This window comes from Neovison vison, chromosome 4 (assembly GCF_020171115.1).
Source record: "Neovison vison isolate M4711 chromosome 4, ASM_NN_V1, whole genome shotgun sequence".
NCBI classification, from domain to species: Eukaryota; Metazoa; Chordata; class Mammalia; order Carnivora; family Mustelidae; genus Neogale; species Neogale vison.
Window position 1 is genome coordinate 215,972,630 of NC_058094.1, and position 144,179 is coordinate 216,116,808.

Sequence of the window (144,179 nt, forward strand, 5' to 3'; positions counted from 1 at the left end):
ACAAAAAAGAGAGAAGAAACAAATAACCAACATCAGAAATGAAAGAGGAGGGGCGCCTGGGTGGCTCAGTGGGTTAAGCCTCTGCCTTCGGCTCAGGTCATGATCTCAGGGTCCTGGGATCGAGTCCTGCATCAGGCTCTCTGCTCAGCAGGGAGCCTGCTTCCTCCTCTCTCTCTCTCTCTGCCTGCCTCTCTGCCTATTTGTGATCTCTCTCTGTCAAATAAATAATAAAATCTTAAAAAAAAAAAAAGAAAGAAATGAAAGAGGGGCCATCACTACTGATGCCATGGGAATAGATGCACTAGACCCAGGTGATTTCAGTGGTGGTCTCAAATACTTGATGAAGAAATTGTATTGATTATCTACAATCTCTTACAGAAAACAGAAGCAAAGCAAATACTTCCTAATTTATTTATGAGGTCAGAATTACCTTAATACCAAAACCAAAGACATTACAAGAAAGGAAAACTACAGATGAATATATCTCACAAGTTTTAATGAAAAAATCCTCAACAAAATATTAGCAGTTTGAACTCAACCATATATAAGAAATTATATGCTATGACCAAGTGGGGTTTATTTTTTTTTTATTCACAGGTATGCAAGACCTGTTCAACATTCAAAAATCAATTAATGTAATTTATCAGATAAATAAGCTAAAGAGGAAAAAGTATAATAGATATAGAAAAAGCATTTATGACCCCCATTCATGGTAAAAAAAATAAAAAACCCTCAGCAAACTAGGAGTAGAGAAAACTCCTCAAGTTAATAAAGAAGGTCTTCAAAAGCCTACAGCTAAAAAATTTTTATTTGTGAGACACTAGATGCTTTCCTAATTAAATCTGGAACAAGTAAAAGATGTCTTCTCTTATTACTCCTATTCAACATCTTATTGGAAGCCCTAGGTAATACAACAATACAAGAAAAGGAAATAAAAGATATACACATTGTGAAGGAAGAAATAAAAATTCCTTTGTTTTCAAATGACATAACTGTCTGTGTAGAAAATCCCAAAGAATCAAATAAAAATCTCCTGCAACTAATAAGCAATTATGGCAAGTTTGTAGTATAGAAGATTAATACATAGAAATAAAATGCTTTCTTATATACCAGCAATTAACACTTGGAATTTGATTTTTAAAACATGGTAATGTTTACATTAGCACATAAAAAGTGAAATACTTAAATATATATATGTATAAGTATAAACAATAAACAAATAAAATCCACAAGATCTATATGAAGAAGATTACAAAACTAATGAATGAAATAAAAATTCTAAATCTTCCTGATGGCTAGTGATGATGAACATTTTTTCATGTGTCTGATAGCCATTTATATGTCTTCATTGGAGAAGTGTCTGTTCATATCTTCTGCCCATTTTTTGATATGATTATCTGTTTTGTGTGTGTTGAGTTTGAGGAGTTCTTTATAGATCCTGGATATCAACCTTTTGTCTGTACTGTCATTTGCAAATATCTTCTCCCGTTCCGTGGGTTGCCTCTTTGTTTTCCTGACTATTTCCTTTGCTGTGCAGAAGCTTTTGATTTTGATGAAGTCCCAAAAGGTTATTTTCGCTTTTGTTTCATTTGCCTTTGGAGATATATCTTGAAAGAAGTTGCTGTGGCTGATATGTGGCTGCCTATGTTCTCCTCTAGGATTCTGATGGATTCCTGTCTCATGTTGAGGTCTTTTATCCATTTTGAGTTTATCATTGTGTATGGTGTAAGAGAATGGTCGAGTTTCATTCTTCTACATAGAGCTGTCCAGTTTTCCCAGCACCATTTATTGAAGAGACTGTCTTTTTTCCACTGTATATTTTTTCCTGTTTTGTCAAAGATTAATTGACCATAGAGTTGAGGGTCCATATCTGGGCTCTCTACTCTGTTCCACTGGTCTATGTGTCTGTTTTTATGCCAGTACTATGCTATCTTGGTGTTCACAGCTTTGTAGTAAAGCTTGAAATCAGGTAACATGATGCCCCCAGTTTTATTTTTGTTTTTCAACATTTCCTTAGCGATTCGGGGTCTCTTCTGATTCCATACAAATTTTTGGATTATTTGCTCCCGCTCTTTGAAAAATACCAGTGGAGTTTTGATCAGAATGGCATTAAAAGTATAGATTGCTCTAGGCAGTATAGACATTTTAACAATATTTATTCTTCTGATCCAAGAGCATAGAATGGTCTTCCATCTTTTTGTGTCTTCTTCAATTTCTTTCACGAGTGTTCTGTAGTTCCTCGAGTACAGATCCTTTACCTCTTTGGTTAGGTTTATTCCCAGGTACCTTATGGTTCTTGGTGCTATAGTAAATGGAATCAACTCTCTAATTTCCCTTTCTGTATTTTCATTGTTAGTGTATAAGAAAGCCACTGATTTCTGTACATTGACTTTGTATCCTGCCACGTTACTGAATTGCTGTATGAGTTCTAGTAGTTTGGGAGTGGAGTCTTTGGGTTTTCCATATAAAGAATCATGTCATCTGCGAAGAGAGAGAGTTTGACTTCTTCATTGCCAATTTGGATACCTTTTATTTCTCTTTGTTGTCTGATTGCTGTTGCTAGGCCTTCTAATACTATGTTGAACAAGAGTGGTGAGAGTGGACATCCTTGTCGTGTTCCTGATCTCAATAGGAAGGCTGAAAGCTTTTTCCCATTGAGGATGATATTTGCTGTGGGTCTTTCATAGATAGATTTTATAAAGTTCAGGAATGTTCCCTCTAGCCCTACTTTGAAGCGTTTTAATTGCAATGGATGCTGGATTTTGTCAAATGCTTTTTCTGCATCGATTGAGAGGACCATGTGGTTCTTCTCTCTTCTCATATTAATTTGTTCTATCACATTGATTGAATTGTGAATGTTGAACCATCCTTGTAGCCCAGGAATGAATCCCACCTGGTCATGGTGGATATTGCAAGTTGGTGCAGCCTCTTTGGAGAACAGTGTGGAGATTCCTTTTTAATGTGCTGTTGGATCCTGTTTGCTAGGATTTTGTTGAGAATCTTAGTATCCATATTCATCAGTGATATTGGTCTGAAATTCTCCTTTTTGGTGGGGTCTTTGCCTGGTTTGGGGATCAGGGTAATGCTGGCTTCATAGAAAGAGTATGGAAGTTTTCCTTCTGCTTCAATATTTTGAAACAGCTTCAGGAAAATAGATGTTATTTCTTCTTTGAAAGTTTGGTAGAATTCCCCAGGGAATCCGTCAGGTCCTGGGCTCTTGTTTTTTGGGAGGTTTTTGATCACCGCTTCACTCGTTACTAGATACCGATCTATTCAGGTTGTCAATTTCTTCCTGGTTCAATTTTTGGAGTTTATAGTTTTCCAGGAATGCATCCATTTCATCTAGGTTGCTTAGCTTATCGGCATATAACTGTCGATAATAACTTCTGTTGATTGTTTCTACTTCCTTGGTGTCAGATTCAAATTAAAACCACATTGAGATATCACCTTACACCAGTTAGAATGGCCAAAATTAGCAAGACAGGAAGCAACATGTGTTAGAGGGGATATGGAGAAAGAGGAACCCTCTTACATTGTTGGTGGGAATGCAAGTTGGTGCAGCCACTTTGGAGAACAGTGTGGAGATTCCTCAAGAAATTAAAAATAGAGCTTCCCTATGACCCTGCAATTGCACTACTGGGTATTTACCCCAAAGATACAGATGTCGTGAAAAGAAGGGCCATCTGTACCCCAATGTTTATAGCAGCAATGGCCACGGTCGCCAAACTGTGGAAAGAACCAGGATGCCCTTCAACGGATGAATGGATAAGGAAGATGTGGCCCATGTACACTATGGAGTATTATGCCTCCATCAGAAAGGATGAATACCCAACTTTTGAAGCAACATGGACGGGACTGGAAGAGATGCTGAGTGAAATAAGTCAAGCAGAGAGAGTCAATTATCATATGGTTTCACTTATTTGTGGAGCATATCAAATAGCATGGAGGACAAAGGGAGTTAGAGAGGAGAAGGGAGTTGGGGGAAATTGGAAGGGAACCATGAGAGACTATGGACTCTGAAAAACAATCTGAGGGTTTTGAAGCAGCGGGGGGTGGGAGGTTGGGGAAACCAGGTGGTGGGTATTAGAGAGGGCATGGATTGCATGGAGCACTGGGTGTGGTACAAAAATAATGAATACTGTTATGCTGAAAATAAATTTTAAAAAATAAAATAAATAAAATAAAACAGTTATAGCATTTACCCATTCAAAAAAAATTCTAAATCAATGATGAGTATTCCATGTATGTAGACAGGAAAATTCAATATAATCAAGATGTCAATTCTTCATAATTTGATCTAGATTCAATACAATCCCAATCAAAATCCCAGGAAGTTATTTTGTGGGTATGAACAAAGTAATTCTAAAGTTTATATGGAAAAGGAAAAGACCCAGAATAGACAACACAATATTGAAGAACAAAGTCAGAGGAAAGACCCCAAATAACAAACATAGTATTGAAGGAGAACAAAGTCAGAGGACTGATACTGTCTGACTTCAGAGGTTATTCTAAAGCTACTATAATCATGACAGTGAGGTGTTCCCAACAGAATAAACAAACAGATCAACAGAACTAGTCTCTGACCTTTGACAAAGGAACAAAGGCAATCACTGAAGGATACTTTTGTAACAAATTGTGCTGGGAACAACTAGATAGCTATGCATAAATAAATAAATATAAAGACAGGTCTTACACTCAAAATGAACTCAAAATGGGTCATAGACCTAAATGTAACTGCAAAACTATAAAATTTCTTGGTTATAGCATAAGAGAAAACCTAGGTGGCAATGAGGGTTTTTTTTACACAACACCAAAAGTATGACCCACAAATGAAAAAATGGACTAAGGGTGACTTCATGATAATTTTAAAAACTTCTGTTGCAAGAAAGAGATACAATTAAGAGAAAGAAAAAAACAAGTCACAGATGGGGAAAAACTTTTGCACAATGCATATGTGATAAAGAACTGGTATCCAACCCAAAATAATAAGAAGAATGCAAACTCATTAATAAGAAAATAAACAACCCAATTTCAAACAGAGCAAAATATCTGAACAGAGACCTCGCCAAAGAAGGTACGCAGATGACACATAAACATACAAAAAGATGCCCAACATCATATGCCATTAGGGAATTTCAAATTAAAACAACAATGAGATACCATTACACATGTTAAAAGGCTAAAATGCAAAACACCAACACTAAAATGCTGACAAGGCTTATAGCCACACAAAACCCTGCACATGAATGTTTATAATAGTTTTATTTTTAATTACTAAAACTTAGAAGCAACCAAGATGTCCTTCAGTAAGGGAATGGATCAACAAACTGGTATCCATACATTGGAATATTATCCAACGACAAAAAAGAAATGAGCTAACAAGGCACAAAAGGATATGCACATTGCTAAAGAGTTCAATTGGGAAAGCCTACATCCTGGATGATTCCAACAATATGAAATTTTGGAAATGGAAAAGCCACAATGATAGATAAATAAATAAATAAATAAATAATCAGTGAAAGATCAGTGGTTACACAGAGGGTTGAAGAAGAAATGAATACAGTTGGAACACAGAGGACTTTGAGGGCAGTGAAGCTGATCTGTGGGATATGAGTGGTGGGTACATGCCATCATGCATTTGTCAAAATCCATAGACTATGCAACTCATGGTGAAGCTTAACATAAACTATGGACCTTAGTTAATATGATGTATTAAAACAATACATCAATATTGTATCAATATTGAATGGATAAGGAAGATGTGGCCCATATACACTATGGAAAATTATGCCTCCATCAGAAAGGATGAATACCCAACTTTTGTAGCAACATGGACAGGACTGGAAGAGATTATGCTGAGTGAAATAAGTCAAGCAGAGAGTACATTATTGATACAATGTGTCAATATTGGATCAATTATAACAAATGCATTGGTAAAACTGGGGGTAGAGGCCTACCCTGGGAAATCTATATGCTCACTTTTGTGTAAACATAAAACTGCTCTACAAATAAAATCTGTTCATTAAAAAAAGTTGTAGCCACTTAACCTGCATATTTCCAGATGTTTACAAAATTTATTAATTCACAATACAATTTTTGTCTGATCTTATAAACTACTTATATCATATAAAAGTCAAAGGCAGAGTTAATCTAGGTTTATTCTGATGATTAATTCTTTCCTGAATTATTGTTAATAAAACCCATGCTTGCAAACAAGAATAAAAATCCTTTGGTTCCACCACTACATGAGCCACAAATAAAAAGATTATTACATAGAAAAAATCTGTAGGTAATTCATTAATCTACGGGTAATTAAACAGTGTGATGTTGATGAAACAACAGATCAGTAGAACAGAATCAAGAGCCCAGAAATACACATACACAGACATGGTCAGCTGATCCTTGACAAAAGAGCAAAGGTAAATAATGGTCAAAGGAAAGTCTTTTCAACATATGATACTAAAAAACTAAACACTACATGCAGGTGGAATTGCAAGGGACAATGAATAGCAAACACAATCTTGGTGGGACACCTGGGTGGCTCAGTGGGTTAAGCCTCTGCCATTGGCTCAAGTCGTGATCTCAGGGTTCTGGGATCAAGCCCCACATCGGGCTCTCTGCTCAGCAGGGAGTATGCTTCCCCCACCCCCCCACCCTGCCTGCCTCTCTGCCTACTTGTGATCTCTCTCTCTCTCTGTGTCAAATAAATAAGGAAAAAAAAAAAAAAAGGATCTTGGAAAAGAAGAACAAACTAGGAAGACTCATACTTCCAGGCATTAAAACTGGCCATGAAATGGCTATGAAATGGACATAGGACACAGGTTTGCTTTTCTTGCTCACAACACTTCCCCCGGAAAGTGGAAATTTACAGAATACTTTATCTATTGCAATTATTTACCAAACAACAATACCTCTGTCCAGAGATCACATTTATTGGCAAAGAAAGAATGGCAGTGGGCTCATGTCCACACACAGCATGGTCTAACCTTCAAGCAGAAGCAGCTGGCTTAATTAAATTGTGAAATGCAGTACTGAAGACTCAGCTCTAGGGCCAGCAAATATAGTCTTTGTCAAATGGTTCTTTTGGATTTTTTCTAGTATTTTGCAAATATGAATAATTTATACAGTGAATGCTTGTGCACACATAATTTTATGCTTTTGCCAATGTAACTATGGATAGTTTCCTGGAAGAGGGATTTCTGGATCAGTGAGTAAATGCATATTTGATTTTACTAGGTAATGCCAAATTTCTCTCCCTAGGAGTGTACCATCTTGCATTCCCATCATCAAAGTGTAAAAATTCCTGCTTCCTCATATCTCCAATAGGACAAATTTTTTTACAGTCTAATATGTCAAAAAATAATGTCTCAATTTAGTTTTAATTTTCATTTCCCTTATTATGAGAGAGGTTGAACAACTTTTAACATGTTTAAGGGTCATTTAATTTTTTTTAACATTTTATTTATTTGAGAGAGAAAGAGAGAGAGTGTGCAAGCAGGGAGAGGGAGAGGGATAAGCAGACTCCACACTGAGTGGAGCCTGATGCAGGGCTCAATTTCAGTACCCTGAGATCATGACTTGAGCCTAAATTAACAGTCAGATGCTCAACCTACTGAGCCACCCAGGTGCCCTGATTTGATACATTTATATGTTGTGTTATGATGGTCATTGTAGCAGACTTAGCACCTCTGTCACATTATAAAACTGTCATTTCTTATTTGTGGTTGGAATAATTTAAGATCTAGTCTCTTAGCAAGTTTGGTGATGATAATACAGTATTACTGCCTATGTTCATTACATCTTTACATCATTACATTGCCTATATTGCATTACATCTCCAAGACTTATTTACCACTAGTTGCAAGTTTTTACTCTGTTTTTATGAGTTAAGCTTTTTTAGATTCCATACATGTTATATAGTATTTGTCTTCTCTGACTTCTCTCACTTAGTATAACATCCTCAAGGGCTATCCATTTCTTCTAAAGTGGCAGGACTTCCTTCTTTCTCATGGCTAAATAATATTCATGTGTGAGTGTGACAGAGTGAGAGAGAGAGAGAGAGAGAAATACATCACATTTTATCTATTCATACATTGATGGGCACTCAGGTTATTTATATATCTTGGCTATTGTAAATAACACTACAATAAGCTTGGGAATGCAGATATCTCTTTGATACCCTGTTTTCATTTCTTCTGGGTGTATACTCAGTAGTGGAATTACTGGAACTGTACGGTATTCCTATTTTTAACTTTCTGAGAAAACTCCATGCTGTTTTCCATAGAGGCTGCACCAATATACATTCCCACCATCAGTGCAAGAGTGTTATCCTCACCTATGCTGGTTATCTCTTGTCTTCTTGATGGTGGCCATTCTAACAGGTGGGAGGTGATATCTCATCATGGTTTTAATTTGCATTCCCCTAATGATTAGTGAGGTTGAGCATTTTTTCATGTAGCTGTTAGCCATTTGGCTATTTTCAGCATGTGTCCTTTAAACTGAGTTTAACAGTTTAAACTACCATCACATGGTAAACTTTCATTTCAGGAGATGTTAGGAGGGTTCAGAGTAGAAAGGGGAGGAATCTCAATTCAGTAGATATTTCTGTGATTTTGTGTACCTATTTGGGTTCCAAGGAGTTAGGGTAAGACTGCACCCCTCTCACACCCTGCCATCTTGGCTTCCATCATTTATATTAACAGGTCCCTCTGTGTTCCATGTGAATAATGCCTGGCACATCGTATGCTCTTAATATTTTTCAGAAGAATTAACCTTACTATTTTAGTACAAATCTTAGTATTTTGGTTCTTTCTTTTAATCAGAACATTCAATTTTGAAAGTCACTTACTGTGTTATTACTCTTCTTCAGTTTTTAAACACTGTTCATTAACTAGGAATACTGATCCAACTTAAATGTCCTAAATGTCTGAACACATATTTTTATTATTATTGTCTTTGAATTTTGAATATAGGAGCGTTTTCTCTCTATATTTGTAAGGTCACCCACTTTTTTAAACCTTTTAAAACTAGTCCCCCTCACTCCCGCTCTTGAAGTGTTTTCCTTGCTACTCAGATATTTTCTACATGGTTTTTATAATCAGTTTGTCTGGCTACAAGAAAAAACATACATTTTTGTTATGAGTATACTAAACATAGAAAACAGGATAAAAAGATATAGTTGTAATTTCTAACACATTTTGTAATATTAGTTTACAGTTTAAAATGTTGAATGATCACTTTTTTTCTGGTGTGATTTTTGTATATGTTGATATTAAGCACTTCATTTTCATCATGTTCTTTTGATATCTCTCTATGTGGTTTGATTGCAATCCTTTTCTGTTGTTCATATTTAAGTAAAATGTTTTCTTCTATTTTTTGTCTGAGAAGGATTCTGTATTTAGTATTTTTATAGAGGGTGGGAGTAAGCCAGAATAGTTTTCCTATCTTCACTACTAGGGGAGGCCTCTGTTGTTACCATCAAGAATCCAAAAATAGGATCTTCCCATGAAGGCACTTCTGCAGTTCTGAGATCTGCTTTCTCTTGGTCCATTCCACCAGTAGCTGGAACATTTTTCTCCCTTGTTCTCAGTGTTTTACTCTACTCCCAGCAGTATTTTCCTCAAAATATATTGCTTTTACTGAAGTGAGTTTTTCCTGGACATTGCTGAGGTCCTTAAAGAATTACAGTCCCTCAAGTCTTGCTGATCATCCTGCAAACCTTAGGGAGTATTCATGGGCTTTTTGTGTTTACCCATATACTGGGTGCTCCATTTCTCAATTTCAGTGGTTCACTTCAGATTTGCTTCCTGAGGCTTCCAGTCAGATGTAGGTGTTCTCTTTAATGACTCAAGAGTTTTGGGGGGGAATTTCTGCATTCTGGGGATACCCTCTGGATATCAGAACTTCTCTACCTTGTCCATCCACAACTTCTACATAGACTAAATCTGAGTTACACAGGATCCTACATTTTTAGGGCATAAAGCCCCACCCACTGGTGTTCTAAGTTTCATGGAGTTTACTTTGTCACCAATTTTATTGAAGTTGTCTGTTCTTTTTTTTTTTTTCTTTCTTTTTCCCTCCTGGTTTCTCTCTCTCTAGTCTGAGGGCATTTGAAAAGATTTAAACACTATACTGCCTTCATCATTTTCTCTTTCTAGAAGTCTCTCATAAAATCTCAAGCAAAATGGTATCAACCAAGAAAGAATTCACTGAAAATTAAAGGAAACAGGCATTTGGACAATTAGAATTACAATTCAGGAAACATGGATTCAGATAGAAACCCAAATTTTATTACAAAGAAGACAAAGAGAGAGCAGGGTTATAAAAGCAAAAGGTTATAAGAGTAGTTCTCAGTCAGGTCCCCTATACAAAATAGGAATTAAAACTAAGTTAACCAGGATGGTTGAGTTAATATGTAAATAGATTGAAATTTGTTAAATTGTGTTGGCTTCTTTAAATGTGAAGCATGGAAACAATTCAGGTCATGGTGAAGAGGGAGTTTAAATCCAGGCTGAAGGCTTGCAGTTGGCAAACAGGTCAAGCATGGTCCCTCTGATAAGACCATGAATAAGTTCCTTCTCCCATATGGTCTTCTGACTCATTTTAAAAGAGACTCTTTTAACTAAACTTGCTTTTTCCATTGTGAAATCTCCTTTTAGACTTCCTCCCTTTGATCCAGATCTTCCTTGACAAGAAAACATCAAAGATCAATCTTTTGGTTTTGGTCCCATTGTGTTGCCAGAGTTGTTAGTACCTGCTCTAGGTCCATCATGTCTCCCAGAGTGGGGAGTCTCATATCCTCATATATCTTTAAGCCTGGGACTGCATTTGAGTGACAAGGAAACCTTTTCGGGAAAGGAGATTTGGGCTACATCAATTGAAGTGTTGTTTTATATTGTCAAAGTATAGAGCAGATGAGTACTCTTCCTTGCTCAGCTAAAAGATAATCAGGGACTATCTTATTAAGAAGAACTTTGACCAGAGAGTTTAAGGATCTTCTTTGGGCTGCTATTGCTTTAGCAGAAGATCCTGCAATAATTTCAAGAAATAAGAAGAAGTTGTTCATTATAGCCTCAATTACATTTACAACTAACCAAGAAAGTAAAGACTTACCAAAAAAGTGAATCCTGAATCATGAACACCTCCTTCTAAGTCCTTTCTAACCTAACAATATAAATTCAGGGGTGGGAGTTGACCAATGAGATCTCTTATTTTACTTTTGAAAATGAGGGGCAAAATTAGATTTTTCTCTTAGTCTGAAATAAAATTTTGTTTAAAACTCCAGAGGTCACCACTGCTTAGGAATGATCTGGGAGATAAAGATGAGAGTATTATCTTCACAGGTCAATGCCAGAGTAAAGGCAAGGAAAAGAAGGAGAAACGCTTTGATGTCTAGTTAAAGTATGAAGTCTTGATGCATTGTCTGGGGCAGAAGCAGTCTGCCCAATGTCAGATGTCAGCTGACAGATGTCAGAGATGGCTGATAGCTACCTTGATGTCAGCTACTTCTCTTCCTGGTCAATTTGATTTAGGGATCTCCAGTGCCTGTACAGGACCAGCATTTTTCAGCTGTGAGATGTGTACCCAGGGCTCAATACCTTCTAGTTTTGCAGCACTGTCAGTGGTCAAGAACACTTGGTAAGGTCCCTTTCAGTAGGGCTTGAAGGCTGTCTTTCTCTGATGACATTTCTAAAACACCTGGTCACCATGCTCTATAGAACAAAGGCTTGAGCATAAGACATTAGAGACTTAACAGTAGTTGGCCATAGTAGAACAAAACAAGGGATCAGCAGCAGGTTGTATACTGACAGAAGTCCAAGGGGATTGAAAGATTTCATTATGGTTCATATGATTTGTCCAGTGAAGTGGGAGACTCCATTACTGGAGATTGTGGAAGGTGTATCCCAGGTGGGAAACATTCTCTAGCAGTTTTTGTGGTGTTTTTATTGTTTGTTTGTTTGTTTGGTTGGTTGGTTTGGTTTTTGCCATGAAAGAACATCAGGCAGGGGAAATCTTCAGCCCAACCAGAAAACATAAAAACAATAATGAGAACATCTCAATAACACACACTAAGTGACAATTGAAGTCCAGCTACAAGATGTTCAAAGGATCTAGAGGAAAGAGGTCTAAGGCTTCTGGGAACAAAGATAGCTTTCCCAGAATTATAGAATTCATGATTCCAACAACACTGAGATCAAGACCTGAGCTGAGATCAAGAGTCCAGATGCCCAACCAACTGGGCCATCCAGGCACCCCAATCCTTAGTTCTTTTTGAACAAAGATTTAGTTTTTCTGAGTAGCCAAAATGTGATAAAGTGTCACTGAATAGGAAAAAATGTGAAATGTATATGAAAAGGTTATTTCAGGAGTTTGAAAAATAAATAGTTGCAGATAGAAGTGGGGGGAAAAAAGCAGAACTCATGTACCATTGGAGTCTCTCAGTATCCCTCAGCCATCAGAAAGTGGGCACCAGGGTGCAGACAGACAGAACTGTGGTACATCCAGACAATGGAATATAATTCGCCACTAAAAACAAATGAGCTATCAAGACAGGAAAAGACACGGAGCAACTCCTGTGTGTATTACTCAGTGAAAGAAACCAATCTGAAAAATTGTACAATATTCTGAAAAAAAGACAAAATAGAAGACAGGAAAAATATCAATGGCTGCCAGGGGTTAGGAGGGAGAGAAGGATGAATAAGCAGAACACAGAGGATTTTTAGGGCAGTCAAATTATTCTGTTTGATACCAGATACATGACATTATCCATCTTTCCAAACCCATAGAAAATACAATGTTAACACTGAATATTAATGGAAACTCTGGACTTTGGTGGATAGTAATTCAAACAGGTACCTCAACTGTAGCAAATGTACTACTCTTGTGGGGGATGTTGATATTGGGAAAAGTAGGGCAACGGATGGGACACCTCTGTACTAACTGCTCAAATTTGCTGTAAACCTGAAACTTCCCTAAAAAACGAAGTCTATCTAAGAAAAAAGAACTCACTGGATGGACTCAGTGGAAGAATGGAGGAAAGAAGAGAGAGGAAAACATTAGGGAACCTGAATATGTCGATGGAAATAATCCAACCTCAAAACAGAAATAAAAAATATTTTTTAAAAATGAAAAGAGGAAGCGTGACTCAGTGGCACAGCTGGTTAAGTGTCCAGCTCTTGATTTTGGCTCAGGTGGTGATCTCAGGGTCATGCAATGGAGCCCCAAGTCAAGTTCCATGTTGCGGGCAGAGACTGCTTAAGAGTTTCTCTCTTTCCTCCTCTGTCCCCCTCAAAATAAATGAATCTTTTTTAAAAAATGAAAAGAGGAAAGTAGCAGAATAGGGAACTCCAGGGCTCTGTCCTTTTAAACAACTAAAAAAACAACTAATGAGGGGAGGAGGGGCAAGATGGCAGAGAAGTAAGTCCCTAAAGTGAGTTAAGTATCTACCAGAACACTCTGAACACCCATGAAATCAGCCTGAGATGTAAGATTATACACTTCTGGATCCCCACAGGGGCGGAAGACAGCAGTGGAGAGCTAGGGTAACTGAGACAGAAGATCGAATTAGTGATCTAGAAGACAAAATGATAGAGAAGAAGGATCAGGAGAGGCCTGGAAGAAACAGCTTAGAAGCCATGAAAGCAGAATTAAGGAAGTAAATGATGCCATGAAATGTTCCAATTATTATTATTATTGGAATCCCTGAGAGGGTGGAGAAAGAGAGAAGACTGGAAGATATAGTTGAGCAAATTCTGGATGAAAATTTCCCTAATCTGGGGTAACAAGTTTTCGTGTCCTAGAGGCAGAAAGGACACTAACCCCACCAAGACAGTGAGTCTAGAAAGACCTCCAGACACTTATTTGTGAAATTCATGAATCATAGTTTTAGACAAGAGATCTATCTTAAGTGCAGCTAGGGAAAGGGATTTCTTACATACAGAGGAAGGACCGTCAGAGTAACATCAGACCTGTCCACAGAAACCAGGCAAGCCAGAAAGGGTTGCAAGACATATTCAAGGCACTAAATGAGAAAAACATGCAGTCCAGAATACTTTATCCAGCAAGGCTTACATTCAAAATGGATGGAGAGATAAAGAGCTTCCAAGACTGACAGGATTTAAAAGAGTATGTGACCACCAAGCTGGCACTACAAGAAATATCAAGGGGAGGGGGATTCTATAAAAGAGGAACCCAAGAGTGACATAGAACAGAAATTTATAGAGACAATCTATATAAACAAGGACTTCTTAGGCAGCATGATGTCAATAAAAGCTTATCTTTCGATAATCACTCTCAATGTGAACAGCCTAAATGATCCCATAAAACAGCACAGGGTTGCAGACTAGATAAAATGACAGGACCCATCCATATGCTGTCTACAAGAGACACATTTGGAACCTAAATATACATCCAGACTGAAAGTGAAAGGATGGAGAATCATCTTTCGTGCCAATGGGCCTCAAAAGAAAGCTGGGGTAGCGATTCTCTTATCAGATAAATTAGATTTTAAGCTAAAGACTATAGTCAGAGATACAGAAGGACACTACATCATCCTTAAAGGCTCTCTCCACCAAGAAGATATAACAACTGTAAATATTTATGCCCCTAATATGGGAGTAGCCAACTACATAAGCCAATTGTTAATCAAAATAAAGAGTCATATTGATATGAATACATTAATTGTAAGGGATCTTACCACTCTCAGTAATGGATCATCAAAGCAGAAAAATCAATAAAGAAACAAGAGCTTTGAATGACACTTTGGACCAGATGGACCTCATATATATATATACACAGAACATTCCACCCTAAAACAACAGAATTCTCATTCTTCTCAAGCACATGGAACTTTCTCCAGAATAGACCAGATACTGGGCCACAATCAGGGCTCAACCAATACCAAAAGATTGAGATTATTCCCTGCATGTTCTCAGACCACAATGCTAAAGGCCATCCTGCTCAAGAATATTTGGATCAACCAGGAAATCAAAGGAGAACTTAAACAACTCATGGAAACCAATGAGAATGAGACATATCAGTCCAAAACCTATGGGATATGGCAAAGGCAGTTCTAAGGGGGAAATACATAGCCATCCAAGCCTTACTAAAAAAAAAAAAAAAAAAAAAAAAATCTCTAATATACCAACTTTCTTTATTCCTTAAAGAACTGGAAAATCAACAACAAATTAAGCCAACCCCATGCACAAGAAGGAAAATAATTAAGATTAGAACAGAGATTAATGAGTTAGAAACTAGAGATACAGTAGAACACATCAACGAAACTAGAAGATGGTTCTTTGAAAGAATTAATAAGATTGACAAACCACTGGCCAAACTAATCCAAAAGAAAAGAGAGGACCCAAGTTAATAAAATTATGAATGAAAGGGGAGAGATCACGATCAACACCAAGGAAATAGAAACAATCATCGGGAATTATCAAAGGATGCCTAGGTGTCTCAGTCTGTTAAGCCACTGCCTTTGGCTCAGGTCATGATCCCAGGGTCCTGGGATCAAGTCCCACATCGGACTCCTCCCTTGGCAGGGAGTCCACTTCTCTCTCTGCCTCTGCCTGCCGCTCTGCCTGCTTCTGTGCTCATACCCTCTCTCTCCCTCTCTGACAAATAAATCAACAAACAAACAAATAAATAAAATATTTTTTAAAAAAGAAAGAAATTATTATCAACAGCTATATGCCAATAAGTTAAGCAACCTAGAAGAAATGGATGCATTCCTGGAAACTTATAAACTTCCAAAAGTGAAACTGGAAGAAATTGACAACTTGAATAGACCAATATCTAGCAACGAGATTGAAGCAGTAATCAAAAACCTCCAAAAAACATGAGCCCAGCACCCGATGGATTCCCTGGGGAATTCTACCAAACATTCAAAGAAGAAATAATACCTAGTCTCCTGAAGCTGTTTCAAAAAATAGAAACAAGAAAAATTTCCAGACTCTTTTTATGAAGCCAGCATTACACTTATCCCCAAACCAGACAAAGACCCCACCGAAAAGGAGAATTTCAGACCAATATCTGGATGACTATGGATGCCAAGATTCTCAACAAGATCCTAGCTAATAGGATCCAACAGTACATTAAAAAGATTATCCACCATGACCAGGTGGGATTTATCCCTGGGATGCAAGGGTAGTTCTACATTCACAAATCCATCAGTGTAATAGAACAAATCAATAAGAGAAGAGAGAAGAACTACACGGTCCTCTCCATTGATGCAGAAAAAGCATTTGACAAAATATAGCATCCGTTCCTGATTAAAACTCTTTGAAGTATAGGGATAGACGGAACATTCCTCAACTTCATAAAATCTATCTATGAAAAACCCACAGTGAATATCATTCTCAATGGGAAAAAGCTGACAGCCTTCCCTTTGAGATCAGGAACACGACAAGGATGCCCACTCTTGCCACTGTTGTTCAACATAGTACTGGAAGTCCTAGCAATAGCAATCAGACAACAAAAAGAAATAAAAGTTATTCGAATTGGCAATGAAGTAGTCAAACACTCTCTCTTCACAGATGACATGATACTTTATATGGAAAACCCAAAAGACTCCACTCCCAAACTACTAGAACTCATACAGCAATTCAGTAATGTGACAGAATACAATGTACAGAATCAGTGGCTTTCTTATACACTAACAATGAAAATACAGAAAGGGAAATTAAAGAATCAATTTCATTTACTATAGCACCAAGAACCATAAAATACCTGGGAATAAACCTAACCAATGAAGTAAAGGATCTGTACTTGAGGAACTACAGAACAATCCTGAAAGAAATTGAAGAAGACACAAAAAGATGGAAAACCATTCCATGGTCATGGATTGGAAGAATAAACATTGTTAAAATGTCTATATTGCCCAGAGTAATCCATACTTTCAATGCCATCCTGATCAAAATTCCACCAGCATTTTCAAAGTGCTAGAACAAATAATCCTAAAATTTATATGGAACCAGAAAAGACCCCAAGTTGCTAAGGAAATGTTGAAAAAGAAAAACAAAGCTGGGGGCATCACCTTGCCTGATTTCAAACTTTACTACAAAGCTGTGATCACCAAGACAGAATGGTACTGGCATAAAAACAAACACATAGACCAGTGGAACAGAATAGTGAGTTCAGATATAGACCAGCAACTCTATGGTCAAATAATCTTTGACAAAGCAGGGAAAAATACCCAGTGGAAAAAAGACAGTCTCTTCAATAAATGGTGCTGGGAAAATTGGGCAGCTATGTATAGAAGAATGAAACTCAACCATTCTCTTGCACCATACACAAAGATAAACTCAAAATGGATAAAAGAACTCAAACGTGCGGTGGGAATCTATCAAAATCCTAGAGGAGAACATAGGCAGTAACCTCTTCGACATCAGCCACAGCAACTTCTTTCAGGACATGTCTCCAAAGGCAAAGGAAACAAAAACAAAAATGAACTTTTGGGATTTCATCAAGATCAAAATCTTCTGCAAGCAAACAGTCAACAAAACAAAGAGTCAACCCATGGAATGGGAAAAGATACTCGCAAATGACACTACAGACAAAAGGCTGATATCCAAAATCTATAAAGAACTCCTCAAACTCTACACCCAAAAAACAGATAATCACGTCAAAAAACGGATAAAAGACATGAACAGGCACTTCTCTAAAAAAGTCACACAAATGGCTAACAGACACATGAAAAAATTAACAAGACAGTAAACGAGTGTTGGAGAGGATGTGAAGAAAGGGGAACACTCTTACACTGTTAGTGGGAATGCAAATTGGTGCAGCCACTTTGGAAAAGAGTGTGGCGATTCCTTAAGAAATTAAAAATAGAGCTACCCTATAACTCTGCAATTGCACTACTGGGTATTTACCCCAAGGACACTGATGTAGTGAAAAGAAGGGCCACCTGTACCCCAATGTTCATTGCAGCAATGACCACAATCGCCAGACTGTGGAAAGAGTCAAGATACCCTTCAACAAATGAATGGATAAAGAGGATATGGTTCGTATATACAATGGAATATTACGCCTCCATCAGAAAGGATGAATAACCAACTTTTGTATCAACATGGATGGGACTAGAGGAGATTATGCTGAGTAAAATAAGCCAAGCAGAGAAAGTCAACTATCCTATGGTTTCGCTTACTTGTGGAGCATAAGGAATAACATGGAAGACATCAGGAGAAGGAAAGGAAAAGTGAATTGGGGGAAATCGGAGGGGGAGATGAACCATGAGAGACTGCGGACTCTGAAAAACAAACTGAGGGTTTTGGAAGGGAGGGAGGTGGGGAGTTGGGTGAGCCTGGTGGTGAGTATTAAGGAGAGCATGTATTGTGTGGAGCACTAGGTGTGGTGCATAAACAATGAATCTTGGAACACTGAAAAAATAAAATTTAATTTTTAAAAAATATAAAATAAAAAATTGCAAATTAAAAAAACAAAAAACAACTAATGAGCAGGCAAAAGTGTCAGCCTCATTTTTTGCAGAACTTTGGAGTCTAGTCAAGAACTTAAAACAGGGGCGCATTGGGCTCTCTGCTCAGCAGGGAGCCTGCTTCCTCCTCTCTCTCTGCCTGCTTCTCTGCCTACTTGTGATCTCTGTCTGTCAAATAAATAAACAAAATCTTAAAAAAAAAAAAAACCAACTTAAAACAATCAGGGGTATGCTTAGTGAAGAAAGAAGCTGCTGCTTTTCAGTAAGAGAGAGTGCTGGCCTCTCTTGACCTCACATGGCCTGCCGACCATCCCCCACAACCCTGATCCATGGCAGCCATGAGGACTAAGCCCACACTCCTAGTACAGGTTGCTACTGCCACAGGAAACAATGGAGATGTTATTCGCAAAGAATTGTCATTGTGGGTCCCAGCTTGTCTGGTGGCTCCGTGAAGGAACGTGCAAGGGTTTGCTTTTATTTTGCCTAACTTGAAACATTCCTAGGACAAAGGTAGCCGCCCAGGAGGCTTTTGTGGTATGCATTTAAAGACAGAAATTTTAGGGGCACCTGGCTGGCTCAGTCAGTGGAGCATATAGATCTTGATCTTGGGGTCATGAGTTAGAGCCCCACATTGGGTGTAGAGATTACTTAAATAAACAAACTTAAAGAAAAAGAAAGACATTTTGGCTCTGGCAGCCTGGGGTTAGTTGGGACAATCAATAGACTGAAAAGCTTGGGAAAAGAGATACGTGATGGTGGGGGGTGGAGTCACTTTAATCAAGAAGGCCACACAAAATGTCAGAGCTAGGCACGTGGTCAAAAAGGCCTGAGAAGACCCTCAGCTTTTTTTATCTAATAAATATATTTATCTCTGACTGGCCTTCAGGCTCCATGCACGCTGGGAGCAAAGACTAAGGCAGCATTGTAAGCAGTGGGGGTAAGCATTGAACTCATGCCCCGAAGAGGCCAATGTGCAAAGACTAAGAGAATTTTTTTTTTCTTTTTTGCTCCAAGTGTTGAAGGAAACCGTCAAAACACCAAGTGACCATGACTGCTAAGTTCACTGAACACCGCTTTCACATAACAAATAGTTTAAAGAAATGGTAAAAATAGCAACCAATAACAACCCACAAACAAGCAGTAGCAATAAACCCTGAGGAGGAGGAAATATTTGGTTTCCAGAACTGTCACACTATAATATTCAAAATCTCCAGTTTTCAACCAAAAAACTATAGAGCAAGCAAAGAAACAAGAAAATATGGCTATTTCACAGGGGAAAAAAAGGAAATTATAAGTGTCCAGGATGTTGGGGCATTGGACTTACTAGACAAAGATGTGAAATCAACTCTCTCAAATATGCTCAAAGAGCTAAAGGAAGTCACAGGGAAAGAACCAAAGGAACCAGGAAAACCCCATCCCACCAGATACAGAACATCAGTAAAGAGATAGAAATTATAAAAATGAACCAAACTAACTGGAGAATTTCAACTGTAGATTTGAGACCGTAGAAGAATTAGAGAACTTGAAGATAGATCCACTGAGATCTCTCAATGGATTATGTTATTTACATGCCTCTGATAAAGTTCAAAGGACAAGCTCTGGCTTCCAGTTTAAGAAGGAAAAAGAGAAAAGAATGAAAAAATAACTAAACCAAACTTAAGACACCTATGAGACACCATCAAGTATACCAACAAATATATAATGGGAGTCCCGGATGGAGAGGACAGGAAGAAACTAAAAGAACGTTTGAAGAAATAATGCCTCCAAACTTCCCAAATTAAATGAAAATCATGAATCTAAATATCCAAGAAATTCATTGAGATAAACGCCAAAAGAGTGAATACTAATAAAAATAGAGAAACATATACTAGCCAGCATCTAAGCACACAAAGATGTACAATAAGTATTTGTTGGATCAATTTATAAACAATGTTGAAGACCACTACTGCCCCTGTTTCACGCTGCCCCAACCTTATTTAAATCATCATATCCACTGGCTGCTGATGTGTATATAAACAAGAATGGCAGTTCCCAGGGAGAGGACAAGTAAATTCTAGGGAAATTTCAGCATACTTTCACCACCCTGAACACAGTTGTCTTTGAGGTCACTGGGTCCAAAGCTCACATTTTATGCACAAAACAATCCTTTGGAGGAAGACTCTAATAAGCTGTTGTTTCTCTACCTACTACTTCTTTCCTTTTCCTTAACAATCTCCAGATTCTACCCAGAGGACATTAACCCCAACTCTAAATTTAGAAATGGCTTCTAGTTGTCTACAGGTGATCAATCTTTTATGTCCGCTTTGACCATCATGATCGGCTTAGAGAGGCATACATGAAGGAAGAAAAGCAGTAGAGACCAAAAGATCATGGCTAGGGTGCTGTGTGAGCAATGGGGAAAGTTACAATCTCTTTTTTGTGTAGGTTGTATCTGGAACCATGTCACTCCAAGGACCGGTCACCACTCTTTAACAGTAAGGGGTGAGTCTGCTGAGAGAGCAAGGAGGCAGAGACATGGACTGAAAGGTTACGAAACTGGTTCCAGGCCACCTCACTTATTTCTCCAGCCCAGCTTTTCCCAAACTAAAGTAGGTAATAAAATCCCAGACCCCTTTTTAGTTCTGCTGCTTCAGAATCTCCAGGCTACGTCCTGGGAAACTGCTGTAGTCTCACCTGAAGCCAGCCCTAATGTTGAAGCTTTCAGAAACATGAACCAATAAATGTCCTTTATAATTTAAGAGAATTTGAGATCAGCCAGTTACTTGCCAATGAAAGCATCCTGACTGGTAGAAGCCAGCTAGATTTGTTTCTTTTGGGGGTTTCCCTCTTTATAGAGAAGTAAGCATCCGCTAGCAATGGATTATGTTATTTACATGCTTCTGATAAAGTTCAAAGGACAAGCTCTGGCTTTTCACAACAACCTGGAAAAAAAAACAGGTTGAGAAATACATCTGCTAATCTCTCTTCCCTCCCACTGCTCCTCCCTCTGGCTCTTCTTTCTTAGATTAATAGGGCCCTAGAAGATCTTTTCAAAGAGACTCCTCTAAAGGCATCCAGAATCAGTGCTAAAATTTGAAACCCAGAATCTCTCCAGGATGTACCTCAGCGCTGTAAATCACCGCATTCCTCTAAGTGATGGAAACAGCATTCCGGTCATTGGTCTTGGGACATACTCAGAACCTAAACTGGTAAATTTCTCTCTCTCTCTTATTTTAATGTTTTGAAACTCTCCTAGAACATAATCTTTAACTCATTTTGAGTGGATCTCATTGATTGACTTTTTATAGTGAAAGTTATCTCCAGAGTACTATTTGGCATTAGGAGTACTGAGCCAGAGGTTAAAACTCTATCAGTTTATAATTTAAAATTATCTTTAAGCTTAGAAGATGGGACCTTCCTTCTTCCTTTGATGAAATTTAGCTGAATACGGATTATTAGAATGAACTGAGGCACATGAAGTTTCTGAGTTTACCACTTGTGGGGTTTTTAAAACTTTTATTTGAGAATTTCCAGTTCAATCTAACAAATACTTAATAAAAACCTCCAGGTATGAAGCACTAGGCTATAGAAGCTTCAGATATGAAGGGAGCAGTGTCTGTGCTACCCAGGTATTAGAAATCAAATAGGGGAAGCAGATTCTTGAATAGCTAATTATAGAATGATGAAGATAAGAATAAATGCTATCCTAGAACTACAGACTATTTCTCTGAGAACACTGAATTGTTAAATTTGACCTTCAGGAATGAGTGGGTTGCCGTTTAAACACAGTTTCTACTTGTAAGAAAAATATCTTTCTGCTTTCCTCATTGCAACTCAAATTTAATGCTGATTACCAGAATGAACCATCGTATGTGTAGAAGTGCTACCAGATTTGTGGCATTAGATCAGATTTGTGTGATCACATAGGAATGGCCTCCAGAAAGCTAACCACGAGTTAGAAGGCAGAAAAAGAGAGCTGAGGCAGGGCGTTTGGGGCAAAGGAGAATTACAGAGGCACAACGATAAATGATATGTCCAGCAAAGGCCAAGCCCGCAGTGGCTGGCACAAGGAATTAGTGGTGGAGGCAACGGCAGCTGGCTCTGGAAATGCAGGTTGAGACTAGATCATAAAGGACCTTGAAGGCCATGCCAATGAGCTGGAACTTCACTCTGTATAAAAGGAGGAATTATGTGAGGTTTGGAAAGAAAGGAAAAGCATCATGAGATCAGTACTTTTGAAAGATAATTCTGGGGCAGCATAGAGAATGGAAGACAGAAAAAGAAAAATAAGCCTAGAGTAACCAGTTAGTTAACGAACTCTCATATCACAATCCCACATTCCACTGCAATTGCCCAGTCCCCTTGTTTTTGATAATGCAAAGGAAAACCACTATTGGAACAATTACAAGGATCTAAATCATTGGCCCCTTCCTCTTCTTACTTTGCCCATTATCTGTCTATGATCTCATTCACAACCTTGGCTCCGACCACATCCATGCAGAGACACCTATTTTTTGTTTTTTTTGGTTATATGTCCCCATACAACCGTGGACCGGCTACATCAGAATCCCTTGGGGATTAAAAAAAAAAATACAGATCCTCAGGCTTCACCTCTGTTTTACTGAATCTGGATCTTAAGGGATAGAGACTGTATTTAACAAGCTCTTTGGATAATTCTGTTGGACAGTCAAGTATGTACTCTGTCTTCCTCAGACATCTCTAACTCAAAATGACAGAATTACACTATCCATCTCTCCTTCCCCCAGCCCCTGAAATAATTCTTCTCCTAGAAAATAACATTATCACTCTGAGCCCCCCAAGCCAGAAGCCTGACCATATTCCTACATTCTGCCCTCTTCCGCATGTTTCTCCTTGTCCACATTCTATCCAAATGATTGCTATTCAATTTATCTCAGAAATATGTTTTCAATTCATACCATTCTCTCTAACTCCTTTGTCACTGCCTTTGTTTAGGTTCTTAATTTATCAGTAAGTTATTCTCCCGATTTTCTCCCCTCCAGTTAATGATCCAAACTGGGGCTCTCAGGATCTTTCTCAGACCCAAATCTGATCATGCCACTTCTGTGCTGAATTATTTCAGTGGCTCTCTTTCAATTACAGGGTAGAGACCACATTCCTTACCTTGCACACTGAGCTTTCAAGGTTCAGACAAGATCCATCCGTCCAGCATAATCCACCACCACTTTTCCACCTTTCCCTCTGGGTGTAAAACACACCTGGCTGAGTTCCTGGAACAACTCTCCTGTCTCCATGCTTATGAACATACTGCCTTCTACCTGGAACACCCTTTCTCTTGGCTTTTCACTTAGCCAACTTCTACTAAACCTTCAAGACTCAGCTCAAGGACACCACTCCTTAGAATCCCAACCCTCCAGCCACCACAACTTGTCCCTCTTGTATGTTCACATGGACTCTTTTACTTGACTCTTCTGTAGATCTTATCACACTGGATTGTAATCTTTGTTTCTCTACAATCTGCCCCACAAGACTGTGAAATCCGTTATAAAAGAGATTTCAGTTCTGTATTTCTAAGGTAGTATTTAATAAGTAATGGGTATTCAGCTGATGCTTTCCAATTAATTAGTATATAAAAGGGGATCTCTATGTTTGTGAGCATGTGACGCTAGGAAGATATAAACAGACATGACAGTAATAGCTAACATTTTGAGGACACTTAACATGCACCAGGAACTCCTTTGAGGGCTTCACTTTACATGTATTTTCTAATGTAATCCTCAAGACATTACGAAATATACACCATGTGACCCCATTTACAGATGATAAAGCTGAAGTATATAGAGAGAAAATTGCTCCAAACTTACAGTGCTAGGGAACAGAGTTTGGATTTGAACAGATGTACTTTGGGTCCAGACCCGATATTCTTTTTTTTTTTTTTAAAGATTGATTGATTGATTGATTGACTTGACAGAGAGCGAATGCACAAGCAAGGGATGTGGCAGGCAGAGGGAGAGGGAAAAGCAGACTTGCAGAGGAGCAGGAAGTCCCAAGCAGGGCTCTATCCCTGGACGCTGGCATCATGACCTGAGCTGAACGCAGACGCTCAACTGAATGAGCCATCCAGATCCAGTGTTCTAATCCCTCTCCTCTATTGTCTGTTAAGAATATATCTAATGTCAATGAAACTGCAAATTTCTATAACTTTCTGTGTATTTCTGTTTATGAAAGTACATAGGAATATACATCCTGAAAGTATGTAGAGTGTGTGTGTGTGTGTGTGTGTGTGTATTCTGAAACTCACTTGGTCTCAAAGTGTTGTGCCTAACAATAAGTACTATGAAGTACTTTCTGGGTGTCTAGTAATATTCAATGCTATAGGTTAGAGACATTCAGAATCACATGTTATTTCCCCAAGAGTTATAATTCACTTCAGAAGATAAGACATACACCAGTTAGACAATATGATGTAAGAAGAATACTATGAGAAATGGAGGTCACGCACACACCAACTACATTTGTGATCAGAAATATTACCAACTGTAAAATAATGAATGGAGTTAATGGTCTCACAAAATCAGAAACTCTGATGTAACGAAAAATATACCACATTTATCTGGAAGGTTTGTTGGGCTGCAGAGGGAGATGAGGGGTGGGAAGAATGGATTATCTCACATAAAGCAGATTCATGGCTTTCTATTCCAACCTATGCAAGTGCTAACTTCTTTATCATCTTCCCAGGACCAATGAGGAAGAGGCTAGAACTATCCGTGCCCAAGTCAGCCACCCTGAAATAAAAGTACTCAATTTGATTTAACTTCAGAATCAGTCTTAGTCCTAAAGGCAAAATCTGACGCCAAAATTTAGTTTTCTCTACTTGGCATGCCTGAGAGTCTTTTTAAACCCTCATTCCACAACAAAGCGTAGAAGGCAAATGCCAAGCTGAGGTAACTCTTTACCTGAAATTCATTTGTGTTTTGTGTTTGGGCTCGTGTCAGTCAGTATCTGTCCTGGGATCCTGTTCGCTTCTTCCAGAGAAGTTAGACAGCAGGAGAGTGCTGGGGAAAGATCCAGTCACATCTTCAGGGGATTACTTCAGAATTCAGTTCAGATTTACTTCAGAATTCAATTACTTCAGAATTCAGAATTCAAGGGATTACTTCAGAAAGGGTGAGAGCCCACATGAAAGGCCAAAGTCAGAAAGGCTAACAATGTCTCGTCTGACCTCTGCCCTGGTCAGATTCCACCAGAGCGTGTAGGGACAGGAACTGGAAAAGCAACTTGGAGGAACAGTACCATGAAGCTGTGTGAGGGGCCCCAGCCCAGCTTCTCCTGGCTTTCAAAAAGATTTTTCTTTCTCTGAATATGCCCAAATTTCTTATAAAGGTGTTTCACGCCCGTCGGCTCAGAGAATTTAAGATGGAACCAGCACTTAGTGTCACCAATCACTCTGTGCATTACGCCACCTGGTGATGGCTAATGAAAACTAAAACCGTGCAAATTATCCAGGTGACTCTTTTCCTTTTGAAAGCTTCCCAGAACATTTTCATCCAGGAATGCAATAGTTTATAACAGCTTCCCAACAGATTTCCCTACAGCTCCCTCTGAAAAGGTCTGCCAGGTGACAGTGTCTTATTCCTTTGGATCTTACTCCTTTTTTCAGTTTTGATAGAAATTAACTGTGTTTTTATGAACATCAGCCCATGGAGTTAATAGCCCATATTTATCAAAAACTTCAAGTAATACTCAAGAATGTTACCAGATGTGCAAAGGACACAAGTCCAGGACCACTGGTAAATATTTTTACAGAGAAAGAGACACATAGGACTAAAATATAAGGAAAAGCTGTACTGCTTTAAGAGAGATAAAACTGGTTCAAAGTTAAAGTTAGCAATGAGAGAATCAGTTACAAGGTAGATCAAGTTCTAGGAAGTGGATTGGGGGTCGTAAATGATCCGGTATTCCTTCCTGAGTGGTCCACATTGAGATTTCTGTAGCTGCAAGCAGTTTTCACAGTCTGGAGAGTGAGCCGAAGGCTTTGTATCTGGGGCAAAGGAGAGGTGAAGTCCAAACCTTTCATGAGTACCAAGGGGGAGCTTTAAACATCAATACATTCTGACCCTGAGCTGGAAGGGGATGGGAGGCACAGGCTTAGGACTGTTCTCAGGATTTTGCCATCCTTTAAATATCCCATGCTTTCTCCTCAATGCCCATCGAATCCTCCTCCTCTTCTCAACCCAAAGAACCTCGTTTCGCTTTGTTCTCATACCAGGCATATTTATTATACACTGGGAACCCCATGTTAAAGGAAAAGAATAATGCAATGACACTTGTTATAGCTTGAAAAGGAGAACTTTATTCACAGGCACGTGCTGTCATGATAGGTCTAGGAACCTCTGTGATGGGATTTTGCACGAGGGGGTATAGAAAGGCTGAGCTTCTACTCTGAATACAGTATGGGCAAGTCGGAATTTATAGCCAAGGTCAGTGGATGGAAAATTACTGAGAGAAAACATCAGGGATAAGGGGGGATTCTTGTGAGCCAACTAGACATCACCTGGGCTGGTGGTGGTAGATGAAGAACCTGACTAGACAGGAAGGGGGATCAGATATGGAAGGTGGGGGTTGTTCCAAAACAGACTTATCAGGATTCTTGCTGAAGTTGGATGATGCCAAGGCAAAAAATCTTTGTCTTCTGATGGTGGTTCTATAGCCTCTACCTAAAAAGACCAGGAACCAGGCAGGAAGTTCGATCAAGTGTCCTGGGGAGCTAAGTCTATTTCTCTGTTTTGTCCTGCTTTTCCATTCTAATAGCAGGCATGAGAGCAAGATTAAGCAGAACCAGAGGTCCACCGACCCGTCCAAGGATAGCGACTTTCTCCACTACAGCTGATTGTATGCATAAGCAAGGGTCCAGTGTGGCCTGATTTTCTAACAGTTTTCGGGAAATCTTATAGTTATTAATTTTAAGTAATGGCAGCTCATTTAGAGTTTTGTAAAATGCTCTGTGGGCTAATATTCTGAGGGTCAAGAATTCAGTTGGTGTTTATTTTTACTTTTAATATAGTGTATGTTCTGAGGGTTTTTTTTTTTTTTAATTTTTTCGTCATGTTCTGAGTTCTTTCCAGTATATGTGATCTCCTCACCCTCACACACCTGACACAGAAGCCTTGGCTTTAAAAAATCAAACACCAAGAAATGACCTCTGCATTTTGTTTATATATGTATATATTGCCTTCCTTCTATCTATCTTATCTATCTATAGATATATATGGAATATGGTGTGTATGTATACATACACACACACACACACACACCATTATATATACATATATACCATTCCTCTCCAGAGTTAATTAGTGCTGTACACCAAGCTGCAAAAAAAAAAAATGGTATGGGGAGGGGAGCCATTGGGGGTAACAAAAACATAACAGGGTGTAAAACATAGGTTTATTTTTCAAAAATATTAACCTGCCCAAGTTACAGTGAATTAAAATGAGAAGAGACAGAACACATAGAGATCAGGTGAGAAGGCCTCCATAATAAATCAGGCAAAAAATAACAAAGACTTGAACATGGTTGGTAGCTGTGAGGAAACTAATTTGGCTGGAGCCTTGGAAGGAAGTAACTTGGCTGAAGGCCACACACCCCTGGGAGAAGCTCTCCAAAGCTGGCGACCACTCGGATCTAGGCTGAGAACAGATGGGAGACCCAAGGCCAAAAATGAGGTTTTAGACCAAAGTTCTTCAAATCTAAAGCTTTGAAACTTACTGAGTCACTTATCCTCTTATTTTTGATCTACCTCCTTTTCTTTTTTTAACAGTTAACATTTTGAAAGACAATGGACTTAAGGAGGGACAAATACTTAGATAGCTAATATTTCTTTGCTATAAGATCCAAAATGAGAGTGGAACCAAACCCCAGAAACTCTGGGTGTGTCTTTTTCAACCTGAAAGCCTTCCTCCCTCACGACAGGATTGCTCTTCTAATTTTTATGGTGATAATTTTCTTGCTTTTTTCTAACAGTTACACAACTGTAACATTTCTATACAATTTTTGAACTTTATATGAATAGAAACACTGGGCGTACTTTTTTTCTGCTTCTTTTTCTAAATATAATGTAAAATTCACCCATGTTATTAACTGTGGTTTTGGGGCACCTGGGTGGCTCAGTTGGTTAAGCCACTGCCTTTGGTTCAGGTCATGATCCCAGAGTTCTGGGATCGAGTCCCACATCAGGCTCCCAGCTCCGTGGGGAGTCTGCTTCTCTCTGACCTTCTCCCCTCTTTCACCCTCTCTCTTTCCCAAATAAATAAATAAAATCTTAAAAAAAATCATGGTCTTTGACCATTTTTATTACTCTGTAATTGCTTAATTATAAAAATATGTCAGCATCCATTTTACTGTTTTTTTTAAAAAGATTTTATTTATTTATTTGACAGAGATCATAAGTCGGCAGAGAGGCAGGCAGAGAGAGAGGAGGAAGCAGGCTCCCTGCTGAGCAGAGAGCCTGATATGGGGCTCGATCCTAGGACCCTGAGACCATGACCTGAGCTGAAGGCAGAGGCTTTAACCCACTGAGCCACCCAGGCACCCCCATTTTACTGTTGATGGGCATTTGAATTGCTGCCAGTTTAGGGCTTTGCAGACTCTAGTGCTGCAGATTCCTACACAGGTCTTATTGTACACATGCATGAGTTTCACTAAGATGTACACCTAGGAGTGGGACTGCCATCCCATCAAGTACAGTATTTTCAATTTTAGGAGATGATGTCAATATAAATAATTTCCAAGCTATTCATATAATTTACACTTTTTCCAGCAATGTATGAGAGTACCCCTGCTCCACATGCTCACCAACATTTGGTGTCATTTTAATTTATGCAGTTCTAGCAAGCGTGGAATGGTCTCTTATTGTGGTTTAATTTTCATCTCCTTTACTCTAGATGAAACTGACCAATTTTTCATATTTTTATTAAACATTTTGGTATCTTTTGCAAAGTGTGCCTTCTGTGCATTTTTCTTTATTGGACTTCTCTTATTGATTGTGGATTTGTAAGCGATCTGGTATCAGTCCTTTGTCAGTTATACCTATGTGAAAATACCTCTTTCTATTTGTCTTTTTACACTTTTAATGATGAGTTTCTTGGCTTTAATGGGGTCACATTTATCACTCTTAATGTATCATTAATACTCTCTGTAGCTTAAGAAATCCTTCTTTACCCTGATGTCTTGGGTTGGCTACTCTGGAGAACAGCCTCTAAGAAGGAGACTTGCATGCAGGAGGCTTAGTGGGGAGTAGTCTCAGGAATCAGACCTGCAGGGGAGTAAGAAAAGTCAGTCTGTTTGGTGTAAAGAATTGCACTGTGATCCATTTGCTCATTAGTCCCACAGGGAGCTCTGGAATGGTGCTATAGGGTTGTGCTAAGTTGAGGTGAGAGAGCCTGGCTGTTGTGTCCAATATCATTCATAGAGGGGATCAGATGTGAGTAACCAGCAGCCAACCCTGCTGGCCGCTGAGCAAATGAGCGCCTCTATCCTGTGGTACACCGCGACAGCCACTACGTTTTACCCCTGGTGCCAACTGAACCTACTGGCTTTGTAAGCTGAGTTCACCCCTGGGAAAAGCTCTTCCAGAATTTTGTTGGGTCTGTCTCCTGGAAAAGTTTTTAAAGAGGTAGGTTAGCAGGATGAAGTAGCTCCTGTGACTAAAGCTGCCTTCAATTTGCAACTTCTCTCCCACCGGGCCTACCCATTCTAGATTTCTCTCCTCCTTAACCAACATCTCTTCTGATCTAGGTGGCTTATGAAATATCACAACCTAAATCCTTATCTCTCAAGTTGTCTGAGTCCCTGGTCCAGTTCTCCTTCTCAGATCATGGCTGCTGCTTTTATCAATTAACTTTCAAAAGTGGGAAGAGGTATATCATTGGATGGCCTAAGTGCCCAGTGTTTTCCTCCCTGGCTTATCATGGAACAGTGAAGGAGGCTTATCTCTTCCTGGGATATAGTTATTTACCCCTGCCGGCCAGAATGGCAACACCTTTCCGCACATACTGAACTCCTAAAATAAGGGGCCTGGGTTCCCCCTGGGAACTAAGACTAGAAACTACGATCCACAGAGCCTTAAATCCACAGGTGAGAAGTATTCATTTTCTAAGTGAGTAAAAGGGAGTAATGCTAAGCTGAACCACTTCTACTGTGTTTTCAGACTTGTGTATACTTACTGGGGACACAACACCGTCTAATGGATGTTGACTAGGGTATGCGTTACAGCCTGGAAGATGGCAGTGCATCCTCTCCCCTTTTTTAAGTGGAGGAAGGGTGCTGTTGACCATTTTAGGAAACAGAATTCTTTATTTCACTGATATCATCCTTAATGGTGGGTCAAAATTTTGCATTTAAGATTCTACTATCATATCTTTATTTAAGTCTCCGAATATGGTATTCTATTTGATCTTTCTGAATTTTCCTTACAGTGAATTTTCTTAAAGAATCTATCAGAATGCACATACAGTTCTCTTACGCTACATTTAAGAATTATAAAGAAGCATTTTTCTCACATCCATATTTCCAACTCCTTCCTCCATATTGATTAGAATTAAGTCCAAAATAGTAATTCACCTCATTGCTGCTTCTGCCATCTGAAGGAAAATATTTTTAGCAAGCAAAGACTGTACCAGATATTCAGCTTTTAGAAAAGGCTCTTTCATGGTAGCCGAATAATAGAAGACTCTTACTACTATAACTTGCTTCTGTGCCATGTCTTTATGAAATAAAGCATCATTCGTACGTTACTTCAGACTAATGGTTAATACCATGCTCCTAACTTAATCTTTGTCTTTCTCATCTTCTTTATCCTAAATGCTCTCCCCTATGCCTCTTGTCTTGGGTTGATCTTTGAAAATATAAGCATATATTTTAATATGCATTGTTTTGGGGGGTTTCCCCCTTGTATTAAATCTATTCATGTTCTATACTTACATTTACCAATTTCAGCCACAAAAATTTCAGTGCTATTTCTGAGATTGTATTTACCATTCCACATGAAGTCTTGTTCTTTTAATTAATACTATGTATATACTGATAATGGAAGTATATTTTTATCTTTTCCCTTAAATTTCTGGATTCTACCCCAAGCCTCCTCTTCCAGTATACTTTTGTTGTCACACTTGCTATCGTCCTTAACATCTCATTTTACAGGGTGTTTTGCAGAGCTTTTTGGCCTCAATTTCTATTCAAGCTCTATTAATCATGCTGTCAATTAAAAAAACTGAAGAGGTATTTCTGACATTCCTGAAATGTGTCTCTTTTCCTAGCTATTTGATATTTGTGACTATGAATCTTATTTTCTAATACCATCTGTGTAGCCAATTTGTTCATTTTTCATATCCTCTTATTTTCCTAATAGTGATGACTTTCAACTGAAGTAGGGAAAGAAAATATAATTTATGCTTCCAGTGCTTTTTATTTCCAGCCCAGGACTATAAAGTCACTAGAAATGTAAGAGATTTCTTATCTCACTCAATATCAATAAATCAACTTCTGTGGGCCAGAATTCACAGGTCTGTTGAGATTTGTCAAGCATTTGGTTAGAACACTGAAGATAGAGAAGCAAGCACAAGTAGTTCTCAACATTTGTGAACAAGATCAGAATGATCACCATCTGAATAAGAGATCAATTAAAATCTACAAATAAGATTAACCCTCTCTTCCTTCACACAACCTAAAAGATGATTTAAACATTTTATTTGGCAAGCCTAGATGCTTGTCTTGTTGGAAATATTCACCAAGGCTTCCATTTTTCCTTAAGAAAAAAATGTAAGTAAAATGAGACACATTCATGTTTATTTAAAACATGTTGTCATATTTAGTTATGTCATCATAACTAAAGAACAGTGATTTATATGCAATCTGAAACATGGATAACTTACACTTCCAGTGTCAAGAGTTTTTCAGGTTTTTTTGGTTCTATCAATGACCGGGAGAGAGTATATTCATATGTTTCATGCAGGTTAATAAAATGAACAAACATTTGGCTACCAAATTTAATAAAAATATATCTTGAAAATCTAACATGCCCCCCAACACTCTTCTTTCTCAGTTAATTGAGGAATAATTGATATACAGTAAACTGTACTTATTTAAAGTATTCATTTTGATGAGTTTGACTCATATGTACACCCATAAAGCCATCACTATAATCAAGATGGTGAACATATCCATCACTGTAAAAGTTTCCTTGTGTTCTTTTATAATCCTTCCCTGCCACCCATGCCTGTACCCCCGTCCCCCACCCCAGGTAATCATTGATCCACATCTGCACTATACAGTAGTTTCCATTTTCTGGCATTTTATATAAATGGAATCATAATGTTTTTATTTTTCATCTGGCTTCTTTTACTTAGTATAATTTTCCTTATATTCACCCATGTGGCTATAGCAGTACTTCATTTCTTTTTACTACTGAATGATATTCCATCCTGTGGATGTATCTCTGTTTATCCAAAACTTTGATTTTGGATAATGAACTTCAATGAACTTCAATGAACTTGTGCCTTCCTATAACATAGATGTCATGAAATCTCTTGTCAGTGGTAAAACTGATCAAGTTTCATTTCTGAGGCCACAAAGCTAGGGCAGACTTGGTATGGGAGGAGTCCTCCACTGAAGGTGGGAAGGAAATTCCCTGTGAGGTCAGTGTCCTCAACCTCCAGACACCATCTTCCAATCACAACATGTAATTGGGAATTTGTCCTTTGTTGTAAAACATTGTCTATGTGCAGAGCATCCTGATGAAGAATGATTAAAGGAAAGGTCCTTTTCTCTTCTTCCCCACCTTGCTTTTTCAGACCCCTAAGGGGACCTGTGCAAAGTCAGTGAAGACTGCCATTGATGTAGGGTACCGGCACATTGATGGGGCCTACATCTACCAGAATGAGCACGAAGTGGGCGAGGCCATCAGGGAGAAGATAAAAGAAGGAAAGGTGCGGAGAGAGGATATTTTCTACTGTGGAAAGGTAAGATCTTCCCTTCATCCTCCAATTCTTTATATTAATAATGGGTCTTGTATCACTTTTCTCTGTAAAAGAATGTTGGGCTCACCAAGAATAGTGAGTTCTCAACTCCCAAATTCCTCATTTGTGCCTAGAATTCAGGGACTGATTAATTAACTTGTTGAAGGTTAGGGCAAAACTCCTTCTTCATACATGGGCATTGAATTAAGACAATATGGTAAGAGCCAGATCTACAAAGCAGAAGAACTGGGGAGTCGAGGCGGGGGTGGGGGGGGTTGGTGGTGGTTCATATTACATAAGCATTTGCCAAAGCTTTCTTTAAAAGGGCAGCCTTCTTTTATTTTTTTTTTTTCCTATGCCTATTCGGGTTTTTTTTGTTTTTGTTTTTGTTTTTATTGAGCTACAATTCACATACCACAAAGTTCACCAGTTTAATCAATGGCTTTTCATGTACTCACAAAGTTGTATAACCATCACTACTACCTAATTCCAGAATGTTTTCATCACTCCAAAAAAGAGCCCCATACCCACCAGTAGTCACTCCCCATTTTTCCTTCTCCCCCTGCAGTCACTGGCAACCACTGATCTGCTTTCTGTCTTTATAGTTTTCCTATTTTGGACAACTCATACAAATCAAACATATGATACGTGGCCTTTTGCATCTAGCTTCTTTCACTTAGTGTAGCATTTTCTAGGTTCATTCATGTTATAGCATGTATGAGAATTTCATTTCTTTTTTTATGGCCAAATAATACTCTATTGTATGGATATATGACATTTCATTTATATCATTACTTTTGAGCATTTGAAATTTCCAATGTTAGAAATCACTATCCACTGAAGAGCAATCAGAAAGATAAAGCATCAAGATAAAGCCTGTGGAAATACAGGTTGCATATTTCCAAGCAGCTTTGCAGAAATTAAGCTGTACAACTTTGGAGAACATGTAATACAACTCTCCTGAGTGTTCTAAAAGAGAACAAGATACCGCTTCTGACTTCATCCACTCCCCAGACACCCCCTCCTCCTAGCTCCCTACTCAGGCTCTTTGCCAAGATCCCTAGGAGTTTGTGGTGCCCCAAGTCTCCAGCCACTTACAGATCATCATTCCAAGGGGCCACATATAGCCACTGTCCCAAAATATCAGCCTGAAGCTTTTTACTTTATCATAGCTTTATAATTTTGATTCCTTAAGATTTTATTATTACGGTCTCTCCTTAGAGTAAATACCAAAGATTAACCTGGTGCTCCCAAATGTTTCTGATGAAAAATTTCTTGAACTCAGATCCTGAGAACTTAGACCAAAGAAGCCTGCCCAAAGTGAGGAATATTTTTGAAGATTTATGTCTTATTCAAAATTTTTTTCAGACTTTTACATCCCTCCCCATGATATATTCTTATTTGTTTCATTTTGTTTCAGTGTAAAAATTAGGTTTTTAAGTTACCACTGAGAAAAATAAACCAAAAAACTTTTCTTATCTCCCCTGGTAAACAGTTAATGTTATTGCAGTAACTATCATATTGGAAAAATCGAACCAAATTATGTCATCTATTTCATAAAGTTGCTAAGAGTTAATATTTTCAAAGCACTTAAACATAGTACCTGGCACAGAGCTAGGACTATTTGTGTTTGTTGAATAAAAATAACATATATAAGAAAGAGTTTTCAGCTCAATGGGATGGCAGCAATAACATACCAAATGGGCCCACAGTAATAACAAAAACACATTTTTCCACTACTCCTTCTACATTGTTTTTGCTTCTTTATACATTTAAGGCAAGAAAAAAATTATTGTCCAACATAAAGGAAAATCAAATTTTACCAATTTTGCTTGCCCTTACTTGTGACAAAAAGGGTACAGAAATTTCATTTTTTTCCCCAAAAAACACTTTGAACATATTTGATGCTCCAAGAAAATGTATAAACTTATCCCAAGGTTCTGAGGCTCCCTCAGTGCCCTATGCTTTTTAGACCCTGAGGGGATACACCCTCCAGTTTGACAATCTAAGCCTTAATCTTTCATTATCTAATATTTTAGAGACTGAGTAATTTCTTTTTCTTTATTTCTTTCTTTTGTTAAGCTAAGTTTCTTTTATTTTTTCCAGCTTCATTGAGGTGTAATTGACATATAACATTTTGTAAACTTAAGGGGTATACCATGTTGATCTGATACACTTCTGTATTTCGCAAAATGATTTACACCATTGTGTTAGCTAACACCTCCATCATATCACATAATTACCATTTCCTTTTTGAGGTGAGGACACTTAAGAACTCTTAGCACCTTTCAAATATATGATATAGTAGTGTTAACTATAATCACTATGCTTTATATTAGATTTTATTTTATATTTATATATCTCATATATAAATTAGAAAGTGTTTAATATAATTAATTGAATTATATAAAATACATATTATATAAAATATATTTATTATATAAAACTAAATTAATAATATTTATTTAGTTATTTATATTGGATCCCTAAAATTTGTTTGCCTTGTCATTGAAAGTTTGTATGGATTGATCAACATCTCCCCATTTTCATCTGACAGGATAGCTGTCAAATTATTGACCTTTATTGGAGAGGCCCAGGCTGGGTCCTTCACACCACTATTTTAGTGATATTATTAGTTTAGCCAGAGAGTCAGTAATTTCATAGTATGAACTGGCAGAATTTCCCTGGGGTCTGAGTAGGACCAAATGAGAACAAAGGAGCAGAAAAAGGATATCTAAACGTTTGCAATAACTTAAAGTTTCACCAGCTTCTGCACCACCTGTCCCAAGGTGAAGGATCCGGTGAAGTCACTCACACAACCATATTTCTTGTTCCACTAAAGCACATCTTTTATCACAGTGTCATGAAAATAAAGCACTAAAACCAACCCTCTAGTGAGATCCATGTTCCCTAGCTACACAATGAGGAAAAGCAAAAGTAATGAAGGTCAATTCAGAAGTTAGCAGAGAGCAGGGCAAGACTTTGTCCCTGAACTAGGTACTCTGTGCTTCAGGTGGATTTTCAAGTCTCTGGTACTGTGTTTGGATAAAGTATATTCCAGGTGTCAAAAGTTGTATGAACTCATCCTATACCCAGATGACACTGCAGCATAAAGATATTTTTGTAAAATGAAAAGAGTGAATAATGTATAGGAGTGCTTTAATAAGAATAAAGGGCTGCATGGTTGTTTTAAAAAAAAAAGTGTAGATGTTAGTTAACTATCATCTTTTTATTCTTTCAGCTGTGGGCTACAAAGCATGACCCAGAGATGGTCCGCCCAACTCTGGAGAAGACACTTAATGTCCTCCAGCTAGATTATGTGGATCTTTACATCATTGAAATACCCATGGCTTTCAAGGTAAGTGCAGATGCCTAAAGGCTAGGTCTCTGCTCGCTGGCAACCATTAGCCAGCAGCTGTGTCTGTGATGCTATGAAACCAGTTTATTACTTATCACCATAGAGTGTTAGGGTGTTCTGTTACTATAAATCAGATAGTACTGACCAACCCCAACAAATGCCTACAAACATTATGTGTAACAGACTCAGTCGGAACCCTAGTTTCTTGATTCATAATCCAATGAACTTGCTAATATATCTGCCCTTTACAACTATAGTTTAAACCCTCTCCATCAAACCAACATGTAGTCTCCTGACTGCCCTCTATATTTTAGCTAGCTAGCATTCAGACACACCCTTCTTCTTGTTCACACAGTCATGAAAATGTCCCTGCAGAACATAATGCAAGATAATATATACACCTGAAAACCTGCTCGCCTCCCACTCCCTCCAAAAGGACATAGCTCAAAGAATAGTCAGGTTTTTGGAGCCAGATCCAAGGACAGATTATATATGTGATATCTATTCTTCTAGTTCAAATTCACTCCTCCTTTGAACTTTCTCAGTCTATGGGCTTGTTAATTTAACCACCCACAACACACCTGTATGTGCCCTGCTAAAGAGCTGTCACTGCATTAAAATTTCATTGAGGGCAGGAGAGATTGAAAAACAAAATTGGCCACTTGTCCACAGGATAAATCAGATCCTGCTGCTAGTCAGGAAGAACAAAGACTCTGCCAGTACAGTGGCCAGAATTCCTTTATGTAGCCAACCTGGTTGCCCCTGTTTTATTCTCTGGAAACATTTCCTTCTCGGCTATCTTCTGTGGTCACATCCAACATGGACTTCGGGAAACATTGCCCTTTTGCATCCTACTTCATGTACATATAGGTTTGGGGACTTCATGATGGCCTTGGTAATCATAGGCTTTCATAGTTAAGTTCAGATTTCATGGACAAAGAAATATCCCTTAAAATGTAATATGCTTTCAGTAAATTCACATTCAGTCAAGTCCATGAATGAGTAGTTAAAACTAGAAATCTAATAGGGTCACATTTCCTGTATCTAAATTGTGGCCTATGGTTTCTGTCTCTTAGTCAAGAACTCCTTATTCTACTCACCTGCCCCATCTTCAGCTTACCGACCTCCATCTAACATGAAATAATATAAAACAGTCACAGCTAATGTATTCCTTGCACCCAGTCTGTATCTCATTGCATGGTGCACCTTTGTCCAGTAGGACATCTGTGGCCGGAGATCTTGTCTTCAGACATAATCAGAATTCTCCCAAAGTCCATTATTTCCCTCTAGGATTCCTACCTTCCTGCTTTGGCTGTCACTAACTATCTCCTGAAGGCTCAGATCTGAACCTCTGTCATCTTGGATGACATCCAGAAGTACAGAGTATGCATTTTAGAAAAATAACATCTTACCTCTCATTTTACAAGCCTAGTAGCAACAAACACATCTTTCTTCAAGACCTACCTGAAGACTGCAAAAATGATCAACAAATTCTAACACCCCGTGGTTTTCTACTAAGTCCCCTAAAGCTCCAGTCTTAGTAGACCCATTTGTTTGCATCTCAGGACAGAACAAAGCAACAATTTAACAGATTCTATGCTATTACAGAGCAGGGATTACCAGCAACTTGAGATGGGATTCTTCTCATGGTCCACAAGCCCATGTTGACCTAACCAATTTCCCATTTGGGGCCCCTACTTGCCATAGCCCAGCATCTTTGTATTAGTTAGAACTTGTTATAAATGGCAGAAATCCAGCTCAAATTGGTGTTAGCTAAAAAAGGAGCTAAGAATTCCAAGGGGTATCTAATTCAGGCGCAGCTGGATCCTGAAGTTCAAACTATGTATTCACCCCTTCATCTCTGTTTTGGTTGGCTTCATTCTCAAAAATCCTTCTCTATATGATGGCAAAGTGGCCATTGACATGCCAAACCTACATTGTCAGCACAATGTGAGAATTCAGAGAAAGAGAGACCACACAGTAAACCTCATGGAGAAATACCGGCTAGCCTTCATTTGATCGTGTACCTATTACTGACTAATCTTTGCTAAAGGCCAAATGAGTGACTGACTGACATCTATGACCAAGAATGAGAGCTGGGTCAGCCCACCCAAACAACATGGAAAGAGCTCCTCCAGAGGGGACAGAGTAGGTATGATAGAAAACAAAATAACAGATATCTACTGTAGTTAATTAGAGGCCACTTAACATAGCGGTAAGGAGCATGAGCTCCAGAGGCAGGCTGCCTAGTTTGAATCCCAGCTGTGTCATCTACAGGCCAGATGACTTGGTCAGGATATTACCTCATCATTTTTCACAATACCTAAACACCAGGCAGTAGAAAAAGTATGGGCTTTGGAATCATGCAGAAGGGGGAATGAATTTCAGCTTTATTATTTACTAGCAACAGTCACTTTGATCTTTCTTTCTTTCTTCCTTTCTTTTTGTTCTTTCTGAAGTTCAATTTCTTTATCAGTAAAATGGAGACAATAGCAACTACCTTGACAAGTGTGAGGAGTCATTAAATTATATATGTGACATTGCTGGCACAATGTCCAACATTTTATAGATAATAAATGAAAGATGATATTCTGAAATGTTCACATGGAAGGGAACGTTATTAATAAGATATCCCAATAACCTAATTTCACAGAAGAGAAAGTTGAGGCCCCAAACAAGGAAGTAACTCACTCAAGTTTAAAGTTCATTAGAATGGGGCCAGATGGTGGGTTCCCTGATGCCAACCCCATTCTTGTTCTCCTACATGACACTGCCTTCTGCCTTGTCTTTCCAAACCTAGCAATCCCAATACTCTGTGGACTATAGTGATTTTTTTAAATTTCAGGTTCTTGGAACTTGTAACTTTAGCCCTTATCCTCACATAGCTAACTTCACTCATGTTCAAATGGTAGATTTCTAAGCTAAGTCTTTAAGATTTGGAAAGAGCCTATATCTAAAAGTGAGAAAATGAAATTTACTTCTCTGTGGTTGACCAGTGATTTGCAAAATCTTTTTGGGAAAGGTAAACAGAGAATTTCCACTGCTATTCTTAGATGGGATCAAGGCTCAAGGATACAGAGAGACAATAAAACTTTTAACAGTAAGAAATTACACAGTATAATGACATTACTTCTCACATGAACCTATAATTCTTATAATGGAGAAATCAATCTTTGTAGCCAAAATATCACATGCTTTTTGAATCTCATCATATTTTTAACAAGAAACCTTTCTTGCTAAAATATTTTTGCACTTTAATATTTTTTAAATGTCAAGTTAACAAGCAGATACAATTTTAGAACAACAAAATTTTAAAAATCACAATAGCACATTTTTAAGGATTTTTTTTAAAGATTTATTTGAGAGAGAGAGCATGAGTTGTGGAGGGGGAGCAGAGGGAAGAGGGGAGAGAATCTTAAGCAGACTCCATGTGGAGCTGGACAAGGGGCTCAAACCCAGGACCCTGTGATCATGACCCGAGCTGAAATCAAGAGTCTGACATTTGATCAACTCAGCCACACAGGTACCCCATGATAAGACGTTTTTAAAAGAAAGAAGTTACTGCTGAGTAGAATGAGAGTCAGTAGCATGGATTTTTATAGAGCTGGATTATTCTTCTAGCAATCAAGGAGCAGGCATAGAGGACAAGGACAATGGGTTTATCAGGATGAATGGATTGGTAAAGTAGACACAGATGAAGGGAGGCATCATAGAAATATTTAACATGGGTGCAGTCTTCATAAGGACTTAATTAAATCTGGAGAAGTAAAAATTATTTAACAGAGTTCATAATAGAGGCATAAAAAAAGCCATTTTAGAACAGAAGTAAAACTAGGAAATGCAAAAGGCAAGAAATATGAAGAAAGACTGGAATGAAAAATGTGGGTCATAAGTGTTGAGAAGTTCAAAGAGCTTAATAATCAGAGATAGAAAGGGTAATTAACATGAGTGGTTATGGGGCATTGAGGAGAAATGAGCCTTTTTCCTGTTCTCAGTGAGACAGAGGAATTGAGAAATTATTTTCACTAAAGAGAATAATGGAGAAAATGTTATCACCAGGGGGGAAATTTCATTCAGGTGAGATGACAGAAGGAAAATTTTTAAAAAATTTTAAGAGTATAACCTGGAAGCTTTTAATCTCTCCTTCTATTTTCAATGATAGCCTAGCTGGATATAGTATTCTTGGCTGCATGTTTTTCTCGTTTAGTGCTCTGAAAATATCATGCCAGCTCTTTCTGGCCTGCCAGGTCTCTGTGGATAAGTCAGCTGCCAATCTAATATTTTTACCATTGTATGTTACAGACTTCTTTTCCCGGGCTGCTTTCAGGATTTTCTCTTTGTCACTAAGACTTGTAAATTTTACTATTAGGTAATGGGGTGTGGGCCTATTCTTATTGATTTTGAGGGGCGTTCTCTGAACCTCCTGAATTTTGATGCTCGTTCCCTTTGCCATATTGGGGAAATTCTCCCCAATAATTCTCTCCAGTATACCTTCTGCTCCCCTCTCTCTTTCTTCTTCTTCTGGAATCCCAATTATTCTAATGTTGTTTCATCTTATGGTGTCACTTAGCTCTCGAATTCTCCCCTCGTGGTCCAGTAGCTGTTTGTCCCTCTTTTGCTCAGCTTCTTTATTCTCTGTCATTTGGTCTTCTATATCGCTAATTCTTTCTTCTGCCTCATTTATCCTAGCAGTGAGAGCCTCCATTTTTGATTGCACCTCATTAATAGCTTTTTTGATTTCAACTTGGTTAGATTTTAGTTCTTTTATTTCTCCAGATAGGGCTTTTATATCTCCCGAGAGGGTTTCTCTAATATCTTCCATGCCTTTTTCGAGCCCGGCTAGAACCTTGAGAATTGTCATTCTGAATTCTAGATCTGACATATTACCAATGTCTGTATTGATTAGGTCCCTAGCCTTTGGTACTGCCTCTTGTTCTTTTTTTTGTGGTGAATTTTTCCGCCTTGTCATTTTGTCCAGATAGGAGTATATGAAGGAGCAAGTAAAATACTAAAAGGGTGGCAACAACCCCAGGAAAATATGCTTTAACCAAATCAGAAGAGATCCCAAATCGTGAGCGGGGAGAAAGGGGATAAAAAGAGGTTCAAAAAAAAAAGAAAGAAAAAAAAAAAAAAAGGAATTAAAAAAAAGAAAACGAATAAAGAAAAGTATGAAAAAGAAAAAATATATATATTAGATAAACTAGTTTAAAATGTTAAAAATGAAAAGGGTAACAGTTAAAAAAAATTTTAAAAATTTAAAAAATTTTTTTAAAAATTTTTAAAAAATTTTAAGAATATAATTGATTTTGTCCAGTTGCTTGATTTTCAACAAAAAATTTCTATTATCAAGGTCTACAGACTTCCATCCTGCCATCCAATTCTAAGACACTTTGTCCCCATATTATCTGATCTCTTTCAATACAGGTGACTATTCCCTTTTTCTTTAAATATTTTCAGCTCATGGTTCTATGATAGCACCATCTCAGAATGCTTTGACAGATTCTTCCCTGTCAACCTCCAAATGTCATTATGCCAGTACTCTATTCTTAATATTGCCTTACTGGGCCACACCTTCTCTAAAGGTGATCAGTCAAATGGATTGAACACCACTTTATATGCTGAGGACTTACAAATTTGTCTACAGTCAAGACTTCTCTCTCAGCCTCTCTCAGATTTCTCTGTTTAATTGCCTCCTCAAATACCCAGTGAATGTCTAATTGCCATTTCAGTCTCAAAATATCCAAAACAAAACTCTTTTTTTTTTTTTTTAAGATTTTATTTATTTGTCAGAGAGAGAAAGGGAGAGCAAGCGAGCACAGACAGAATGGCAGGCAGAGGCAGTGGGAGAAGCAGGCTCCCGCCGAGCAAGGAGCCCGATATGGGACTCGATCCCAGGATGCTGGGATCATGACCTGAGCCGAAGGCAGCTGCTTAACCAACTGAGCCACCCAGGCGTACCCAAAACAAAACTCTTGATGGCTAGCTTAAACTCAGGGAATGATCACCACCAGCCAAGCAAGGAACCTAGAAATCATCTTTTATTTCTCTCTATCCTGTTTCCAAGCCCATAAGAGAAGGGTCCCATTTTTAGATAAGTGAAAAAGGAAAAAATCTGAAAATCAATGGTCAGTCTTAGTTGAAAAAGGATTACCCAAAAACTAGGTTTGATACCGAGATACTTTGTGAAGTAGAAAACAGATGCTAAACTCCTAGAGGGCCCAGAAAGGAAAAGAAGAGAATCATTGGGCAGATTCATCAGAACTAAGAAGTAATGGGCTGAGTTTTCGCTTATATGTAGGAAGCATTCCACTCATTAGCTACACTTTTCTTAGCTGAAGAACTTCCTCTCACCCTTCACGATGATCTTTGGTTTCTTATCAGAGTAAGAAATTTGCTGTTCTCAAATTTGGCAAGGGTTAGTGTTAGGTCAAAATACTGAGCATAAAAGTCTTAATTCTCAACTTTTACTCCTTGTTTTATGAGTAATTTTGTTGTTAACTGTTAGAGTGGCTGGTGGTGAGTGTGGCAAAGAATTCCACGAAGAGTAGAGCAAAGCAATAAACAGGACAGAGTTTATTCACTCTCCAAGGGAGGAAAGGGACCAGACATCCAGAGAAATGTTGGCCCCCAAGTTTCTGTCAGGCTGGGCCTTTTAAGGGACTTCAAAGGATCTGAGAGGGTTATAGCTGTACCCATTGCCAGGAGTGGGGGCTGGGGGGGTTGGTGGTAAGGGGAAGGGGTTGACTCGGCCAGGTAGAGCAGGAGGCAACAGGTTTTTCAAGGGGCTCTGTCCAAGGCTCATCTGGGATGTGGGCTGTGATCAGGCTAGAGAATATATTTTGTAGTTGGAGTCCACTTTCCAAAAATGTAGGGCACCATGATCTAGATAAACAGGGCAAAGTACTGACACCTGTGAGTTTTGTCTGTAAGTGTGGCTGGGGTCATTGTGGGGGCGTGGGAATTGAACGGATTTCTTTCATTATGAGAGAACGTCATGGTTTAAGAACAATAATAATCTGTCAATAAATAAAGGAAAATGAATGCCTGGGTGAGAGAATGAGACTAATGTGTCATATTTATTATATATAAATATAAAAATAAGTAAAATTGAATTGCTTTCTCAGGGCCAGGCTATATGGTATAATGACAACTCAAATTCCCTAATTTTAATTCCCAGATATAAATAAAATAAATTATACTCGTTTTTTTTGTAGCCAGGAGATGAACCCTATCCTAAAGATGAGAATGGCAAATGGTTATATCACAAGTCAAATCTATGTGCCACTTGGGAGGTAAGTTTAAATGGGTCTCTTTTCTTGAAGACTACATTTTTAAACTGTGATCTGACTATTCCTATTCAATAAAGGGAGAAATGCAGCCTTTACTCCTAATGGATAGTAGTAGTCAGAACAGGTATTTTTAACTATAAGCAAAGATGTGTAAAATTCCCACTTCTTTGCACTGAAAAATTCTTGGTTTTGTTTTGATGGAAAAGAAAAGTGCCAAAGAAGAGAGAAGTGTAGAAAGAAAAAGAAAGTAGAGGAAGTAAGTTCTAATGTAACTATAAATAAAAAATGTATAAATGGGATAAATTCACAAATTTTTGAAGTTTCTCAAATTGAATTTACAAAAATCAATAATATGTTTAAAAGAAACAAACTTAAAATGATTCATGAAAAACTGAAAAAAAACTCTGGTTCCAATACTGAGCAAACTCCTTCCCCAGGATCATCAGAGTAGGAAAACTAGGGGAGAGTAATGAGAAAACCTGCATTGATTCATGATTGGGGTGGGAGATACAGATATTTTGAACTGGTTTGTTTATGAGGTAATATGACAGCTTTTACCTAGAGTAGAAGGCAACCCAATAAGCTGTAAGAGGATAACATAGGAGAGGACCTTAGAGTTCTTTTTGCTGCTTCTTCTCTTCTGCTATAGCTTGGAGCAAATATTGTCTGCTCCACCCATGCAGAAACTTAAGACTCATGTTCAGATGTCTTCAGGAATCAAATCAGAGTAGTACTAAAAACCTGCAATTGTGAGAGGCTGAGAAAAACCTAAGTTACTATCTGACCTCTGGTAATTTTTTCCCTCCTTCTCCCATTCCAAACTCCAGAGGCTGGGAAATTACACTCTAACAAGTACCTCTTTCTAATGGACTTCCACCCTATAGATAATAGCTGAATTGTGGAATTGTTTTGAAGGGTGAGGAGGCATTGACTGCATTTTCTGGTGCCTGGGACTCTCCATCCAACAGACCATAAACTCATTCTTAACCTCACTGTAGATGACTAGGTTTGGAGTGTGGTGTTCCCTTCCAGGTGACAGACTGATAGCGTAGCTGGTATCCCCAGGAAAAAACATGTGTTCACAGCCTCAAATTACAAGGCATTTATTTTACAAAGAAACTTCATATTTTAATTAGACATCTGAACATAAACAGAACAGAGAACCAACAACTTTTAACTTTTTAAGCCAATTAATATATTCAAGGAGATAAGATATTAGCAATATGAAACAAGAACAAGAATACATCTTTTTAAAAAAACAAGCAAAAATAATAATTAGAAAAATGTAAAACAATGTAATCAATGGGATAAAAATAGAATAGATACAGACAAAGAAAAAAATATCAGATTGAAGATCAGTATGAGGAACACCCAATATGAAGAAGGAAAGGAGAGGAAAATTTTTTAAATATGAAGGAAAGCTAAGAGATGTGAAGGATAAAATTGGAATTTCTAGTATTCATATAATAGGAGTCTCAGGAAAAAAAGGAAAGAAAAAAGAAAAAAAGGTAATATTTGGGGGGACAAAAGAGATAAAGGGCATGGATTGCCAAAGGAAAGGAAAAAAGAAAACCCTTACCTAGACACATTACAGTGAAATTTCAGAATATCAAACATACAGAGAAAATGTTAAAACTTCCTGAGTATAACAAACAAGCCAGTAAGGAAAAAAATTTGAAGAAACAAAAACAAATCAAGGAGAAAACAGGAAAAGAAGAGAAAAGAGAAAATGAATAGATGGGAAAAATAAAAAACAAAGAGCGAGATGGGAGATTTAAACTCATTTATATTAATAATCACAATATATATAAATAGTCTAAACAACTCAGTTAAAAGGCAGAGATTATCAGAATAGATAAAAAGCAAAACCCTGCTACATAGATTAAAAAAAATCCATTTTAAATAAAAAGATACACACAAATAGGTTAGAAGTAAAAGCTTAAGGGAAAAAGTAAAAGTATAAAAAAGATACACTATGCTGACAGTAATCAAAAGATAGCTGGAGTAACTATTTTAATATCAGCAAAGACTTCAGAGCAAAATGTATTACCAAGCTTGGATAAAGAAGTTTGTTTTATAATAATGAAGAGATTAATCCTAAACATCTTTGTACTTAATAACTGAACTCCAAAATATATGATGCTTAAATGAAGAGAATTAAAAAGAGAAAGAGAATAGTCTGTAATAATAGTCAAAGATTTTAAAACCTCTATCTCAATAATTGAGATAATAAGTAAACAGAAAATCTATAGAAGATATTTGAACTTTATCAACCACTTGATCTAATTGACATTTATAGAATACATTACCAAAATATAACAAACTGCTATTTTTCAAGTGCACATAGAACATTTAACAAAATTATCTATGGTCTGAGACATGAAACAAATCTCAATACATTCAATAACATTCTTTATGCAAAGTAGGCTGTCTGATAAAATTAGAATTACATGCTCTACCAACTAAGCTGGCCAGGTACCACTACTGAGAATAATTTTTAAAACTCTAAGTAAAAAGATATATCATGTTCTTTGATAGAAAGACTGAATACATTAAGATTTTAATTTCCCCCAAACTGATTGAAAGATTCAATGGAATCATAGTCAAAATACCAAAAGAAATTGAAAAGTTGATTCTAAAATTTATAGGGAAGTATAAATAGCATGAAGATAAAAGATTCAATTTACCAAGAAAATATACCAGTTTTTAAACACATATGTACCATATAAAATATCTTCAAAATATATAAAGCAAAAGTTGATAAACTGACATTGATAAATGCTTCTAATATAGTGGGAAATTTCTTACATGTCCCTTTAAATTATTGAGAAGCCAGGAAAAGCTAGACCTAATTTTGTATATTGCGTGTGTGTGTGTGTATGTGTGTGTGTATGAGAGAGACAGAGCAAGAGGAGAGAGATTTGTATCTAATAAAAGGAGACTATACATTTTCACACACACCAGACATTTTAAAAAATGGATCAGATACCATGCCATAAAGCAAATCTCAACAGATTTCAAGAAGTAAAATCATTCTTAATGGGCTAGTATACATTGTGAAAATTCAAGGGAAAGATATGCTGTACGATATTTCCAAAACTAATTCAAGTATAGAATTCCTGCCTGTTTTGAGGCTTTTTTTTTTTTTTTGAGGCTTTTTTTTTCTTAACCCATTGACCTTTACATTTGTTTTGAAGCTTTTTTTTTCTTAACCCATTGACCTTTACTCAACAGGCTTTGGAAGCTTGCAAAGATGCTGGTTTGGTGAAATCTCTTGGAGTATCCAATTTTAACCGCAGGCAGCTGGAACTCATCTTGAACAAACCAGGACTCAAATATAAGCCAGTCAGCAACCAGGTATAGTTTGCTAGGAGGTAGGAGGTGAGAGGGGGAGTGAGGGGTGGGGGAAGATTCCAATATTTACTTATCAGGAGAACCCTGGACTAGAAGTCAGAAATCTTGTGGTCACTCTACATATATCTCATCATAAGACCCTGAGAACAAGTCTTTTTATTTCTCTCAATTTATGTCTCTTAAAAAAAGAATTTGCAAGTTCAGATCCAGGCAAAAATCACCCAAAAATATTTTTGAGGAAAAGTAATGAGGAGAAACTAGATCTGCCAGATGCTAAGATATGCAGAGTACTTAAAATTATGTAAGATTAGTGTAAGAACCAACAGATAACCAAATTAATAGAAAATAAGCAATACCTTAAAAACAGGCCCAAGTATAATAAAAACTTGATGTAGAAACAGTAACACAAACTAATGTCAATGGCAAAGAGATGAAATTTTCAGTAAATAGTTTGGAGGAAATGGCTAATTGTATAGAAACAAATACAGATCTTTGCCTCATGTCATACTCCTAGTAGCTCTTCAATCAGGAGTTAAAGATGAAACAGGAAGTCACTTGTGAACACTACAAAATGATTTTGGTTTTCTAGAGCTATAGGTAGAAATGAAGCCATTGGAAAATTATAAAAGAAACTGACATATTTAATAGTATAAAAACAAACTCTAAAAATATTGGACACAAAGAATAAAAAATGGATAATTATATTTTTAAATATAATAGAAAGGGAGATCATATCCTTATGAATTAAAGCTTAATAAAAATTAATGAAAAAAATTAAAAAATACTAAAACTCCACAGAAAAGTGAGCAAAAGAACTGTGAATAGAAATTCGAGAAGACAAATTTCAAGACTAGTAAACATATAAAAAATGTTCAACTGCGCTAGTAATTACAAGTATTATTTTGTATCGTATATCAAATTAGCAAAGCTTTTATTTTTTAATGTAATGTTCCATATAAGCAAGTGATAAAGCACTGCTGGCAAGTACAAATTTGTTTGTCCTTACAGGAAAGCTATTTGGCAATAAGTGTCAAGAGCCTTAAAAAATGTTCATAGTCTTATATTCCTAAGAATTTGACCTTGTGAAAAAGAAAATCTGAAGGCCTTTAGGTGTGTTTGTCACAGCACTGTTTATAAAGACCAAAAAAGAAATGGAAAGGAAACAACACAAATATGAAAAATTAGGATAATATTTAAATTATAAAACTCATATATGTAAAATCTTAATTAAAGATGTTCTCGAATCATTTTTGAGCAAAAGAGCAATGGCCATGATATTAAGGGGAAAAACCAGGATACAAAATGTAATTCAATATTGATGTGAATATATTATTTAAAGACATGCATAGAAAAAATATTGGAAAGAATCAAAATACTAACTGTAGTTATCTCTGGCTGAGAATTACAAGTGAATTTTGTTTTCTTCTTTATGCTTTTCTGTATTTTCCAAGTCTTCTGTAGGGTGCTTATGTTACTTTTATAATCACAACAAAATACTGTTATCCACTAGTTAAATGGGGATAAAGATACTCTTCACCCTACTTCATAGAACACTAAGAAGCTACATTTAAAAAACATTTTTGGCGGGACGCCTGGGTGGCTCAGTTGGTTAAGCAGCTGCCTTCGGCTCAGGTCATGATCCCAGTGTTCTGGGATCGAGTCCCACATCGGGCTCCTTGCTCGGCAGGGAGCCTGCTTCTCCCTCTGCCTCTGTCTGCCTGTGCTCGCGCTCTCTCTCCCTCTCTCTCTGACAAATAAATAAATAAACCCTTTAAAAAAAAAATTGGGGGGTAAATATTCACGTATTGGAGTCATGGTTGACTTGTTTTCTTGATTCATTGGTTTTAGCAAGTCAAAACAGTCTTGAGTTCATAACGGAAAGAATGAATTATTACCTATCATAACAATTACCAGCTAAAAGACAGGTGTTGCTGTGTTTAGAAGTATCACTTCCTATGACACTTAAGCCAACACTATACCATGTGCTCTTAAGGAGCCGAGAGCAACAACCCTTGATTTCGTAACTGATCTCCATCTATCCCTTTGTTCCTACTCTAACCCTCACTAGCACGTCTCCCTCCTGTACCCTACAAGAATAATATTTTGTTATAAAAGGTTAAAATGATAAATGTTTCTTCTTACAAATATACTAAGAAAGATGGTGATTTTTGACCTCAGAATGAAAAATGGAATAAGAATTGCCAGTGTGTCTCTTCATGCCAAGGAAGAGGAAACTAAATTTCCCATTAGAATAAATCTGAAGTATAATTTGCAAATTTTTGTATTTTTTCATAGACTTTATGAACAAGGCCCATAGAATATGACCTTACTCTATACTCGTTCTCAGAACCTGAGTATTCCAAGCTTCCTTAGTACAATCCATGGTGTCTATCTAAACAAATGTGTCTCCAGGCTCCATCCCTGGCTTAGTCTCTCTGAAAGCCTTCCTGGTGGACAATTTGTCATGCAGCATTCTCCCAGCCTAATTCAAAGTGGACTGTGGATCTACCTCAGGCCATTGAATCTCACACACCTGACTCTACTAACAAACGAAGGGAGGGAGGTGGGGAGAACGGTAAGATCTCCAAGTTCTTCAGTTTTTCCTAACCCTATTTCATTATGCTGAAATCACAGATGTTCTGATAGGAATCAATAAATACTTTTTGAGTGACTTAATGAAATGGAAAACCCAACACCAATTTTTACAGAAAGACACAGGATGGGGTTAATGTCTTCCTTCACAGGTTTTGTCCAGCTTAACTTCACCATATGATTTTGATATCCGAAGTTCTGTACTACCAAATAGTGTGGTAAAAGCCCCAGACCTGTCAAGACACTGACACGTGTTATCAATTTTACATAGTATGCAAGAAAAAGTAAAGACTGCATCTCCATTGGCCCATCCACAAAGGGCTATACCCTGTCTGTAGCAAAGAAGGAAGCAAGTGTGCTTAGATATGCTTCTCCTTGGAAATGAACAAGTTCCAGGGCAATGACGACATCAAGGCACTGTGACAACAGAAACCATTACTACCCTCTACCTTAAACTGAACATCCCATGCCAGCATTCTGAACAAGGATTATTCACTGGCCTGAAATGACCACATCAAGCCGCAGTCCTGACAAAGCCCCTCCTATAACAGTCCCCAGCATCAGTAATACTTCCTAAGGTGCTAACTCGGTCCTCTCTGTATCATATCATTTTCATTCAACAGTCATTGAGCACCTGCCCTAGGCCAAGCACTTTCCTAGGTTCTAGGCATGCATAAGTGACAAAAGACAGATAAAGCCCTTCTTCTTGGAACACTAGCTGTCTAGTGGGGAGTACACATTAATCAAACAATCACAAAAGTTATCAATAATTAGAAACTGAGATAAACACTCTGAGAAGAAGGAATATGGTTCTCTGTGAATTCATAAGCACTTGGATCTTAGTTTATCCACTCCAACCCTCAGCATTTCCCTTACTGGTTGTTCCTTTAGTGATATGCTGTCAAATTTTTACCTGACAACTATCAATCCAAAGATTTATATATTATTTTAAGTTATGTTGTTTCTATGTTAACTCAAAAGCTTTTGTTGAGCAGAAGTTTCTAGTATGTTGCCCAACACAACTCTCTGTGTAGTCCCAAGCTTCAGTTCAGTCACAGATCCTAAATGTGCATACCTATCTGTTTTACTTCTAACTGTAATAGCCTTATTACCCATACCTTCTGCCACAAGCCGTATGCGGTCTTTTTAAAAGGGTAGGTTGTAAAACTGTTTGATGTGTATGTGAGCACACACATATGTACATACATACATATGCATACATACTTCTACATATTTAATAGGCCAAAGACAAGCAACAGCACACTGATTTGATTAGAAAGGAGTCCTTGTGAGAAAATGAAATGTTGTGTTTGGAATGAGCAGGTGGCCATTGAGTTAAGGAACTCATACTCAATTTCTAAGCAGTGGAATGATGTGATATACGTGTTTTCGAGAGACCAGTCTACCAATAATAGACAAGATTGGAATTGAAAAAGTAGGGAGCGATGTTGGAAGTCGGAGAGGGTAAAGGAAGGAAACACTAAGAAGTGTGATTCCTGCCTTATTTTAGTCTGTGTGTTACTTTGCAGAATTATTTAAGAAATGTTCCAGGGGGGAGAAATTCCACAAGTGTTTCTTAGTGTAAGGGAACAAGATTATGTCGGGGGAAAAAAAAGTTAATCAAATTAGAGAACAGAAAGGAGACCCACCACGAAGAGACCCAGTTTACTTTTTGCCATTTCATAAGCAGCATCTCCTTGCGCCTTCTAGAAATAAAACTTGTCAAATACTCACTATTCCAGACAATGAAGATAATAAATATATGCTTCAATTATTTCAATTCAGCCTTGGTTGATTTTAATTTAAAAAGAAAAAAAAAAAAGAATAGGTCAAAAATTATCATGGTGGTTAAGAAGAAACTTTGAGAAGAACTTTCTGACACAGTATTTTTAGTGCAGGAATCTTGCCAGTAAGATACTAAAGATGAACATAGGCCTGCACAGGGTGGTGTAAAGAACTCTTGGCCAAAACGACAAAATTCATCTTTAGATTTCATTTTATACATACTTTACCCCTTGTGAAAATATTCTTAGATGCTTGAGAGCTACAGGGAGAGGGCTTCTGCAACATGTCACTTCTACTTACCAAGACTGTAATCTGAACCTTGAGACTGGGTTTTTTTTTTTTTTTTTTTTTTTGGTTACAAAAAATTGTATTTGCTGGAATGGTGACTATAAATAATTAAGTCTGTTCCCTCAAAGTTTTAAACTATGATAACTTTACAAAATTGAATTTGTTCCCCACTCACTTACTTTAGAATTATTCCACAGATGGTGACCTCACTAACCTCATTTTAATTAATCTCACCAACAAACAACGTAAACTTCCTTGTTAGGAAAAGTATTTAGCATTTGCCTCATTATCCATAATACTCATAAGTGGGTTTTATTGAAAAACTTTTTAAAAACTGTGTAAAACTGCATTCACTACAAGATTTTAATTTTGTGTTCTGCTTTCCAATGCAACCGTGCAGGTTGAGTGCCATCCATATTTCACCCAGCCAAAACTCTTGAAATTTTGCCAACAACATGATATTGTCATTATTGCATACAGCCCTCTGGGTACCTCTAGGAATCCAAGCTGGTAAGCAATACTGAATGTCTCTTCAGCAGTGTTTCCTTCGGTGTAGAGTATGAGACTAATGTGAATTATTTGATTGGCATAACTATATGGCTCTGTGATTTTAAGAAAGTAAGTTAATCTCTTCAAGCCATTCTCTTTATATACAAGTTGGAGCTAATAAACCTTCCTCACAAATGTGGTATAAGAATTGATTATACTGTATGTATAAAATTACGTAACAGTGCCCAAAATATAGGAAATGTTTAGTAAATGTTAGTTTAGGTATTATTATTTGACAAAGAGTCTCCATGACCATACCCTCAAAATTTAGGATTTTTTGATCTCCGGATTCAAAGGTAGCACTTCTGATGTGATGTGTTCCACAGACGTAAGTAGACATTTTTTACATGAAGATGACTCTAAGAGTTGTATGTAACTCTGTTTCTTCCACTTTGGTTTTCCTGCCTTCCCCCGTGCCTTCTTCCAAGTCAGTTCTCTCTCTGAGACCCATCAAAGAAATACTATTTACCCTCTGAAAGAGACAGCTCATCAATTTGCCTCTCTTGATATTCTCATGCTAAAAGCAACTCTTCACTGAGTGCTTTGCTCCGGGAGAAATTGGTGACTGAGACCTGACCTGTCCTGGTAGGGGATCAGGTGGATGGGGAGACAAAGGAGGAGGGTGATTGAGGATGATGTTCTCATTACTTGAGCTAAATATGATGCAGGTTTTGATTTTTTTTTTTTCAAGGGTGAATGTATCCTCCCCACCTTTGCTAAAGGATGAACTTCTAAACGCACTGGGAAAAAAGTACAATAAGACAGCAGCTCAAGTTGTTTTACGTTTCAACATCCAGAGAGGCGTGGTTGTTATTCCTAAAAGCTTTAACCCTGAAAGGATCAAAGAAAACTTTCAAGTAAGAGAACTGCTTCTGGAAATGTAGAAAGTGGAATTGTTTGTTTGTTTGTTTGTTTGTTTTTGAGAACTTTCTGTTCAGATTAATAAGAAACTTGTAATGCCTTCATATTATGTTTTATACCTGCTCCCCAACCCACACTCTGTAGATGTGAATTAACTTTAGCTGAATCTGAGACAGTTCCCAGCACTTTGGGGATTGCTTTACTGCTTGTATATTACCTAGCACCCTTATGTCGTCTGTTTCCTTACCTATTGACTCTTGGCACTACCTACTCACTTCTCCACCAGCACAGCAGGAATGGAAGGTATAAAATTTGAAATTCATAATAGTAAACCTTCCACCTTCTTAATGTCCCTGGTAAAAGTTAGGGACAAATTTGGAAATTATTGAAAAGGATCGTTTGACTTCAAGAATGTTCATTGCTTTTATTTCCTCTATAAATAATCTGTATCAGCATCATAACTTACAGGTGAGAAGAAGCCACTAGACAAGGGAGTGATTAGTTTACTCTGCTAGTACTCAAGGTTAAACTGCTAGGTAAATACAGCCATAGAAAAGTACCATGCAAAATTAATTAATTACTCATAAGTTAATAATCTCAAAAAATAAGTTGTTATTGTCTCAATTTATAAGTTTAATAATCTCGGTATTTAATAAGTTTTATTAAATAAAATAAATAAATAAGTAGTTTAATAAGTTTAATAATAATAATCTCAATAAGTAAATTGATAAAGATAAGACAAGATTTATCCCCTCAGGAAAATAATCAGAATATTGAATGTATATAAAAACAGACACTTTCATATACTCCTGTTAAAGATATTAATTGGTATATGATTTGAAGTAGCAGGATGTCACTTCTCCAGATCTATCAAAATTCAAGCTCACATATCCATTTGACCCAACAATCTTGATACTATATTTACACATTCATGCACACATATATGGATATTTACTACAGAATGATTTATTACTTTTTTAAAAAACTGGAAACAATCATTAGTAGAATGTAAAACAAATTATATTTGTACAATGAAATATTATACTATAGCCTTTTTAAAATAATAGAGTGAAAATTGAAGTACTGCCATGGGAAGATATTCATGATACTAGACAATTTATCTTCAGAGTTTTTGCTACTGCATGATAGAATGCAACTCAAACTTAAAAAAGGAAGATATGATTTATTGGGCCACATAACTGGAAAGTCCATGGATAAATCAGGCATGACTGGACAGGAGTATTCAAATGATTTATTGAAGGACTGAGTTCCCTTCCTCCCTCTACACTACCTCCACCCAACCTTCTCTGTCTCCACATGGTGACACAACATGTCAACATGACAGCTCTAGGCTAATCTATAACTAATAATCAGTGAAGATGATCACAGGTAAATGTTCTATAACGATCTCTATCAATCCTTGATTGTCCCTTTGTGGGGCATGCACCACTCCCAGATTAATCACCGTATCCAGTGAGTAAGATACTTTGATTGGCCCCCTGGGCTACATCCCTAATCCTGTACTAGAAATGGATTCATGTGACAAACAGCTCTACTAGGTGATGGAAGAGAAGTTCATAAAAGGAAAAAGGGGATTCTGTTATTAGCAAAAAGAGGAAAGAATGATACATAGTTATATCACTACTGATAGCATTTTAACATGTAAGAAAATAGCTCTTACCAAAAGGGGTTGACACTGTTTTCAACCCTCTTAAAAGAATAAGATATCTAGATGGCTAATGTGTTAGTTCAACAAAAGTTAAAACAAGTTTTGATGCACCTGAAACAAATATTTTCATGGATTCCAAAGTTTATTATTCAGAAAATGAGAGTGGTTACTAGTGGTCCGTGTAATGGAAGATTAAAGCCTTTGGACTTTATGTTATTTAGTGAATCACAATTTTGTAGTAGAAGTACTATCATTCTCTTTGAAAATTTTATTGGAACCATTTCTGTTATAGCCAATATATTTCCATAACCCTAATGATAAGGAAATGGAGTTCAGAGTTTCACATACCACAAGAAAATATGAAAGTGATACAGATCTACAAGAAAATGGCAGTGGAAATCACAGCCAATTTTCACTCTATGGGGTTTATATTTGCCCTGTAACCAGAAATTTTGCTGGGTAATACAACCAAGAATTGACAAAATAGAAAATTATTATCTTTTAGTTCTAAAAGAACTGAGGTAAAGTAATATTTTAAAAGAATGGGAAATAACCACAGAACATAAAGGGAAAAGGGAAAATTAAATATGTTTACAATAAAAGAAGAAAAAGTTACAGAAATAAAAATTATGTAATAAAAAGTTAAATCATAAATTAAAAACAAAAACTATATCAAATTAAAGGTAAGAATGAAGAAAATTAAAAAGCAGGATATTTTTAACATTAAAACAACAAGAAATCAAATTTTACCACCCACCTTCTGCCTTGTTTCCGTCACCCACTGACCCCCATTCCTTGAAATTTTTATCTCTTGATTCACTATCCCTCTCTCTGAAACTACTCCCATCACATTCTTAGGGAATTCAACATACATATGGATAGTCCTTCCAATAACATGGCCTGATAGTTCTTTAACCTCCTTGCCCACAATGATCTCGTCCTGTATGTTCCAGCTACTAGTTCCCATTGTTATTCCTTGGGAACTGCAGTTACTAATACCTAATAACTCCTTCGTACCCCTCAAAAATACCCCTCTCTCTCCTGCATTCTCTCTCCACTGCATAACTCCAGCATACAAATATGCTGCAATCTCCAGTCTTGGAAGCTATATTCCAGTCTAGATTCATGTTCCTCTACAGCTATTATCCAGTTCTTTCTTTCTGTTTACAGCAAACCCTTAAAGGAGAATTCTGTTCTTACTACCTACAAGTCTCTTTCCCCCATTCTCCCTTAAACCCATTGAAACCAAGCTTTCTTGTCAAGTTCACCAGTGACTTCCACCTTGCTAGATCCTATAATCACGTCTCTGTCCTTGTCTTAGTAGATCTTTCAACAGCATTTAATACAGTTAACACTTTCTCTTTCTTGAGTCTCTACTATAAGAGAAGTAGTTTGGGGGGGGCGGGGAGCAGAATATCAGGAACTAAGTTTGTGAGGTCCTGAATAAGTGAGTAACTTTGGATAATTTTGGTCATAAAAAAACGATAATAAATCCACATAAAATAAAGAAAAACATTGCACAGAAAGAATGAAGGGAGAATTTGGAAGTTTACCTTAAAATGAAAACTGAAGGGGTGCCTGGGTGGCTCTGTCAGTTGAGCATCCAACTCTTGATCTCAGCTCATGAGTTCTTGATCTCAGGGTCATGAGTTCAAGCCCTGTGTTGGGCTCTATGTTGGGTGTGGAGCCTACTTAAAAGAAATTAAAGCAGAAAATTATGAAATAATTTTAATTATTTCATATTCAACAAAATTTAAGTTACAATTGTATATGTGTACTAAATCTTAGAAGAAATTTTAAAATATGCTTGACAAAATTATGTGATAACAGAATGTGGCATTCTCTACTTCACAAAGGTTTTTGTAAGTGATCATAAAAAGAATAATTATGGTAAAGTTTCACAGGGCTTCATCTGAAGATTATACATAGTTTGATTTTTTTTTCCAAATAACACTCTTTTGATGTATCAACTAGACTTTAACTACATCAGATTTCTACTTGAAAAACATTTTGCCTGTAATTAAGGCAAACTAAGATCACTTTCATTGATTTCATGAAATCCTGCATCTTTGCCAAGATTTGCAACTTCACTTTATATTATATATTCACCGAAGACAGAAAATGACTCACCAACACTCAAAAAGTGGACCTAATGTTAAGCAAAAATAAAGTTTGAGTAAGGATTTATTTTATAAGTCATTGGTCATCCATGACTTTTTATGTAATGCAGACTTTTGATTCATGACACAATCTCATAAACTCAACACTTGGATAATAATCAAAGGAAAGCATTCCCTGAAAATAACACTTGGAAGCAATCCATGGGGGTATGATTAGGTAAATCAGGTTACATCTATACTATGAATGCAGTGATTAAATTAAAGTCAGCCTGTCTATTCTGATAGAAAAGATCACTGAGACATATTATGTGAATGAAAGTAAGTTGCAGAATAATAAAGATATGATACAATTATTATATTTTGCTCTTAGTGTATTGGAGGTTTGGAAGGAATGTTTGGGAAGAAGAAAAATACTGGAGTGGTGGGTAACAAGAGGACCTTTCATTTCTTACTCCATGCATGTCCATATACTTCTGTAGTGTTTTCTTTCTCACAAAAAAGCATATATTTATGTATCACTCATATTACTAAAATTGATAAATATAAATTATTGAAATAAAATTTAAGAGATAGCAAATTAAAACAATGAAATAAGAGAAGATCATTATAAATAAACCAAATGTTAAAAATGTAAATAAGCTAAAATAAAATATTAAAATGTTAATAAAGGACAATTATAAAACCAGAGTATAAAATGTACAAGCTAAGAAAAAATAAAACAATGAAAATGCAATAGAATTAAAAGGTAGAAGATCTATTAAAAATAATGAAAGAAAAGATTAAGAGGATAAAACAAAGAAAATTAAAAGTTAAAAATATGCATAAGCAAACTTAGAGACTAGGGAATGTTTTTAAAAACAAGTGCACAAAGGCCATAGTCCAAAGTCAAAAGTTTAGCATCTCATCCAGCAACAATAAACAATTCCCCACTCTGGGATTTGTAGATGTCCTGAACATAGGTTGTTATAGGTTATTTGGAATGTCCTGCAAGATGGCCCCAGCAGGAGTATCTCAAAGACAAAGAGCAGAACAGAACCCTGACTCTGCATAGGGATATGGCTCCCCAGCACCAGCCTAACTTCTCTCACATTTGCAGATATTCATAATTTTTTTTATTTTTTTACTTATTATTTATTTTTAAATGTATTTATTTAAATTCAATTAACCAACATATAGTACATAATTTACATTCATAAATTTTTAACATGAAAATCTTTTATGTGTATGTCACTAACTACAGAGCTTCAACATAAATGAAGAATTGAAACAAAATACCTGACAACTGAAAGAAAAAAACTAACAATTATTTTTTGTATCAATTTTTTATTTACATCCTAATTGGTTAACATACAGTATAATATTGGTTTCAGGGATGCCTGGGTGACTCAGTGGGTTAAGCAGCTGCCTTCGGCTCAGGTCATGATCCCAGCGTCCTGGGATCAAGTCCCACATCGGGCTCCTTGCTCAACAGGGAGCCTGCTTCTCCCTCTGCCTCTGCCTGCCTGTGCTCGCTTTCTTGCTCTCCCTCTCTCTGACAAATAAATAAATAAAATCTTTAAAAAATATATATTGGTTTCAGGAGTAGAATTTAGGGACTCATCGCTCATATAACACCCAGTGTTTACTACAAAATGTGCCCTCCTTAATGCCCATCACCCATTTAGCCCATCCCCACCCCCCTCCCATCCAGCAACTTTGTTCTCTATGGTTAAGAGTCTCTTGTGGTTTAGTTCCCTCTCTCTTTTTCTTTTTCTTTTCCATCCCCTATACTCATCTATTTTGTTTCTTAAATTCCACATATGAGTAAAATCATTTGGTATATGTCTTTCTCTAACTTATTTTGCTTTGCACAATATTCTCTAGCTCCATACATGTTATTGCAAATGGAGATTTCACCGTTAATTATGGCTGAGTAATATTCCATTGTATATATGTATCACATCTTCTTTTTCCATTCGTCAGTTGGTGGACATATGTGCTCCTTCCATAATTTGGCTATTGTTGATAATCCTGCTGTAAACATCTGTGTGCATAAATCCCTTCAAATCACTATTTTTGTTTCCTTTAAGTAAATATCTAAGAGTGCAATTGCTGGATCATAGAGTAATTCTATTTTTAACTTTTTGAGGAAACTCCATTCTGTTTTCCATGGCTGTGTGGAGTGGCTGTACTATCAGCTTGCACTCCCACAAACAGTGTAAGAAGGTTTCCCTTTTTGCATATTCTTGCCAACACCCGTTGTTTCCTGTGTTGTTAATCTGACAGATATGAAGTGATATCTCATCATGGTTTTTATTTGTATTTCCCTGATGATAGAATGATGTTGAGCATCTTTTCATGTGTCTGTTGGCCATCTGTATGTCTTCTTTGGAAAAATGTCATTCATTTCTTCTCCCCATTTTTTAACTGGATTATTTGTTTTTTAGTTGTCAAGGCCTTTGTATATTTTGGATACTAACCCTCTATCATATATGTCACTTGCAAATATCTTCCTCCATTTCATAGTCTGCCTTTTAGTTTTGATTGTTTCCTTCAATGTGCAGAAGGCTTTTATCCTGATAAAGTCTAATTGTTCATTTTTGCTTTTGTTTCCCTTGCCTCTGGCAACATGTTTCATTAAGAAGTTGCTATGGCCAATGTCAGAAAGGTTACTGCCTGTGTTCTAAGATTTTGATGGTTTCCTGTCTCACACTTAGGTCTTTCATCCATTTTGAATTTATTTTGTGTTTGGTGTAAGAAACTAGTCCAACAAAACACCATTTGTTAAAGAGATGCTCTTTTTCCATTGGATATTCCTTCCTGTTTTGTTGAAGATTAGTTGAGCATATAGTTGTGGGTTCATTTCTGTGTTTTCTATTCTGTTTCATTGATTTATGCATCTATTTTTATGCCAGTACCATACTATCTTGATTACTACAGCCTTGTAATATAATTTGAAGTCCCGAATTATGATGTTCCTAGCTTTGTTTTTCTTTTTCAAGACTGCTTTGGCTATTTGGGGTCTTTTTTTTTTTTTAAATATGGGGTCTTTTGTGGTTCCATACAAATTTAAGTATTTTTTATTCTAGCTCTGTGAAAAATTGTATATTAATAGGGATTGCATTGAATGTATCGATTGCTTTGGGTGGATTTAACATTTAATAATATTACTTTTTCCAATTCACGAATGTGGAATGTTCTTCCATTTCTTTGTGTCATCTTCAACTTCTTTCCTAAGCGTTCTCTAGTTTTCAGAATACAGTTCTTTTCCTTGTTTGGTTAGGCTTATTCCTAGGTATGGTTTTTGATGCAATTGTAAATGGGATTGATTCCTTGATTTCTCTTTCTGCTGCTCCATTATTGGTGTATAATACTGCAATAGATTTCTGGGGTGCCTGGATGGCTCAATCGGTTAAATGGCCAACTCTTGGTTTTGGCTCAGGTCGTGATCTCAGGGCTCTGAGGTTGAGCCCTGCATTGAGCTCCTCACCTAACACAGTCTGCTTATCCCTCTCCCTCTGCTCTTCCCCCACTAACACACTTTCTCTTTTAAATAAAATCTTAAAATAAAATAAAGTAAAAAGAAAAAAGAAACCTAACAGATTTCTGAACATTGATTTTGTAGCCTGCAACTGTTGAATTAGTGTACCAGTTCTAGCAATATTTTGGTGGAGTCTTTTGGGTTTTCTACACAGAGTATCATGTTGTCTGTGAATAGTGAAAGTTTGATATCTTCCTTGACAGTTTGGGTGTCTTTTTATTCCTTTTTGTTATCTGATTGCTGAGGCTAGGACTTCCACTATTATGTTAAATAACAGTGATGAGAGTGGACATCCCTGTCTTTGTTCCTAACTATAGAGGAAAAGCTCTCAGTTTTTCCCCATTGAGGATGATATTAACTGTAGGGTTTTTGTATATAGCCTTTATGATATTGAGGTGTATGTTCCCTCTATCCCTACTTTTTTGAGGGGTGTTTTTAGGAATGGATGCTGTACTTTGTCAAATGCTTTTTCTGCTTCTATCAAAAGGATCACATGGTTCTTATCCTTTCTTTTATTAATATGGTATATCATGCTGATTGATTTGTGAATATGTGAACTACCCTTGCGGTCCAGGAATAAATCCCACTTGGTCATGGTGAATAATTCTTTTAAACATGTTCATAAAAAAAAAAAAAGGGATGCTTATATTTTGGAAGGGCTCCTGCTGCTGGCCCCATTCCCTGATCCTAGACCCACTCTCTACCTTCAATAATGTCTTTTACTTCTGTTATTTCAGATCTTTGACTTTTCTCTCACTGAAGAAGAAATGAAGGACATTGAGGCCCTGAATAAAAATGTCCGCTTCGTGGAGATGCTCATGTGAGTATGGAGGGACCATTCATCAAGTACTGCCCAGTGGTATTAGATTATCCTAGGTCCATAGAAATCACAAGGATAAAGGCCAGTGGGCAGCATGTTCTGAATATTAAACAGGTCCAGGTAAATTACATTTATTCTAGGAAGTTTCTACAAGGTACAAGTTTTATTTAAAAGATTTCTGACATTTATGACATCCCATGACTTAGGTTAGGGAATGACAGGCTAAATCACTTGATGAGAATTAAGTCATAGTGTATATATACTAATACAAATATAGAACCTATCTAATTTTTCCTAAAAATCAAAGTGATGCACAATTTAGGGCAAAATTATCAACAAAAAAGAAAGACACATGGGAGCATAGTAGAAAGAGTACCACATTAGAAGCTAAGAACCTAAGATTTTAGGCAAATCCTTGCCTGTAAGATGTGCAGCTTCTAACCCCACCTATTGGCTGACTTCCCACAAGCAAAACTCCTTACACTCCCTCAAAATGTTGCTAAATTCAGCTAATCAACTGAAGTAGCCCTTTATTCTCTAAATAGTACAGGGCCTTTAAAATAACAAAAGACCACAGTTCATACAGATGTGATTATCGTATACATATGTATGTATACATTTTTTTTTCTTTTTTCATTACTATTTCCAGTTCTTGAAATCACCTGGATAGTAATCTGCTTGTAATCACTCTACGTGAGCATTTGGGAAATGCTCATCAGGGTGGTTCATACAGTTTGAACACTTATCTTACTGGTCCCCTATTTCTCATGAGTCAGAAAGGACAGTGACTATGCTAATATCAAATTTCTGAACCAATTTCTGAATTAATACAACAGCCTCCTAATGTGAATTTGCCAAGGAAAAACATTATTTGGCATCAAAATGTACCACCTAGCCTTGGGAACAAAAAGGTAAACACAAACACAGACCTCACCAAATACTTATTAGTTAATTAATAGCTCTTGAAGATCAACTATTTCTATTGAATAAATATCATTAAATTAAGAGATAATAAGAGACAGCCAATCCACTAACATACTACTGTTGTTGTGTTTTTTTAAGATTTTATTTATTTATTTGACAGAGAGAGAGAGATCACAAGTAAGAGAGGCAGGCGGAGAGGTCGGGTGGCGGGGGAAGCAAGCTCCCTCAGCAGAGAACCCCATGTGGTGCTCGATCCTGGGAACCTGGGATCATGACCTGAGCTGAAGGCAGAGGCTTAACCCACTGAGCCACCCAGGCACCCCGTTGTTGTTGTTGTTGTTTTACAGTTAATTGGTGACATTATTTAGTTTGACATTTGACATATTTAATACCTAATTCCCACAACACTGGGAAAATAACTCATGAAATAACTAGAAAGATCAGCAAGGAGAAACAAACAGTAGGCCACACTGATCAAAAAACTGAACCATTTAAGGATGCTAGGCCATGATTCTTCTCTGTGTTTCATCCAGTTGATTGTTGACATTGAAGAGCTTTTATTTATTTTATATTTTAACTTAAAGCTCATAGTACTTGCAGAGAACTGAATCTTAGACATGGTCCATGGCAGGCACAACACACGCCAGTCCTTTTTTATTGACTGTCCCATCACTGTTGTTTAAGGGATAGGTTCATTATCATCATCACTACTGTGGAACCTTACTTCACTGATCACCTTTCTAGGTCTCAAATTTTCAGTTATCAGGAGTCCAGTGAGAAGGGCAGGTAATAACTCTGGGAAGAGAGTGGTACTAATGGGTCATAGAAATTTAAAGAGAAATGTTTATGTGGATATTTAATATGGAAGGCAGACTGTGTCCAAACAGCAGAGGAGAAGAAGGAGTTGAAAAGATGCATGAAAAACTACAGGCAGGCATTACTCATCTCCTGTGCTCTTTTTCTGAGCAAAGTGTTGAGAGGGAGGCAGCCAACCTTCCAACACACACACACACACACACACACACGCACATGCACTTAACCAGGGCTTCAGTAAAAGATGCTGGCTTGAGGGAAAACAGAGGAACAGAGAGGAAATGAATAAGGGAGAGAGGGAGGGGTCAGTGAAATTGTCAAAGGAGGGCTAGTAACACATACAACTGTGCAATGCTTGCAGTGAACTTTTTCCCTTTGGGGCATTGTTTTGACAGGTGGTGTGATCATCCTGAATACCCATTTCATGATGAATACTGACTTCAGAATGCTCCTGAACTGATTTTTCCCTCCCATGAATGTCAGAGCCTTGGGCCGGGTAGTTCCCCCAGATGAAGAAATTTTAAAAGTTTTACTATCTTTAGATAAAGTGGTGATGTTAACATGCTTGAGTTTTGTGCAGAGTAAATGACTTGGCTTAGGTATATGAAGAAAAAAATATGTTTAAGTCTGTTGAAATAATTATTTGGAAATTATAAGCTAATATTTTATTAGATCAAGGTCTTCTGGTTTCCAGACCAAAAAAAAACCAAAAAAACCCAAAAAACAAAAAACAAAAAACAAAAAAACTAGGCTTTAGAAAAGATAGCAGAGGCAATATAAAAGACAAATAACTCATGAATGTGAGTCCAGCTATTGGGAGTCTGAGGTCCTTACTTTAGCAGTTAACAGTGCAACAAAGAGGGTGGTAAGCTAGTGCGTGCAAGTGCTGTCCGTGACTTTGATGATTTGGACCATTGACTGTAACACACACACAGCCGAGATAAGATCCTCACAAGCATTATTAACAAGGAAGTGATTTGCTACACCTTGTGTAAAGAGAAAGAGCTAAGCATAGAAAAGTCTTAAAATAGAGCTAATTAAACACCACAGTGGTCAGCAAAGACATAATGATTTGGTTGTTGTTTGGTTCCATCCAGGATGTGTTCATTTAGCTTTTGAGAGATGGCTAATTGCTGGTTCTCTGTTGCATGCTTTCAAGGGTCTGAGAATGAACATAACTGGTGAGCTCTTTTTCCACTGTAAATCACTCTTGCCCTACTCATCATATATCCACCATTATGTGAAGTAGCTTGAGACAATCAACCGACACAAATAAAACCCTGAATCATTTAAAAAAAAAATTCGAAGATGACTATTTTTTAAAATAGCCTCCATGCTGGGAAACCAGAACTCACGATCCTGAGATCAAGACCTGAACTGAAATCAAGAGTCAGATGTTTAACTGACTGAGCCACCCAGGTGCCCCCAAAGATGACTATTTTAAAAGAAGGCATTTAAAAAGGAAGCCAGTCCCTGGCTGGCTCACTCGGTGGAACATATGACTCTTAATCTTGGGATTGTGAGTTCAGCCCTGTGTTGGGTACAGAGATTACTTAAAAATAAAATCTTTTTTAAAAAATAAAGTTAAAATTAAAAAGAGACTTCATGAAATTATTATACTTAGGACTTTGAAAGTGTCATTGGGATAACTGTGAATTTCAAGAAAGTAGCAAGTTTGAAAGAATTTTACTGTATGTAAATTTTTAATTTTTGAAAAAGAAGGTTATTAGAATTCTGCAATAGAGATATACCAATTGTCAATTCAACTAGAACAATGTGTTTTTTTTCATTCATATTAAGTCGCTCTCATAGGGCAAGAGAGCGTCAAAAATTTTGTCTTTCCAAGACCAATTGCTTACAGATAACCTTCAGTGACCTGAAAGCATACACTTCTGAGAAATCAGCACTTTAATTCGATCTCTACTCACTGTATCCACTGATTCTAATGTAATGCTGTTCTCTGGAAAATATTTTGTTTACCAGAAATAATAAAGCGTGATGATTTATTGAACCACATGAATGTCCATTTTGTTGCTAAAGGCAGGGAAAGAGAAGAGTCATCTGAATTCAATTCAACTAAAGGACTTTTGATTAAGTTCTTACTGTACATTTAGCATTGGGAAAAGGGAAGAAAAAGGGGTATCATAGTATAAGAACAGAAACTTAAGCCGTATTCCCTGTTATCAAACTTCTTCAAAACAGTTCAGGAGGCTGGTGTGGAGGAGTGACCATACCTTTCAAACCATTTTTAAAAGACAGGCACTTGGAAAGAGTCCTACTACTTCTCAAAGGAAAAAATAGTTGTAAAGATTAGAGGAGGGGAACCCTATCTTAGTTATACAGAGATGAGGCGGGAAGAGTTGAAGACAGAAAACAGGAAGTCCAGGAAAGACTAACGGTCTGATATGAGCTTCTGCACGTCACCTCTCCCTCTGCTCTCACCCTTCACAAGCTTCCCATCTATTTGGGGATGAATTATGTCCTCCCCATCAAATTCAAACCTTAAAGTCCTAGCCCTTAGCACCTCAGAATGTAACCTTATTTGGAAATAGGGTCACTGCAGGTCATAGCATATGTAATTCATTAAGACGAGCTCATAATGGAGTAGGGTGGCTTCCAATCCAGTAAGACGGGTGCCTTATAAAAAGAAAAAATTTGGACACAAACAACATAGAGGGAGAACACCATGTACAGATCAAGACAAAGATACAATGATGCTTTAAATTATTTGTTCCTTACATAAAACAACAAATATAAAGTAAATCACCGGTAATAATGCAATAATAGTAGAAGAATGTAATACCCTACTTACATCAATGGATAGATCATCTAAGCAGACAATCAACAAGGAAATAATGGCTTTGAATGACACACTGGACCAAAGAGGCTTAGCAGATATATTTGGAACACTCTCTCCTAAAGCAGCAAAACACACATTCTTTTCAAGTGCACATGGGATATTCTCCAGAATAGGTCATGTACTAGGTCACAACAACACAACAGGTCTTAACAAGTACAAAAAGATTAAGATCATACCATGCATCTTTTCTGACCACAGCACTATGAAACTTGAAATCAACCACAAGAAAAAATTTGGAAAGACCACAAATACATGGAGGTTAAAGAACATCCTGCTAAAGAATGAATGAGTCAATTAGGAAATTAAAGAAGAAGTTTTTTAAAAAAAAATACATGGTAACAAACGAAAACAGGAACATGATAGTCCAAAACTTTTGGGAAGCAGCAAAAGCAGTCCTAAGAGGGAAGTATATGGCAGTACAGGCCTACTTCAAGAAGGAAGAAAAACCTCATATAAACAACCAAACTTCACACCTAAAGGAGCTAGAAAAAGAACAGCAAACTAAGCCTAAAGCCTGCAGAAGGGAAATAATAAAGATTCATGCAGGAAAAAAAATATAAAAACAAACAAAAACCATAGAAGAGATCAATGAAACCAAGAGCTGATTCTTTGAAAAAAAAAAATTAGTAAAATTTATAAACTCCTAGCTAGACTAATCAATAAGAAAAGAAATAGTACCCAAATAAACAAAATCACAAATGAGAGAGGAGAAATAACAACCAACACCACAGAGGTACAAATAATTTTAAGAAAGTATCAAGAAAATTGGGGTATCTGGGTGACTCGGTCGGTTAAGTGTCTGCCTTGATCAGGTCAGGTCATGATCCCAGGGCCCTGGGATCAAGGTCCATCCACATCAAGCTCTTGGCTCACTGGGGAACATGCTTCTCCCTTTCCCTCACTCTCTGTCTGCCTCTCTGTCTGCTTGCATGCTCTCTCTCTCTCTCTCTAATAAATAAAATTTAAAAAAAAAAAAAAAGAAAGAAAATGTTATGGAAATTTCCTGCCAACAAATTAGATAACCTGGAAGAAATGGATAAATTCCTAGAAACATATAAACTTCCAAAACTGAAACAGGAAGAAATAGAAAACTTGAACAGACTGATAGCCAGCAAAGAAATTGAATCAGTAATCAAAAATCTCCCCAAAAACCAAAGTTCAGAACCAGATGGCTTCACAGGGGAATTAGACCAAACATTTAAAGAAGAGTTGATACCTATCCTTCTCAAACCATTTCAAAAAATAGAAATGGAAGGGAAACTTCCAAATTCATTCTATGAGGCCAGCCTTATTCCCATTCCAAAACCAGACAAGGACTCCACTAAAAAAGAGAACTATAGGGGCATCTGTGTAGCTCAGTTGGTTAAGCAACCGCCTTCGGCTCAGGTCAAGCAGGGTCCTGGGATCAAGTCCCTGCTCAGTGGGGAGGCTGCTTCTCCCTCTCCCTCTGCCTACTGCTCTGCCTACTTGTGTGCTCTCTCTCTCTCTCTTTGTCAAATAAATAAGTAAAATCTTTAAAAAAAAAAAAAAAGGAGAGAGAGAGAGAACTACAGGCAATATCACTGATGAACATGGCTGCAAAAATTCTCAAGAAAATACTAGCAAATCAAATCCAGCAGTACATTAAAATAATCATCCACCACAATTGAGTGGAATTTATTCTTGTGCTGCAAATACAGTTGAATATTCACAAATCAATCAACACGATATACCACATTAATAAAAGGAAGCATATGAACCATATGATCCTCTTAATTGCAGAAAAAGCATTTGATGAAACATACAACATCCATACTGGATAAACATCATCAACAAGTAGGGAGTGAGGGAACGTACCTCAATATCATAAAGGCCTTATTTATTGCAGCATTATCAACAATAGCCAGCCTCCTCCCCCAAAAAAACCAATAGCCAAATTATGGAGAGCCCAAATGTCCATGCACTGATGAATGGCAAAATAAGATGTAGCATATATATACAATATAATATATATATATATATATATATACACATATACACACACAATATACACATATATACAATATACATATATATACAATATACATATACAGATAGTATATATGTATATATATACAGTATACAATATACATATATACACAATATACATTTGTATACAATGGAATATTTCTCAGCCATAAAAAAGGAATGAAATCTTGCCATTTGCAACATAGATTGAGCTAGAAAGTATTCAAAGTGAAATAAGTCAGTCGGAGAAAGCAAATACTATATGATTACACTCACATGTGGAATTTAATAAACAAAACAAATGAACATGGCAGGGTGGTAGGAAGAGAGGCAAACCAGGAACACTCTTAACTATAGAGAACAGAGTTAATGGAGGGAAGGTGCTGGGGGGATGGGTTAAATGGGTGATCAGTATTAAGGAAGGCACTTGTGATGAGCACTGGGTGTTTATGTAAGTGAGAATCACTGAATCCTATACCCGAAACCAATGTTACACTGTATGTTAACTAGCTGGAATTTAAATAAAAACTTGAAATTTATAAAAAAAAAAAAGAAGAAGAAGAAGAAGACATACAGATAGTCTAGGGACAGATGAAAAGATACTCAGCATCACTTACCGTCAGGAAAATACAAATCAAAAATACAATGAGATATCACCTCACAACTATCAGAACGGCTAAACTCAAAAACTTAACAATGGGTGTTGGGAAGGATGTAGGAAAAAAGGAACACCTATGCACTGTTAGTAGGAATGCAAATTGGTACAGCCCCTGTGGAAAACAGCATGCAGTTCCCTCAGAAAGTTAAAAATAGAACTACCTTACAATCCAGCAATCGCACTACTGGGTAATTCCCCAAAGAACACAAAAACACTAATTCAAAGGGATACATGCACGCCTATGTTGATAGCAGCATTATTTACAGTAGCCAAGATATAGAAGCAGTTGTAGGGCCATTAATTAATGAACAGATAGAGATGTGGTATACATATACAATGGACTATTATTCAGCCATGACAAAGAATGAAAACTTGCCATTTGCAAAAACATAGATGGAGCTAGAGAGTATTATGCTAAGTGAAATTAGTCAGTCAGAGACAGACAAATACCATGTGATTTCACTTACGTGGAATTTAAGAAACAAAACAAATGAGCAAAGGGAAAGAGAGAGAGAGAGACAAAGCTAGAAACAGACTCTCAATTATAGAGAACCATCAGGTGATGGTTACCAGAAGGAGATGGATGGGAAGATAGGCGAATTAGGTAATGGGAATGAAGGAGGGCTCTTGTGATGAGCACCCAGTGTTGCATGGAAATGTTGAATCACTATACTGTATGCCTGAAACTAAGATAACACTATGTTAACTAACTGGGATTTCAATAAAACCTCAAAAAAATAAATAAAAAAACAATTATTTGTTCCTCAAGTGTTGGTGGAATTTTCCTGAGAATTTCAGGTCTGTCCATAGGGAGACTGTACGTTCTCTATTTCTTCTAGGATCAATTTGCAAATTCATCTTCTCAAAATTTATCAATGTCATATAATTCAGCAAGGGTAAATATATTTGTTCATTTGGTTAACAAAGGTTTTTGTGTGCCACTCTGCTGGGCTCTATCCTAGGCAGGTGGGATATACATCAGTAAACAAAAGTCCCTCAGCTCTGCCCTACACTCTTAGACTCTTCTGCTCCCTTTAATTTTCAAAAATCCGTGCTTACTTCCCCCTTTCCATTCTTATTTTGTATGTCTGTCTTTTTATTTTTCCTATTACCTAATTAGTGGTCTATCAAGTTATTTCTGCTTTCTTCAGAATTTCACTTAGAGCAAATTTCCCAAAGGAAACGAAAATTCATTAATTTTGCTGTTTTTCGGTTTCTTAATTTATTAATCTCTTATTTTCTTTTACTGATCTCTTATCTATTTTTCCTCCCTTGTCCATAGATTTCTAACTTGTTAAGTTGAATACTTATTTCATTGATTTTTGGTTTGGTTTTTTTTTTGTTGTTGTTGTTGTTATTTATTTTGGTTAATAATATAAATACTAACCATTATAAACATTAAATATAATGAACTTTACTCTGAGCAACTAACTGCTTTAGTTAAAATTTGATAAATCCATTTTTATATTTTTCTAGACATTCTGAATTTTGGTCTTTTCTTTCTTCCTTGATTTAGTCTTATTTACAAGAGTTCCTGTCTTATTGCAAGTTCTAGTGTTAGAACTTTTTCCCCTGGCTTTTACATTCCACTTTTAATCATGCTGAGCTCAGATATCATCAATCAATGTTTTAAGTAATTCATGGGATTGTGACAAGATACATTCTATTTTAAAGTACTGAATTGGATATAATGGACATACAATTCTGTGTTGCACATTTTTATCATCTAGTATTAGAAAAGCTATTTTGAGTAGTGGATCTTTCTTTCTTTCTATGAACACAAAGGTTCATAACTGGAGGCAGTTTTATCCCATCCTCCCGTAGGGAACATCTGGAGACATTTATGATTGTCACAACTCGTAGGAAGTGAATGGAGGAGATAACTATTTAGTAGGTAGAGGCTAAGGATGCTGCTAAACATCCTACAATGCATAGGACAGCCCCCACAACAAAGAACTACCTGAGCCAAAATGTCAGTAGTGCCAAGGTTGAGGAAACTTGCTAACACCAGAGTCTTTCTTGCTAGATGTTATGAAGTGCTGATTCCTAATGCCATAATTTCAGCTCATTGTACATAAACTAAAGCTAATCCACTTAGGCTCATTTTTTACAGCACTTATAGTAAACCATCCACCCTTTATAGTTTATCCATATCCTTTCTTTTGCATTTTATCTTCTCTCAGATTGTTAAACTAGTAACAGCTTTCATGCTTTCAGTATTTTAGTTTAAAGCACATGGGGGAAATAGTCCCAGTGAAAATGAGTTAATACAGGAAACAGAAATTTTAAATTATTTCTATGGCATGAGTCAAGAGAATTTTGCTCTGATAAATAACAGACTGCTATTAAGAAATAGAAGCAATCTGAAAGATTAGATTAATAGTAATCTAATTTCCTTCCTGCCCTAAGTTTCTTGAAATAACTAAGCAGAGATCCAGTTCGATAGATCAAATCCACAGCATCTCTAGAATAAAAACAGGGTACCATCAGTGAAGAAAAATCTGTAAGGATAGAAAGCAAAAATAATTGGACTGACAAATAAGAACAGAAAACTGTAGTCCAAAGGACTTGCACAACAGTAATTTCAGATATACCTTAAACTTAGTCAATTAAAAAAAAAAAAAAGAAAAGAAAAGAAAGAAAGAAAGAGAAAAAGAAAAATTGGAGGTTCTAATGACCTCACATTCCATTAGAGCCATTCCCTCTGTGTACATGGTTCCCCAGGGCAGACAATAGCTATATTGTTCTTCAAGCTGAAACCCACTTCTTTCTAATTTCAGTGAATACTAGTTCAGAAAAAGGTAGGTAGTAACACAATATTGAGACTGGAGAGAAAAACAGATCACAGTCTGGGGTAACTTCAAAGAACCACACAACAGATAGACAGAGGGACAGGAGGGAAGAAAAGAGAGAAAGAGGGAAAGAGAGAAGGAGGGAAGGAAGGGAGGGAGAAAAGAAAGGAAAGGGAGGGAAGGGAAGAAAAAAGGAAGGAAGAAAGGAAAGGAGGGAAGGAAGGAATAAGGAGGGCAGGCAGGCAAGCGCAAAGCCAATTCTGGCATTTACTTCCGGGATAAAACTATGGAGTGGGGCAGGGGAAGAGAAGTTGATCACAGGAGGAGGAAATAAGAAGACACATCAAGTCCCGTGGCTCTATAAGGACCAGTGTATTATGACTGAAGGACACCAGAATTTGTTACTCCATAAGATCCCACTTTGACTAAGAATTATTTTAAGCCAAAGGCTACTGAGAAGAAACGGATAGAATGAAAACTTTTTGCCCTCCTGCTCCCTTAAAGGAGACATCAATTTACAAAGGTGTCCTTCCTCTCTACCAAGAAAAACCAAAGTTAATCACTGGGGACAACTTTAGATCCTTATCAGCCTGGAGACGGCACCAGAGGAATTCACACAACACCTTACTAACTAGTCTTTACCTTCCATTAGTCTCCCATATATTTGCCATTCCACAATTTGCTGCCCTCTGGAGACTCAGGATTCTTTCCCTTTGACATGTCACATCTCCAAAAATTTATTGTTCCTTTGCAAAGAAGAAATATAAGCCCAAATTCTAACCAAACCTTTGCATTACTTATTTCTGGGTACTCCTATGTGTTATGTGCACAATACACATGAATTAACTTCTGTTCATTTTTTTTCTTGTTGTTCTATCCTTTGTCAGTCCAATTTGCGTACCCTGGCCAGAGAATCTAAGATGGGTAGAGGAAGAGATTTTTCTTCGCATAGGTGACTATGTCACGTATAAACTAATATTATCCTCTAACATCTTCCTGGGAGAGACAAAGAAGCCAAATATGTGAATGTCATCATCAAAACCATAAACCACATTTCTTGCCAACTCTGGGCCATCTGGGCAAGGAGTCTCTGAAAGGAAATTTAAACACCAGGACCAACTATAGAAGGCTGAGAAACAAGAACGGCACATAGGTTCTACCAGCCAGCGGCAAGGAAGACAGCAACAGGGTTTTACCTACAATGGCCTTGGGTGATTCAGAGTCTAGGAGGCAGGACCAAATGAATAGAGGCTCCAAATGCACAGGTGACATCCAGAATTCTAGGAGCATTCTTCAGAGGTGTGTGGCATGAAGAGGTCTGCCCTCAGGCACAGCTGTCACACCTGCATCTAACTATATTAACACCATCACTTCCCACCTCTCTTCCCAGGCTCTTTTAACAGGGAACCGCATTCTGCCCTGGTGGTAGATCCCTTTAGAATACTTCATATGTCCCACGGAATAAGTCTCTGAAGACAGATTTTTTACCATGTAATGTAAAAGAACAGCAACATGCTGATACCTATTGACCCTGCATGTATCCACACAGGCCGCAGAGACAAAGCTTGAACCACAGCTGATCCAAGTCTTGGCTGAACATCCTGGGTCCTCCCAAAACATGAGTGCATAGGAGGCTTGCGAAAAACAGCTAGAAGGCCATGTCACTCACTTCCCTAGGAGGCTGAGATGAAGCAACCTCCTTCCAGGCTCTGATGTGGCATGAGGCTCTCTGTCTCATCTCATCATGGTACAGCTACAGGCTTAAGAGTAGCTTTGCAGGGCGCCTGAGTGGCTCAGGTCATGATCTCAGGGTTCTGGGATCGAGCCCCGCATTGGGCTCTCTGCTCAGCAGGGAGCCTGCTTCCCTCTCTCTCTCTGCCTGCCTCTCTGCCTACTTGTGATCTCTCTCTGCCAAATAAATAAATAAAATCTTTAAAAAAAAAAAAAAAAAAGAGTAGCTTAGCAGCATCATAGCAGCGGCTCTGCAGAAGCAGAAAGGACCATTATCCCTGTTGCAATGACCTGGGCCCTTTTGTTTTGGTGTTGCCCTACACAAGACACTGAAGAAAGGAGATTGTTATTGTAAGGGACTTAGAGACTGAAAAAAGGAGAGATTATGCTTCTATGTTCAGAAGAAACTCATAAAATTCCTTACATTTCAATAATAATTTTTCCCTGAGGGTCCTGCTGATATATAATTATATGTCTTTGTTTCTTTAATGGATCAATATTTTTATAAATACCAACAACTCTGTCTCTGTTCTGCCCAAGAGTTGATAAAATTTCCCACTTTACAAATGTAATTTTTTTTTCAGGCAAACACCGTATCTTATCTACCTCTAGGAAAAATAAATCAAATGATAAGATTTATTAAAATTTAATGGAGCAAGTTCTTATTCTAATTATCTAATAGAAACACTATTAATATATCAAATATTAATATAAACATCAAGAGAAACTCAAAGATTTCCAGGAATTTTTTTTCTTTTTTATGCTTTAAATGAACTGAGTCTAAGAAACAAATGTTTTGATAAAGCGATAACTGGAAAAGATTATTTTAAAAGTTTAACTATGAGTTCAACAGTTAACTAGTTGGTTAGTTGGAAACATGTCGAAAGCAAAAAAAATTTTTTTAAGATTTATTTATTTATTTATTTGACACAGAGAGAGAGAGAGATCACAAGTAGGCAGAGGCGCAGTCAGAGAGAGAGAGGGAAGCAAGCTCCCTGCTAAGCAGAGAGCCGATGCAGGGCTCTATCCCAGGACCCTGAGATCATGACCTGAGCTGAAGGCAGAGGCTTAACCCACTGAGCCACCCAGGCACACCAGCAAAAATTATTTTTAAGCATTTTAAAATTTTACTATCTGACACATAGTTACCTAGGGAAAAGTTTTTTATAATAAGCAAGATGATTCCTTGGATGAGTTAGACTGGTTTAATACTTTTGGCTTAGAAATACCTATCACTTCTTTGATTTTACTAGTATAAAATTATTTAGCATATTTTCTTGGATTTATTTTCCAATAAAAAGGATAATGAATTTGTTTTCTAAATTTCCTCTACTTATTTTAATGGTCAAATAAGCTAATTCATATAAGATTATAAAATATTAAAATTACATGTCAAACTAAATTATAATAGATAATTTTTATAAGAAGGATCCTTACCATACTATAAATCATACAGACTTACTATGCCAGCATAAATTATAACACCCAAATCCTTACTTATAAAACTTTAAACTAATATTAAATTGAGTTAATTATTGAGTTATCTTTGAATACCCAGAAATTTTCCAAGTAAGTGTTAAAACCAAGACAGCAGGCCCCAAATGGAGTCTCTGATGCCAAGCCTCACCTCACCAAACCAAGATTTAATTATAGTTTCAGCTCTCTCCGAAATGAAATCTTAAACCGGTCAGTCAGGAATCATCTGATCAGCACGAGTTAGGTAATCTGCCTCACACACCCCTGCCAAAGACAACCAATCCACTTTCTTGTCTACTACCACTTCCCTGTTCCTGTTCCCTTCTGCCTATAAAAGTTTTTCACCTCGTGCAGCTACTCAGCTGGTTCCCTTTCCATCTGCTACACTGGATGCTGCCTGACTCATGAATAGTTGAATAAAGCCAATAAAATCTTTAAAAGATACTTCTTGAATTTTGTTTTTTTTTTAATTTTTTTTTCAGCATAACTATTCATTATTTTTTTCACCATACCCAGTGTTCCATGCAATCCATGTCCTCTATAATACCCACCACCTGGTACCCTAACCTCCCCCACCCCGCCACTTCAGACCCCTCAGATTGTTTTTTAGAGTCCATAGTCTCTCATGGTTCACTTCCCCTTCCAGTTTCCCCCAACTCCCTTCTCCTCTCTAACTCCCCATGTTCTCCATGCTATTTGTTATGCTCCACAAATAAGTGAAACCATATGATAATTGACTCTCTCCGCTTGACTTATTTCACTCAGCATAATCTCTTCCAGTCCCGAATTTTGTTTTTTAACCTAAAATAAAGCACAACACATTGGTCACTAAACATCACTTTAATTTGCCCTTCTTTTTCTTACAAAAACTGTCGTAGGATCATCAATTAGCAGATTAAAAGATGAAAATGCCTTTAAATGGTAATGAGGTCTATTTTTGCCAAGATAAACTTGATGACAGATAATTAGTACTCATGAACAAGCATAACTAGATAGGTCTTACTTCTCTGCCTTTTAATCTTCTTCCTCTCAGAAGGATACAAAAGTTGGTTGCTATAGATGAAGATTGCAGAAGCCATCTCTTAGAAGCCAGGTTCTAAATAGATCTTTTCCTTCCTTAACAGATATAACCACAACCCCAACTTCTGGCAATTTGTAATGATGCTGAACCTCTTTCATTGTTCATAAACACTTCTGTTCAGATATAGTTACCTGACACCCAAGCATGCCATGTGATCAAAGGCTTAAGAATTAACATCTATACTTAATAGCAGATATTGTGTCTTCATAGTTGTATGTGAAGTTGCCATGCTATGAAAATCAAGGACTTTCCCAATTTCTCTGTGAAATCAAATAAAATTGAAGATAATCCACCATCACCAAAAAAAAAAAAAAAATCTCATTTTTAAGCTTAAAACCAGTGAGGAAAATGCATTATTTTATTCCCACTAGTTTGTACCAAACAGAAAGTAAAGCTTTATGGTTAATAGAAAGGCAATTACCTAATCTGCATTCTGTAAGGAAAAAAAAAAAACAAAACAAAAACCTTAATTATTGTCAGAATCTTGCCTTATTCATAACTTTTATAAACCCCTAAAAAACTGAAGCTGTAAGCAAGAACTGAAACCTACCTAAAGAATCATTTGAACACACACAAATGAATTTCATTTTATTATTCCAAGCTTTGATATATCTCTTAATCATTATTTATAAATAAATGTTGTTGTTGGGACACCTGGGTGGCTCAGACGTTCAGCATCTGCCTTCAGCTCAAGTCATGATCCCAGGGTCGTGGGATCAAGCCCTGCATCGGGCTCCCTGCTCGGCGGGAAGCTTGCTTCTCCCTCTCCCACTCCTCCTGCTTGTGTTCCCTCTCTCACTCTGCCTCTCTGTCAAATAAATAAATAAAATCTTTTTTAAAAAATGTTTTGGTTGAATTACAGTAGTCTCTTGCCAAAAGACTTACATGCTAATACAAAAAGTTATGGATTTTGTTTTCCTGCCCAGAAATATCTTCAATAATCAATAATGATGAAAACTTACTTTGTAGATAAAATTTTTTAATGTATGCAAAGTACTCATGTTAAACTGAAAAGCTCACATCATTCCCAAAGCTCTAAGAAGAAATTGAATATTCGATGAGAAGAGATGAGATGAGAAATTCATCTCACTGAGTATTAACTTATTTATGTAGCTCATTATATACAGCAGATGTCAGCCACATATGCAAAAGGGACACAAGCAATACACCTCCACAGAGTAGCTAGTCTAGATGTACTACAGTTTGGATGAACCTTGAGGACATTCTGTTACGTTCAATAAGCTAGTCACAAAAGACAAATACTGAAAAAAAAAAAAGACAAATACTGTATGATTCCACTTACAGGACGTTCCTAGAGTAGTCAGATTCACACAAGAGAAAGTAGTATTGTGGTTGCAAAACACTAGGAGGAGTGAGAGGATGGAGAGTTAGTGTTTAATGGGTATGGAGTTTCAGTATGGAAAGATGGAGTTTCAGTACGGAAAGTTTTGGAGATGGTGAAGACAGTTGCCCAACAATGTGACTGTACTTAATGCCATTGAACTGTAAACATAAAAATGGTTAAAATGATAGATTTCACATTATATATGCCACAGAAAGGAGAAGGGGAGAGAAGAACTTAAGTCTACAACCTGGCTATACAAACTGGCTAGAGACATTGACCCTGAGGCCATCTAAAAGGCCCCCAAAACAGATCACCAACAAAGGAGACAGCTTCCTGTGAATTCTTTAATTCAAGAATATGTGACTCAAGATGACATCATCCTGCCAAGACCTTCAAATCATGATTCATAATCAGAATATAAGATTCATGTTTGAGGGACGCCTGGGTGGCTCGGTTGGTTGGACGACTGCCTTCGGCTCAGGTCATGATTCTGGAGTGCCGGGATCGAGTCCCGCATCAGGCTCCCAGCTCCTTGGGGAGTCTGCTTCACTCTCTGACCTTCTCCTCGCTCATGCTCTCTCTCACTGTCTCTCTCTCAAATAAATAAATAAAATCTTTAAAAAAAAAAAAAAAAGATTCACGTTTGAGCTTGTGTTCTATTTGTTATCTCAACTCACTTTTTTTCTTCCTTCCTTCCCTTTTTAGCATGGGCACCACTATCAATTTCCAATTGTTGAATATATTTTCAGCCTTCCCAAGTATTTAAAACAAAGCCTAACATCAAAACTTATCAAAAAGGATCTAAGACTCTAGATTGCACTGTTTTCTACAAAGATTCTACTCTGATGAGAAGTTTCAAATCTGTGATCCATAAGTTAGTTCTAATGATGAACCATATAAAAAACTAGTCCATTAAGGCACACAGAAAATAGTCTATTTAAACTCAGGAAAGCTACTTTCCTTGCCAAACCATAGGTTCCCCATTTCCTCTTAATATTTACGGTTGTCCTCATACTTTTGTGTCCTTCCCCACTGCCTGATAGCCAGGCGCCAAGATGTTACTCCACAGGCATTCCATTATCCCAAGCTGACATCCATAAGAATGTATGAAGAAGAGACTAACTAACCCCTTCTAGCCAAACCTGCTCCATTTGGAACCTATTTGACTCAAAGTGGGAGTTGAGAAATTCCTTTGAGCCAAGTGGTACCTCTCTGGCCTAACGGTAGGGCTAACAGAATGACCCAAGCAGACATTACACAGATTGTATGTGTATTATTGTATGTAAACTCCCAAATTCTTCTGGAGAATCCATGAACCAATGAAATTATCAGATATCAATAGTTGGCCTTCTCAAGGACAAAATACCCCGACTGACCCATAGACTAGCTGCCAACTAGAAACCTGATGGGAAAACGGAAGGATATTGTAATAATATTTGGGATATAATGTTATTTGACAATAGTGACAATAGTCTGTTTTGAGTTAAACATACATCAGGGACACTCTAGAGCAACCAATTTAAAAAAAAAAGGGCTAGTAAGTTAATAGTAGAGATAAATGCGATCACAAAAATATCAGTTAATCCTAAAGAAGGTAGGAAAAGAAGAAAAAGATATCAAAGAATAGATAGAACAAATAGAAAGCTTATAGGAAGATGGTAGACACAAACCTGGTCAATATTCAGAATTACATCCAATGTAATTTGAGAATTCAAATTAAAAGGCAGAAGTTGTCACACTGAATAAAAACTTAAGATCCAGCTATAAGCTATCTTCAGGAGACTCACTTTAAATATAAATTAGAAAACAATACAAACAATAATGAGTTCACATTACACCTGTTAAATTAGAAATTTGGGGGAATATTGGTTTTCATGAACTGCCAATTCAAGTGTATTCTATCAGCACACTCATTCCAGAGAGCAATCTGGCACTTGCAAATTCAGTCTGTGCGTACCCTATGATCCTTCTATTCCACATCTGAGTATTTATCCAAAAGAAATTTCCACCCATGTCCATAAGGTTGCATGCACAAGGATATTTGTGGAAGCATTGTTTGTTATTAGTTGGGTATAAGAAGTAACCTGGATGCCCATGCCTGAAGAGAGTGAGTAAAATATGGTAAATGAACACCATGGAGTACTATGCAACCAGAAAAAGCAACAGGCTAATTGTAAACATAACAATATGGATCTTTATAACATAGCACTAAGTGAGAGAAAAAAATAAACAAACAGAATGAGATCCAAAACATGATACAGTTTATGTAGGGAACATATATCCTAAACAGTATTACCCATTTAGAGCAATGCAAACAAAAGAACATGCATTTAAAATATCAGAATGGTTGCTTATATATGTGAAGGAGTCAGAAGATAAAGAGGGATAAATGACAATACGTAAATGTAAATGTATGTATATTTAAAAAAAAAAAAAGGAAGAAGAGTCCCACCCACTAATAATAATGTGCCATAGGGGCACCTGGGTGGCTTAGTCATCAAGTATCCACCTTCTGCTCGGGTCATGATCCCAAGGTCCTGGGATCGAGCCCCACATTGGGCTCCCTGCTTGGCGGGAAACCTGCTTCTCCCTCTCCCACTCCCCCTGCTTGTGTTCCCTCTCTCACTGTTTCTCTCTGTGTCAAATAAATAAATAAATAAAATCTTTTTTTTTTAAATGTGTCATAAACTGAAGCATATGATTAACTCAACCCCCTGAACATAAAGTCCAACTTACATATAATATATATAAAATAATATGTTATATATTCAAAATCATTGGTATTTTCCAGTAGATTTTTTTTACCTTATCTTCGAATTATGTAAATCACCTCAATTTTTTAATCAACCTGGTTGATTTATTCTTTGTTTTTGCATTTAGATCTTTATCTCATCTGGAAATACTTTTGTATTTGCTATGCAGTATAGTTATAATTTCTTTTCTTTTTTCTTTTTTCATGGAAATCCAGTTGTCCCAGTGCCATTTATTCATGGAACCATCCCTTCCTCCCTGGTATTAAATGCCTCGTTTATCATATGCTTAACTTCCATATGTACATGAGTCTATTTCTGGGTTCTTTTTTATTCCTCTGATCTATTTGTTTATTTCTCTAGCAAAGCTACCAATTACCGTTGCTTTATAATGTATTTTAGTATGTTAGGTCCTCCCTCACTATTCTTCTTCAGCAATTTCTTGATAATTATTCTGTTTGGGATTGCACGAAATATATATATTACTTATATATGAGAAACATTGGCAGTTTTATTATGTGAAATTCTCCCACTCAGAATCATGGTATGTCTCTGTGTTCAGCTCTTATTTTATGTCCTTTCAGTAAAACTGTGTAGTTTTCCTCAGACAAGTGTTTTGCCTTACTTGTTTAATTTATTCCTGAGTAATTTATAGCTCTGTTGCTACTGTAAATTGTTTTCTTAATCTCCATTTCTAACTGGGATACTATTACAAAGAAAGAAAATTCGTTGATTTTTTTTACTGCTTTTTATATCTAAAGATCATTCTAAATTATGTTTTCCTACACAATAGTATTTTTCAAATTTTGAATATCTTGCATTTTCAATTATCAGGTGATAGGTAATTGTTTTTCTTTTTTTTTTTCAGAGCAAGCAAGAAAAAAATTCAGAGTCAAACTATACCTATTTTACACACATACAAGTGAGCAGAATATTTACACTATTGCTTAAAAACTGGAAAATTTTAAAGCATTTAGTTTACCACTACATAAAGTAAATTATGAGTAAATGTGTATCCAGAAGTAAATATAAACAAATATAAACATAATAAAATGAGATATTCAGGAAAAAGAAATGATCTATATGTAAAATTAGGCAGCTTCTATGAGCCAGGACCAAGAGAAAAGATTGAAAGTCATTTTAAAAAAATATTTTATTTATTTGACAGAGAGAGACACAATGAGAGAGGGAACACAAGTAGGGGAAGTGGGAGAGGGAGAAGCAGGATTCTTGCTGAACAGGAAGCCTGATATGGGACTAGATCCCATGACCTGGGATCATGACCTGAGCTGAAGGCAGATGCTCAGCAACTGAGCCCCTCAAGTGCCTCAAGGTTGAAGTTTAATGTAGAGAAGCTTTGATAATATTAGTTTCAATAAGATAAATGCACATAAATTTATACCAATAAACAACATCACATCAACTATAGGCAATCATCCCTGTGCATGTGGGACTTTAGAAAAAAGACCATGCAAGCTGAAACAGCATAGCAATCTTACTAATCAACAGAAAAAATTAAAAATGACTATGATGTTCACAATTTTTGTCAAAACACTACTCTTGATTATAAATGTATTGCAAAATAGAGGAAGCAAGATGGCAGAGGGTAGGAAACTGAAATAGCCTTAGATCCCAGGAGTTCAGCTAGATAGTTATCAAACCATTCTGAACACCAACAAACTCAACAGGAGATAGAAGAGAAGAAGAACAGTAGTTCTAGGAACAGAAAATCGACCACTTTCAGGAAGCTAGGACAGACAATGAAGTGAATCTGAAGCCACGGGAAGATACACCACAGGGGGAGGGATGGCTCCTGGCAAGTGGTAGAGCAGTGGAGCACAAAAACATATCTTTTAGAAGTCTGCTCCACTGAGGAACAGAGGCTAAGTGGGGGTGGAGCCCTTGTGGGGACAGTATAGTCTCAAGACCTGTGGGGTCACAGACCAAGGGTGTCTGAGTGTGGCAGAGCTTCCAGATACTGGAGTGGGGAAGCTGGGTACAGAGACAGAGCTGAGCAGTGAGCTCTCAGCTCAGGGTTACCTTAAACCATGATCCAAGGCACAGTTAGACCACTGCTCTTTGAGCAGGAACCCCACAAGTGGCAGATCTGGGAGACTCACCTTCCTCCCCTGAGAGGAGAGGTGCAGGAGCATGCTGCAGGAATCAGTTGGGTTTGGAGAATCCAAACAGGGTGTGCACCAGAGATAGAAATGCTCAGTCACAGGCCAGGTGAGCATGGAGTGCAGCCAGAGACCAGGGAGACAGGAGGGATTGACTGCTTTTCTCTGAGGTCACACTGAGGAGTGGGGCCCAAGCTCTCAGCTCTTGGGGCTGGAGATGGGGAGGCTGCCATTTTCATTCCTGTCTCCCAAAGCTGTATGGAAAGCATTCAGGGAACAAAAGCTCCAGACACCACCCGCGCAGATTACCTATCCTGGCCCCTGGCAAGTGTGGTGCAATTCTGCCTCGGGCAAAGACATTTGAGAATCAATGCAACAGCTCCCCCCCCCAGAATATCAGCAAGAACATCCAGCCAAAACCAAATTAATCAAGCAATGACAATGGCAGAACTCCAGAGCTAGGGGAAAGCAACACATAGAATTCATAGCTTTTTTCCCGTGATCCTTTAATTTGCAAAGTTAATTTTTAAAAAATTTTTTTTCTTATGCTATTTTTTTAACTTTTCCTCTTTCCTCTTTTAATGTTTTTTAACTATTTTATCTTATCCATACCTTTTTTAAAAAATCTTTAAAATTTTCATTGTTATAGTCATATTTTATCCCTTCATTGTTTTAACTTTATTTTTTGTATTCATATAGGTTTTTTTTTCTTTAAAATTTTGGGATATAATTTCTTCTAATAGATCAAAATATACCCTAAATCTAGCTCAAGCCTGATCACATTCTCTCCTCTTTTCTTTTTTCTTTTCCCAACCAACTTATCTTATCAATTCTTTCTAAGAATCTTTTTTAAAATTTGCATCTTTATAGTCATATTCCATCCCTTCATCATGTTTACCTTTATGTGTGTGTGTGTATTCATTTCTTTAAAATGTTGGGAGGTAGTTTCTTTTAAGAGACCAGAGTACACCCAAAACCAAGTATGTGGCTCTGTTCTATTCACCAATCTAATATATGTATTTTATTTTATTTTTTCAATTTTTCCCCCCTTTCTTCTCCCCCTGGTTTCGAATCTCTTCTGATTTGGTTAGCGTATATCTTTTCTGGGGTCTTTGCCACTGTTTTAGTATTTTACTCTCTCATTCATATAGTCTTATCTGGATAAAAACACAAGACGAAAAAACTCACCACAAAAAAAAAGAACAACAGGCAATACCAATAGCTGGGGACCTAATTGATACAGACATTGGTAATATGCCAGAACTAGAGTTCAGAGTTACGATTATCAAGGTGCTAGCTAGGCTCAAAAAAGGCATGGAAGATATTAGAGAATCCCTTTCTGGAGAAACAAAAGAACTAAAATCTAACCAAGTTGAAATTTAAAAAGCTATTAATGAGGTGCAATAAAAAATGGAGTTTCTTACTACTAGGATAAATGAGGAAGAAGAGAGAATTAATGAAATAAAAGCCCAAATGACACAGAATAAAGAAGCTGAACAAAAGAGAGACAACTACTGGACCCTGAGGGGAGAATTCAAGACATAACTGATATCATAAGACAAAACAATATTAGAATAATTGGGATCCCAGAAGAAGAAGAAAGGGGGGGGAAGAAGGTATACTGGAGCAAATCATAATAGAGAATTTCCCTAATACAGCAAAGGGAACAAGCATCAAAATCCAGGAAGCACAGAGAACACCCTCAAAATCATAAAAATAGGTCCATACCCGATCATCTAATAGGAAAACTTACAAGTCTTTTTTTTTTTTTTTTTTAAAGATTTTATTTATTTGACAGACAGAGATCACAAGTAGGCAGAGAGGCAGGCAGAGGGAGAGAGGGGGGAAGCAGGCACGAGAGAGCCTGACACAGGGCCCAATCCCAAGACCCTGAGATCATGACCTCAGCCGAAGGCAGAGGCTTTAACCCACTGAGCCACCCAGGCACCCTGGAAATAAAGGCTTTAAATGACACACTGGATAAGATGGAAATCACAGATATAGTCAGAACATTCCATCCGAAAGCAACAGAATACACATTCTTCTTTAGTGCACATGGAACATTCTCCAGAATAGATCACACCCTGGGTCACAAATCGGGTCTCAACTGGTACCAAAAGATTGGGATCATTCCCTGCATATTTTCAGATCAAAATGCTCTGAAGCTAGAACTCAATCACAAGAGGAAAGTTGGAAAGAGCTCAAATACATGGAGGATAAAGAGCATCCTTCTTAAGAATGAATGAGTCAACCAGGAACCTAAAGAAGAATTGAAAAAACTCATGGAAAAAAATGAAAATGAAAACACGACTGTTCAATTCTTTGGAACACAGCAAAGGCAGTCCTGAGAGGTAAGTATATAGTGATACAAGCCTTTCTCAAGAAACAAGAAAGGTCTCAAGTACGCAACCTAAGTCTATACCTAAAGGAGATGGAGAAAGAACAGTGAAGAAAGCCTAAACCCAACAGGAGATGAGAAATCATAAAGATCAGAGCAGAAATAAATGAAATAGAAACCAAAAGAACAATAGAACAAATCAATGAAACTAGGAGCTAGTCCTTTGAAAGAATAAGATTGATAATCCCCTGGCCAGACTTATCAAAAAGAAAAGAGAAATGACCCAAATTAATAAAATCATGAATGAGAGAGGAGAGATCACAACCAAAACCAAAGAAATACAAAGAATTACAAGAACATACTATGAGCAACTATACACCAGCAAATCTGACAATCTTGAAGAAATGGATGCATTCCTAGAGACATATAAACTATCACAACTGCACCAGGAAGAAATAGAAAACCTGAACAGACCCATAACCAGTAAGGAGACTGAAGCAGTCATCAAAAATCTCCCAACAAACAAGAGCCCAGGGCCAGATGGCTTCCCAGGGGAATTCTACCAACATTTAAAGAAGAATCCAATTCCTATTCTCCTGAAACTGTTCCAAAAAAATAGAAGTGGAAAGAAAACTTCCAAATTCATTTTATGAGGCCAGCATTACCTTGATCCCAAAACCAGACAAAGACCCCATAAAAAAGGAGAATTACAGACCAATATCCTTGATGCACACAGATGCCAAAATTCTCACCAAAATACTAGGCAATAGGATCCAACAGTACATTAAAAGGATTATTCTCCACAACCAAGTGGGATTTATTCCTGGGCTGCAAAGTTGGTTCAACATCCACAAATCAATCAATGTGATACAACACATTAATAAAAGAAAGAACAAGAACCATATGATACTCTCAATAGATGCTGAAAAAGCATTTGACAAAGTACAGCATCTTTTCTTCATCAAAACTCTTCAAAGGTTAGGGATAAAGGGTATATACCTCAATACCATCGAAGACATTTCATTCCATGAAAAACCCACAGCAAATATCATTCTCAATGGGGAAAAATTGAGAGCCTTTCCCCTAAGGTCAGGAACACAGCAGGGACGTCCAATATCCACTGCTATTCAATATAGTACTGTAAGACCTAGCCTCAGCAATCAGACAACAAAAAGAAACAAGAGCCATCCGAATTGGCAAAGAAGAAGTCAAACTCTTCTTCTTTGCAGATGATATGATACTTTATGTGGAAAACCCAAAATACTCCACTTCAAAACTGCTAGAACTCACACAGGAATTCAGCATAATGTCAGGATATAAAATCAATGCTCAGAAATCTGTTGCATTTCTATATACCAACAATAGTACAGAAGAAAGAGAAATTAAGGATTCAACCCCATTTACAATGGGACCCAAAACCATAAGATACCAAGGAATAAACCTAACCAAAGAGGCAAAGAACCTGTTCTCAGAAAACTATAAATTACTCATGAAAGAAATTGAGGAAGACACAAAGAAATGGAAATAAGTTCCATGCTCATGGATTGGAAGAACAAATATTGTGAAAATGTCTATGATACCTAAAGCAATCTACACATTTAATGCAATCTGTATCAAAACACCATCAATTATTTTTCAAAGAAATGGAACATATAATTGTAAAATTTATATGGAACCAGAAAAGACCCTGAACACCTAGAAGAATGTTGAAAAAGAAAGTCAACATTGGTGGCATCACAGTTCCAGCCTTCAAGCTCTATTACAAAGCTGTCATCATCAATACAGTATGGTACTCACATAAAAACACACACATAGATCGATGGAACAGAATAGAGAGCCCAGAAATGGACCCTTACCTCTATAGTCAACTAATCTTAGGCAAAGCAGGAAAGAATATGTATGGATTCAGCCCAGGTCATGATGGAAGTGTTGTGGGATCAAGACCAAAAACAGGCTCTGTGCTCAGTGGGAAGTCTGCTTGAGATTTTCTCCCTCTCCTCTGCCCCTCCCCCTACCTACTCTCTCTCTCTCCCTCTCTCTCAAAAATAAATAAAGAAATGTTTTTAAAAAATAATAATCTAGGCACCAAGGACCATATATTATATAATTCCATTTATATGAAATGGCCCAAATAGGCAAATCTGTAAAAACAGAAAGTAAATTAGTGGTTGTCTAGGGTTAGGAGATGTAGGGAGAAAAGGAGAGTGACTCCTAACAGAGTTTCTTTTGGGGTTGATTAAAATGACTCATACTTCTACCTGGAAAAGAATAGAAGCCAAATTCCCTGAAATTCCCTCAATTGATTTGTCTACTGAGATTGGGTCTAATATCCTCAAAAAAGGTATCCAACTATAGTCCTGACATCATCAATTATAGTGATTTTCAGATTTCTTTTTAGCAGCCTTCTATTTTGGGGGAAAAATTGCATTTGGGAACCCAACATATAAAAGAAATAAAAGCTATTTTTGATTGACATAATGCAGTTTACAACTTCAAATTTATAATATTTATTATAAAGTCAGTTAATTAAAAGTGAGGCTGTTTTGATGAACACCAAAATTTAAAAGCATATTAAATGTCATAGCAATCTCTAGAACAAATTTTTTTTTTTAATTTTATTTATTTGACAGAGAGAGATGACAAGCAGGCAGAGAGGCAGCCACAGAGAGAGGAGGAAGCAGGCTCCCTGCTAAGCAGAGAGCCCAATGTGGGGCTCGATCCCAGGACCCTGGGATCATGACCTGGGCCTAAGGCAGAGGCTCTAACCCACTGAGCCACCCAGGCGCCCCAACATATTCTTTTGTTTTTAGTTGCATAGTACTAAAATTCTTGACACAATGGAGAAATTGTAGTAAAACTAGGAGTTATATTTTTGTTATATTTTAACCATCTTATTTATTATGTTGATAACTTCTTCCTCAGCACTGATAAAAATGACAGCAAAATAACATATACAATTCTGAATGTTCAAATTGTTAATGTGAAATCAGTAATCACTTTAATAGCTCTCACTACTGGAAACAAAGGTAACCTGAAATGTCTATTACAAAGGTGAATCACTAGTAAAATCTAAATCTCTTTGGTGTCTTTATCACAAATATAAACATCAAACATGAAGTCCCCAAAACTTACAGTAAGAGCTGAAATTTTTAGATGATATTATCATTGTATAGTACGCTGTATTATTTCCCTACTATTGCATAACAACCACCTAATGATTGTGAACACTCTCAAGGAATCCCAAGACAAGTGCCCAGAATCTCTACCTTCCACTGTGGAACAATATAAACGTTTATATAGATATTGTATTATAATTGATGCATAATTTATATTTGTATATTAAAATATCATACATAAAATAATAAGTATATAAAATTCTATATTTTTATAAGCAAAATTCGGACACAATTCAACATTAAAATAAAGTCAAACAGCTATTCTTTGTCATACAGCACTTTTAAAAGGACACAAGAGTACTAAATATTCCGGATGCCTGAGAATTGGTGTACTCTAATATTCAGCAACCATTGTACCCAACATTTTGAGTCTGTTGCTATTGCAATATTGTATGACAAAGCAGATCTGAGTAGAAAATTTGCTCTGAAAAGAGGACAAAGATTGATCTTTTTTTTTTTAATTTTTTTGTTTGTTTGTTTATGTATTTGACAGATATCCATCACAAGTAGGCAGAGAGGCAGGAAAAGAGGGGAGAGGGGAAGTAGGCTTCCTGCTGAGCAGAGAGCCCAACTCGGGGCTCCATCACAGGATCCTGAGATCATGACCTGAGCTGAAGGCAAAGGCTTTAACCCACTGAGCCACCCAAGTGCCCCAAAGATTGATCTTTGAGAACAAAAGTACATATAGCAGTGTTTCCACGTGAGAATGATTTAAGAGGGCATGTGTTTGTGTTTTCCCCAACTGAACCCCTGCCTTAAATGGTAATTCTGTGGCACCCCAAATCTTCTGTCAATGGGTAAAATAGCACAAACACCAGACCGGTACTGTTTCTCTCAACAACTATGGCCATCATAGCTCCATCTCCAATCTAGGACACCACAGACCTGCTTTTTCAGGCGAAGAACACCAGGTGGCATATGGTGGCTGAATCAGAGCCTTGGTAACCATGGCAACCAGCTACCATTCCAGCTCTGCAGCTGCCATCTTTTATCCAAAGCTGTGTTTTGTGCACACTGGGGGTTTTGCTTTGAAATGGTTGTACTATGTGCTTTTCATTCTTCAGAGAGTCAGGGTTTCTACTCCTAGGATGGGAATTCCGGTGTCAGAAATAGATAAAATACCTCGGGTCAGTGGCATTAATTTTATTTTCTGTACATTATTTATTTCCTCTACATAAAACAGTCTATGTAAGTGATATTTGAGAAGACCACGCCTTCCACAGCAGGCTTTCTTTAGGGAGGCTAGACTTCAATGAAGGGAAATGCATAATGGCGTGAGGGGCTCCTCTCTGGATCCAGGTTAAGAACAAATGTAAAAGCCCAGCTCAATGCTTGAAAATGGTTGTAGGTACAGTGACCCTCAGAGGTGTCTGTACCTAAGGGATGGCTGCTATAACTATCACTGATCTGTAGACAGAAGATGTCTGTTTGCCAACCTATTGGAAGCATATATTTGACATAAACAGTATCTTTTCACAAAATGTGTTTCATGTCTGCCATGCAATAATAAACCAAATATTTATAAATTGGAAACTATCCCTTTCCTTTTCTATCAGTCAAAAGCAATGAGATTCCCTAAGTTAATCGTCAGGCATTGCCTCTGGTGATTGGCAGTATATCACAAGCCCAGCTGCCAAAAGCCATTCTCTTTGTCATTGGGAAGAAAGCTGAAATAAAGAATGTTATCCAAGTATCTTCTGTAAATTCCAAAAAGGCTCTGTACAGAACAGGGACTCATTTATGGACGTATCTATTTTAACATGGTGTTCTTTCTGGCTGTTAGATAGAAGGTCCATATCTCAAATGTGCATTATTTGGATGAAAGATCCTTTTCATAGAATTAAAGTTCTGTTAAAATTTTTTGTTTTATGTCATATGAAAAATGAATTCACATTGTATGTGTAATGTCAAAATATCCATGGAGGAAAGAGGAAAGAGACCTCTGCTTAGAAAATGAAAAGAAATACAATAAATATTAACAGTTACGAGATTTTGAATGGATTTTTTTTCTATTTTTCACATTTATGCTTTCTTACCTTTTACTTTAAGCAGGAGAATTTATGACTAGGTCACAAATTTAAAAGAAGCATTAAAATACTGTATTTTAAAATGTATTTTAATTTCATTAAAGCAATCTCACTGTTTTTATTTAACTTGTTACATGAATGTAACATGTTAAATGTAAAGCTTTTAACATTTTGAAAAAATCATTTGAAAAATCATTTGAACTTCCCCCAAAAAATTTCAATTCATTTTAATTAGATAAATTATTCTTTGCTCTAATAGAAAAAAAATTTTGCAAGATCTCTGAATTAAAGGATTATGTAAGGGTATCAGGAAAGAGGAGTTATTGTATCTGATTACATGTGAAACTCAGTTTCCTATTATTTTATGAAAATATCTATTGATGAGAAGGGTGATATCTATATTTATTGAGAAAGCTGCTTATAATTAGAGAAAATTCATCATGGAGTTTTCACACATTTCCTAGTTTCATGCTATTGTATGTTTTTTCACCTTCTGCTTAAAAGGGAGGAAAAAGAAAGGTTTTGATGAATCTGAACCATAAGAGGCAGGCAATACTGGATCATGAGACACAGGCACACCATGCAGACTCAATATTTGTCCAGCATTTATCTAAAGGAGCCAGGGTGTATCACTGGGAGAGAGATGGAGTGTTCAACTTAGTCTCCTCCAGAGCAATGCTGTTGCAGTAGCTACAACTTCTATACCACACACAGCACAGTGGAATTCTGTTGGGCTATTAACAATTATGTTTTAGAAGCATAATTAATAATATGGAAATATATTCAAATTATGTCATTAAGTGAGAAAAAATTATGATATTGAAATAGATGACAGATAGACACGCCCTCTAAGTGATTAAGAACCATCATCTCTGTCATCATTTAATTAGTGCAATTGCAAGTAATTAATTATTTTCTGACTTTTTTTACACATTGAAAATATTTTCTGCCAGATTGTTGCTTCTTAACATTTTTCCCAGTATCTTGACATACCTCAGTGTTTCACTTTTATCTAATTAAATCTCTGTCTTTGGTTTTTTGTGTTGTTTTGTTTTGTTTTGTTTTGTTTTTTTATTCTGGATTACATTTCAGAAGGCTTCCCTGCCCACAAGATAATGAATACTACTAGTTTCTTCTGTGATTTTTTAAATTGTTTATTTCTTCAATACATGGAGAATGTATTTCTATATATGCTGAGAGGTAGAGTTAATTTTGCAGTAGGAAAAAGTTATTATTATTGATGAAGAGTATAGAACATGCCCCCCCCCAAATATACAACTTTGTCAAGTGGATTATTTGGAGCTAAAAGCAATGAAGAACCAGCATGACTCAGAAGAAGCAATTAAACTTCCCCTTAATAGCTTAAAAGAAATTTCCCCATTTGTGGAGGAAATCTACATTAATAAAGAAAACTTCCTTTTTTTCTTTTTAAAAAGTATTTATTTATTTATTTATTTGACACAGAGAGAGAGAGAGAATACACAAGTAGGCAGAGCAGCAGGCAGAGGGAGAAGCAGACTTTCAGGTGAACAGGGAGCCCAATGGAGGGCTTGATCCCAGGACCCGGGATCATGACTTGAGCTGAAGGCATCTGCTTAACTGACTAAGTCATCCAGGCACCCCTAAAGGAAACTTCCATTTGAAAGAGAACCTGACCAGAAAAGGAGCTACCATTAGAAATAACTTTTTTTTCACCTGAAAGACTGAAATGCATGAAAGGGTAACTTTTGTTTACCATACATTCCCTCTTCCCACCTTCACAGGAATTTCATATGCCCTCCAGCCCTCAACTCTTACACCTTTCCTTAGCTAAGGATGGTGTAAAAGTCTCAATCCTCTAGTCACCTTTAGAGTCTCATATCTTTGTGTGGCTCTTACACATACATATGTTATTAGGCTTGGGTTTTTTTTTCTCCTTTTAATCTGTTTTATATCGATTATTATACCAGCTACCGAACCCCTTCCCTATATCATCATAATAATTATTTTCTCAGGTTTTTCTCTGGATTTTGTTCTTCCTCTAATTATACCAGATTCTGTGGATCAGATACATACATTTAAATTCTAGTTGGTGCTATAAAGGAATAATATAAGAAGAAATTATCTTTAAAACAAATGCAAATATTGCAGATATTCATCTGGTTACTTGCATACATTTGTGGTCAAATTTATAACACCATGAATGTTATAATGAAGGAGCTGTGGTGCTGTTTCCAAGTACCTAAGCCAGTTTGGTCATACACAGTGATCAGTTGGTTTTTGATAGCTATCCATGGCTTCCAGTAATTAGAAGCAGGTGACAAATACAGGGTCCTCACTTCCAGATGGTATATTATAATGAAAGCAGTCTCAAATCTCATTCTGGCACATCTATAAATATTTAATAATCAGGCCCTAAAACAGTCAAATAAATGGTTTAGTGAGTTTGATGAATTCTTGGCTTTTTGGCTTTTTGGCATTAAGATGCTCTGGTGCATCCTACAGAAAACAGATGTAGGAAGAGCAATGTTGCAACTTTGGGGCAGGTCTGAGCTAATTCTCAAATCAGAGTAAAAAATCCTCCCATTATAATCCTAGACACATTATAACATTTCAAATATGGAGAGTTAATCCAAAATGTATAATCTGTTAGTCTGGCTTATTATTATTATTATTTTTTACCATTATATAAGTGCAAAAGTATCCCTAAAAACATTTTTTTTTTCTAATCCACATAAATTGAAACTCATTTCACCAATAAGAAAACTTTTCTAATCTCATTATGCTCATAACAAAGCCCCTGGGATAAATGTAAGATAAAGATGGCTGAAGCCATAACATAACCCTCTGGAATGTGGCTTCTGATTTGAAAATTTCAAATGCTAACCTGACATGCCTGGAATGTGTTTTCCCAACTAGGGATCTTCAAATGTCAAACAACCATTCCTAAGAAGAGGATAAAGCTGACTGGAACGCATAATACTAGTGTTGGGGAGAAAAAAATTTTCCCTATCCTTCAAGATTCTTCTGGCTAGTTTAAAAAATTTAATTGACATAAGACAGGTTAACAGGGTAAAGCCAAACAAAAGTTTAATTATGTACTATGAGTTATCCACAGAAATATGAGATATTCCAAAGACAGGTAAGCAAAATATATGAAGAGGTGTAGGGGCTTGAGGATACAAAGGGGAGGAAGGCCATTCACAGGAAGAAGAGGAAATGTTTTAAAAAACAAAGTTGCCTGTAAGGGCCTATTTAGCCAGAGCAGCTCTACCTCAGTTGAACAGCTATTTTGTTGTTTATGCAGTAAAACTTAAATTGACCCTGCCCCCCCCCACCAGGGGAACTTACTTAAAAGCAAGTCCAGGAAACCAGTCCCAGGTAACAAATCCCAAAAAGACAAGGGTGGGTCAGGTCAGGTGGAGATAACAGCCCGTATGCAGGGATGAGTCAGGTCAGGTGGAGACATTCAGTCAGTAGAGCGTGCATACAGTCTCCCTAGCTACCAAGGATTGTAGGCCCCACCTTTTGGGTGATAGGCTAGTTCAAATAGCTACTATGGGGTCAACTGTAATTCAATTGGCCACCTGTGTGTGACCTAGCCTGACTGTGCAGCTTTCTCTGTGTTACAATCTCATTGGTCACCTGTGTGTGGCCAGGCCCAACCACATGGCCTTTGCTCTTTAAAAGTTAGTCTGTAAGGCAGGGAGGGGTCGCCCTCTCTTGACATTCGGTTTGATTCTAGATGCTTGGCTTGAAATAAGGCTTTGCTTGACCTTCACTTTGTATCAGTCTTGTTCCTTTAGTCATGGACCCATTATTGGGGGACCTTTCATTGCCCTGTTATCCAGGTTAGTTTCTTAAGTAAAAAGGAACCTCTGGTAATAGCTCTCATCCTAGTATAGACCCTGCTTTCCAATGTAAACTTAGGCAGGTAGGGGAGAGGTAAAGAGCTTTCCCTTAAATTGTTGGATTTTTATCATGTTTAATTCAAAATAACCTTTGCCAAAATGGCATGTTTTGGGGAGACCTGTCCTGAACCCCTTCACCCTTTCTTTAAGTGTAAAGGTAATCTGATCATAAATACTCATTTTTCTCTCTTTCATTTTATATTTCCCAGTCTGACTTAAAACAACACAAGTATTTCAGTCACTACAGAAGATGAGGCTCATTACCTGACATTAAGAAGGCCATCTTTTTAAGGTCTGGGGATCACTAGGGAGCCCAAGTCCTTTTTGTCTTATAAACAACACCCTCGTCAATATAGTCCAAGATTCTCAAGAGGTAGTGGGATGTTGGGGAAGGATGCCCTCCACGTTTGGTTTGTCAGAAATCCTAAAGAAAAGATCTCTCCATCCTGGTAACCCTCCCAGGAAGAAAAACTGCTACCATTTTCCCAAGCCCCACCCTTTTAGACTACATTTCCATGGGATTCCTCTCTGCATTCTGTATTTTACCATCCCCTTGACCCTAATAACAAAAGACCTTTGCAGTGGTGCCATCACACTGCCTTCAGCCCAGGTTTAGAATCTCCTTAGCTCCTTTGCCCCAGGGCAGGTCTGCCTATTGCATCTAACAAAAGACAGAAAGAGTTGAAAAAAGAATGTCTAGCCCTAAGCTTTCTTTTGCATCTGTATGCTTGCTGGCCTCTGAATCCCTGAAGCAATGAAAGGTAAATAAGCCTCTGGTCTATTCTTCCTTTGTTCTCCGAACTGGGACCTCACTCCCAAGATTTTCTTCTCAGATTAGACTTGAAGAGGTCTTTTTTTTCTCTGCTTAGATGATCTGAACTGATAATTTACATCTACAAAGGGAACTAAGAAATACTGAATGGCTACTAGTCTAATAGAAGACACAGTGGAGGCACTCCTTATGATAATCTCACCTCTACTTTTAAAAAAGAGGAGAGCTCCAAAGTGAATAGAAACTCAAAAGCAAAATTTTCAATGCCAAGTTTTTTCTTATATTGCCTCTGGATGACTCTATGGTCAAACAGGTTTTAAGTTGCCAGCCTAAAAACCAGCACTCCCTCTCTCCCAGATAAAGGATCCAGATAATTTCAACAACAATAAACAAATAAAGGCATAGGATGCAAAACAAATTAATCTAGTATTAAAAACAAAAATAACACAGGATTACAAACAATAGAACAGCAAGATAACAAAGGCTCCTGTGAAAATTTCATGCCACTCCACCTCCAATAGAATTCCTTCATAAAGCATAAGATTTCTTAATAAAATATACGCAGTTTATTCTCGGTGAGGTAAAGCAAGCGATGCTTTCCTTTATTAAGCCAGAATAGACTTTCATAAGAGAAATAATATGACAAAACACACAAGAGCTGAAATAAAATAGATAAGATAAAAAGATGATAAAGGTGAAAGAAAAGCAGGCAGTTACCAAAGAAATCAGAATAGAGCAGAAGCAAAATCAAATAACACACACACACACACACACTTCTATCAAAAGCAAACAGATAATGGATTGGAGAGATCACCATGTTATGGGGGAGGGGTTGAGAACAGAGAGCAGTGCTCACACATACCTTGGGAATAGTTTTAAATTCCAAACAAAGGCAGCAGGGACTCAGCCTGCAGCTTTCTACTGAAGAATTTATGAGGTTCTTTCGCCCCTTCCTCTAGCACCTAACAACAGAGCCACCTTTACCTGAAAACTCTCCCATTTCCCTCACATACAACCATTATAAAAGGAGAGCTTTAGCCTTCAAGAAACACCAGATAATGACAGAGGTCTGCAGAAATCAGAAAGTATTAGCTTTGATGTTCTTAGACTGACAATAATGACAGACATAAGTTACAGTTATATTTAATAAGAAGCCTGATGAAACCTGAAATGCTGGGTTGGCGGTACAGTATAAATGAAAAAGAGTTGGCTAAATATTATTTACCTTCTGAAGGAGGAGGAGGAGGAGATGACTGAGCTTTGGTGAGGCTTCTCTGAGCCCTCTATACTTACACCTGCTGACCTTAGACTTACTTGTGTGTCTTTGAATTGCCTAATTTTGGCAAGAATCCTGTGAAGTCAGTTGGGCAGAGTCTCCCACCCTTGATATCTAATCACTCTGTATCTGATCAAATTCCTCATTCCCTATCAGTCCCCCCCCCACTCCTCCTTCCCACCCCCACACTGGGGTCTATCTTATCACCCTAGCTTGCCTTCAGTAAGGGTCCTATTAGGTCAGTTTTAGGGTGAGCTGACTAAATTGACCTCTCCGTTAGTAATTTTCCAGCTCCAGACCCCCTCACCCCATCAATTTCTTGGCTATAAATCCCCATTCTTCTGGTTGTATTCAGAGCTGAGCCCAATCCCTCTCCCTACTGCAAAACCCCATTACTATAGCACCTGTACCTATTATGATAGTCCTGAATAAAATCTGCCTTAGCATTCATAACAAGTGTTAAATTAGGTCAACAAGGAGGCCATTAGACTGAGGTGGTTTTGTCACCAGCTAGACCCAAAGACCTGGCCTTTACTGCCCACCTGCTTCTACCCACTGACCTTTGTTCCACATTTTTCCTTAAGCTCTTCCTTCCAGCTTCTCTCTTAATTCAGGCAAAAGACCTGATAGCCATAGCATCCTGTGGTGAAAACCAAAACTACCCTCAAGCATTAACGACTGCCCTGATGAAATGCTCTGAAAACCAGACGAGTTTGAGCTCAACTACCAGCTCATACTTAAACAAATGGACGGTGGAGTGGCAGGTAGTTATCTTTACCTCATTATAATACTAAAATCTCTGCCAAGGAGGAATACAATCTTCATTAACATCAACATACAATGTATGTATAGGCATGTTTCCTTAAGGTTCATGCACCACCTAATGCCCACCTCTGCACACGATGACAAGGCTCCCTTTTCTAAATATTCATCCTAACCCTAAATTCACCTTTGCTCAGGAAGTCAAGGCTTTGGAAATTATTCCCTTGACCTCCTTAGTTGCTGCAAAAAAAAGTTTCCTTGTGTGACAACTCCACCTGGTATAGTTTCTGTCTGTAACTCACTGATGAGTAAACTTACTTTATTTTGATTTAATGGCTTTGTAGCTTACATAAGTATTAGAAGGTGGAAGAGGGTCAGTAATTTATCCTTCAGACTGAGAAGGCACTTTAAGACTGAGAGGGGAAGCAAGCCACTCCATACCACTCACACCAAGTTTTATTCAGAAACTTACTGACCAGGAGTTTGGACAGGGGTCCAGAGCCACCCAGCTGTTCTCCATCACTGTCCTCCACCCAGTCCAGACTTCAAGCCATAGCTTTTATAGAGGGAGGGGCATTGTGGTGAGGTCATGGATAGTTATCTAAAGTGGCACTACCTGTGTGCCAGTCATCTTTACTAGTTACCTAGAGTGGGGCCTTCTGTGTACCAGTCAACTTCACTAATTATCGAAAGTGAAGCTTTCAGTGCATCACTTTAGGGAAGATCAAAACAAGTCTTTTCAGATTCTGGTCAGGATATACATTAACCACGACAGGGCCTGGAACACATAGCTCTGAGGGAAGTCATTGTGCAAGCATGAGCAAGATGGAGGACCAAAGATGAAGTCAGGGTTGTTAACACGTCTACAATAAGCAAAGCAAAACCTAAGTCTAAAATGCCTAAAGGTTAAGAAATCAAAACTAAGGACAACCAGTCACAAACAGCCAGCTAGTCTCTTCCAAATAAAATAAACACTTAAGCTATAACCACTCAGACAATTTCCTTGCTTTGCTTCCACCTCTTCCATATAAAAGTTTTCCACAGGTGCCTGGGTAGCTTGGTTGGTTGATTGGTTGGGCATCTGCCTTCAGCTCAAGATCCCAGGGTCCTGAGATTGAGCTCCGCATAGAGCTCCCTACTCATCAGGGAGTGTGTTTCTCCCTCTGCCTCCCTGCCTCCCAGCTTTTGTGCTCTCTCTCTCTCACCCTCTCTCAAATAAATAAATAAAATCTTTAAAAAAAAAAAAAGTTTTTCCACAATTCCTGTTGTTGGAGGGCTCCTGACCACTTCTGGTTTTGGCATTGCCTGAATCTACTTGATTTTTGTTCAAATAAACTGTACAGAAAATTCGATGTGCCCCAGTTTATCTTTCAACACACGTGTCATGAATCATTTTTTTACTCTGATACTGGGTAGGGGAAAAACATTCCCAAATGAATATATGTTTGCCTTTGCTTATCCTGAAACTTCATTGAAGATAACAGTAAAGGAGTCCAAGTCATAAACCAAAAAGAGCAGGGGGAATAAGAATGTTGGGAAGTGTTGGGGGGGCGATGCAAATGAAGCTTTGGGAGGTGGAATGAATATATAAATTTGTAACTGGCTTACCAGACCAAAAGGCACTGAAATGAAGTGCCAGAAAGGAGTGTATGTGGGTATACGGAAATGGAGAGGAAGCTAATAAGCTGATTCACAATGCTGAAGCCCAGAGAGTCCCAGGAATTTGTGGCAACAAGACCTCATCCCCTTTTAGCTGGGTCTAAAAACAAGAAGATCAGTTGAAAGTCTGTTTTAAAAGTAGCTGGGGGAAAACAAATTTTTAAAAATAAATAAATAAATAAATGTGGTTGGGTAAAAGCAAGAGAGCCCAAAGTGAAGTAGAAGCCTCCCTAACAGGCTACCACATGCAGAGTTTCCCTCAGTTATAAGCTGCAATGCAATCATGGCTCAGAGCCACCTAAGAGATATCTACCGTCTGGCAGAGAGCTACCTGAAGTTTGAAAGAACCCTAAACTCCTACTTTGAGCTGGTTAAGAAAGAGTCTTAGAAAACCACCCACAGATACTCTCTGAGACCAAGCCCTGCAAAAGGTGTCCTTGAAAGGAAACTGATAGGAAGATTTTATGAGCAAGAAAATACAAACCTGTCTGGTTTCTGTTCCAATATGTAAAGAGCTTGGAAGTCATCACTCCCATCCTCAAATCAGAAAGTCTGCACAAAATCAATAATTTTTCTTAGAACCATCACAAAATTGAGGTCACAGAGCAAATTCTCATTCTAAAAATATATAGAGACAGGTGGATCATTGTTTACAAAGAGCAGAAGCCACTGGAGATGAAGCCTGTAAGAAAACTTAAAAGATTATTGACTAGTTCCTGGAAATTAAACAAGGACTGGCAATGAGAGTTAAAAACTCCTTGGGGCCCTATCCTAGGATGAACCCTGATACTTTCATGAGTTTACTTCCAAGAGCTCCATCAGGTTCTCATGATGAAAATCATAGAAAAACCTCCCCATGCTTAGTGCAGGAGAAAAGTAACCACTGTGAAATGTACCCAGAGAGTTCTGTTCTCCATAAAAAATGTCTGCCCTCAGAAAAACTACTTACCAGAGCCCAATCTGACTTAGGGGAAGGACAGTTAGACAAAACAGCCCCCTCTAGCTCTCCTGTTTCACATGAAAGGAGGAGGAAAGGCTAAAATAAAACTTCTGACAGTCACAACCCAGAGACAGTCCCATTTTTAAAAAACTGAAATGCAATTACAAGATTATAGAATGCTTCCTTTCTATAATATCTTACCATCGTATCAACACAATTCCAGTATAACAATAGTGAATTACAAATGACAGAGCTGCAAAAAGCAGCCTCTATTTAAGAAGGAGTTTCTAAGGAAGCCCAAACAACAGGGTAGACATAAACAAGGATCCTAGAGAAAACTGAAGTCTCTGGCACCTACAGCAACAGCAGGCATTAAACACAACCTAACTCCTAGCCAGATAAACATGAAACTTCACACTAAAGACCCATTTATCTCAGTTCTCATTACCTAATACATCATGTTCAGTTTTCAACAAAAAATTGCAAGGTATGGTAAAGGCAAGAAAATACAGTCTCAAGAGACAAAGCAAGCATTAGAACCAGACTCACATATGATAGATATTTTGGAATTAGTAGGCAGAAATTTTAAATTATTATGATTCATATGTTCTAATGGATAAAGTGAACAACATGCATGAAGGATAATGTAAGCAGAGAAATGGAACCTCTAAAAAAGAACAAAAAAGCCATGTTAGAAATTTTTAAAAAATGTAACAGAGGGGCACCGTGGTGGCTCAGTTATTGAGTGTCTGCCTTCGGCTCAGGTCTTGATCCCAGGATCCTGGGATTGAGCCCCACCTTAGACTTCCTGCCCTCTCCCACTGCCCTCACTTGATTCCCTCTCTTGTGGTCTCTCTTTGTCAAATAAATAAATAAAATCTTTTTTAAAAAATAAAATAAAATGTAACAGAAAGAGACACCTGGGTGGCTCGGTCAGTTAAGCTGCTGCCTTCAGCTCAGGTCATGATCCCAGAGTTCTGGGATCGAGCCCCTCACTGGGCTCCTTGCTCGGCAGGGAGCCTGCTTCTCTCTCTGCCTCTGTCTGCCACTCTGCCTGCTTGTGCTCTTTCTCTCTCTCTCTCTCACTCTGATAAATAAATAAATAAATAAAATCTTTTTAAAAAATGTAACAGAAAGAGGATTGCCTTTGATGAGCTCACCGAAAGTGAACTTGAAGATGTCAATACAAATTTCCAAAACTAAAAATGCAAAGAGAAAAAAACTGAAGAAAATAGAACTGAAAATTCAAGAAATGTGGAACAATTACAAAAGGTGTAGCATATGCAAAATAGAAATACCAGAAGGAGAAGAGAGAAAGGAGCAAAAGAAAATACTTATAATAATACCTGAAATTTTTCAAAAAATTAATGACAGTTACCAAACCACAGACCCAGAAATCTCAGTGAACACCAAGCAGGATATGTACCAAAAATCTGTACTAGGAAACAAGACAAAGAAAACAAAATCTTGAAAGAAATTAGAAAGCAAAATACCTTACCTATAGGGAAATAAGGTTAAGAATTGTATCAGCTTCTCTCTAGAAACCAGTAGAATGAGAATCTAAAGGTTGAAAGAACACAAAATCTCAAAGGCTTGCAGTTCTGTGTCCAGAAAAATTATCTCTCAAAAGTGAAGGAGAAATAAAGACTTTCTCAGACAAACAAAAACTGAGATTTAGTTACCTGTAGACCCACCTTTAAAAAAATGTTAAAAGGAATTCTTCAGAGAAAAGGAGTATTATTTATGTCATAAACCCAGATTTACATGAAAAAGGAAGAACAGTAGAGAAGGAATAAATGAGAAAATAAAATCTTCTTTTTCTTATTATTGATCTAATAGTTTACTGTTCATTTAAAATAACAATAAATATATATAATATTTATAGATATTATGTATTTATAATAAAATATATAAAAATATATAAAAATATAAATTAAATTAAAATAATAATAACAAGAATGTATTATTAAAATAATAAGAAGAATGTATTATAAAATAATTATAAGAATGTATTATCAAGGTGATCATAGTGTATGCATAAGTGAAAAGAATAACAGCAATATTATGAGAGAAAGGAGTGAGAAAATGGTACATATATCAATTATTAAGTGGTATAGTGTTATCTGAAAGTGGGCTTAGATTTGTTGTGAATGTATTGTGTAAACTCCAGGTCAAACCCCCCCCCAATTTTTTTTTTTTTAAGATTTTATTTATTTATTTGACAGACAGAGATCACAAGTAGGCAGAGAGGCAGGCATAGAGAGAGAGAGAGGAGGAAGCAGACTCCCTGTGGAGCAGAGAGCCCAATGTGGGGCTTGATCCCAGGACCCTGGGATCATGACCCAAGCCGAGGTCAGAGGCTTTAACCCACTGAGCCACCCAGGCATCCCCCCAAAATTTTTTTTATAAGAAGAAGCATAATTGATTTTCTAAGAAAGGAGAAAAAAAAATGGAATCATAAAAAGATAATTTAAAGTCAGAAACAGCAGAAAAACAGGGAAGACAAAAAGAAATTAAGAAACGGTACAATAAATACAAAACAGTTATAAATATGGTAGCTATTAATCCAACTATATCAATAACTCTTTCAAATGTGAATAGTGTAAATATACCAATGAAAAGACAGAAACTGACAGAGTAGATAAAAAATCAGACCCAAACATATGTTGTATAAAAGAAACCCACTTTAAATACAGAGATACAGAGAAACTGAAAGGATAGAAAAGGAAAGAACACCTTGCTAACACCAATCAAAGTAAAGCTGGAGTAGCTATATTAATTTCAGACAAAGAAGATTTCGGAATAAGAAAAATTATCAGGGTTAAGGAAAGGCATTACCTAATGATAAAGAGGTCAGTTCTCCAAGAAGACATGGCAATCTTTTATGTGTATGTACCTAACAATAGAACATCACAATATGTGAGATAAAACCTGATAGAGCTACAAGGAGAAATAGACAAATTCACTATTACAGTTCGAGACGTCAACATCCCTTTATCAGAAATTGACAGAAAATCAGTAAGTATATAGTGGAAGTGAAGAGCACCATCAATCAACTGGATCTAATTGACATTTATAGACTACTTCATCCAACAACAGCAGATGATATATTCTTCTTAAGCTCACATGGAATAGTCACCAATAATGACTAGGCCATTAAATATAATTCAACAAACTTAAAAGAAGAGAATTCATATGAAGTATGCTCTCAGATCATAGTGAAATTAAACTAGAAATCAGACACAGAGAAGGAACTGCAAAATCCCATAGTATTTAGACATTAAACAAAACACCTCTAAATAATATATGGGTCAAAGAAAAGTCTCAAGAAAAATTTTAAATATTTTGAACTAGATTAAAGTGACAAAGTCTTTGGGTCTCTACATGTCCCTCCCTGCTGCCCATACACACAAAGGTAGGACATCATCCCTCCTCTACCCTGGCAGGAGACTGGAAATTTACTCTCTGGGTGTTGCCTTGAACTTTGAACTCAGGACAACAGACATAACTGAGGGTGCTACAGAATAAGGGAAACTAATATTCTACACACCACTTTTCCACTCTACTTCCCAAACCCCTTCTCCTACATGTTCTACAGAATAATAGTAACCGGAAATAGGCTCCTGAATAGGCAGCAGAAAAATCATCCCCCAAAGATGTCTAGATCTTAATAAGATCCACAGAACCTGTGAGTATGTTATGCTACATGGCAAGGGAAAGCTAAGGTTGCTAAAAACCTGGATTATTTGGGTGGGACCAATGTAATGAGAAGTGTCTGAATAAGTGAATGAGGGTGGCAGACATACTGGTAGATAAGAGAGGCAGCATGAGAAAGACTCAACTGGCCTTTGTGCCTTTGAAGATTGAAGGGGGCCACAGCCAAGGAATGGGAGACAACCGTTAGAAGAAGCTAGAAAAGGGGCACCTGGGTGGTACAGTTAGCTAAGTGACTGACTCTTAGTTTCACCTCAGGTCATGATCCCAGTGTCATGGGATTGAGCCCCAAAGTCGGGCTCAGCACCCAGTGCAGAGTCTGCCTCAAGTTCTTTCTTCTTCTGCCCTTACTGCTCATGCTCTCACTGTCTGTCTGTCTCTCTCTCTCTCTCTCTCAAATAAATAAATCAATCTTTGAAAAAAAATTAAAAAAAAAAAAGAGCTATAAGAAGCCAGAAAACAAATTCTTCCCTGGAGCCTCCAGAAAGGAACACAGCCTTGCTGATACCTTGATTTTAGCCCAATGAGGCTCTTGTCAGACTTCTGACCTCCAGAATTGTAAGATATAAATATATATAGTTTTAAGACAGACATTTGAGGTGATTTGTTACAACAGCAATAGAAAATGACTTTCCAGAAAGTGTACGCTTCTTCTCTTGAAAAACTGTCCAGTCTAAGGGGAAATTTTTATACTTACTGACATCTTGGAGTCTCCAGGAAAATAGCCAAGGGCCTTGCTTGATCATCCTATAGTGAACTGCTTCCCCTCCTCTTTAAAAAGCCACATTTAGCTAAGCAGAACCTAAATCTGAATATTAATGAACAAGATAAGGATCATTAGACCCTTGGGAAAAGCTTTTAACATGAAAAAGATTCTTCTAACCAATACACAGAAAGAAGGAATTTGAAGAAGATGGAGACTAATGCAGAGATAAAATTCATTTTATATTTTTTTAAAGAGATCCCAAGTAGGCAGAGAAGCAAGCAGAGAGAGAGGGGGGGGGAAGCAGGCTCCTGGATGAGCAGAGAGGCCTGTGCAGAGCTCAATCCCAGGACCCTGAGACCATAATCTGAGCTAAAGGCAGAGGTTTAACCCACAGAGTCACCCAGGTGCCCCTAAAATTCATTTTAAAACAAACATAATTGATATCCTCGAAGAGATAAAATATTGAATCTATGAAATGGGATGCTGAAGTGCCACATATGATCATCTTATCAAATCAGAGATCTTAAGATCTCAAAAGAATCACAGATTTTAGCCAATATCAAGATTTATTAATGATCTAAAGGATACAGATAATTTGACGAGCAGGCAAAACATGGAAAAGTTTGAAATGGTCAGTGCAGGTCTTTAGATTCTTCTTGCCACTTTAGGACATGCTTTACCCAGATTTAACTTCTAAGTTTCCAAGTTTTATACACAAAGCACCAGTTACCACCCCCCCCAAAAAAGCTATTTTATTCACACACACACACACACACACACAATCTCCTTTTTATATGCTGACAATTTCATACCAGACGCTGACATTTTCAAGTAGGCTATGCCCCCCATATATCCACATATTCTAGACTTGCTTACCAAAACAACCCTAGCCAGGCCAGGTACATCCTGATAAAAAACATTCCAAAAATGATAATTCTCTGTGCCTGTCGATACCATCCCATTGGCTTGTTCACAAAAAGACTTGACATGGTCATTTTTTTCCCCTTTCCTCTGGCATTCCTAAGGAAGGTTGGATAAGTAAGAGACCAGCTGCTAACCCTTTTTCTTCCCAGATGGTATAAAAAGAAACATTCAGAAAATCTTGGAAATAAGGAATATGATAGTGGAAATAATATTTCGACAGAAAGATTGAAATATAATGCCAAGGCAATGTCCCCTAAGATAGAACAAAATATAGAGATGGAAAACAAAACAACAACAACAAAAATTAAATGATCGACCTAGGAGGTTAGCCAAGTAATAGGAATTCCAAAGAAAGAAAACTAAGTTTTAACATAAGGAGGTGATATTGAAATAGCAGCAAGTTTTCTTCCAACAAAGCCACTTAAGTTTCTAGCTTGAAAGGGACCACCTAGAGACCCACATAATGAATTGGGGAGAGGGATTTTAAAAAGTCACATCCAAGGTCACTGTCATCATAACATTTCAGAATACCAAGGATTAAAAAGAAGATCCTAAAGCTTCCAGAGGAAGGAAAGAAAAAAACCTCAAATACAAATACAGGAATCAGGATAGCACAAGACTTCAACAGGAACACTGAAAGCCAGAAAACAGTGAAGCAATGACTTCAGAAATTCTTAGGAGAAATGTTGCAACCCACAGGCACAAGAAATATATAAGTATGAGGGTAGAATAAAAAGTTTTTTTACATGCCAAATCTTGAAGTGACTAGAGAAATCCATCCAAACAGAATACTACTGAAAATAAGACTTAGGGCTTCGTAAACAGAGAATCCAGCCCGGAAAAGAGACAGTGAAAATTCTGAAAATAATGATGAGGAGACCTCCTAAAATAACTATGAAACAAGAGAGAAAGTAAGTCTCACAGAATAGAGAAGGAGGAAGGAAATGGTGGATTCAGAGGAAACACCTACAGTGTCTCCAACTGGATGCATGGATGAATGATGGGTGGATGGATGGTTGGAGACAGAGCAAGGGCAAGAGAAAGAGAAAGGCTGGTAAGTGAATCAGTATTTATCGAGTTTTATTTTAAAGGATAAGATTTGCATTCAGATATATATATTGTTATGAATTATAATAGGTAGTACATTCATATGATTCAAGAAAAAGCAGATGAAGTCATCTACCCTGATGACCCCTTCCATATACTAATAACTATTTTTATTAGTTTCTTGCATATCCTTTCAATATTCCTTTATATAATGAGTAATTTTATATACTTCTCACTATGTAAATCTCAATGATAACTTCTTATCAGTAGGAATTCCAGGTCAGGGAATAAACATTTTTTTAAAAGATTTTATTTATTTATTTGAGAGAGAGAGAGAGCATAAGAGTAGAGAGGTCTGCAGGAGAAGCAGACTCCCCGCCAAGCAGAGAGCCTGATGCGGGACTTGATCCTGGTACTCCAGGATCACGACCAGAGCTAAAGGCAGCCACACAACAACCTGAGCCACTCAGACACCCCAGGGAATAAACACATTTACAATGTTGATAGATATTGCCAAACTGTCCTGCATAAAGATTTTAACATTTTGCACTCACACCAACAATGTCTGAAAGTGCCTATTTCCTCATAACTTTACCAACAACATTCATTGTAAAACTTTTAGATTTTTGCTACTCTGAGAAGTGAAAATGGAATATTCAGCTTTAATTTGCATTTCTCAAACTATAAATGATATTTACTATCTTTTCATAAATTTCTTCACATTTATATTCTTTTCTGTGAAGTAACTTTTCCTGTCCTTTGCCCTTCTTTCCATTGAGTCACTTTTTTCTCATTGACTTTTCTGAGTGTGAATGTATTGAGAGATCTATTCTGACAAAGAATTTGGAAACTAAACAGTATTATTTGGGATAGAGGGAAAGAAAATAATGTGGGGCACAAAGGTGGAAGGGTTCCAAGTACTTTTCCACAACAGGAGGTCAATAATTAATACCTAAAAATCCTAAGTTGAGAGATAGCATTATTCTGTTATTATAAACTGTGGGGGAAAAACATTAAACAATAATCGGATGAGTTGAAAATGCCTTCCTCTTAAGAAAGGAAATTAGAGAGAGAGCAGAAAAAAAGTTGAGAATGACCTTGTTTCTTTAAGAGATTTAAAAGAGGAGTATTAAAAAATCCTTTTTAAAGATTAATATTTGCATGTTCTGTTTCGTTAGATTCAAAATCCTCTTCCCATGATAGTTATTGAGAATTGATGTAGTTAGTTTGCAAGATATGTCAGTAAAGAAATGTATCTGAGGGCATGGAGATGGGTGAGAGAAGCGGGTGTTGATAGCCAAAGGGTATAAACATTGTTGTAGATGATTACGTTCTGGGGCTCTAATGTAATGTGATGACTGGGGCTCTAATGTAATGTGGTGACTATAGTCATCAATACTGTTTTGTATGCTTGAAATTGCTAAAAGAGTAGGTCTTAAAAGTTCTCAACACACACAAAAGAAATGGTAACTATGTGAGGTGACAGATGTATTAACTAACCTTCCTATGGTGATCATTTTGCAATATATATGTACATCAAATCATGTTGTACCCTTTAAACTTACACAATGTCTTGTGCAAGTATATCTCAATAAAGCTAGGAAAAAGAAAGAAAGAACTGTATGTGACAGATCCAATTACAAATACAGTGCAAAGACACATTCTTCCAGAGTTGTGAATCATGTCATCCAACCCCTCCCATGAACTTTTTTTCATTCTGCTCTAACTCTCTGCACTAGTACTACAGTATAGTACTAAGTACTAGTACTACAAACTGAGTAGCATGGAAAGTACTTAGTACTAAGTACTAAAGTATTTTTAAAGCACTGAGTACTTTTAAGTACTAAAAAGGTACTTAGTACTGAGTACTACAAACTGGGTAGCTTAAAACAATAAAAATGTATTGTCTCACAGACAAAAAGACTGTAAGCCCTACCGAAATCAAGGTGTCAGGAAGGCTCTAGGGGAGGATCTACTAGTTTCTGGTAGTTTCTGGCACTCCTTAATGCATCAGTTCAATCTCCGCCTTCATCAGCACATAGTGTTGTGTGTGTGTCTGTGTCTATGTCTAGATTTCCCTCTCATTACAAGGATGCCAGTCACTCAACTGGGCCCACCCTAATTCAGTATGACCTCATTTTATCTTGATTGCATCTTGTAAAGTCTATTTCCAAATAAGATGACATTCAAAGGTACCAGGCCTAGGACTCAAACATATCTTTTCAATCCACAGTACTGTCCTGGCTAATCATGTTGTTGATTCTGAAGTGTTTTTCTTTCTCTTTTCCCAAAGATTTCCCTCCATCCCCCAGCTTCTCTGAAGCCAAACTAGGCTCCTCTTAGTAATACAATTGCTTCAACAAACACCTCTTCTGAATACTCCCCAACCCATTTGCCCCAGGAAACTGTCCACTCCATTGGGCCAACCTAGTTCCTCCAAGTGGGAGCCCCACAGTACTTAGTACCTGCCTATTGGATTTGATATGCAAAGGATATAAAGATCCCAGCAAAAAATAGAAGAAATAGCATAATTGAAAGCGTACAGGGTGTGGAGTCAGAAAATCTGAACTCTAATTCAAATACAGATACTTAAAAATACGGAAGCAACCCAGACCTAAATTTTAGTAAAATGTTCTTCCCATCATTTCATGGCTAGTCAGTCTTAGATTGTGCTGAATGCAACAATATCACCGAATTGGAAACTTCTGAGGGGAAGAAAGAGGAGGAGAAAGAAGGAAAAGGAACAACAAAAAGAGAAAGAGGAAATAGCAAAATACAGTGTCCACAATATGTGCTTCGACGATTGTTAAACAACTACACAGAGAAAAATCCCAAAGGCAGTCTGTCTCTGAGAGCTTCCCTAAAGATGAATGGAAAGACCTTGGCTGCAACCAGTGTGTGTTTCATGCTATTTTGGTTAGAGAGTGAGTCATACATGCTGGGAGCGAATTTCTCAGGCTTTCTAATTTAAATGGGAGTAAATAGTCCAATTCGTTCATTTTAGCATGGAGTGTTTTCTCCTGAAGTTCACAAAAAGAATCCATTGTGTTATGATTGGGTCATGCTTGATCCACCTTAGAAATGTTTTCAGAGTCATAGAATATTTATTTCTCAGAGACTGCACCAAGGTTCAAGAAGTTTTGGTCAGCATCGTTGCAAAGCCCCTGTGATTGATCCTAATAAGGCTAAGGTAATTCCTCCCCTTCCTTTGTAGGACCACTATTATGGTTATTGCATCTGCATTGGGTAATGACACCCACCTTTCCATTCTAAACATAAAAGGAAAGAGTAATTATTAGAGCCTAATTGCACTGAAAGAAAAACTTGTTTTTTTAAAATCTGGCTCCAGAATAATTGTGCATCACATGTGTTTCGAACAAAAATTTTAGACTAGAATTTAAGCCTAATATTCATGATAAATTGCCATTTTTTTCTCAACCTATCCTAATTAATAAATGCATAAGTTTTAGCAAAACTCAAGCATTACATCTAAGATTATTCATGTAAATGGATTATACTTCTGGAAAGAACCACCACGTGTGGTAATACCACAGATCTTTGATGCCAAAACTTTCAAGGATTTGGTTCCTAAAAATCGGCAAATCTGGGTCAAAATCAGATGCCCTGAACTTGAGTCCGTGGTTCTGCAGTCACAGTTTAAATTTACAGCTAACATACAAAGTTAATTATTTCTTCTTAGATTTGTTGCTTTGAAGGGACATGGGGTGAAAGATTTTGGATGTGACGGAGTGGCAATCAGGTATCCGTTAGGGATTATCTTGAATAAAATGAACTGGTGGTTTTTCCCATTCGAATATCAAACTACGAAAATTGACATCTTTCTTGAAACAGATAATAAAACAACTTTAAGGAAAATTTAGGTTTAATACTAGCAATTCACATTTTCAATGTTTCTGTATTACAGAAATTTTTTTTAGACAAGGAATTTTTTTTAGACAAGAAGTGTAATTAACACGACAACTGACCTAAAGAGAAATATATATAGGGTTCCTTTCTTTTCATCTTTCCCTCTTTTAGAGGCAGATTCTTTCGCAGATAGCAGATAAATACCAAAATAAAGTAATAACATTGTTCTTGGTTTTATAGTAATCAATAAAAAATATTTAGGGGTACCTGGGAGGCTCAGTTGGCTGAGTGCCCAACTCTTAGTTTCAGCTCAGGTCATGATCTCAGGGTCATGGGATGGAGCCCCAAATTGGGCTCCACACTGAGCAGGCAGTCTGTTTCTCTCCTTCTCCCCTTCCTCCACCATGCCCACATGTGCATGCCCTCTATCTAATAAATAAATCTTTTAAAAAATATATTTAAATTTTGGGTGCCTGGGTGGCTCAGTGGGTTAAGCCTCTGCCTTCAGCTCAAGTCATGATCTCGGGGTCCTGGGATGGAGTCCTGCATCAGGCTCTCTGCTTGGCGGGGAGCCTGCTTCCTCCTCTCTCTCTCTCTGTCTGCCTTTCTGCCTACTTGTGATCTTGCTCTGTCAAATAAATAAATAAAATCTTTAAATATATATATATTTAATTATTATAAAATTAAATTAAATATTAATACATTTTCCAACAAACAAAGTTCTTAAGGATTATTGCTAACATTGTTTTGCTAACCAGTGATTACAAAATAATGCTGTGAAATATAAAGGAGAAAGTTAAGTAAGACACCACAAGTGGACAAAGCAGAGTATTTTGGTCAAAGCATAACACTGGGTATTTAGTTAAAAAGAAGTTGGGGGGAATGGGGGAGGAGATACTATGTCTGTGTCCATATACTGGTTTCTCTCTGTGTATTAAAGGAACGAGGAGTGGGAGGATGAACGACTAAAGAAAATTAGCCTGGAGTAGTCAGGATGTTGTAGGAAGGTGAGTGGGTGTCTTCTGAGGGAGCACAGTCTGGAGTTCTAAGGGCTTCTTTGTAGCACACATCTCCTGCCTGTTGTGGGACACAGCTTCCTAATATCCAATGTTTTCAATGGGACAAGTGAGTCCTTTACAAGGATTGTTCCCATCAGTCTGTCTCAGTGACAGCCTGTGTCATTCTCAATACCTGTTAACTAGTTAATGATGCTGCACTCAATTTTTCAGTGTGTTCTGTGTGTGTGTGTGTGTGTGTGTGTGTGCATGCGTGTGCTTTGAGGAAAGGTGGTGAGGGGAGGTTTCTATACCACCAAGCAAGTCACTGACACCAGCTGGGTGTCCTATAATTCAACTCAATTCGGACGCTACATCCCTGGAGTTGGCTTCGGATCCAACAAGACCCCTACCGGACACGGCCCCTCACTTCACATGCCAACTGCAGGTCTAGGCTGTCACTTGGGTCCCATTAACGTGCTGGAGTGGCTCATGGAACTCAGGAACAGTAAGCCCAGGTGACCTACTTACTAGGTCACCGGTTTATTATAAACAGATATAACTCCGGAAGAGCCAGATGGAAAATATGCATCGGGCACACAGGGTATGCAGAAAGGGCACAGAGCTCCCATGCCCTCTAAATGCACCAATCTCCCCTAATTTCCATGTGTTCACCAACCCAGAAGCTCTGTGAACCCCATGCTTCTGGGTTGTTGTGGAGGTTCCATTACATAAGCATGATGGATTAAGTTATTTTTTACTGGTAATTAAACTCAATATCTAGCCTCTCTCCCCTCCCCAGAGGTCAGGTGAGTGGCCTAAATGTTCCAGCCCTCTAACCACAAGGCGGGTTCCCCTGGCAACCAGCCCAGGGTGACCCAAGAGCATTCCAAAAGTCACCTCATTAACATAACAAAAATGCCTTTATAGAGCTCATCTAGAAAATCCTAGGGTTTTATGCTTTTTCTGGCAGCAAAGGGGACAAAGATCGAATACACACTTATTCTAAATCACAATATCATGCTAGCTTACTTCCTGTTCTATGCTTCCTAATTTGGAGTGGTACGACAGAACCTCATTGTGTTGGTTCCTCTGTGTTGGTTCACAGCCTGGCCCTGCCTGTGCAAGAGGACAAGGAGAGACTGAAGAGGTAGAGTGGCCCAAGGGAACTGAGGAGGCTTGTCTTGGGCCCTGCCAGAGGGGTAGATCTTCATATCCACTCAGCAGGATCTTAAAACTTTGTATAGAGGCTTTAACAGGGCTCAGTCGACATATTCAGGCCTCAGAATCCTTGTTCTCTCAAGGTGAGCTAAGCCCTTGAAAATGGCTCCCATTGTGGGAATGGTGGGCAAAAGCACACTCCAATAACAGGGGATGGTGAAGAGCCTCTGATTCTCCCAGTCCAACTTGCAGGTCACCCAGGGGTCATGTCCTCTCAATGACCTCCTAGAATAGCCTGCCACTTTCAAATTAATATGATCACTCCTCTTTTCTTTCTTTGGGCTTTTCCTGGGCTGTGACCAGTGGCCGGTCCCGACAACCATTTCAAAAAATGGGAACCAGGACCACATTCAAGGAATCCACAAGCTGTACCCATGGTTAGTATTTTAAAATTTTAACGAGAACAATAAATTGTTAACATATGTTAGAATAAGGTTTAAGGAGAGAAAAATTGCTACTAGTTACCTTTCTTTCAGTCACAGGATGTTTAAGTTGAAAGGGAGCTTGGTGATGAGAAAACAGGCAGAGAGATGGGGTGGCGTGTCCCAGCTCACACTGGGTGGGTTATGGAGCATCTATAAGGGCCTATTTAGTCCGAGCAGCTCCACCTTGATTGAGCAGCCATTTTGTTGTTTATGCAGTAAAACTTAAACTGACCCTGCCCCCCCACCCAGGGGATCTTACTTAAAACCAAGTCCGGGAAACCAGTCCCAGGTAGCAAAGACCAGATACAACGGCAGGTCAGGCCAGGTGGAGACATCCAACCAGGGGAGCATGCATACTGTCTCCTTAGCTACCAAGGAGTGTGGGCTCCACCTTTTGGGCACCAATTCTGACCAAGGTGATAGGCTAATTCAAATAGCTACTATGGGGTGAATTATAATTCAATTGGCCACCCGTGTGTGACCTAGCATGACTGTGCAGCTTTCTCTGTGAGTTACAATCTCATTGGCCACCTGTGTGTGGCCAGGCTCAACCACATGGCTTTTGCTCTATAAAAGTTAGTCTGTAAGGCAGGGAGGGGTTGCCCTCCTTGTAAGAGGGGACCCCAACTGGTCAGTTTGATTCTCGATGCTTGGCGCAAAATAAAGCTTTGCTTGACCTTTGCTTTGTATCAGTCTTGGTTCCTTTGATTATGGACCTAACACACCCAGTGAGTACCCAGCCTTCTAGCCTACTTTCCCATTGCTCCCCACTACTCTACCCTCTGTCCCATCATTGTCCTGGATCTTAAACCCCTTCCTGTGTCTTCATGGCTTTAAAGGAAGAAAATAATCTTTTTTTAATTCAGTTTTAAAAGCCCACCAAAATCACGCTCAGGTCTTCACATTTAACTATTAAAGTAAAAAGATAAAAGAGAAAAAAAATGGAGACCTATGTGGTGACTCAAGTCCATTCCTACACATATATTCCCTGAGAAAACTTCTCTCATCTGTACTAGGTAACTTCAGGAATTTTTTATGTCTTTGACAGGAGTCACAACTAACCAGTGTGTCCTTGGCCTCTGCTTCCTCTAGAGGAGACCACAGGAGTGTGCCCAGTCCTGAATCTGGCCACAGGTGGATCCTATAGCCTGTAGTGACTACCAATCCTGGTTCAGGACACATCAGCTAATTTCAGCTCTTGGTTTTGGTAGAGGCCCTTATTATGTTCATAATTCACGAATTGGGCAACATCCCATCTAGCAAGTAGAAGGGAGCTCCTAAGTGCTACAGAAAGGAAACAGGTTTTAAAGGCAGAATAAGGAAGCCATCAACAAACCCCAAAAAGCATTATTTGGGGTGAGATCACCTTCCCATGAGGACAAAAGGGTCTTACTAGGTGGATTACCTCATCTTGTATTGGGGGATAGAGAGATCCCAGGTGATATATGATGTTATTGGTGCTGACCAGAAAATTCCTGGCTGACCAGTTAAAACTACATTTCTGAGGGAGGTTGAAACTGTAATTACATTAGGGATTAAGCCCCAGTTTGGTGACATGGCCTAGCCTAAGTGACTTCATTGGGCTGGTAGTTTTCTTTCTGACAAGGGAGACACGTGATCTGGTGGCGTATCTGTGGGGATTGGTAGTGTTGCAGAAATGCCCCAGAAACCATCTCTGACCTCTCTTGGGCCGGAATCTGGAAAATGTGGAAACCATGATTTACTGGCCAGTAATCATAAATTGTCTGTTTGTATTAACTTTCTGATAAGAGATCCTTTGTTTTTCCAGTCGTTAAAGTGGCCATGAGATTGAAAATGCCAACACGAGTGAAATCCTTTGTAGGTATTTGATTAACTGTTCCCTCTGCATAGGCTGTCTTGGTGATTCTCATAATTATTGCTTTATTGACCCCATTTGACAGTTCAGAAACAAAGCCTCAGGGAAATTAAGAGATCCACCCACTGCCACTTGTCCCTTAAATGGGCAGCCCAGAAAGAGAAACAAAGTCTTTTACTTACTTCTGAGTAAGTCTTTGCTTTCTCCCTTCATCACTTATTCTATGTTTTCATGTAGCCAGGACACCAGGGATGTCCAACCACCTGCCTCCAGAAGGTCCCAAACAGTCCAAGTTCAGCCACTCACCACTGACAAAATCCAAAGGCAGAGAGACAGTGGTGGTGAAACAAAGGGATTTATTTCAGGGAGGTCACCATTGGGAAGACAGGGGACTAAGATCTCTAAGACTATCTCCAAAATGCCAAAAAATACTTCCAGGTTTACATAAGAAAAATGGGAGACAAAGTTCAGTGGGTACCTGCAGGTGGGCAGTATAGGTCAGGAGGATCGCCCGTTGTCCTGGGGTGAGTCACACTTGGTCTTGCTGGCTCAGGGCTGTCTTTATTGTTTGAGGAGGTAGCTTTGGTTCCCAACACAAGGTCTTTTTCCACCTTAAGAGATAAGTTGGGAAGAACTTAATTTGAAAGTGTAGACTGAGGTCAAAATGGAGGTCATTGAAACTCACTTTCATCAACACCATTACATTTATAGTTTACACTAAAGAGGGCTTAGATCTAGTAAAACTTCCCCAGACTCTCCAGCCTTTCTCTAGACTCCAGCCAACTGCTCAGCAAAACAGTAGGGTCTCTCATTTCCTCTGGTTCCTGGTGTACATACCAAACATTGTCCAGACAAACTGAAAAGACTCCAACTAAAGTGAGGAGGAAGACACAGAGCCCCACCTTCTTTTAACATTCATTCATTCATTCATTTATTCATTCCTTTGTTCATTCCTTTTCATTCATTCATTGACTCAAATAGTTCACTCAAATAATTGACTCAAATACCTATTTGAAAATTAAATAAGTATAATATTCATTGCCTTTCTTCAAGGAGTTTGCAATCCATCCAGGGAGTTTACGTATATACAAAATCTGTTAGCAGTATTGTAAGCAGTGCCCAGAGGTACAAGAGCTCCCTAATCCCCGGGGTCCAAACAGGCCAGGTTCAGCTACTCATCACTGACAGAATCCAAAGGCAGAGAAATGAGTGGTGGTGAAACAAGAAAGGAATTTATTTTAGCATACTAGTATACCAAAGGCTTTCTCCAAAATGCTGAAAGTAATTCCAGGTTTACATAAGGAGAATGCAGAGCAAAGGTTGATGGGTATGTGCAGCTGGGCAATAAAGGTCAGGTTGATCATTATCTTGGGGTCAATCATGCAGGGTCTTGCTAGCTCAGAGCAGACCTTATTGCTTGAGGGGGCAGTTTCATTTCCCATCATGGGATGCTTTGCCTGCAAGGTCTTTTGCCTAAGTTAGAGATGAGCTGGAAGGAACTTAATTAGTTAGAAAAGTACAAACTGAGGTCAAAATGAAGGTAGTTAAAGTGACAACTGTGTCATATTTTAATATCTTGTACTTCAGACTGTATAACATGGAATTTTATTGGACCTATGGATTATAATTTTTTTTCTCTTAAAGATTTTATTTATTTATTTGACAGAGAGATCAGAAGTAGGCAGAGAGGCAGGCAGAGAGAGGGAGGAAGCAGACTCCCCACCAAGCAGAGAGCCCAAAGAGGGGCTCAATCCCAGGACCCTGAGATCACGACCTGAGCCGAAGGCAGAGGCCCCAATCCACTGAACCACCAAGGTGCCACTGGAATATAATTTTTAAAAAGGGTCTTTTCAGGGCACCTGGGTGGCTCAGTTGGTTAAGTGCTGACTCTTGATTTTGGCTCAGGCCATAATCTCAGGGTCATGAGATCAAGTCCGGGTTGGGCTCCCACTCTGGGTGTGGAGAGCTAGAAATTCTCCCTCTCCCCTTACCCTGCACCCCCCCCCATGTGTGTATATGTGCTCTCTCTCTCTCCAAAAAAGAATATTCTCAATGCTATTTACTGAATAATCTTGTGATGCTATCTTAATCTTAAGTTAAATATCCCTCTGTCTATAGTTCATTCATTTTCATTAATATATGGCATTTCATTGTTTATAAATATACCTAAGTGTCTATATCTTATTCAGAATGGATATTTGCGTTATTTCCAGTTTGGGGTGATTAGGATATAACCCAGTGCTTTCTCTTCCACTGCAGCTCTGATGTTGGGGTACACTCTCCTCATGGCTCTCTCATGCTCACTGAAATATCTGAGTGTGGATATTTTATACTAATTTTGCCAGTATAGTGTCGGCCCCTTAGAAAGAGAACCTATTGAATGGTCTGGCTTTGCAGATGGCGCTCCCACATCCACCAGCTGCCCAAGAACACTGGCTACACTGGAAAGAAGTATGTCATTGGTGAAAAGCTGTAACCCAATGGTCCAGAGTGTAGTTAGTGAATGTGAGGAAGAGCAAACCATCTGAGCTGTTTTTGCACAAGGAGATAGAAGACCTCTGGCAGTTGTTAGGGAAATCCCTGCCATAAACCTCTCCAAGCTGCTCTGAAGACAGACTACCGATTTTTCCAGTGGCATTAACCTTTAACCTCAGTGCCCAACACTTACCAATAAGCTTTTATGTCACAGCTGTGCATCCTCAGAAACCATACCTCAGTATCCCAGCCTAGTCTGTCACCAAACCCAAGTTGCCACACCAAAGAAGTCTCTGGATATTCTAGGGTCGCAGGACTTCTGGAAGATGAATTGAAAGGACCTTTGACTTTGGACTTGATAATTGAAAAACAGCATTAGACCCACTAACTGAAAAACAATAGCCTGAAAGTGATGGCTTAAACCCGCCATAGTGAAATATAATATTTAGGTATAATGATTTATACTTGACTATCAAAGAACATTTCTTTGATCTTTGATTGTTTGCTGTTTGTCATGCAGGCCTATGACAAATTTAAAGCCTAAAATTGTTTGAATTGATTGTTATGAAGTATAGTTTTAATTACTTTCCCAACTAATATGCTGATTGGGAAGTATCATAAAATTCAAAACATAAAATTTAGCTAGAGCACTGGCTAAAGTTTACATTTTACATTGTAGTTCGTATCATCAGCTATTTGTTTATTGTACTAGAAAGGCATTTTTGTCTTTTCAATTTAGATCTCATGAAAAAAAGAAAGGACAACAGATCCCAAATAGAGTCACTTGTGCTAAGGCCCATATCACTTAATCAAGACTTACTACCTAACCTAATTAGAGTTTCAGCCCCTCTCAGGAATGTAATCTTAACCAGTCAATCTGGAATTTCCTAGTCAGCGCTATTGAGATAATCCATTTGATAGATCCCTAATGTCCCCTAAAGGAAGGTGACCTTGCCTGCAATAATCCATTCTTTGCTGGTAAGTTCCATTTCATACCATTTCTTGAAGCTTCTTTCTACCTGCTAAATGGAATGCTGCCTGATTCATGAATCATTGAATAAAGCCAATAAGATCTTTAAATTTATTTAGTTGAATTTTGTTTTTTTCAATAATGTCTAAGTTCTTTCATTATGAAATAAATCATTATGTAATAATTAATATTCACTTGCCATGAAAAATTCACAAAGTAGTACTTTATAGACATAAATTTGAGGTCACTAAATGATTATCCATTGTATATTTTATAGGAAGTGTTTATTATGGAAATTCATCATTATAAAAATAACTACTATTAAAATTTAGGGTAATAACATTATTTTGAACTTAGTTTTATTTTTAAATAAGTGGTATTTAAACTATTACGAATGGTGTAAGAATTTTCTGCTCACACTTCACCACCTTTCCCTAATGTTAACATCTTACATAACCATTATAAATGATCAAAACCAGGAAACTAACATTGATACAATACTATTGACCAATCAAAGACCTTATTCAAGTATTTTTTAAAAGATTATTTATTTATTTATTTGAGAGAGACTGAGAGAAACAAGCAGGGGGAGCAGCAGAGAGAGAGAGAGAGAAGTAGGCTCCCCACTGAACAAGGAGCCCGGCTCCATCCTAAGACCCTGGGATCATGATCTGAGCCAAAGGCAGATGCTTAACTGACTGAGCCACCCTGGTGCCCCAGACCTTATTTAAACATTACCAGTTGTCCTAAGATGTGTTTTCCTGGTCCAGAAAAAAAGATCCAATCCAGGGTCCCACATTGTATTTGGTTATCATGACTCTTGAGTCTCTCAATACAGAACAGTTTTGTTTTGCTTTGCTTTATTGATTTTTTTCATGACTTTAACAACTTTTTTTTTTTTTTTAAAGATTTTATTTATTTATTTGACAGACAGAGATCACAAGTAGGCAGAGAGGCAGGCAGAGAGAGAGGAGGAAGCAGGCTTCCCGCTGAGGAGAGAGCCCGATGCGGGGCTCGATCCCAGGACCCTGGGATCATGACCTGAGCCGAAGGCAGAGGCTTTAACCCTCTGAGCCACCCAGGCGCCCCGACTTTAACAACTTTTAAAAGCACAGGCCATTTATTTTGTGGAATGTCCCATAATTTGAGGTTGTGTTACGATAAAAATATATATAATTTGGTCTTTGTCCGCTGTTCTTGCCACTGTGCTCTTAAAACCTTTGGATTTCTTGAGTGGTAGCAATGTCTTATTATGTTAAAGTAATTACTTCTAACCTTAGGATAGGGTTAGTTGCTAAAGAAAACAAAAACAAAAATAAAAAGCAACCATGTGATTAAAGGGTTAGAACAGCCTCTGTGGAGGAGAAAAGTTCTTGAGATTGAGATTAATCATCAATAGCCAATGATTTGGTTAACCATGTTTACTTAATGAAGACAACAACAACAACAAAACCCACTTTTGAATAAAAAGGGTCTGGAAGCTTCTGGCTTAGTGAACACATCAGTGTGCTGAGGAAATGACATACCTAGAGAGGGCCATACCTAGAGCTCGGCACTCCTCTCACCCACCCACCCCTCAATACTTGCCCTATTTGGCTCTTCTTGAGGTGTATCCTTTATATAAAACTGTAATTGTTAAGTACAGCACTTTCCTGAGTTCCATGAGCCATTCTAACCCAGCCCCTTAAAACCTACGGCGTCTATGTTAACTCCAGATAGTTGGTGTCAGAATTGAAATGAATTGTAAGACATACAGCTGTTGTCACAAAATTGGTCTTGGAAAACAACATGCAGGATTATCTGATGTCTCCTCCTGATAAATTTAGGTTATGATTTTCTTTTTGTAAGATTACCAGAGAAGTGATGTTGAGCCCTTTTCAGTACATTATGTCAGGACGTACAGGACACTGATATCTCATTACTGAGATGTTAACTTTGATCATTCAGTTGAGATAGTGTCTTCCAGGTTTCTATACTGTAAAGCTGTATTTTCCCCAAACCTATTATTTTTAAGTGTTGCACATTCTAAGATAAAATATGAAACTATTCATAACTTCTTCCCAGGTGTCAAAAATAATTTTTTTTAATTAACAAGGATAAGAAAATAGAAATTCATTAGAGAATATCAAGAAATTTATCTGTATAACTGCATGACTTTTTGGAGACTACAGATGAGATACAGGAGGAGAATAAAAAAAGATCCAGAATTAATAGTTTCAGCAGAACGTAGCATTGAAACATCACTAATTGGACAGAAGCTAAATTTACTTTCTATCCCCATGTCAATCATAAGAGATGAATTGCCACTTAAACTTGCAGAGAAAAAACCCAACACTCCACCAAACTTAATGTGCTTTCTGTGAATGCAAGTACATTCATGTAACTTCAATATTCAGAGGACTAGTTGATAATTATCCACCTCAAACACAGATAACAAGGTTTGAGGGGACGTTACATACAAATTCTTCCAAATGACAAAAAAACAGTGCTAACACTTTTTATTTCAAAGAAGTTTGTATTTTGTCTCTATGTTAACATCTTTGGGAGTAGAAAAAAATCAACTGGAGTTTGACAATAGTACAAAGATTGGCAGCATTTATCACATGCTCTTAGTAAAGATCAAGAAAATTAAATGCATATCAAAAAGAGCGTTAGGCATTTAAAATTGAAAATATGATTTTAAAAAATATAGCTATAATTATTAATGCTACAAGATAGAACTATTTGAAAGTAAGGTCAAATAACACATGCAATTGTTAAATGCAATATAGATGGGTTTTTTTTTAGCCAGCTGAACTCAATGTAGATGATTCCAATTTTGTTGGCAACATCCAAAGAATCATAGTCAGGAGCCAGTCAAACAAACGTATGCCTTCTCTTCCTTGGGCCTGACCAGGGTGTTGACCTGGGCCACATCAATGTCATAGAGCTTCTTCACAGCCTGTTTGAAGTAGTGCTAAATGCTCTCACCTGTTTTAGATACTACTCCTGATATAAGCTATATAGAGATTATAATTATTATCAGATTTTTTGGATTCCAAAAAGGTAAGACATGTCTATAGGTGAATATTTGGTGGGAATTTGTTCAGTAATTATGTGAATAGAAAAGACTGTATGTATTTTTTAATTTATTAATTTTAAAGATTTTATTTATTTATTTGGCAGAGAGAGATCACAAGTAGGCAGAAAGGCAGGCAGAGAGAGAGAGAGAGAAGGAGGAGGAAGCAGGCTCCTGCCTAGCAGAGAGCCCGATGCGGGACTCAATCCCAGGACCCTGGGATCCTGACTTGAGGCGAAGGCAGAGGCTTTAAACCACTGAGCCACCCAGGCGCTCTATATGTATTTTTAATAATGTTGACTGCTGATGCCCTACAAAAACTTCCAGAACAACCTGCTGGTCAAGCAAAATCAAGTATATTAGGCTGAAGACAGCAAGGGAGAGTGCCATCTTCACAGTCTTAGTGTCTCAGCAGGGCAATGCTCTTGGGTCTGGACTCAGGTAATTTAAGGCAAGTCCTTCAAGGCTGGGAAATGGTGAAGATTGGCTGAAGGCTGTGATGTAATACTTTAGGATTGGTGGACACAGCAGGTCTTAAAACAAGTCTGGATAAACAAGTTTTTGTCCTGATAAGCAAGCTGTTTGTGCAGGTGAGCACACGGGTTCTTTTTTTTTTTTTTTTGATAAGACTAGCTGTTTGCTGCGATGAGGCAACTGTTTGCCTTGATAAATTGGTTTGCAGGAATTTCTTGAAGCAAATGATGAAGCTAGTTATTTATTAGTTTTCCATCTTATCTTCCTGGGCTAGAATTTCTTGGAGAAAAACAATTACGTTGTGTTGACACAGATAATATCAATTCTCAACAGAATGTCTACAAAACCTGACTCTAGACAAAATAATTTGAATGACTAGGAGACAGGACAATGCCACAGATATACATGGGAAACAAAAGGGGTTGCAACAGCAAATCATGAAGAAAATTTACAAAACATTCTATATTCTTTGTTTTATTTAAACTTGATAGAAAACATGCAACAACTTTTTTGACTTCTATGTTAGAGCTAATTGAAAATGATTCTAAGAAAGAGATTTGAAAAAATGGTGAGATTTTGAAAAAATGGTAAGAAAGTCAAGCTGAAGCTATCATGACACTAAAAACTCACTTAAGGCGGGGGCACCTGGGTGGTTCAGTCATTTAAGTGTCCGACTCTTGAGTTCAGTTCAGGTCATGATCTCGGGGTCTTGGGATTGAGCCCCACATCAGGCTCCATGCTTGGTGGGGAGTCGGCTTAAGGATTTCACTCCCTTTCCTTCTGCCCCTCTGCCCCATCTCTCTCTCTCTAAAAAAATAAATAAATAAATCTAGGAAGGAAGGAAGGGGAAGAGAGGAAGAAAGAAAGAAAGACTCACTTAAGGGAAGAAGGCAATGTTCTGTTAGAAATTATTGTGATGGGGTACCTGGGTGGTTCAGTTAGTTAAGCGTCTGTCTTGGACTCAAGTCATGACCCGGGGTTCTGGAATTGAGCCCTGAGACAGGCTTCCTGCTCAGTGAGGAGTCTGATTATACCTCTACCTCAGCAGCTCTCTCTCCATATGCTTTTCCTCACGTGCACTCTCTCTCTCTCTCTCAAATAAATAAGTAAAATCTTTTTAAAAAATATAAAAACTTTAAAAAAGAAATTTTTGTGACATTGTTACATATTTCTGCAACACAAGTAAAAGTTGGTCTTGGAAACAGCCATTTTACATATATTTGCTCCGTACTGATTTGGCATAATAGCTTGGGTAAAATTTCATATTAGATGCAAAATGATGCAGGAAAAAAATGCAACGTATGTGATGCATTTGAAAGCATCAAAGGAATTATACATTTTTTGAAGACAAAGCAATAACGTTTATGAAAAATATATTGATACTGAACAAACAGCCGAATCTCTTGACTTTGATGGCAACTCTCCCAGTAGAGGCACTACCAAAAAAGGAGGAAGAAGTGTCAACTTAGAATTTCATCTACAATCCAAAATCAATTCCAAATTTAATTTTCTTTTTTCTAAACTGGCTATAGCAATATCTTCTTCAAAGGAAAGTCTTAAAATGCTGAAAGAATATAATGGTGTCTCAGTGTTACAGATGGCCAGCATAGCTCAAAGAATTCTAGTGAATAGGAGGTATTGACTAATAGTTGAAATTGCCTGGTGATCAAAGTAAGAGAAATGATACTGATGGGAATTCAACGTATAGAAAACTAAAGTCCTAAGTTGATTTCTAAAATCTACACTTAGCCTACTCTATTTGAACTATCACAATATATTTGCAACAATGATTTACACGACACATTTCCAATAATGTTTTGTAGCTCCCAGGATAAATTTCACCTTGCAGTTGCAATTACCAATGGACAATTTTATAGCTTTGTGAAAATAAAATTTATGAAATGTATACAATGTCATGAGAAAAACTGTTCATTTCTTTAGAAAACAAGACACTAAAGCCAATAGGCACTGAAAGTGCCATAAAGAATTTCATCTCTGTGAAAGCAAGACATAAAACTATTTTATAACTAATGATTAAATCTTACTGGTTTCTTAAGTATTCTAGTGAGTTATTATTATGATTAAAAATTTGTACTTCCTTTATTGTGTGTTCAATAATTTAATTTGTAAAATTTGTATGACCTCAGGCTTGCTGTAAATTTTATCAATAAAGAATAAATAATATACTATCTTCTAAAAATTGTACTTGAGGAAAAGAAACTAACTGTATTTAAGGAAAAGACACTTTTTTTCCTAATCCACACAAAAGGCTGCATATGGGTGCCAAAACATCATCTCAAAATGTTAAAAACATAATTCTTATATAAATAGATAATAAGCCCATATCAACGATTTATTAAACCTATTAATAAGGGAACCAGCAGAATGACAAAAACAGTTCAAAGGAGAATTTAAGAAACCGGAATTTTTACAATAAATGGGGAGAAAATTCATGCTGAAATAAAATTGCTAATTTAAACAAAGGTATACAGTGGTTAAAATCCTACAGGGTAATAAAACCATAACCTTCAGGTTTATCCTTCCTACCAAACAAAAAAGAAAATCATGGCCCCAAATCAGCTTTCAGAATTTTAAAATCTCTGGATTCTAATAAATTGTACAAACAAGCTTAAGTTCCCAGAGTCAGATGATCCTTAGGTGGGCTTGTTTGGAAATGTTCTTAGCATGACATTAATCACCCTTTGACTGATTTCCAAGCTGGGGATAATTTTTCTTCACTTGGGCTAATGATAGCCCTGCATCTTCACACTGAAGCAGAATTCGGCACTGACAACATCAAAAACCAAACCAAACCAAAGAAATTCTAACCCACAAGAGGAGTAAAGAAGACTTGACTGCTGATTTTGCAGTGACATGGAGGAGAGCGTTACACTGCATGTCCCACAATAAGCCATCCCCAGTAAATGCACACACCCCACGCTCCTGTCCAGTCTTCCCTGCCCCTGGCTTCCCCACACAATTTCCCTATCCTCTTTTTCCTAATGCAAAGAAATACAGCCTTCTGGAGTGTTGCCGGCTCATGCCCAGCAGCCTCTAAGCAAAAACAGGGTATTTTCTCCTGATGGGGTTTAAGACACGCCATCCCAAAATGTGGCATCTTGGCCCACTGGAGGTCTAAAACTGAAGGAGTCTGAGAAAGCAGCAGAAGCAAGAAGGTCGCTTCCCCCTTTTTCCCTAAAGGTCCCCTTTCCCTAAAAGGTCCCCTTCCTGTACCAGGATGGGGGAAGACATCCACTAAAGACGTGGAATTAGGGGCTGAGAAATCTGATAAATAAACCTTGTTAAACTGACCCTTAACTTCCCAGTTACTTCTGCACCATCGACCACCCCCAGACCAAGTCTTGCCCATTCCTCACAGATCCATTATTTCTTTGTCTGAAAGATTTAAAGCTCCCTACTCTGGTCACTGCTTTGGGTCTTTACTCTCTTGTGAAAGCTCCCAGGTACATGTAAAAATCCAATGAAATGTACATGTTTCTCCTGTTAATTTGCTTTAGGTCAGTTTAATTTTCAGACCCAGTCAAGGATCCAAGAGGGTTGAAGAAAACTTTTTCCTCCCCTACAACACATTAAGATCCAAAATAAATAATGAATTTTAAATATATTTTTTTTCTTTTTGTCACCATTGGTCAAAACGGACTAGCCTTGGGGCGTCCGGGTGGCTCAGTCTGTTAAGCGTCTGTCTTTGGCTCAGGTCATGATCCCAGAGTCCCGGGATCGAGCCCCGCATCAGGCTCCCTGCTAAGCCGGGAGCTCTCTTCTCCCTCTCCTGCTCATTCCCCTGCTTGTGCTCTGTCTCTCACTCTCTCGGACAAATAAATAAAATGTAAAAACAAACAAAAAAACCTGACTAGCTTTGCCTCAAAAAGTTAAATTAAAATTTAAAACAATAACTTTTTAAAATAAGGATAAGCTGACTTGTTTCTGGTCACTATTTCTGGAACACTGACTCCGTATCCCATGCTTTCACACTCGTGATCTCATTCAGTAGGAGAGTCGATATTACCATAACCATTGAACAAACTGAGCAAGTGAGCCTCAAAGAGACTGACGTGTTATAGATAATAATAAATAGCAAGGCTTAGATGGGGATCCCCATCCTCAAATCCCAAGCCCAGAGCTGATTAATTGTTGCTCACCTCAGAAGGTATAATAACCCTTTTGCCCCGCTCATGTAAATCTATGAACTGGTGCTCCATCTACAGTGCTACTTAGAATCTGTTAACTATTTCTTCTACTGCAGGATTTCTTCATCTCAGCACCACTTCCCCCCCCCCCCCCCCCCCCCCCCCCGCCCAGGAGGCTGTCCTGTGCACTGTCAAGTGTTCAGCAGCATCTCTGGTTTCTACTCACTAGATGCCAGTAGCACTGGCTCCTGGCCTTCCCTACCCCTCAACCCCTCCCCATTCCCTCATCCCCCACCCCCATCCCGCCCCTCCTCACCCCCATCCACCACCACCAGCCATGACTCAGCTCCTAGTTGAGAACCACTTTTTCGCCCCATGCTAAATTCCTTTGCAATCTGATCCCCCTGTCTGCCTTTCAGTCTGTGAGAACACATGGACTCGCAGACCCAGCGTGCTGATGTGGAAAACCTCCCTGCCTGTACTCTCTACTGGGTCCCTCTGGACTTCCGGTAGGCCCCATGCCTGCAGGAACCGACATCCTGGTTGTGAGCCGTTATCTGTTCTAGGAGGGTGTCCAAAACCTACTCACATCAGCCTGATTCTGTGTGCTAGCTCATCCAATCTACTTGATGCAGTAGCTGTCCAAGACCAGGGGTTAAAATCGAATTGGCTGCCCAGGAATGATTTACTAGAGGCTTCTGGAAATGTCTCCCACAACTGGATTAACTATTTTGATTAATTTGACCCGTCAGTTTGTTGGAAAGGAAAGGCACAGTCATTTTATTTATTTATTCACTTAATTTATTCAACTTAATAATTTACTTAGATTCATTCATTTATTTACTTAACTAATGTTAACACTGAGATAACTTGCTTTGGACTAAATTAAACGGTTAAAATGATCAGATTAGGACTCTTTTTGGACTCAAGCTGACTGCCACTTCTCTCTCAGTACAAATTGTTTCATATCCTCTAGTCCCCAGAGAATATAGCTCTGTTAATAAATAATTGCAATTTTCAGAGGCTATTTCTAACTGCTCTCTTTTCTTTTGTTGCAGAGGAAGAGAAATTTACTTAGATTCATTCATTTATTTACTTAACTAATGTTAACACTGAGATAACTTGCTTTGGACTAAATTAAACGGTTAAAATGATCAGATTAGGACTCTTTTTGGACTCAAGCTGACTGCCACTTCTCTCTCAGTACAAATTGTTTCATATCCTCTAGTCCCCAGAGAATATAGCTCTGTTAATAAATAATTGCAATTTTCAGAGGCTATTTCTAACTGCTCTCTTTTCTTTTTGTTGCAGAGGAAGAGAAATTTTTTCCTCAAATTTCAAAAACAATTTTAAAAAATAAATGTTTGAGAAACACTTGTGCTTGCACGACGATGGTTTTCAGGCAAGAGAGGGTATCATTCCCGGGTATGTACATAGAACTCAGTTCAGTAAATGTGTGTCATTGTACGTCCACAGTGGATTTCCTGTGTGATGGAGGGAAGAACAGGAGGAGACAGACCAGAGGGTTCACGTCACACTAGATTTCTTAGGAAGCTCGTAAAAAGGATTTACTGTATTTTGATTAATCCATCCTTCATCCACCTTGAGTGTCTCCATGGCAACCAGATATTTGTTTCCCAAAGATGGGCTTTCAGACTGTGGAAGGTTCATTCAGCTCTATACAAAACCCCTTGTATTCCTGAGAACCACATCTTTGAAATTCAGCCTGCATAGACAACCACTCCCAAACCCTTGTCTGCGTTACTAATCCTAATGCTACTATCATCTTCTCAATGACCAGGCATGATCAATTTTTTGAAGCATTTTCTCAGAACCAACAGAGACATCTGTTTCACCTCTATTCCTCAAAAACATCAAGTCTTTTAAGCCTGGCCGAAAGGAGGCTAGTTGAGTAGTCGTTATGAGGTTTTTCCTTTAATTGGTTCGTGTATTTCAGAGGACCCAGCAATTGATCAATCCTTTAAATAAAGATCATCTTTCATCAAAAATTAATGATCCCGGGTGCCTGGCTGGTTCAGCCGCTGGAGCTTCTGACTCTTGATCCTAGGGTCATGAGTTCAAGCCCCAGGGTGGTTTCTCAAAACACAGTTATAAAGCAGGATATATTTGAAGTTAGGTTAACACGCAAAGACCATGCATTTTATAATGAGGTTGCATACTCGTTAGAAACCAAGCTGAAATGAGGACATGGAGACCCAAACTTGCAAAGCTCTGCTCTGTACACCCCACAGCAGGTCTGCCTTTCTTTGATCACAGGAGATCCCGAGTCGTGCCCTGTTACGTGAGATGTGTGAGTCTTTCGCTCCATGGGAATGGGAACCCCCTCTGTCCTGCCTTCTCCCCAGCTCTCTACTTTTCAATATGGAAAGATGCATGAGTGGATGGATGGATGGATGGATGGGCAAAATCTCTATATGGAAGATCTGGAAAACATATACCTTTTTGAAAAAAAAAATTACGTATCTAAAAATGTTATTATCTGGGGAAAATTTTGTTTTATGTACCTTGTATTCTTTTCTTTTTCATGACTATGAGTTACTGAAACACAACACAATACACAAATCCACAAAATCCACAAAAACAATAAAAACATTTATATTTTGGGGGGAAAAAAACCTAAAAAAAAAGTGTTCTTCAAAGTTGAAGTCTACCTCAAAGGACATCTATTTTTGATGTAAAACAAACAAAAAACCACTTGACCATTTATGCAATTGTGATACAGTTCCTAGGGTTTGCACAATTTCTCTCATTCTTTTATTTTTTAAAAATCACCACATGGTTTGTAATGGCTTTATTAATGAGGAAGGTAATAAAATGGGGTTCTTTTACCCATATTATATGACTAATAATTTAAACTTTTTTTTTTGCACACAAGTAATATTGAATGAGTCTGACACACAGTTGAGGAATCATAACTTGAATTATTGGAATTCATTTGGGAAACCCAGCCTCACTTAAAATTGCTGCTGTCTGCAGTGTAATAAAGGTGATCGATGGCCTTCTGCAGCGATGCCGTCTAGCTGCTCCTCCACTGCTGGGAGAGCCCTCTTTGTGTGTGTGTGTGTGTGTGTGTGTGTGCATGTGCATATTTCTTGAACATTCTGCAACCGTTTCCAACAGGAGCTACTTCTGAGCCTCCTGTTCACAGTTATTTAAGAATAGCCTGTTATTTTCCAATCACCACGGATCAATTTAGATTGCCTGTAGGAAAACGAATCTTGTTGAAGATTGATGACTTGTAAAAGAGTAAAAATACACACAGAGCCCTTATCCGTTCTATCTCACTCGGTTCTCTGTCATTTAGAGCTGGAAGGAAAAACTGGTTTCTGCTGGAAACCAGAACTTTCACGTGATCATCAAATTGGGCAAATTAAAACCAGAACACTTCAATTAGTTTTAGTGTTGTCTTTTAAGGACTGAATGTTTAAATAAACTTCCAAACAAAGTAAAAGCAGATTTTAGTCAGTGTCTCCCTGCCCACCCAAACCTCTCTTCAGCATTTCTGATCCTGGCTCTCCTTTTTTCTTCCATTGTATTAAACACTTCAATGAATAATTTTAGGAACAAAATTCTCTGATAGACCTCTTGTGATTGGTTACAATGTACCTGTGTACAGAGATAAAGCAGAGAACTTAAATATGTACCTTGTGAGACATTTAGCTCATAAATAAAATCATTTCTCTCATTTAGTAAATTTATAGATATAAATAAACATGTGCAAAGAAAAATTGAACTATCCAGGGGATTTGTCAGGCTTTTATCTTAAATGCAATTATAAAACCTTAAGTCACAAACTTTTTAATTTGGAAAATATCTCAGAGACTATTTTGTATTGGGTGAAACTGGTAGGTTGAGGCTGACAAAGCTGTACTGTGAGCTAGTAACAAATCAGACCCTCCCTGAAATCTTTCCCGCCTACTATTCCACTTTTCCTCAGCTGGCGGGTGAGGGGGGAGAAAGACACATATAGGACCTTCCTCATTTAACACAAAAATCTTGTGAGGTATGTATTATTGTCCGGATGGAAGCGATAAGGAAACTGAAACCGAGAAGTTACATAATTTGTCAAAGGTCACATGGCTACTAACAGAAGTGGAATTTGAACCTCAAATCATAACCTGATGAATTCTATGAACAGCTTCTGTCCTTACCCACATGCAAGTTCAGGCTATTGAGGAAAGGCATTGAAGAAAAGAGAATATTTTCCTGAAGACTGGGGAAAATCCACTGAAGAAAATTCACAGCATATATCACAGTAGACAAAACTTGATAAAATTCCTTTGCTATTTCTGTTATTTCCCCACAAAGTTTCTTATCCTCAAAGGCACTGGGTTTCTTTCCTATTTTGTTACAAGGAAAAAAATTACAACTCTTTAAATGATATATACTAAAGGCAAGTATATGCGGAAAGACTGCTTATCACCATAGCTGCATACGTAGAAATGCTGCAAAACTTCTACTTAAAGAAAAAAAAAAATTAGAGAGAGGGAAAAAACATAGCTAAGGTCAAAGTAAAAACCCAAGGTGCCAAAGAGAGTGAAGTTTAAGACTAAGCAGCACAAAGACACTGAAGCCAAGATGGAGTTCTTGGAGTGAGTGGAACCTTAAATGCTGGACCTAGAGGGAGGACACCTGCTCAGGGAGGAGGGGTAGCCCTCACCCTGTACACAGGGAGCTCAGCAGGGCCAGGGGCATTAAGCTAGGAGATTGGGATGGCTGTCCAACTCTGAAATAAACATTTAGAAACATTATCCAATAAAGTTGAGAGAAGAGGGGCACCTGGGTGGCTCAGTTGGCTAACGCCTCTGTCTTTGGCTCAGGTCATGATCTCCGGTTCTAGGCTTAAGCCTGAATGGGGCTCTCTGCTCAGCGGGGAGCCTGCTTTCCACCCCCAACCCTCTCTCTCTGTCTCTCTGCCTACTTGTGATCTCTGTCAAATAAGTAAATAAAATCAAAAAATAAATAAATAAAAATTTTTTAAAAAGCTGAGAGAAGAATATAAGGGAGAATATCTTTGTGACCTGAGGTGGGGAGCACTTTCACAAACAGTTAAAAAATACAAGCCATAGAGAAAACTATTGTTGAACACAATGATATCAAGACCAAGGATTTCTCTTCAATGAGGGACACCAGGAATAAATTTTTAAAGGAGAATATGTGCACATATTTGTGTTGTCTATAGCAAGAAAGTTAAGCAGTAGGTCGACAGTTTGATCCTCTCCTTTTATTGGGAGAAAAGGGGTGGGGGCAGAAAGAAGGCCAATGTCTAGGCCTAATCTCCTTGTGAAAATGCTAGTGAATATCCTAGTGAAAGAGTTCAAAGTATTTGCTAACAGGGAAGTTCTTATCTTTAGAATGCTTTTAACAGGGTGAAACTGGTTGGTTGGATTGCTTATGGTAAATAAACCAGGAATCTATGGATTTGTGTGCATAGTCCATGGGAAAATATCATGTAATGGATACGTACCTCTAAGTATATACTGGAGATGTTTCTGGCCATGATGGCAAAATATTGATTTATTCCATTTCTAATGAACTTAACTTGATCATATAGTCAAGAGGGTGTCTATCAAGTTTCTCCACTATGAAGTTACTATGTCCCCTTGGTAGTTAACATGAACTTATAAGGAGATATACTTTCAGATTATGTAAATGTCCTGTTTGTCATCAAACTCACCCATTCACTTCAGCCTCCCTTGATGAGTCTTCCCTAATATAACTGTTCTATGGTGGGCTTCCAAATGACCATTTCTAACTGTTCTACATGAATTAGTTGACATTTTAATGTAAAGATGACCTTTCTCCTCTCTATTTGTTTATTTCATTGTTTACCTAATCAACAGAAACTCATGGATTCTTACTTTATTCCTTAAGTTATGATCTATTATTATCATTACTTTGCTATGCAACTTTCCCCAAATTTGGGCAGTGGGTGTCCCTTGTTTTTTGTTTGTTTTTATAATAGGTGAAATTACATAAAAGTTCAAAATAGAAAAATAATGATCCTCTTAGCTATATATCTTCAAAATATATAAAGCAAAACCTAACTAGGAGCTCAAATAATACAAAGTCATTGGAATTTTTTTTTTTTAAACTCTGAATCTGATGGATGAAGCAGACCATGAGGACCATTATTATGGGTGCAGAAGACATGAATAACATAGAGAGGGGTTCATCTGCTGAATACAAAATACTACACCCAACAGAAAATGCACATTCTTTTTAAGGAAACATAAAACACTTTTTAAAGCTTTTTGTTTGGAAATATTTTAAATATACAGAAAGTGAAATACAGAAAAATAGAAATAGCACAATGGACACCTATATAGCCTCTACTCAGACTGACTTATTGTTAACATTTTACCATTTGTTTTATCATTTTCTGTGTGTATGTGTGCGTATATGTGTTTTTCTGAATCACTGCAGTGTAACCACACAGTGTGGTCATTAACCCTTAAGTACCTCTATGGGTATTTCCTAAAAATAAGAATATTCTCTCAGAGTACCACCATACTGTTACGAACTTTATAAATTGTCATATTGATAATTTAATCTACCATTACATTTAAATTTTGTCAGTTGACCTAATAATACCCTTTATAACACTCCCTCCCCTCCCCTGCCCTAGCACAGCATCCATTTTAGAGATACGTATTGCGTTTAGTTGTCATTATCTTTAGCCTATAATGAAATTTTTTTTTAAGATTTAATATTTACTTGAGAGAGAGAGAGAGAGAGCACAAAGGGAGGGGAAGAAACAGATTCCCCACTGAGCAGAGAGCCCAACGTGGGGCTCGATCCCAGGACCCTTGTTGGGGACCGCCTGTGGCCAAGGAAGTCCCCGCCATTACAAGATGGTGCCTGGCCAGGTGCCAAAACAAACCTCCACGTAAACAAGTTAATATTGGCGGCGGCTCATGTCGGGGAGGAAAAGCAGACACTGGATAGAGTAATTAGGGGAAGCCTAGCAGCAGGTCTGTGATTGGATGTCTTGAGAATATCTGTCTTCTGATAGGGTGCCCTACTGCATATAAGCAAGTGTGGTATGAGAATAAAGCGGAAGCAACATTAACAGGATACCAGGCTACGTGTCGTTCTTGCGGGTCGAGAACGACAGACCCTGAGATCATGACCTGAGCCAAAGGCAGATGCCTAACTGACTGAGCCACCATGTGTCCCTACAATGAAACAGCTTTAAAAATTGACTGAATTTGTCCATAGTGTGGTATAATTCAACCTCAAACAAACAAATAAAAAAGATAATTTCATACATATTTTGAAACAAAGAAACAAAACACATAAGACACTGTTAGGTTCCCCAATAATGGGTCCATGAACAAAGGAGCAAGACTGATACAAAGTGAAGGTCAAGCAAAGCTTTATTTCACACCAAGCATCGAGAATCAAACCGACTGGTCAGGGCCGTCTCTTACAAAGAGGCGAACCCTCCCAGCCTCACAGATTAACTTTTATAGAGCAAAGGCCATGTTGTTGAGCCTGGCCACACACAGGTGGCTAATGAGATTGCAACACACAGGTAAAACTGCACAGTCATGCTAGTTCACACACGGGTGGCCAACTGAATTTCAATTTGCCCTAGTAGATATTTGAACTAGCCTATCACCTTGGTCAGAATTGGTGCCCAAAAGGCGGGGCCCACACTCCTTGGTAGCTAGGGAGACAGTATGCGCTCCCCCTGATTGGATGTCTCCACCTGGCCTGACCCACCCTTGTATCTGGTCTTTGCTACCTGGGACTGGTTTCCCTGATTTGCTTTTAAGTAAGTTCCTCTGGGAGGGGCAGGGTCAATCTAAGTTTACTGCATAAAGAACAAAATGGCTCCCTCTGGCTAAGTAGCCCCTTACAACATGATTTGGAAAGAAAATCAAAGTAAAAATTAGAAATATAGTGAAATTTAAGAAATTTGTTTAAGAAGCAAACCAAATTAACTAACTAGCTCAAATAACAGAGAATAAGAGAATACAAAAAAAGCAAGAAGATTAACTAAATAGATAACAACAAGGGAGAGATAAGCCAGGCAGCCCAAAGCAGAGTCATTAAAAATATGAATATAAAAGGGAATATTCTAAATAATCTGAGCAAGAATAAAAGGAAGGAGGTATATACAAATAATTGAATTAAATAAATGTCACCTGGGTGGCATAGTCAGTTGGGCATTAACCCTGGATTTCATCTCATGTCACTGTTTTCAGGGTTGTGAGGTCAGGCCTGGCCTGGGGCCGGTGTTCAGGGCAGAGTCTGCTTAAGCTTCTCCCTCTCCCTCTGCCCCTCCACCCCCATGTGCACACTCTCTTTTTCTCTCTCTCCAAAATAAATATCTAAATCTTTAAAACTATGACATTTTTATTAGAGATATAAAAGAAAATAATAACTTTATTTTTTGTAAGATTTTATTTATTTATTTGACACACAGAGAGAGAGAAAACAAGGAGAAGGAGCAGCAGGCAGAAGGAGAAGCAGGCTCCCCGCTGGGAGCCGGTTTGCAGGACCCTGAGATCATGACCTGAGCCAAAGGTAGACATTTACTGGCTGAGCTACCCAGGCACTCTGAAAATAATGACTTTAAAAAAACCTTAATCAATGTACTTTAAACCTTAGATGCAATGGCCAATTTTATAAAAAACAACAACAAAAATACAAGTTAAAAAATTTGATTGAAAACAAAAGATGAATGAACTAATAAACAGTAAGAAGTTAGGGGTACCTGAGTGGCTCAGTGGGTTAAACAGTAAGAAGTTAAAAAGTTGTCAGTTTTCCCCTCCCTGTTCCACAAAACAATTTTTCAAGACAAAAATGTATGTTTTATTAAGAAAAATACATAATCCCTATTTCATACATGTTTCAGAAAAAATAGAGGGGAAAAAAAATCACCAAATTCAATTTACCTCAATGTCAAAAAGAACATGGACTATATAATTTCACTTATGAACACAGATGCAAAAATCCTAATTTTCAAAAATAGCAAATCAAATTCTGTAGTATACTCAATCCTCATTATTTGAAGATTCCATATTTATGAATTCACTTACTTGTCAAAATGTATTTGTAACCCCAAAATCCATACTCAAAGTGCTTTCATGGTCATTCACAGAAATATGCTGAGTTGCAAAAAATTTGAGTTGCATGACTCACATGTTCCCCAGCAAAGGTTAAGCGAGGCAACCTTCTCTCTTCTGTTTTAGTAATTTTGCAGTAAATAAGTATACTTTTTGTGGTCTATATAGTGTCACATTTTCCATATTTTTGTGTTTTTTTTGGGTGATTTTGCCAGTTAAAATAGCCTAGCACTAAAGTACTATCTAGTGTTCTTGGCACAAAAGGTTGTGATGTGCATTACAGAGAAAATACATGTGCTAGATAAGCATCATTTGGGCATAAGTTATATATAATTGGCCATGAGTTTGATGTTAATGAATCAGGAATATACATCAAATAAGGTATCTTTAGATAAAAATACACATAAAATAAAATTATATATTGATCAGTTGACTAAAATGTCTTCAGAGTCCTGGAGGAACCTAACTGTGCATTTCCTCTAGGAACAATGTTCAATATTTACTTATTCAGTGTTTATAATAACTTTATAGACTATAACTGCAATGGGTAATGAGAATTAACTATATGTATAATATAAATAAGGTGTGTGTAGATACAATATATCATAATCAGATAAAATTTAATCAACATAAAGATGGTCAACATAAAACTATCAATATAATTTACCATGTTAGATTTAAAAACCAAAAAGTCAATATAATCTTTTCAAAATATTGAGATGAAAACACTCAGTAAAACTCAATATAAAAGCAAAGTAGAAATAGAAGGCAATATCAACGGGTAGGTAAATTCATATGTAAGACTAAGAGTCTAAAGTAATCCTGGAAACTAAAAGGTAGAATACCTAAATTTACTATAGAGTCATATAAATAAAGACAGTATGATATAGTAATCAATTAATATATAAAAGATCTCAGGAACAAGTGCAATCACGTAGGAGACCTTCAAATATTAGAGAGATGTCAATACAGATGATGAACTAGAAAAATAATGGACAAGTCGACAAAGGGTTCTGAGTCAACTGGATTTCCAAACGGGAAACATTAGAAGATTTTCCTTTCATACCACAGGTAGGATAAAAACTTCAAAAGAATGATGAACTTAATTGTAAAAATAATTACTTAATAATTTCAGAAGAAAAAAATAGGAGACTATGTTTATTGCCTTGGAGTAATCAAGGATTTCTTAACAGCAAAATCAAGTTTTTAAAAACAAAGATCACGGGGGCCCCTGGGTGGCTGCGTGGGTTAAAGCCTCTGCCTTTGGCTTAGGTCATGGTCTCGGGTCCTGGGATGGAACCCCCCCCACCCAAATTGGGTTCTCTGCTCAGCAGGGGGCCTGCTTCCTCCTGCCTCTCTGCCTGCCTCTCTACTTGTGACCTCTCTGTCGATTAAATAAATAAAATCTTAAAAAAAACAAAACAAAACAAAACAAAGATCCTAAAGAAAAAAACATTTAAATTTTGGTACATCAAGATTGAAACTTCCAAACAAAATCAATGTCATAACTACTATTACAAGACAAGCCACAAAGGATCAGTATTCAGAATATAAAAAGAACAAATCAATGAAAAGAGACAAAGAGACAGTGAACATTATTGGCTTTTCTTTTTTTGAAAACAAAGAATTGAGCAGGCAGTTCACGATGAAAAATAATCAACAGACATAGAGAAAGATCTTCAAACTTGTCCATAACCACGGAAGTACAAAATGAAACAAATATTTTATATCTATCAGAGTGATAAAAATTAAAAAGTCTTATAATATCAAGTGTTTATAAGGATGCAAGGAAGGGGAAACATAAATTGCTAGGACCTGTTTAAAAAATTACTGTAGTAATAGCTATTAAATTGAAATTAGTATACTCTAGGACCCAAAAATTTCACTTCTTAGTGTCTCTGGTGCATGTATACAAGGAGACTTAAATATGCTCTTTTATTTGTAACAAGGAAGATGATATTCAAACAGCTCATTAACTACCAGTTGGCAGATGGATAAATTGTGGCGTATTTATAGAGCAGAACGCTTTATGGATTACCATTTCAATGAAACAATCTATGTGCTATCAGTAGATCTCAAAAGATAATGCTGAGCAGGAGAGGCAGGCTGCAGAATCATATGCATACTATGATACCATTATGTAATTTGTAAGTCAGAAAATACAGTATGTATCTACAGAACATGTAAAAAGATGGATTGATTCTACATCAGATTTATAGTAAGGAGATGAAGGGGAAAATAAAGTAGAATTCAACTATCCCTGTAATAACCTATTTCTTTTATTAAAATTTTAATTAAATGTTAATTAAATTAAATTTAAAAATTAAATAAAAATAAAAATAAATAAATTAAAAATAATAAAAATTAAATTAAATTTTAATTAAAATTATAAGAGGCACCCAGGGGGTGCCTGGGTGGCTCAGTTGGTTAACTAGCTTCCTTCTGCTCTGGTCATGATCCCAGGGTCCTGGGGTCAAGCCCTCTCTGCTGAGCAGAGAGTTACTTCTCTCTCACCCTCTGCCTTCCGCTCTGCCTACTTCTGCTCTCTTCCTCTATCTCTCTGTCAAATAAATAAGTATAATCTTTTTTTTTTTTTTAAAGATTTTATTTATTTATTTGAGAGAGAGAGACAGTGAGAGAGAGCATGAGCGAGGAGAAGGTCAGAGAGCGAAGCAGACTCCCCATGGAGCTGGGAGCCCAATGTGGGACTCGATCCCGGGACTCCAGGATCACGCCCTGAGCCGAAGGCAGTCGTCCAACCAACTGAGCCACCCAGGCGTCCCTAAGTATAATCTTTAAGAAAATAAAAATAAATACAATTTTTGGAGAAAAACAACAAAACATAAGCAATGGTTAATTCTGAGTGATAGATAAAAAGATATTGTTATCTGGTGTATCTGTACTCATGTCTATTTTTAGAAAAATTAATAAAACAATTTAAACTAAAGTCGTAAGTATTTAACTGAAATTAGACCAAATAAACATGTACCATCATCAAATTCTGTTTACCTACTCCAACTAAGTCCTTAATGGTGTCCAGAAATATCCCTTACTCCTGTTCACTTTGGGCTATGAAAATCTCTTGCCTTGTGCAGCTCTTGGAGCTCCTTTCTACCTGCTAGATTGGATGCGGCCCAATTCATGAAACACTGAATAAAAGCCTACTATATTAGACATTGTCTGTGGGGATTCTCATTCAACACTGAATAACTTGATTTTTTTTAATGGTATATCCACACTATAAACTATTAAGCAGTACTCAAAAACAGTTCAATGAAGTTATTAGTAATATGAAAAATACTTAATGATTCATAATATTCAGGAAAAAAAAAGCAAAAATTAAAAATGAGTATTTAGTAAGTTCTAATTTAATAAAAATACAATCGTAAAGACAAGAAATTGGAAAGAAATACAGTTCAAGCAAAGGTGATTTATCTCTGGGCGATGTGATTCTGAAACAGATTTTTTTTAATTTCTGATTCCTGTTTTCCAGTTTTTTATAGAGAAGGTATCTCAGAATCAGAGAACATATTATCTGTGTTAAGACAGTTTTTCATAGGGACGCCTGGGTGGCTCAGTTGGTTGAGCAGCTGCCTTCGGCTCGGGTCATGATCCCAGCGTCTTGGGATCGAGTCCCACATCAGGCTCCTTGCTTTGTGGGGAGCCTGCTTCTCCCTCTGCCTCTGCCTGTGCTTGCTCTCTCTCCCTCTCTCTCTGACAAATAAATAAATAAAATCTTTAAAAAAAAAAAAAAAAGACAGTTTTTCATAAAAGCTTCCAAAATAAAGATCTTTTTCAAGTTTGTCTTCTATTTTCTTTCATGACTAATATTGAAATAGCATTTTGTCTTTACTATTCCATGTAAGTGATTTAAAAATTGAGGCCAAGTTCTATATTCTGGATCAGTCTTCACCTGGGATTTGGAAAATTGAAAGCTTTCGAAATAGAAATCTATTCCAGAAGGAATGACAGAACATCAGCCATTGTAAATATCTGTCTAATCTTGGGACATTGAACCTGTTTGCTGGTTTACAGAGTGGTAGGGAGAGCTGGAGCCCAACAGGAATCCTACCATTCACTTGCTCTGAGTAACGACCATCTGCTGGGGACTGGGAGGACCCAGCTCAGTCAATTAGACCGCCTCGGTTTGCATGATAAAGGAAGGTCACAGAAAGTCAATACGATTGAGAGCAACTCCCCAGGTGGCAGAAAGATCTGCAAGCAACTGGCAGAAATGGCTTGCATTTTAGGACTGCTGCTCTCTCTTTGGACATTGCATTTCTCCAAAAGGATGCTACTTACAAAATAAAAGCGGTGTTCAAAAACAACACTGCGTTAGATGGGCTTAGATTTTTTATTTTTTTCCCTTCTATCATTGCGTGGAGGAGAGGCGTAAAAGAAATATGTAGAATTTCTTTTTTTTTTTTCTTTTAGGATCTCAGATACAAAGGTTACCATATTCTTCAGTTCATAGTTCATTATCACCCTAGATCCATGAGTAGCTTTCTTCTATTTAATGACAAAAATATTTTCTCCTTTTGGTCCATTCGACTCCCTTAACCCTTTTTCTTCCTATTCTAATGTGTTGGCTGTATGTTCTTAATTAAAAGTGTTTTATCAATGAATAGTGAACCAAGCCCTTCACTTTCTATGTTATGCTCCTATGACAATTTTCTGGAATTTTTATAAATTAACAATATTCTGGTGGTTGGAAAGGTCACCTATCCATCTAAAATTTGTCTAAGTAGCGGTATTACAGAGACCCTGGGAAGTAAGTCAGAGGGCGGAAGCTCTGCTTACTCTGAGAAACAACTGGCTTTCTGTAGAGCCTGCCAACAGAATGGTCAGTCAGAAGCAAAACCAAGCCCATCATTCATTCATTCAACAAATATTTATTGAGTGCTCCCTTTGTCTGACTGAGACAGGGCCTGGCGACGGATTACAAATCACGGTTATCATTCATGCTCTGCCACTACTAAGATGCATGAATTTGTGCAGATCACCTAAATCCTCTATAGTTGAAGTCTCTTTATTTGTAAAGGGTAAGAAATGAACCCCAACTTCCTTCCTTCTTGAGACTTTCAGGATAAAATAGAAGAGTGCCAGAGTACGCCACCCCAAAATACGTGTCTTTGTCATAAGGATCATTTTGAAATATTATTTTGAAGAAGGCAGACAAGGGAGAAGCTCTGAAAACAGAGTAAAAGTTACCCTTTGTAGGGGAAATTTATATTTGTAAAGGAACTCTCCATTTACAAAGGAAATCTCCAGTGTAACAGTGTCTCTCCGTGGGTACCAGGAAGGGAGCTACTAGCAGAAATAATTTTTCTCCTCGGAGACTGACCTACAGGATAGGGCATACTTTGTGGACCGTACTTTTTCTCCACTCACCTTCCTGTGAATTGCCTCACCCCACCTAAAAGCCCCAAACTTCTATCTCTTTTCTTAGTTCAGGATGGTACGTATATAAGTCTCCATTATCTGGTCACCTTTGGAAGTGGTTTATATCTTTGTGGTGCCCTAGTGTGTACACACATAATTAAAATTGGGGGGTTTTTCTCCTGTTTAATCTGTCTTACGTCAATTTAATTATTTTAGCAACTTTGTGGACCGTACTTTTTCTCCACTCACCTTCCTGTGAATTGCCTCACCCCACCTAAAAGCCCCAAACTTCTATCTCTTTTCTTAGTTCAGGATGGTACGTATATAAGTCTCCATTATCTGGTCACCTTTGGAAGTGGTTTATATCTTTGTGGTGCCCTAGTGTGTACACACATAATTAAAATTGGGGGGTTTTTCTCCTGTTTAATCTGTCTTACGTCAATTTAATTATTTTAGCAACTACAAAACTGAAAGAAGAATTCAACTGCCTTTATTTTGACCTCAGACTTTCCAGCTGGATTCTTCTTCCCAGCTTGTGTCTTAGCTCAGGCAGAAGACCCTGAGGGCAAAACATGCCCTGATAGGAACTGAAACTACCCCCTCAAGCATACGACTTCCAGCAAGGCCCTGCCCATGACTGGCTCCAAGACAAAGATCAATTTGACTTCCACGGACCACCTGAGTGTACCCACTCAACTTTACCTCACATATTTTTTTAAATATGTATAACCTTGAAGTGTTTTCGGCATTTTGGAGATAGTCTTTGAGACACTAGTCGTCTCTCTTCCCCTTGTTGGCCTTGCTGAAAAAAATTCCTTTTCTTATTTCATCACCACGTGTTCCTCTACTTTTGGATTTTGTCAGCCAGTGGTCAAGTCTGGTCTGTTGTGGACTCCCAAATCCAGGTCCTCTTACACCCCTCCAACCTGGGTACAGAACCTGAAAGAGTAGAAGGAAATATTTTTCCTCCCTGACTTCACAGGAAATCACATTGAAAATGTAAAACACTGGGGTGCCTGGGTGGCACAGTCCATTAAGTGTCCAACTTTTGGTTTCAGTTCAGGTCCTGATACCAGGGTGGTGAGATTGAGCCCCTCGTTGGGCTCCGCACTCAGCGCAGAGAGACCCTCCCTCTCCTTTTGACCCTTTTCACTCTCTCTCTGTCTTAATAAATCTTTTTTTAAAAAAAGACTAAAAATATATATATATGTTTTAAAACTATCTAAAGCCAAGTGAAGGGTAGCAGAATATGTCACCCCAAAATATGCTTCTATGGCATATGGATTATTTTGAGCTGATTATTTCTGAGAAAAGGCAGACAGAGGAGACTCTCTAAAAATATAAAAGTTATGCTTTTGTAAGGAAACTTTACAAAGGAAATTTCCTTTTGTATATGTCTCTCTTTCTCTTTGTACAAGGAAGAGAAGGAGGATTCTAAATCACAGGAGAATCTTGTCAATGGAGGAGGCATCCACTTAAATCTGCACAAGTAACCTTACCCTTTTCCATTGTGCTTTCCTGGAAATTTCCCATAATTAGACTGTCCCCTTCCCCAACATCTTATTTTGTCTACAGCTGAAGATGGCATTTAAGATGGCAGCATGGGCCATTCTGGGGACTCTTACTCAGCTTTCCTAAGTATCTCCCATGGATACATGAAGTATATATGTTATTAAACATGAATATTCATTATTTTTGGCCAAGATTTTTCCATCCTGTATTAAAGGATAATTCCCATCCTGGAAAAATCTTGGCCCCATCCTTCAATACAGGATGGAAAAATCTTGGCCAAAAATAATGAAGGGTACAGGGGAAATTATTTTTCCTTTCCTATAAAAATATCACTAATATTATTTTGTTGATGTTGCCAAAGGAGATAAAGAGTTAAAGTAGAGGCCAAAGTAAGACAGCTGAGAAGACAGAGTGGAGGGGCCCCTGGGTGTCTCAGTGGTTAAGGGTCTGCCTTCAGATCAGGTCATGATCCCAGAGTTCTGGGATTGAGTCCTGCATGGGGCTGGCTCCCTGCTCTGCGGGAGGACTGCTTCTCCCTTTCTCTCTCCTGCTCCCTGTGCTTGAGTTCCCTCTCTCGATTTCTCTGCCAAATAAATAAATAAAATCTTTAAGAAGGAGAAGAAGAAGAAGACGATGATGACAACAACGACGACGACACAGTGGAGGAACCTTAGTCGTTTCTATGCTAGCCAGCTGTGGCCATGCTTAAAACTGATAATAAAAGACTTATAAAGAACTGAAGAACCTGAAGAGATGGTTACAATCTTCATCTTGACTACTGATAGAAAAATTGTGACTGAATATGAAATGCAACTAGAGGGCAATGAATAGCAGGCAATCCAAATCTTTTTCTTAGCCCCAACTTCAAAATATTCCCTTCTGGGGCACCTGGGTGGCTCAGTGGGTTAAGCCTCTGCCTTCGGCTCAGGTCATGGTCTCAGGGTCCTGGGATCAAGCCCCGGATTGGGCTCTCTGCTCAGCAGGGAGCCTGCTTCCCTTCCTCTCTCTCTCTGCCTGCCTCTCTGCCTACTTGTGATCTCTGTCTGTCAAATAAATAAATAAAATCTTTAAAAAAAAAAAATTCCCTTTTCAGATTTGGAGAGAAGGAACAAGATATTAATGAGTAATGTCGTCTGTTCCATCAGCCTATGGTCAAAAACTCTTATACTCTGGTTAGTGTTAGCAAACATCCACAGGAGCAGGGGAAAATTGTGGAGCAGGAGGTGGGGGGTAGAATAAAGCCCTCGAAGAAGGAATATACCATAAATGTGTGAACCAAAAAGCAATTAAATTTTCTCCAAAGGAAGGAGAAAAAAAATAAAACTAATTGGGTTTATAATCATTTACTCCTTGTAATAAAAGATATTCCAAGCAAAATGAAACTGAAAAACATTGTTTCTCTGATTTATTTGTAAATGGATAGTAGACCAAACATTTCCCCCTGTATTTTTAAAAAAAAAAAAAAGTGAAAATGAAAATAAAAAGCCTCACTGCAACCTTGAAAACATTATGCTGATTTAAATAAGCTAGACAGCGAAAGACCAATATTGTATGATTCCACTTATGCGAAATCGCTAGAACAGACAAATTCACAAAGACAGAAAGTAGATTAGAGTTTACCAGGGGCTGAAGGGAAGGAGAGTGGGGAGTTATTGCTTAATGGGTACAGAGTTTCTGTTTGGGGTGATGCAAGTTTTGGAAATAGTTGGTGGGATGGTGGTGATGGTGGTTACACAACATTGAGAATGTAATTAATACCACTAAATTGTACACTTAAAATGGGTAAAAAGGCAAATTTTATGTTACATATATTTTCCCATGATAAAAAGAAAGGGAAGGATAGCCTCATTGCACTAACTTATCTTGAAGTGGATTTAGACAAAATAGCAGATGGTAAAAGTGTTTAGAATCCCAGAATTACAGCTACGGGTGACATCTTTAAAGGGTATTAGTATCAAACTGACACAGCCTGAAGAACTGTCTTTCTCTACTTTAGAGACATTTCTGGCTGAAGGACCAGGAGGAAAGTATGAAAAGCTTGAGGAGGAGAACCTTGTCTTATGGATCTTTTATCTTTTTGATAACAGAATAGAATCTGTCATCCAATTGACAGTTAAATATCTCTTGAATGGGTTTTCTGGAATCAAAGCTCTCTCATACATTTATTTAAAAATATTGATTGTGCTTCTTATCTCTTGCAGGGGACTAGGTTCTAAAGTTCCAAGACAAACAAGACTCTCTGCCCTCCAAACTCTCAGTCCACAGGGAGTACTGGGTATTAAACAGGGGTACTGAGGTATACTCAGGTGCAGAGGGTCTGAGGGGCTATAGGGAAGTCTTAGCTGGGAGAGGGGCAGTGGAGAACTGGAGGGGTCTGGAAAGAGAGCAGACTGGAGAAGTAATGAAGAGAAAGAGCTCTGTGTAAAGGGTGGGAAATTTATCCAAAGAAAAGTGAAAAGATACTAAAGGGCTTCAATTCAAGAGTAAAGCAAGTAGATTTGTATTCTGAGAACCCTTCTTGTATTTATGAAAATACTAGTAAGATGTACTAGTAAATGGTTACCCAGGGGATTTCACTCAACTTTTACTTTAAAAAAAAAGAAAAAAGTGGCGCCTGGGTGGCTCAGTGGGTAAAGCCTCTGCCTTCGGCTCGGGTCATGGTCTCAGGGTCCTGGGATCAAGCTCCATGTCAGTCTCCCTGCTCAGCGGGGGGCTTGCTTTCCCCTCTCTCTCTGCCCGCTGCTCTGCCTACTTGTGATCTCTCTCTGTCAAATAAATAAATAAAATCTTTAACAAAAAAAAAAAAAAGAAAGAAAGAAAAATTGTCCATTCCGCTTGCATTTGTTATAATAAGCATACAGCATTTTTAGAAGCAGAACAATCAGCCAAGTTCTTTTCATTAAGAAGGAATAAGAGGAAGAGAATGGAGAGGACATGGTGGAGGAAGAGAAAGATAGCCCGGAAAGACCACTGGCTGCAGTGTGAGGAGATTCAGGAAGCCTTTTAACACCTCTATCAGACTGTACTATTTTTAGGTCTAAGAGGAAGTCTGAGTAAGAGGAAGTTTGGGTCGAAGGAAGTGGGAAATTGGTAAATTCTGGTTTGAGCGCTTTGAGTTTAAGGTGTTTGACACATTTTAAGGAAACAGAACAATCCTAGGAAGGGGTTCAGAATGAGCTACCCCCAAATGTGTTATTTAAGCATGTGGATAACTTTGAGTTGAAGTCAACCAAGACACAAAAAAAAGTCTCAGAAAGAGCTTTTATCTCCCCTTTAACTGTTTAATAGAATTTAGATAAATGGCCTGGTCCAGGAAGAGAACTATCACCAAGATAAC

General features: G+C 37.6%; 1 protein-coding gene across 2 annotated transcripts; it reads left to right on the forward strand.

The window, feature by feature from the left end:
- Positions 1-21,531: 21,531 nt before the first annotated feature.
- Positions 21,532-64,033, forward strand: AKR1D1 (aldo-keto reductase family 1 member D1). 2 transcript variants are annotated; one of them, XM_044244603.1, is made up of 9 exons: positions 21,532-21,624; positions 33,244-33,411; positions 36,650-36,766; positions 43,981-44,058; positions 47,290-47,412; positions 52,475-52,584; positions 53,315-53,480; positions 61,531-61,613; positions 63,746-64,033. In XM_044244603.1, the coding sequence occupies exons 1-9, from the start codon at positions 21,532-21,534 to the stop codon at positions 63,786-63,788; spliced, it is 981 nt and encodes a 326-aa protein (XP_044100538.1). In that variant the 3' UTR covers positions 63,789-64,033. The 2 variants fall into 2 exon arrangements, with proteins under 2 accessions (XP_044100538.1, XP_044100539.1); XM_044244604.1 differs by lacking the exon at positions 47,290-47,412.
- The last annotated feature ends 80,146 nt before the right edge of the window (positions 64,034-144,179 follow it).

Bases quoted from the DNA above. Each gene is read 5' to 3' on its own strand.
- AKR1D1 (XM_044244603.1), top strand. From the start codon at position 21,532: ATGTACCTCAGCGCTGTAAATCACCGCATTCCTCTAAGTGATGGAAAC. The intron at 44,059-47,289 runs GTAAGTTTAAAT...TTTACTCAACAG, and splicing joins ATCTATGTGCCACTTGGGAG to GCTTTGGAAGCTTGCAAAGA. The intron at 61,614-63,745 runs GTGAGTATGGAG...TTGTTTTGACAG, and splicing joins CGCTTCGTGGAGATGCTCAT to GTGGTGTGATCATCCTGAAT.